Below are 121,896 nucleotides of genomic sequence, written 5' to 3'. Positions count from 1 at the left end.
TACAGCAATATTTTTTTTGATTTGTCTCTTAGAGTAATGGAAGCAAAAACAAAAATAAACAAATGGGACCTAATGAAACTTAAAAGCTTTTGCACAGTAAAGAAAACCATAAACAAAACAAAAAGACAACCTACAGAATGGGAGAAAATATTTGCAAACTGACAAAGGATTAATTTCCAATATACAAACAGCTCTTACAACTCAACAACAAAAAACAAACAACCCAGCTGAAAAATGGGCAGAAGATCTAAATAGGCATTTCTCCAAAGAAGACATACATATATTTTTTTGGCCAAAAATCACATGAAAATATGCTCAACATCACTAATTATTAGAGAAATGCAAATCAGAAGTACAATGAGGTATCACCTCACACCAGTCAGAATGACCATCAGTAAAAAGTCCTCAAATAATAAATGATGGAGAGGGTGTGGAGAAAAGGGAACCCTCCTACACTGTTGGTGGGAATGTAAATTGGTACAACCATTGTGGAGAACAATATGGAGGTTCCTTAAAAAACTAAAAATAGAACTACCATATGATCCATCAATCCCACTCCTGTGCATATATCCAGAGAAAACTCGAACTTGAAAAGATACATGCACCCCATTGCTCATGGCAGCACTATTTACAATAGCCAAGACATGGAAGCAACCTAAATGTCCACTGACAGATAAATGGATAAAGAAGATGTGGTATATACATACAATGGAATATTACTCAGCCATAAAAAGAATGGAATATTGCCATTTGCAGCAACATGAATGGACCTAGAGATTATCATACTAAGTGAAGTAAATCAGACAAAGACAAATATCATATGATATCACTTATATGGGGAATCTAAAAAAATGGTACAAACGAACTTATTTACAAAACAGATATAGACTCACAGACATAAAAAAACAAATTTATGATTACCAAAGGGGAAAGGGAGGGACGTGATAAATTTGGAATTTGGAATTAACAGATACAGACTACTATGTATAAAATAGATAAACAACAAGGACCTACTGTATAGCACAGGAAACCATATTCAATATCTTGTAATAACCTATATGGGAAAATAATCTGAAAAAGAATAGATCTCTATCTATCTATCTATCTGAATCACTTTGCTGTATACCTGAAACATTGTAAATCAGCTATACCTCAATAAAAAAATAAAAATTAAAAAATAAAAATAAAATCAAACAAAACAACAACAGTAGCAATGACAACAGTAAAACACTGTTTCTAATGTTCACCCTCTAATTACAAAATGGATATTATCCTTCCAATGGGCAGGAAAGAAAATCTCCTGCTTTATGGAAAGAATTCTCATACTTTTATTGCTGAATTCCATCTCATAAATGACCTCTAAATGGCATTCTAATTGACAAAAACAGTATGAATTACTATTTTAAAAGTGAAAAAACTATTTTAAAACTGGAAAATATACTCCTTTGTTATTCATAAGATTCATATAAGCATCAATCTCATATCTTCATTAAATATGCTATTAGTCTAATTTGGAGCCTGGATTCTGATAATTTACAGAATTAGTGAAAAGTCAGAAGGCCTTCTTAGATATAGAGCTCAAAAAGAAATTCTGTTAGCTTAACTTTCTTTATCATCTTTCTGGCAGCCAGCTTACCCTCCATATTACACATGGTGGATCGGTTCTCTGCTCAGTAAATGGCATTTATGATACTATTTGGAGATGGTATGCATTACGTACCTGCTACCTTCTATTTCATAGCTATAGACTTCAGTCATAAGCCATCATTGGGTCACTAACTCTTACCAACAATCTCAAAAGTCCTGTTGGTCACCATGGGGATAGACTGAGAGCATACATTTGGTTCAGCAAATTCTACTGTCACTGTTGGATAATAATTAAAAGTACATGCTCTTAGTGGAGACATAATACTATGTTGTACTACCTTTGTATAGACAGGACAATGTGGATTTTTAATAAGGTCTTTAACTAAGAGATAAAAAATGCATTAACGAAAACATATTTTGCTCACAGGACTAAACCAACAACCTTCAGACCAAACATATGAGAGTAGTTATAAGATTAGAATATAGATATATAGTGTTATTGTAAATTAAATGCGTCAGGTATCCTCCCTTTTCATGCTATCCTAATTGCCACCACCTAAAGCTAAAAGCTTATCTCACTCATTCCACACCTGAAACACTGCAACTGTTTCCAGTGGACTTTCGTGACTCCAGAATGCCTCTCACCTTTCTTTCCACACTTCAACTGTCACCCACATATTGCATACCACTTCCAGACTAATCCATTTTAAATGCTACTGTCATCATATTATAACTTTGCTTAAAAATCAATTATAGAGTTCTATTCAAACCACACCAAACACAAACTTTTCTATCTAGATGTCAAGACCATACATAAGCTGTTTCCATCAGTCTCATCTAAATTAATTTACTGAGGTTCACCAACAAATACTTCTGGGTCATCCTCTCACTGTCTCATTAAAGGTCACATTCATTGGAAACTGCATTTTTTCATTCATCAGATCCACCCCATATAAAATGCCTTCCACTTTTACCCTTGTTTCATTAACAAAATTCTACACAGTCAATATTATAATCCTGATGCTTTATGAAGCCCTCTCTCTCTTATTATTGCCACCGTCATTAGGCCCCATCTCCTCTCAACTCCTCTATCCCTAATAACACTTTCTGGTAATAAAGCTTTTATCATTCCAAGTTATTTCATGTGTTTCAGATACATTTCGATAACTATATCATAACCTATTTGAAGAGAGGTACAATGTTAATTACTTTGGTATCTTTTACTTTATGATGAAAACTGTACTAAAATACAGCAAGAACTTATAAATTATTGATCAACTGTAGTGGACATTTATAAAACAGTAAAAAATTAAAGCATTATATATCTGCTCACTTCAGAATTCATAAAACATTTTCTTCTTGCTTTTCTTGTAATGGAAATGGTTTTTAAGACATAACAGAATTTTTTTTCTTTGCTATTTATGAAAGTTAAAATTTGCCACATGGTACTGACTTCTAAAAGGTAAAACTCTTATATATAAAACTTCTGAATTTCCAGATATATGTAGCACAGTATTTCAGAACCATGAGAAGACATGTAAATAACAATTTCTGCCAACCCCGAAGTGTATTCCTGCTCAAAAATGTAGACACAAATCCCCAAATACTACACACTATTTAAGGTTTTTTCCCACTTCCTCAAAAGTCAGCACATCTGTATTAATAGTATAAGGGAACTTAGTAACAAATGCATCTTTAATAATTCTTTATTAAAGTAATTTGTGGATTTCTGAAGGGATTTTATTTTCTTTCTGGTTGTTTTCATTCTTTTAAACTAAGTAATCTAGCAATTAAAGTTTTTCAAGCTCTATGATCAGTAGTAACAATGACACCCACCTCAGGGGTGATCAATTCTTGTTAAACTGCACTAGTGAATATTATATAAATTTAACCATTTTGAAAGCCTTTGTCCTTTTGTAAAAAATTGTTTGGTATTTTGTCTGTTTCTTTCAATGCTGTTTATAATTCTAGAAATAAGCTCCCATCGGGATTCTTGTCGAATTTTTATGTACTTACAAAGAAGTGACATTCTAAAGTTAAAAGGTACAACAATTCTATTTTGCCATTAATCCTTTTAAAAACACAGGGATCACTGGTAATTTATCCCTACCAAACAAAGCAACAACAAGGGGTCCAGCAGAAGCTCTCGTAGATGAGATTTCTAATTTCCCTGGATCTCATTACTTCTTTGTTCACACATCTCTACCCTGTCCCTTCTTGTTTGAGGGTCGGATCTGCCTACCTTAGCACCTTTGCATATATATTATCATCTTTGAAGAGGGGGTCATAATGAATACTGATACCACATAGATAATATTAATAATATTTTATAAGATTGATAATGCATATTTTATTAATATTTCTAATAGTAATAGTGAGATATCTAGTGCTCTGAAAAGAAATGCAGCTTAGGAGATTGTTCTAAACACATAGGGATAGAGATTGAGAAATCTGAGAGCTTGTAGGATATAGATGGGAAAGGTCAAAGTCATGGGGTGGTTTGGGGAAACTAGTGGGATGTGTTTTTCTGCTCTGTGTAATATAAATGTGCAAAGTAAAGAGGAGAGTTGTGATAACCAATTTATTTCTATACATGTGTTCATTTTAGGACTGTAGGATTATTCCCAGAAATATGATATTGTTCTCACTTCAAATTCAAATAAGGCATTTTCAAAGAACAACAACAACCAAAAATAAGGTGTGTTGTCTGTTTTCTTTGTAGAATACAGGGTTACTGTTTATCTTTTATACAATTCTACTGCATAGGGAATACTCAGCAAACACAGAAATAAACCAGGAAAACTCCACAATCTAAAATATGTTTTCATTTTACTTCTTCAAATTACTTTGGTGTTGAATTTAAAATTCTAATTAAAAAGTATATATATGTAAAACTGAATCACTTTGCTGTACAGCAGAAATTAACACAACATAGTAAATCAACTATACTTCAATTTTAAAAATTAAAATTCTATTTCTATTTTACCTGCTCTAAATTTTCTAAAATAACTATTTCCAAATCAACATAAAAGAGAGTAGAATTTATACCAGTATTTCTTTGTTTCATATGCCTTGAGAAAAATCTCAACAATTAATGACACGATGCTTAAGAGTCTCCTTTCTTAACCTACGTCTCGCTCAGCAGACTTTTAATGAAAGCCCAAGTTCAGTAATCAAAGGCATCCATTTCTCTGGAATTGACTACACCCAAATCATCCCTTTAATAAATTAAACGTACTGGTGCCTGACACTCAAATCATTGACTTAGTATAGTCATGAGTCTGTTTTTTTCCAGCAATATTGCAACATAATTAAATTCATGAATTCCAGTTTGTGAGCTCTATTTCATACTCTAGTCACATTAAGAAGCATAATGTTTAGTTTTGTCTTAGGAACTCAGTTACCATTTCCAAGTGTCAAAGCAAAGAGGAGGGTAGCCTTGGCCAAAAGACACTGTCCTTTAGATGAGTATAAGTGCCAGCCTCCTTGCCACAGTGTCTGCGTGAATGCCCTGTTCGTCTTGAGAATTTTATTTAATTTGCTTTGCTCTAGTTGTTGGCATACTCTACCCTTCTATAAGAAAGGCATTTCTATGATTAAAGCTTATGCACTTGATGCCAAAACTACCAACCAAAAAGTTAAAAATTATAATATTTTTGGTGGGGTATGTTTTCTTTTGTTTTTGGCTATAGGATGAAAAACAAAACAAAAAGGCCAGTTTAGCTAAAGTGTTAATGAAGTACATTGTGTGGTCTGAAGTACTGTGGTTTGGTGCCACCTAGCCAGAGAACTAGCCAGAGAGCTAGTCAGAGAAGCATATAGATGAACAATACTCCAAATTGGCACTGAGAATTACAAGAGATGGAATTTATATGTTGAGAATATTTTCTCAAATTTCATCTACTATAGCTTCATAGATTATAAAAATAGTGGAAGTGGGACAGAAGTACTGAGAATATGTCACAGTTTTGTCTATGCATGCTTATTCCAAGCAGATAAAAGTATTCTATTGCTAAAAGGTCTAATCATTAGATTCAAGTATGAAGATTTACAGGAGGATGAAGAAAAGGGGTGATGGAAAAAAAAGGACTATGTAGAAAAAGAGGAAAATTAAAAGAGAACAGATCAAAGAAAATAATAAAAGCAGGAGACAGGCTGATTAAAAAGAGAAAATGCTGTTAACAAAGAAACCAAAAAAGCTAGCAACACATAGCAGTTAGTTTTGTTTCAAATGGGAGCAAAAGCAAAAAACTGAGGTTTGGACTGTTGAAACGCCAACCTATAAGGTTTAGGATTTAATTTCAAGCTCAGCTTTTCCGCATTTTTCTACCATGGAGGTTTCCTTTTTTTCTTTTTAAAAAGGGTCTTTGATCTTTTGCCTTAAAGATTCCAGTCAATATGTAAAGAATCAAAATTGTGAGTGCTAATACCTCTATTTTGTTAAACCAAGTATTAAACATTGTACTATTTGTGTGGTCTCAAGACTACTGGAATTGTACTTTGTGTGACTGAGGTGTTTGAAGATTCTGGAAATAAAATGCCTAACCAGGAAACCAAAGTAATTTTTTTTTGCCACAAAGACATTTTATTTATTTTAGATGAAATAAACTGAATACTATAAAAAACATCAATTCTCTCCAACAGAGTTAATTGACAATTACATTTAAATCAAAGTCATTAATAAATGTGGATCTTGATAACTCAGTATTTGACCTGAGAATATTATCTATGCTACTTTTCACTCTAATTTCACCTAAAGCAATAACTATACTTTCTTTGAGTCCATGATCATAAGTTAGTAACACCGCAAAAAATTCAAATTCCATCTAGACTAGAGCAATAGCAAGCGTATTCCAGAGAATTACTTAAAAAGAAAACCCTAAAGAATTTAAAAATTACTGATTGATTTCCTACATATAGTTTTATAATTGGACCTACCACTGGTTATTAAAAGGACCACCGTAATTTCCTGATTACTGTGTGCAACTACGATGCTAAGTAAGATATAAATATACCTATAAATGCAAATATAAATTTAAATATATATCTAAATGAGACAGGTGATATTAACAGATGGAAGAAAAAATCCTTGATTTATTTTCTAGAGTTTGAAGTTACAGCCCTAAATACAAGCCAATAGAACTGATTATCAAGTCAATTGGTCTATTTTTCCATGAATAATTAATTTGTAAACCAAGTGCATATCTTGATTATTATGCTCTTATTTTTTTCTTTGGGAAAAAAACATGTGTTTGGCTGAATGGAAGGCAGATTATCAAAAATGAAACACATGTATCCCAAGAACACTACAAAATAAATAGGATTTAATGACTACCATTTGGTGACAATTAAGCAAAGTTAGTTTGCATAATTTTTGAATTAAACTTAAATGTATACTTATATAGAACATAACCACCATATGTAAATTGTTTTAAATTATCTTAATTGGTTCAAATACTTATTATTTATATATCTTTATGCTATTTTTCAAAGACTCAGAAACCAAAATTTGACAAACATTTCTGGGAAATTCTAGATATGTAGACCTGAGGTTATTTTAAAACACAAGATTTTAACAAGGTCTACTGTTTTATAATTAAATCTTACAACAGTAGGACATGTTCTCAAAGGTCTTTTGAAATGTCAGCATTGGGGCTTTTCAGTAAAATTGGACATCTAGGACAAGAAAATGGAAAACTAAATGCAATATTATATAGACAGGGATCTCAAAAAAATGTTGGGGCATATTTACCAAATATTAAACCATAGGTAGGATTTCAACTGGTAGAACTGGGAGGATAAAATTTATAGGAGGAAGGGGATTGGAAAGTATACCAGCTGGACACAATTACAGGGTGTGTATGGGAGAGGTAAGAAATTTTATGAAGAGAAAGGAGGTTGGGAGTAGACTGTAAAGAGGATAGTAATCTGAATCTGGATGACCAATTTGGAAGTTATTTTGTGAATAACTTGGAATCACTGATATTCTCTGCACAACATGGGCAGGACTGTGCTATAAGGCAGTAGTGGATTAGAGGTAGTAAGTGGGAAGACTGGAAGTCAGAAGACTCTTATGAAAACGGTGTTAAACATTTAAAAACTTTATCCATTAACTAGCATAAATGAAAAAAATATTTTAAAATGACAAATTAAAATTTTTTATGCTTGCTTATCTAATTAGCAAACATTAAATACCACCAGACTTTCCAGTACTGGTAAGAGAGAAGTGAATTTGGAAGTCTCATAAATTTCTCATGGAAATATAAATTGGTACTATCTTTCTGGAAAGTAGTTTCCCAAAATGTATCAACAACCCTAAACTTGCAGGATTATAATAATTTAATTTATAGAAATGTATCCAGAGGAAAAATTAAAATATAAATGTCTATAAAATGATATGTATATGAAATAAAATATTGAGCTATGTTAAAAATTTTACATACAAAGAAATTTGATTTTCATGAGAAAATACTTATTGAATTAATAACAGTGCTAAAACCAGGCAGAGTGTGTTTAGGTGTCAGTTAAAAAAATACTGCATGGAAACTAAATAATATCCGAAGGAACTAGTTTAAAAATACAAATATCTGTTTTTTTCTGGATAATGGAATTATTCATTCGTATCATAAACAACTGTTGAGCATCTAGAACTATCTGTCATCATGTAGCATGCTTCTGGGAATACAAATACAATTCAGTTTATAAAATATTAGGGAGAGTTAGATAATCAATAAATGCAATGCATTGCTCTGCTTGATGTGTATTCATAGAGTGAGGGTTCCATAGAGAGTGTGGATATGCCTAAGGGGGGCCTTGACCAGGCAATACTGAGGCAAGGGTAGGGGCATGCCGGGTGGGGAGAGCTTAGGGAAGGTAGGAAGAAGACCGAAGAAAGAGGGCTATGTTGGAGAAGATGGTGAGGCCAATTTTTGTAAAGTATAGAGAAAAGAAAAATACAAGGGGAAAAAATGAAGGATATCTTTTCATTAAAATAATGGCAATCTCAAAGGAGTAAGGAGAAGCTAGCCACAGATCTGAAAAAGAAGGAGTTACATCAAGTTGAATGGAATGAAAGTGCCCAAGAAGAAAGATGTCTATGCAAGTTGATATATGAGAAAATAAACATCTCAAAAATGCTTCCTCTAAAAAAGTCAAGATCTGATTTGTTGGCTATAAGAGAAAAGGTCTAATTGTTACAAGGAGAACATTTCTTTTTCTTAATGCAACTTTTTGTCAAAAGTGTTCTTAAATTTTTTTTTACCTCCATGAATACATGAATTTCTTATTTTAAACCCAAGATAACAAAAACTTTATATTCTAATGGGTTATTGACATTAAAAATACAAACTTTTTTTTGCTCATGAAATCCTAAGCTGGAAAAATATGTTAGTAGTTAAACTTAAGGAGGGATTTATTTTTAGACACTAAATTAAAAATATATTCCATAAAATTGGATACAAGCCTCTTGCTAAAAGTAGATTGGAGCAATATTAAAATAAGCAAACCCTTATTTTAATTATATATTACATCAAGAAACTCATGAAAATACCAGTCTTAGATGGCATAATTTTTCAACAGTCCTTCAAACAAGCACATTGTCCCACCTTCCCCTCACCCCTGCCCTGTCCTCTTGCAACCCTCAAAGTCATACACTTACAAACAACATATGATAGTTGAGAAATGAGGAAGGGAATTTTGTTTTTGTTTTTGTGTTTCCCCTTTAGAAAGATTTTTCTTTTTAAAGTTCTTTTTTGGAAGCATTCCAAATTCTCTTGATATTTATTGACAACACACAGGTCAGAGCTAAATGTGGCTCTGTCTGGTCAAGAAAATATTCCACCAAAGAGAGAGGAGGCATGGAGTCGGAAGGGGAACAAGAGGTGAGAATTTGGGTTAACAAAAAATCAACCCATCCAATGTGTTCATGAGTAATGACTGATCTTCAAATTACCTTAAATGATAAAATATTATTTTTGTTTGTGAAGCCAATTTCTAAAAAATTGTTTTTAGTATGAATACAAATGAGTGTTATAAAAGACAGAGGCTTTATCTGTTTATTTATGACTTGGACATACATGGCCTAATATATATATTTTAAAATGGCAATTATGATAATATGATGAAAATGATATAAATATTCTGACAACATAAATTAGAAAAAAGTTATTATCAAACTAAGTAATTAGGTTTTATATCTGGTTTTGATAAAAGTTAACTGATTTGCTTGAAAAATATCTTAATGATGATAATGAAGTATAGTAAAATCTGAGTAATAATGAATCCTAAAAAACCTTAAGACTATGGAATTGATTCATCTTTACAGCATTCAACCTCATATTTTTTTACTAATATTGATCCCACAAAGATCTCACTAATGTGTATAGAAATAATTAAAAGGCAAATATTAACTTGACAAAATATTGTCTTAAATATATTTTATATAAGATTTAATAGCTGTCTAAAGCCTATTTAATTCTCAAAGGAAAAAAAAGCCTTCCTAGACTATGTTTCTTTCTGTGGTCATTTAAACTTTCTGTAACTTTGTTTTACAGTGTAGAAAATGAAATCATTCTTTTAGATTACGCTAATTCATGTGAAGGCAACATTAAACAAAACAGGAGTTAAGCATATGTTATTAAGTCAAATATTTAATTTATTTTTACTCCCATTTATTTTTATATCATTGGCATTCTTTCTGATGAGCTAATGTATGGAAATACTGCCATGGCTGAGTGAGTTAGATCACTGAAAACATCACACTTTGAGAAGGTTGTTCTTCTTTAAGTGAGTTGGGTGCTATAAAATTTAAGAAAAACAAAAAATCTGATAGGAAAAAGTGGAATCCTCAGTGCTGAGTAATCCTTGATCATGTTTTTGTCCTCATACGTGAACAGGATTAGTTTAATTACTTCTGAGTTGAAACAAAGTGGATTGTTTAAAAATAAGATTTATAGAAATGGAACATATTTCAAGATTTGTGTGCTTTTCCATTTATTTGGGAAAGATTTTTCCTAGAATTTGGATCCTTGTTTTTTAAAATACATGGCATCTTTCGAAAGAAGTCATCCCACATTAATATTCAAAGACATTAAGATTTCGGATGAGACTTTTGTCATATCAGTCCTGTATTTATAATTTCACGTACTCTACTGGCTCACCATGGTTTGAAGCTATGTTCACTTCCTGCCATAGGTATACCACTGGACTATTTCATTTACATCAGTGAATTACCTTCCACCTCTACATGGATTATACCCAAATCACTATCTCCAGTTTAGCTCTAGTCTAAGTTTCTCTCTATCTATTCAACAGTCAACCTGCATAACTAACTGAATGTACCTTACACACATCAACCTCTCAACATGTTCATAATTGAACTCATTGTCTGTTCTCCAAACCTCTTCTTTGTAGCCAGCTAATGGCACTTTTATCTACCCAATCTTTCCTGCAAACTTTGAGAGTCATCCAAGATTTCCAGCTCATGTTAACCTCCCTCACATGAGTGGTCAATCTGATATCTAAAATAGCTCTTGGATAACTTATACAGTTACCTTCTTCTTATTCTTCTATTCATTGATCACTCTCCTCTTTACTGACTTCTCTTACTTGATCAATTTACTTAGCTTTCATAGTTGCAAAAACTTCCAGAGATCATTCTAAAAAGTAAATCTGGTCAATACATGCCCATTCTTAATATTTATTCATTTGTTCTTCACCATCTTTAGAATTTAATTCAAAGTCATTAGCACTGCATTCAAAGCTCTTGTGATCTGGCTCATGCCTACTTGTCTTACTCCTCCCCCCACTTATCCTCTGTGTTTCTCAACATCACATGGTTTATTCCTCAAGTGTGTTTTTCCTGCCATTAATATTTGTTTAATGTAACTGGAACTCCCTTATCCATCTTGTCAGTCTGCCGGACTCCTCAAATCTCTACCTTCATATCCCGTTTTCTGGGAAGCCATACCTGAGGTTTTTGAGACTGATTAAGGTTAATAAACTATCCTCTGTGCTCTTACATCTGTGTGCATCCCTCTGAAGACAGACAATCTGACTTATGCCTATGAGTCTGCAAAGCCTAATACAGTGCCTAGTACAGAGCATGTGCTCAGTACTCACTGATGAAATCAGCAAATGAATAAACACTTGAATGGATGAAAATAAATGATGAGAGGCTACCCACATGCTTTGTGAACTTGGACTGTTAAATATTTGAGTTTTAAAACACTCAACTTAGATTTGTACATTTTGGAGTCTATATATTTAAGATAGATAGGTGAAACTGATTACTAAAAACACTCGTTCTCACAGACTGTGTCCAGGGGAGAAGGAGTGGCATTACATAAATTTTGTCTACCTCTTTCATAAAAGATAATCCAAAATGGTAATCTGAGAGAATCATAATTTATTCGTGTACGACCTTACCATTCTGGGTTTTCCATTAACTGAGTTGAAAAAAATTACTGAGTAGGTATTATGAGTGAAATATTAGGGATGTAATGACGTCTGTGCTGTTAATGTCTCCATTTAGTTGAAGTTCTTAGGTTTTGGACTGCTACGTGGAAAAGCTGAATTTGTGGTTGAGAGACTGAAGGGTAAGCATTCTCTTCCTGTTGACTAATCCATTTTGAGTTTCCCTGCAGGTGCGTGTATTGACTGGAGACCTAACCTTTATAATACTGACTCAAACATATGGAGAGTTCAAGAATCTATTTGGTCTTTGGACATCTCAAATTGGGAGATGCTCAAAGGTCACTACTGATATGACTGAGTCACTGGGGTTGGTTGTAAAAAAAGAGTAAGAGGTAACTGAACTGTCACATGATGACAATGAGGTGACTACTGGTCAACGCTTTTCCCTTTGCTCAGTATATTACTCTCTAGATACAGAGGCTGATAAAATGTTGATTCTCTGAACTGTAAAGTATGTTTTAAATGTTTTTTTCTGGAGCCACCAAAAAAGGAAGTGTATTTTCCTTTCTAATAAGAGTGGACCATGGAAATACACCCACAAGAAAGGCAAAGCGGAGAACTAAGGCAATTATAAGGGTGAATTAGGCACAAAGGTTGTTTCTGCCTCAATAATCCAGGTAATTAAACTGAAAGAGGTTCAGGCATGAATTGGCACAGTTCTCCTCTTGGCTTTAGTTGCAGAGACACATGATGTTTTCATAAGTCTGGAACCAGTTTTAAGTTACAGCGTTTTCTCTGTGGTACGTTTTGAAATTTGGAATGAATTACTAGAGTTTCAAATGATATATTCAAGCAGTAAGTTAATTTGACAGCAATAAATTAATGAGAAAGTAAAGTTTTACATGATCCTGTGCAGACAGAACTGACACAATAAACTCTTGCTATCTATGTATACCTGTAATATTACATAATACATATATATATACATATATATTTATATATACATATATAAAAATACGTACATACATTTCTCCAGTTTTGACCCTCTCTCTTCCTCAACAGGCACCTCAATTTAATGGATTCATTTTGATGTCTCTCCCTATTTTCCAAATACTTATTTGTCCTTCCATATACCTTAGCTCAATTTAGGATAACATCATTCATCCAGAAACTCAAGTCATAAATATAGGAATTGTCCAAGCTTTCACCCTTTTCCTTCACACTGTGATTTATCCCTCCCCCTCCACACTATCCATTAAAGAAGTGAAACATGCCACTGATTTTATTTCTCAAGTGACTCCTGAATCTGTGTACCTGCCCCTTCCTCATTCTCCATCCCTTCCTTCATTGCTGTATCTTAGATCTTTGTCTTTTCTTATCAAGACCAGTGAGCTGGCCTCCTAACTAGTATCACTGTGTCTGTCTTGTCTTCCCCACACTTAGTCATCTACAATCAAACTACAATACAAATATCCCAATGTCACGTCCCTATTACTCATAGATAAAGCCTGGGGCCTTAGCATTGCAGAGAAATGTCTCCATTACCTGCCTTCTACTTATGTCTCCATTCTCAACTCACATGTCTCTGTCACACAATTTTTACTCCACCATGGAGGGCTGCAGATCTTCCGCTCTCCCTGACTCACCACTGCTATGTTATGCTTCCACGCTTCTTCCTAGTTCCTCTTTCTAGAGTTGCATTTACCTCTAGTTTGTCAGTTCATTCTAATTAATTAAATTGTTCATTCATTCAACAACTATTTATTCAGACCAACATTGTACCAGCTCCTAGACTGAGTGCTGATTATCAAGTTGTGCTTCTTTCCCATCCTGTTTTTATCAATTTGATATAGTTTTCATCAAGACCCTTCATGAGCATAATCTCTTCAGAGAAGCCTGGGAGGCTAGATGATCATCCTTTCCTCTGTACCTGTGAATATCCCAATGAATGTCTCAATCACTACACTGAAATCAGGTTTGCTTATCTGTCTTACCCAAAACACTGAAGTCGTTCTAGGGCAAGTTCTTGTGTCTTATTCTTCTTTTCATTCCCCGAGTCTAGTGTCTGGTCCATGACAGTTTCTTAATAAACATGTTTTGAACTGAATTCAATGTTACTGCCCTTGAAAGCCGCCAGTGTAAGTTAATCTTGATGCAATCATACATCCTTCCTTTTCGGTTCTTTTTCCCTCATCAGTATTTCTTTTTTTTCCCAATGTAGTTATTTTATTTATTTTTGGCTGCGTTGGGTCTTTGTTGCTGTGTGCAGGCTTTCTCTGGTTACAGCGAGTGGGGGCTACTCTTCGTTGAGGTGCGTGGGCTTCTCCTTGCAGTAGCTTCTCTAATTGCAGAGCACGAGCTCTAGGCGCACGGGCTTCAGTAGGTGTGTCATGCGGGCTCTAGAGCGTGGGCTCAGCAGCTGTGGTGCACAGGCCCAGTTGCTCCACGGCATGTGGGATCTTCCCGGACCAGGGCTCGAACCTGTGTCCCCTGCACTGGCAGGCAGATTCTTAACCACTGTGCCACCAGGGAAACCCCCTATCAGTATTTCTTATGTTCATTCTATTCTTTCTCTCATCATTTTTCCTCTTTTCTAATTACATCTCTCCTTTTTCCATTTGAATATTTGGAAAGCTGTGCATAAGCTCTGTCATCTACAAGTGGTAATAACAGCACTGGCCACTTTCTTGGTCAGAGCAGCTTATTGGTATTTTGCCAGCAATGGGAATTTTAAATCTCTGGTGCTCAAGGGAAAGAAAATTTTCAGAAAGGAAAGGGAGAACATGAGAATGTTCTATAGAGGGCAATGCTACTGTTTTGGGATGCAGTGCAATCAGACGTGGGAAGAGTTGTTATCACTCAGTATTAGAATCATGAGGTCTTTCTGTCTTTTGAGGTTCCTGTCTTCCATTCAGTAATACCCATCCAATACACACAAGCATGAAAATAAGAGCACACTTGCACACACATAATGCAAATACACACAGGCTTACTCTTACGCTTTGTTATGCCTGAATTATCCATTTCTGTAATTTTTAAACTAGTAAGATTTTACCCATTCTTCAGGTGCAAGGTCAAATCCCACCAAGTTCTAGCCCACTTTAATTGCACTTTACTCTGATGGGAATGACCACGAACTGTGATAAATGACCCATTTTAAACTTCTAATTCATTGTGGATCAATAATATGGCAAATATAATGTAAATTAATTACTAGATAAATGGAATAAAAAAGAAAATCAGATAAAATATATCTACTAATATCACTTTAGAATTATGAGATTCAGCAGAAATAGAGCCACTTTGTCAAAATGCTAAAAAGGTCTTCCAAATGCTTATCCCCAATTTCTCTACTTAGGTCATCATGAACCAGAAACAGTGTGTTAACTGGAAGCAGTCCACAGACCATGCTTTGAGAAGCACTGCTCTAAAGAAACTGGTATTAACTTACACAATAGCCAGTGTATGTATGCTCACTAAATGAATTAAAGAACAGATCTCAATAGCAGTACCAGAAGACATGAGAATTTGTGTTTTTTCTTATTTTGGACATGCTTTACATTTTTCTCTTTAAAGTTTTGAAATTGTTGCTATTAGCATTATGCAAGTGATTCAGAGTCAGAGTTTTTCAATCACTAATTCTTTCCTCAACTAGTGTTTATTGAACATCATCTATATGCAGATGCTGTCCTAGATGCTAGGATCCAAATTTGCATAAAATATGGTCCCTGCATCAGACATATCCAAAGTAAAGGCTGTACTACAAAACAACTGTAATGTAATCTTCAAAAGCATCAGGGTCGTGAAAGTCAAGGGAAGTCTGTGGAACTTTTCTACACTCATGGAGACTAATAAAATGAAACTATCGAGGCACGTCATTTGGAAACAAATTCTTACACTCCAAAGAACAACAGTTGGAATTTATTTGGACAACTGGTGAAACTTGAATGGGAATTAGACAGTAGTGATGTATCGATGTTAATTTCGTGATGTATTAGTGAGCTCCAGCTGCCTTAATAAACTGTGATCAACTGGGTGTCTCAAGCAACAAGAATTTATTTTTCACAGATTTGGAGGCTGGCAAGTCCAAGATCAAGGGGCTAACCAGTTCCTCCTCAGTGAGAACTTTCTTTCTTGCTTTTGCTCTCACAGGGCAGAGAAAGTAAACAAACTCTATGGCATCTCTTCTTATAAGGGCACTAATCCCACTATGAGAGCACCATGCTTATTACCTCATCTAAACCTACTTAGCTCCCCAAAGTCTCTTCTCCAAATACTGTTACACTGAGGGTTAGGGCTTCAACATATGAATGGGGGGTGGGGGCACAATTCAGTCCTTAGTACCTGATATTGACTATTTTATTGTGGTTGTGTGGAAAATGTCCTTGTTTGTAAGGAGACACATCCTAAAGTACTTGAGGGTAATGGGGCATTAGGTTGGCAATTTACTTTCAAATAGTTCAGTGGAAAAAGTTCTCTGTACTGTACTTGCTAATTTTCTATAAGTTTATGATCATTAAAAGATATTGTTTCTGGCCTTGAGATTCTCAAGTCTCCTTGGGAAGAGAGACATGAGAGCAACCGTAATTAGGTACCATTAAATGCAGTGAAATGTGTGGTGATATAAGGGACTGAAATAAAAGAGGGAAGGGTGAGTTTGTCCAGAAGGAAAGTAGAAGAGATCTAAAAAAAAAAAGTAAATCTTGAAGGTAAAAACATAAAACAAACTAGAGTCCATTGGATCCATGTTTATTCTTTAATGATTATGTGACAAGATTTGCATGTTTGATTTTTATTTTTCCCTTAGGTTTGACTTCCCTTTGATTCATTATTTTAATTCACCATTTTCTTTAAAATTAATAAATGACAAAAGATTTGCAGAAGGCTTGAATTAAAGAAAAGATGGTAATAAATTAATAGCATAAGATGAATTTGGGGGTAAGATAAAAATGTGTTCAAAAAATGATGTCTCTTAACCATCATTCTTTTGCATACCATACTATATTTTAACAAAGGTTCACTCTTGCTTTCCCCTTTCTGGAATCCAGAGATAGACTGAAAAGGCTTATCTGGTAGGTCTCCATATTTGTTGCTAATGGCTATGACCCTCCTTAAAGTATTATATGAAATTTCCAATGGACATGGGAGAACTAGGGTTAGAGTGCTCTTTAATTTCCCTATATCTTATAGAGATTTATAATTCAATCATTGATTGAGCAAGTATTTACAGGGTATCTATGCAAAGGTAGCGAATTGCTTATCTAAGGCATGTCATGATTGCTTTACATGGTTTTCTTTTTTTCCCCAACATTTAAAATCTGAGCCCATATTCAAAAACTGTGAGATTTCACATAGAAATTCCAATATTTAATTCCCTTTACCTTTAGAAGTTATGGCTACTGGAACATACAGTTAGCTACAATATTTGACTGCAATGAGCAGAAGCAGCCCCTGGATATTGAGCATGTGATCATCTGTTCCTCAGTCCACACCACTCCCTATTGTACAATACTGGCCTGTTATACCCACTTTTGTTATATTCATGGGTCCTAAAAATACTTGAATTTACAACCCTGGCCAAATAGATAACAATGACTGGGAGAGCTTTGAGAACAAAGACAATGCAAAAATATACATCTGAAATACTAAGGTTCAAGCTCTGGTCAAGCAAAGGTCAGCAAAACAAGCTCAAAAATGTATTTAGAAGACTGACCAAGATCCTTTCCTCCTTCCTGATTTGTCCAGTAAAATGTATGTAAAACCAGAGTTTGGGGCTAGTGACTTCTGCAAGTCAGATGAGGAGAAAAGCTATTATGCAGTAGGTATTACATTCAGTTTCAAAAGAGACTTTTACACCCACTAATTTTTCATTTTCCTGTTAAAAGAAAAAGAAATTGGTACATATGTTCAGATATTTTAAATTAACACTACTATTGAATTCAGACTAATGTGAAATCAGAGATTCTTTCAGGCATAATTCAAACTATTAATAACTCTACTTTTGCTGGTTGAGATAATGTCAAAGCTTCATTTAAATGGCATGAGTAGCAATTTGCATTATATACAAGTATTAAAAGCAATATTCCCTTTCTTCTAACAGAATTCACACAAAGAACTGCTTCTTTTATATATTACTTCTATTTTGTAAATAACCATCCATACTTTAAATCCACAGAGCCAACTTTCTTACTGTCTTACCAATAAAAATAATGTCTTACATGTGTATAATACTTTAAAGCTGACAAAGTGTTTTTAGATCCATATGAGGTAATGTATAAATAAGCTCAGTACCATACAAATATTTTTTCATAAATTTATAAATATTTTTCTGAAACACTTAACTTGTAGGTCTGATTTTAAGCATGAATGCCTCTAAGAATCATTAAAATTCAGTTTAAAAGAACTTTCATTATATGTCAAAAATCATGTGTTTATATCCTTTGTATCCCATTCACCAGAAGAATTAATTATTACTGTATTTGCTCCAGAGATAATAGGCAGATACTGGAACCTTCTTCTTCTGGTAAGATTAAACATTTCTACCTGATTTCTCCCCCTTTTCACACTTCAATCCAATTTAGCACCTACTAAGTTCAAATATGAGTAACCCACAGTCATTACCCTCTAAGAGTTAACAGCAAGTAGGGAAAAAAAAGATAAATGCGAGATGAATTTTTATATGTGACATAACATGTGTGATGAGATCTATTTTTCCGCAAAGCGTTAAAAAGATGTAAGACTGGTGAGAATGAGGATGAAGGGAAATGTCTCTTTGAAAGCTATGGAAGGAGGTGTGTCATGTGGTGTGAACCTTGAGAAAAAATCAGAATTTTACTTTTACATACCTAAAACACGGTTCCATGAACACCTATATTATTAGCTTTTCTTTCCGCTGTCCATTTACGTGCACTTACCTAATATTTTTTTATGCCTCTTTACTGTAACACTTTTCCTTCACTCCTTAATTTCCTAATTCAATATACAAATGAGAATTACTCTTTTGTATGCCTGCCAAAAATGTAATTAAGGAAGGCCTGCTTTCATTCTATTATAAAATTCTATTAAAAAAAAGTTTAGAGGGCCTATTAAATAAATCATGGTACATCAAAAAAGTTGTCTAAAATGCAGCCATTAAAAAGGATGAAATAGATAACATATATTGACTTAGAAAAATTTTTGTAATTAAAATGTTAAAAAAACACAGAATCATGCATATGGTATGAAAGCATTATGTGCACAGATTGATATTGATGTTTATGTATATAAAGAAGGAATCTGGAAGAATAAACACCTAAACTTTATTAGTAGCTAACTTTGAGGGAAAGATCACTTTCTATTTAGTATAATTCTCTAAGTTTTAAGTTTAAATAATTCAAACAACAAAAGTATTTATATTGAAAGAAATACAAAGTACACACCATCTATTTTCCCCATTCTAAGAATTAGAAAAATCATTGGCACTTTTTAAGTCAGTAGTTTCATTCAATAATTTTTCAAGAATGAAAAATTTAACTCAAAACAAATGTTAGAAAATGTTAAAATCATAAGTTATATGAAAATATAAATTCAAATTCTTAAATCAAATTCCAATGAAGAATAATTTTAAAAATTATGTTTATAGTAAGGCAGATTTCTAATTTTATTAGCATTAAGGCCAAAATAATTTTTTGTCAATAACCAGCAATGCTCACTATTTTCTGTCAATATACCAAAAAGTATCAGCGATAATCACCTAGAGGTAAAAGACAGCAAATGTAACAAACTCATGAATCTGCTTTATCAATTTTTGATGCTTTAGAAACTGGAAATAAAAATTTTTCTTTCAAAGTATAGTAGACAACATATAATGATTAAATAGAATTCATAAAATCTCAGCTGTTCATCAGAAAGTGATACAATGACCCATCACAAAGGCAACTATAGATTAGAACTAGAATGTAGCAGCTAGGAAAATAAAGGATTTCCAGACCTTATACAACTGCAGTATATCTCAGTTGGCCTCCCCAGAGCCACACAAGGCATTCTTTCTCATCACTGAGGCCCACTTGTGTCACTCAACCAGATCACCAAAAATAAATACAGATGAGGAAACTTAGCATCCTAGAGGCACCATGATCTGTCACCCACAAATCTCATGAACAGTGAGCAAATGATAGTGTACAAACACAGCATAAGAGATCATCAGCTAAGGTAAAATAAATGCAACCTGCCTTGCCATCTTTGTGGCTCCTAGCCCACTATTGATTTTTATGTTATTATTGTTTTGTTTTTGTCTTATGTTTTTAATCTGTACCATTCTGCCTCTTTTAGGCATTGAGCGGTTTGTCTTGAATTAGAAAAGAGGTGCTAGAATGAAGGAGTGAGAGGTTGACCTACATCTGAACAATTTGCATATGATTTATCACAATTAAACAATTTGGTTTGAAATAGCTACAATTAAGCTATTATCAGAGAAGTATTTACTAGACTAGAAATTCTAAATTTATCTTCACATACATCCTAGCCAAGAAAAGGGCCACATTTTCTGGCACTCTTATTAAGAAAAGCTAATACTGAAGTAAATTCTTCCAGATTAATATTTATTTTACTGAATCACGATAGCTAATTATACTTATGGCTGCTTTGGTTGTTTCTTCAAAAATTACAGTTTGAAAATAAGAAGAAAGCTATGAAATTATGGTAGGCTAAAGAATCTCAGTTTCTAACAATATATTGCATATATTAGTATACCTAAGTATATATATTATATAATTATCTTCCTGATATATGGAAATAGTATATGGTAATATCAAACTACCCTAAAATTATGAAAAAGGTAATATAAAAATGTAAAATAATGAATAAATTCTATCTGCAGTAAAACATAAACTCTAAAAGATATAATAAACTGTAGTAATATGTAATAGTATGGAAGAAAAATTCAGACTGATGATTAAACACTATGTGTTGGATGATTTCAAGTTTAACAGGTAAGTAGACATAACATTTTTCAGGTTTTCAGTATAAGCAACATCAATTCTATCTATATCTAACAAGGGGAGTGAAGTATTAAAACATAGCTAAAACAAATACAATATATTTTATAACCAAAAAAAGGGTTCTTTTCCCTACCTTGAGGCACGTGAATGGTTCTCTGATTAACCTTCAAGGATACCCTAAAAAACAAATGGAAAATAGATGACATAGAGGATAATAAAATAGCAGGATTGTTTTAGCATTATTATTAACATTAAGTGTTAGTGGTCTGTTTGCTGGGGGTTAGTCTATTTACCATGGCAAGGCATCAATTGTTCCATCCACAAATGATTCTGGCAACACTGAAGGGCACACAAGTATTAGAATAAAATATATATGTGGATTGAGCGCTTTCTGCTGTCTGTAGTACGTGGACATTGTGATTAAGACTCTTGTTGTTCACAACTATTAGCCAATTTAGAAATTTTACTATTGACAGTTGGTAAAGGTGAAAAGAAAAATGTAAAGTCATGCCATATTACTAAAATGAAGCAAAACAACAAAAAAATTTACAAACACTTCTAGATTTAATAACACCTTTTTATATCATTAAAAATACAGGTACTAAAATTGTAGTCCATTTTGTGGATATGATCACAAGATTTCAGCTTGGAGTGAAATCAAGTCCTAGGTTCCAGAGTTTTAAGAGAGTTATTACCTGGCATAGGGAATTACTGTAAGGATATTCTAGTGCTCTTCATTAGAAAAGAATTAATCTTAGAACTAGGAGGTAATTTAAAAATCAACTGGTCCAACATCCTCACTTTGCAAAACAAAGCAAGATCCCATAGCTAGCTCATGGCAGAACTAAGCGTAGAATTTCCATCTCCCAGCCCCATTGTTATCCCACAGCATTAAGTTACTTAATTCTTTGTAACTTCCAAGATTGGAAAGGAGTAGAGGGAGTGGAATTGTGTATTCTGCTGTGGATAAGTTCCATCTTCTTGATGAAGCTTCATACTTCTACCTGCATAAATGACCTATAGCATCAACATTTATTGTATCTACCTCATTCAAAACTCCATTCCTTCGTGAAGGCAGATACAGTCCTCCCTTGGTATCTACAGGGGATTGGTTCTACCCCTTCGCCATGGATTCCCAAATCCCTGCATGCTCAAGTCCCTTATATAAAATGGTGCAGTATTTGCATATAACACATACACATCCTCCTATATACTTTAAATTTTTCCTTCCTGTTTACTGAGATATAATTGACATATAGCACTACATAGGTTTAAGGTATACAGCATAATGATTTGATTTATGTACATTATGAAATGATTTCCACAATATGTTTAGTGAACAGCCATCATTTCATATAGACACAAAATAAAAAAATAGAAAAAATTTTTTTTTCCTTGTGATGAGAACTCTTAGGATTTACTCTCTTAATAACTTGCATATATAACACACAGCAGTGTTAATTATATTTATCAGGTTGTACATTACATCCCTAGTACTTATTTATCTTATAACTGGAAGTTTGACCTTTTGACTGCCTTCCTCTAATTTCCCCTCCCTAAACCCCCCACCTCTGGTAACCATAAATCTGATCTCTTTTTCTATGAGTTTGTTTGCTTGTCTGTTTTGAAGTATAATTGACCTACAGCACTACACTAGTTCCTGGTACACAGCAAAGTGATTTATATGTCTATACATTTCAAAATGATCACCATGATAAGTCTAGTTATCATCTGTCACCACACAAAGATATTACATAATTATTGACTATATTCCCCCCACAGTCCATTTTATACCTGTGACTCATTTATTTTGTATCCGGAAGTCTGTACCTCTTAATCTCCCTCACCTATTTCTCTCCTTCGGTATACTTTAAATCATCTCTAGATCATTAGAATACCTAACACAATGTAAATGCTATGTAAATAGTTGTAAATACAACATAAATGCTACATAAATAGTTGTCTACATAGGAAATTCAAGTTTTGCTTTTTGGAACTTTCTAGGATTTTTCTTTTTTTTTTGACTACTTTCCCAACCATGGTTGGTTGAATCCATGGATGCAGACCCGTGGATACGGAGAATCACTGTACCAAAGAGTTAAATGGCAGGGTTCTAGTCTTAAACTACTTACAAATCAGAGAAAGTAGGAAAAAAAAAAAAAAATCAAGGAAAAAAGCAAGAGCTACAAAGCTGACAAAAGCAGTCATTAACACTACAAGCAGGGTATGAGAGAAACCGCACAGTAGTTACTTCACATAAAATCTGTTTTCTGGGCAGCTTTCAAAGAAAGTCTAACACTGCTCTTTAACAAATGCTTCCCCTTTCTAGGCTGATCTGTATTATTGTAGGCAGTAATGAAATCATCTGCTTTCCAGCTAGACTTCTTTAAAAAAAATACTTATATATTTACAATCATTTGTGATTCTTAATTAATAAAATATAATTTTTGTAACAATAACAATGGTTTATTAAACCATTTCTTGTAAATGCTTTCAAAAGATGGACTGCAACCCCTGGCCCAGTTCGCATTGCTATTAACAGTGACCTCTATGTTTTCAGAAAGCGCAATAACAAAGTCAACATTACATAAGCATAGAGTCCGCCCCTGCACTATCAAGGCCTAGAATTTCAAGAGACTGGGAATTGAGCAAGCAGCAATGCAATAGCTGTTGGGATGTTTTCTTGTGCTATAATCTCAGGCACAGCTTGTGTGTGCCCTGCTGGAAGCTCACAGTATCAGTGTAAGATGCCGCTCCCCTTGCTGGACAAACTCAATGATTAATCCATGTTTCCTTTGCAGAATGTCAAAGGATGAGTGTCATAAGTTTAAAAGTTATATCGGATATAAAAAAAACATTAAATAAAAAGTGTTTCCAAAATGTGAAATTTAAACATTTGGAGAGTTTGAAGTGTATCTAGCCAAAGCAGCTAGTGTCCCTAAGAAGATAAAGCATTATTAAGTAATAAGATGTATTTGTTGGATTTTATTGCTCCAGTTTTTCAATTCTGCTTAAATCATGTAGAAAGAATTCTGAGAAAAAAATTTTTTTTGTGAGCCAAAGTTTAAGCAACTTAACCCAAACATATTTAAGAGAAATAAAGTCACAGAAGGAATTACAAGGAAATATGGTCTTTGAAATTTCAGTAATCATTAAAGTATAAAATGTTTCTACATTTTTCTATAAGAAGCTATATGATTATAGTTCAGCACTCTTACAGATATATAAATATAAATACACACACAGTATTGTGGATGGACACAATTATATTGTACACAAGCAAATATGGTTAAACACTGAAATACATACTTCTAATCCATTATGTATTTTATGTTCTCAAATATCCTTGACTAGAGATTAGAGTTTTGGCTTTTTAAATATCTCTAATATCAGGGTTATGGTAAATAAACATGAATACAAGTTTCAAAGTGGCATACATGTTACAAATCACTGCCAATTTAAGGCAAGATTACCATAGTGTGCAAGGCAAGATTTTGTAGACAGTTGGAGAAGGACTAAGAAGTAAATGTCAAATTACTATTTTTAATACAAAGTTAATTAGAAACTCTCTTGTTCTCTGCTCTCCTCTTCCACTGAGGAGACTACTGCTTATTAAAGATGCTACCAAAAACACTTAAAAGATATCCTGTTTTAGAAAAATGCAGTCTGAACAACCAAGAGAATTTAAAATATTGTATAAAATATTATCTAAGCTTTCATTCCCAAAGGGTTTAGTTCTTTCATTAGAATAAGATGCCACAAATGTATATTTCACAAAGAAAGTTGCTCAATGCATTTGAAGAAGAGCAAATTTAGACCTTAGCATTTCTAAAAAAGTACATAGGAACAACCAACTTTATAATGTGTACACTTTACACCTCTTACACAAAATACGCATGCTTCTTATAATGAACATATAGAGAATTATACTTCACATATTTATTAAAATAGAATTTGATAGTATAGTATTACCTGTAAGTCAACTGGGTTAAAAGCTTTTTGATTGTCTAGATAAGTCTTCTTATTTTACAGATATATAAATGAATTAAGATGTACACTACAATATTTACAATAATTAATAATAATTATTTAATAATAATTATTGTTTAGGAATAGTGGACATGAAAGCATTCACATTTTGAGCTTTGAGGTTCACTTCCAGGTCCTCTTCATATTATATGATGTCTACTAGTAGTATATTTTTACTTGAAAACCCCTGTTCTTCTATATGGTCAACATAGAAGAATAACACAAGATTAAAAAATAAATCTCCATTTTAAAATACTAAATTTCTGACATTATTTGTAAAGCATAAATTTTTGTTCATAAGAAATAAATGTATTGTTTCTGCCTAGCCTTTTACACGACTTATTTTCTCTTCTATACACTATAATTGGAATAACCCAATTCTACACGTTGAATCCAAGTCCACAGTAGGGTGAGGGTTATTGTTAGTCTCTTGGGTTTGGTCTCTTTAATAATATCAATAAGTTGTGGTTTAATTAATGGCTCACAGATCCTTCTCACAAAAGGGTGTAAGACCCAGCGCTTTTATAGTATTATAACCACCTTCACTCCCTAACAGTAAGAAGGTCTAAATCATTATAAGCCCACTCCTGACTTTTCAAAACCTGCAGCTTCCTTGCATGGTGATAGCATGGTTTAAGAATAGTTCCAACAGTAACTTCATGGTCAAGGATGGCTCTAGAAGTATTCTTAAGTAAGCTGTAAGAACCAGGCTGAGGTCTTGTCAGTTGATCTGGGAAAAGCAGTGGTGCCATCCCAATGACAGATTGTCAGATTGTCATGTTGGATACCTTTCTGCAGTAAAAATCTCCATGCACGGAAAATGTGCTGCATTTAAAAAATCACACAGTTCTAGGATGCATAATTTTTAGCTATACTTATTATATACATGACGAAGTAAGTTTAATATCATTTATTAAAATGGACATACACACTCTCTTTAAATGTATTTTCTTGTGCAATAAATTAAATGTACAGTATTTTATTCCTAAAATATCCCAACTTTTATTTTGGGAAATACAAAATAATTAGTAATTTTAATTAAGGGAAGGTTACATCCAAAATAATAAATTCCTGTTTGCACAGAGTTTATATACTACCCAAAATAATAAACTAATTTATACATAAATATGGAACATAACAGATGGCTATAAATGCTATGAAGATAAAGAAAGCAGGGAAATGGGAAAGTGAGGAGCTGGTGTTAAGATTTTAGATAAGGTGGGAAGATTAGGAAGATCAGGAAGGAAAAGAACAAAAAGAAGAAATCACACTGACTCCTGGAGGCTATCAGCTTATCACCTAGCTATTACGGTATTAGAAACGTTTGGGCCTGAGATTTTCCTTCATGTCACCATGTGATCTTGCTGTAAAATGGGATAACAAATGCACTTTTCAAATTTTGGCAACACATAATTGATTGCAAAAATATTATAGATAAATATCTGAAAAGAACACAGTGATTAAAGAAAATGCACCAGAAAGCAAATTAATGAGCTTCATTTAGCTTTGGACACCATCCTAGGTCATTTACACATATTAGTTAAAACTCATAACTATTATTTCCATTTATGGATAAAGAAATGGATACTTAAGAGGATTAAATGACTTCCTAACCTCGGAAAGACTGTAAGGGGCAAAGGCAGGGTTTTGATCTGGGTCCCTGTCGCTCCAAAGCCCAATTCCTGCAGCCCCACCTTACTGACCCTCTGAAGATGAAACACAAGGCTCCATCAACCATCAGGTCAACTCTCTCAATCTTTAATATCTAGTATAATAACTTTAATGCTTTATGTTTCTGCCATATGTTAAAATTCTTTAAAGCATGTTCCCTAATTACTTACTGCCACTCTTACAAAAGTTATGAAGTAGGTGTTATCCAGGAAAGTGAAGACAAAACAGTTATATGATCCTTATGTAACTTCAGCTAATTGCTACTGAGAAAGATGGCATTAAATCTTAAGTTAGCAGACTCTGAATCCGTTTGTTTTTCTACTGTATCATACCGCTTTAAACTTTGAGTTAGAAAAGTGAGGCAAAGGCTTTCCAAACTGGAGATGCAATTCTGTTTTTTTTTTGTTTTGTTTTTTTTCCTTGAGGTTGAACCTATGCAGTAACAAATATAAAAGAATTGAAAATCAAGTTCCCTCATTTTCTGATTTTAGCATTCTCACTCTCTTTCATAAATAAGCTTATTTTACCTTTTGTTTTGTTCCCTGGCCACATTCAAACAAATCAACTTAATCAATTCTAATTTGGCAACATAAAAAGTTATATGTCAGACTTGATGCAATTCCACCAATGCTTTGGCATCTGCATAAAAATATGTATGATTCAGTTAATTGTTTATATTACCCATGATTATCTTAAAAGCAAATGTCATTATTAGCTATACATTTTTTTTTCCTCAGAATTCATCTATAGATATTATAGTCTAGGCACAATTATTTTTTTCATAGTATGACAACTGAATTTTAGATGTTCCAAAGATTAAGATTTAATAGTCTCCCAAGTTCCAGAAAGAAACTGCTCTTGTTTTATGATGAATATAAGGTAGCTTATTCTATATGGTGTCAATTTGAGTTACTTAGATAAAATCTTAGTTGCCAATAAATTTATGCCTCAGTCAGTAAATCACTTGAGATGATGGAGTAACTTGGTAGCCCTGTTTTGTACACAACTAAAGAGAATGGATCAAGGACCAAGTTTGACTAACACCAACATGAGCTCCGTGGCAAACAACGAACCTCATTTGTCTTGAGAGGTGTATTAGTTAACTTTTGTGGAAAATAATAAAACACCAGAGGAATGATGTAAATCATTGGGAAATACCAAAGTCAGAGGCAAGTGCTCAAGAGACCTTAAACCAATTTTTGGAATTGTTTGGCATCCTTCCATATACTCATATATTTTCATCAAGAGTTCACCTTTATCACTTCTTCCAGGTCTTCAGTAGTAGTGAATCACTTAGAGTATGTTCCTTAGACAGAAGACATACCCTACCTCCAAAATACTAAAAGTTTATTCTTCACTGATACTTGAATTTTAAATCCCCTTTTTGGAAAAATCTGTAAAGTTCCAATCCTCAAATGACACTCCAAAGGGGTGATTTTTTTAAACATCTTTATTGGAGTATAATTGCTTTACAATGGTGTGTTAGTTTCTGCTGTATAACAAAGTGAATCAGCTGTACATATACATATATATTTGTTTTAGCAAGGAACATGCCCCTCACATGGTTCTTCTGTCCTTTGCCCAGGACTTCTTAATCTTGAAATATTTGAAGCCTCCAATTTAGAAAAAGATCATAAACATTGCACGGATACAACAGAAAACTGGTAAAATGGCATATAGGAAGATACTTGATTACACAAAAAACAAATTTTTTCTCCACAATAAATGAATTAGTAAGTTACCACAATTCTCAAAGCCATTGAAATCAAGGTGATTGCCCAACCTTTGTCAAAGATGGTAACACGCAGGTTGCTGAAGGTGCAGAACATGCAGTTTACTGGGAGATCTCAAACTATCTAGCCAGTGAGTTCATCTACAGATGACAGCAAAAATTTCACCTATGTCTATACTTCAAGTTCTTTAAGTATAAAGACCTATCACCTATTCTCCCCATACATAGCAAATGGTAGATGCCAGTTTAAAATTTCTTGACTAAATGGAAATTCTTAACTTCTTCAAAACATAGATCCAATCTTGTTACTCCTACTCAGGCTTAAATGTCTTCCCATTGGTCTTAGAATAAAAACCAACATTCTCAACAGAGTCTACAAGGGCCTGCTGGTTTAGCACCCACCCACTTCTCCAGGCTTGTCGCACATGAAACTCCTACCATACTGTTGGTGCTAACCTAGATTCTTCCAGGACCTTGCAGACACCAGCCTCCCTCTCACAGACTAAAAACATATACATTATATAATGACTTTTTTAATACTTCAAAATACAAATGTACAGAATTATCAAGAATTATAAAATAGGCTCTAAATCTCCAACCCAGATTAAATAGGCATTACCATTTTGCCAAAGTCATCTTTTTATCTAGCTCTTGAAATTAATAAAACAGGGCATAGCTCACTATCTCTCTTCATTCAGGGATCTGCTAAGAAAAGTCTTCCCTTACCACCCAATCTGAAATGGCATCCCTCCCTAACTGTTCCATCTTCCTGTTTTGCTTCATTTTTCATAGCATTTATTACTACCTAACATATATTTATTTGCTAAAATGTTTATTATCTGTTCCCCTGTTTAGAATGTAAGCTAAATAAATATCTTATTGTAGCCAAAGGTCTACCCAACATATTTCATTTCCCCTCCATACCACCTCAGATACCAGTAACAGTCTGAGGTCAGTGGGTGTGCTTTCTATGTGTGGCTTTTAACTTTTATAAGAATGTGTGTCTTCATAACAAAGATATTGCATAGCTCCCTTCCCTTTCTGTTTGACCAGTTAACATTTATCCGTCCTCCAAATGTCCACTGATGTGTTACTTCCTCAGACAGGCTTCCCCAACTACCCTGTTTATTCCTCTGCACTCCTTCTTCTCAGCAATTGTGACAGTTAACATTTTACTTTTGTTTGTGTGAATATTGAATAATCTGCCTCTCTCTGCCACTAAACTGTAAGCTCTGTGAGGTGGGGTCAATTCTTTGTTTTGCTTATCATCCGTGGCATGTAGTAAGTGCTCAGGAAACACTAGGGAATGAATGAATTGGGCTACAACATCATTCAGAGGAAATGATTCCTATCTGTACTCCCACACATAGAAACACATACTTATGAAAGCCCAGAATCAGTCATTTCCTTGGCCAGATTTTCCTTCTCCATTTTCCTGCAAATGAAGTTGGTTTGCCTAGCTAACTTGAAACAAGGATAAGAAGGGAACTATTTCTATTTGTCATACAGATATTTTTCCCTGCAATTTTTTATGATATGTCTGGAGAGCCTCCCATTCATCTCTGTGAACTGGCCAGTGCACATACTGTCTCATATTTTAAGACAAACAATTTTATTTCAACACATTCCAAATCTAGGAGTCACCAGATAATATTCAGACACCAAAGAGAAAACTACTTTGTACTATTTACTGATGTTTTGGTGAATCAAGTGGAAATATTTCATATAGCTGTCTCATGATTCTCAAAACATTCCATGTAAAATATGAGATCCAGTTCACCTAAGTTCCAGCTTGAAAGCTCATGTACTATTGGATCAAATTACACAGCATTTGTATTTTGAAACTGACCCTTTTTTTCCCTCTGTCTCTTTCTTCTCACATTCTTTAGCATGTGCACACACACACACCTTGATCAAGAATTTAGACTCAGACAATATGGAAATACTACATTAGCATATAATCATTTCTGTTTAGTTTTACAAAAGAAACATACAAGTAAAATTCAAGAAAACAAAATTTTTTGACTGAGGACTCTAAAAATCTATTGCCACATTAAACTGGATTTTAAGAGAAATTTTCTCCAGGCTATATAGAGCTCTTATAGCTAATTTCACTGAAGGGAAAGTTATATCTTCAGCTTATGACTAAAAAGACCACAAAAGTAGTATGAATTATGTTACAAAAACTACCTTGAACCACTTCTATTAGATGTTCTGCAACCATATAAAGGCAAAGCATGTTTATGAGATGAATAAATAGTACTTACATTGTACCGATAATCAAGTCAATATGTATTCTTTTAAATATGGGCAAAGACAAATAAATACGAAATATATATAACTTTGATGTATGATATATAATAATAATTCATGACAAAACCCCAGAATTTAGATATTTAGAAGCAATTTGCAAAAAAACAAAAGTTTGTTTTCTCTGAAGTCATTAATGCAGTGATCATTTAAATATACATTTTTATGGAAAATGTACTTAGTGTTTCTGGCATTTAGACAGATGTCTAAAACTCTAATTCCTATAGCAACCTGACAACATGAATTAATTATGTGGACTGGGGTGGACGGTATGAGGCTGGAGAGTACATGTCAGAAGTTGATGACTTTTGCTGTAAAAAAGATGAAAACCTCTCCTATATATGCCTACTTTTCCCCATTTGCAGCAATACTTTTAAAATTAATTAATTCATCTTATATAGTGTTTGATTATGTGCTAGTTACTGTTTAAGTTGTCCCCAGATTGCAAAGAGTAATAATAAAACTGCGTTTCTGTTTCAAGACTCCTATCATCTGGACAAACACATAATTGGAAAAAATGATAATCAAGAAAATAAGAGCAATGACAGACAGTGATAGAAATATGCACAGGATACTATAGGAACACAGATTAGAGTCATCGTCTCTCACTGGAGTCAGGACGAGGGTACGGACTAGGCTGGCTCTACAAGGACAGGTAAGAATTAACCGGAATTGAAATTGGCAAAAGGTTGGAGGTGTGAAGAGAAAGCCTCCAGACACAGAGGTCAGCATAAGCAAAAGCCCAGAAAGAAGAAACAGTATGGTTAAGAAAAAAAAGACTATCATCACTGAAGCGTTACATAGAATATGAGGCAGGGAGTGAGTGGAGATGAAATTGGAGAATTTGACAAACGCCAGATCATGGATGAACTTGTGTTGTACAAAGGCGTTTATCCTAATCAATATGGCAAGTGAATTTACTCTTATTGCCAAAGCTTTTATGATGTAACTGGGTGGCTTGGTTTCTGTTTTGAGAAGGATTCTGGATGAATATTAGGATTTATTAAATTTGAATATTTTAGTTACTAAAATTTCCATAGTTGCAACGGAGTCATGGTATTGATGGCATATTTGCTATTCCTGTTATACATAGTTGATGCCCTTCAGTGTATGTGAGGGGTAATATGTTAAGATTTTTATTTAACTGTAGATTGCTCAGGCAAGAATTGGAATGGTGAAACAAATTAAGAGGGTTTTGTAACAGTTCAAAAGAGGGATGATGAGAGCCCTAAACCAGAGCAGTGGGAATACACAGGGAGAGGAAGGAAAGTTTCAAGAAATATTTAAGAATTCCCTGGCAGTCCAGTGGTTAGGACTCCACGCTCTCACTGCTTAGGGCCTGGGTTTAATCCCTGGTCAGGGAACTAAAATCCCACAAGCTGTTTGACACAGCCAAAAAAAAAAAAGAAAGAAATATTTAGAAGGCCATATTAGGAGGGGTCAGGTATGGGAGATGATGTTGAAGGAGTCACAGGTGACTTAAATTTCAGCTTGGAAACTGGTTCATTCCGATGCCATCACCTTGGACAGCAGGTGTTAGAGTTACAGCAGATTTGAAGAGGAAATGCTGAGATGTGGCTTCGAAATTTAAGATACTGGTAGAGCCACCTAGAGGGCAGTGAATATGTGACTCAGGTGAAAAGTCATTTCGTTGGAGATAAAAATTGGGGAAACTCCTACTAGTAAGAGTTGAAATTATGAGAATCAGTTTGCTCACCTAGAAACACTATGTAGAGTGTAGGGAGAAGAAATTCAAGAATGATAGATAATAGTGTTCCTGGACATAGAGAGGAGGAAAAGTGAAAACTTAGAAGGGGAAGAATGGGGAGAGTCACAGAAGTCAATAAAGTTTCAAACAGCATGGTGGTCCAAGTCAAATGCATCAAGAAGTCCAATAAAGTAAGAACTACATGTGCCCCTTGGATCTGCAACTAAACCTCATCAGGTGTTCATAATAGCAGAGTAGTTTTAGTAGCATTATAAAGGCAGAAATTATATTTTAAAATTACCCGATAAAGTTTTTCTTATGTTTATCGAATAAATAAAAGCAAGGTTATGATTTCTTCCTTGTACATATAACATAAAAATGAAATACTAATTCAAAAATAGGTCATTTCTATATTATTTTAAATATATAGAAGGATGAATCACATTTTAATTAAAATACATGTGAGCTTCAGGATGCCTATAATCTAATGGGTTAGACACTAGATATAAAGGTGCTCTATAAGGGAAAACTATTATGCATTTATTTGTTATTTATACCTATTGTTATTTCCTTCATTATCAGTGCCTTTTGCAAATATTTCTCTAAATTATTATTTCTCAAAGAAGCATACAGGATTTATTAATCTATATTACTTAAAAAGGAATCTTTTAAAATAAATTAGTAGTTGGAGATATTTTACACTATAAGATATTCTCTTTGAAATATTATTTAAACATGGGCAAAACATGTAGGGCTTTGCTTTTGTGATAAAGCGTTAATCATAAGTAAAAATGTGGGAAGAAACCTAGGACAAGTTAGGTTAGTCTACATCCGAAAATCATAGGGTGGTACGTCACTGTCCTAAAGAATGGAGTCTCTTAACATTCTGTCCAGTAGAGAACTCTCCAAATATTAGGGACCCTCATAGCATGACTGTGAGAAGAAAACCCTAGATCGGTGATTTCTAATCCACAAAGTACACAGGACTTACCCGGGAGTCTTTTCAAAATATACATGCCAAGGCTCCACTCTAGACCTACTGAAGCAGAATATCCAGGAATGGGTCCAAGGCACGTGCATTCTGAAAGGTCCCCAGGGTGATTCTGATGCTCAGATGGGGATAAGAATTACTGTCCTACATGGGAGTGAGGATTGCTCAGCCCACAGATCATGGCCCCCATTCTTGATTTAGTCTACTTCAATAAATGTCATGATGTAGACACAATCACTCCTGAAGTTCCTTCATCCACCAGAAAAATGAAATTTTCATCTGTACTAGAAAAGCTTCAAGGTGGGCAATAGATTGATATGGGTTTTCCACTGCTCCACTGGGGCATGGAAAGAGACCGCAGGAATGCCTCTGCTAGGTTTTAGGTACTTTTTCTAAAATTTCAGTTTATGACTCCCTAAGTCCTTCAGTTACATCAATGTTAAAAGGGTAGTACACTCAGATAAAAAAAAAAAAAAAAAAAATTACACAATTTTACAAGTTGAACTTGGAGTAATTGAATTTTGTTAATATTTGTTAATCAGCTATTTAGATGTATAACACAATTGTACAAACTATACAAAAGTATATTGTAACACAATTTCAAAAATAAGAATATTGGATATCACATGCATGATTTGATGTAAAATGGCTAAGGGGACTTTCCTGGAGGTCCAGGGGTTGAGACCCTGTGCTTCTGCTGCAGGGGACTCTGGTTCCATCCCCGGTCGGGGAAATAAGATCCTGCACACCACGGCCAAAAATAAATAAATAGAATTTTTTTTTTAATGGCTAAAATATTTAAATGGTTTGTTAATTATGCCTGCTTTTTAGCTACACTCTCCCTTTTTCAAATAGAATGGAACCTGAAATGAGTAGAGATAAACACACCCAGCTGCATGCCCCCTAGCTTCTCCTTCCCTTCCTCACTTACACTCCCCATGTATTCCCAGACGTCCCTTTGCCTTCAGATGCAGAGGGCTACTACTGTACCCTTAGGAGCAGTGACTGGCAAAAATGTGTGTGTGTACATGTATGCACACAGTAGGGCACATTTTCCTTCTTGATGAAGGAAAGCTGCAGCAGTTCAGGTAATCATAGACGGGATGAACTGCTTAGAATATATTATTACAGAGAGAGAGAGAGAGTGCAAGCTTGTAATATGTTGGTGCTTTTGCTGATCCACAATATGTTCTAAGATTTTCACAAATGTAATCACTATCAATATTATTTTTACCATGCTTAATTCACAAACTGTTTAATCCTTTCCCCACCGGTAAAGGAGAAATAAAAATATTTATAATGTAGGCATCATTAAGAAATGATAGACAAGGAGCTGGGAGAGCTGGTAAAGGGTAGACACTGCCTCATCCAGGGAGTCAGAGCACATCACCCGATACAGTAATGTTCCACTTTTTTGGTTGGATGCAAATGGTAGGAATAGACAGTTGTGCAGCTTTTTTGAAATATCCATCCTATTTCTGCTCTAGCATCCTACCCACACCCTCAAGAACTACCACTCTAAGGAACCCAATCCCTCCCAGAGTTATCTGTTCTCACACATAAAATTGTCTAAGTCATTAAATGATTCTTGTCTGGTGTTCTTGATCTAGACCACAATTCTGAGGACTTTGAAAACAGAAATCAGCAAAGATGAAAATGATAGGCCGAGAATATTTTAGACTTCTTTGACGAAAAAAAGGGTTGGATTTACTTAAACGTGTATAATGTGTTCTCCAATGAGAGCAGAATGAAAAGAAACTGTATGAAATTTCAGGAGGAACAATTCAGGTTTTACATAAAAAGTGATCGAGACTTGCAACTAGATTTTAAATATCTATAAGCCCATTCTCATTGGTTTTATCAATGGAACCATCCTCTTGCTTGCTTTGATTCCACACTCATTAGCCTCCTTTCAGCTTCTTAACATAAACTACTTCCTCTAAGCCCAGACTTTTGAATATGCTATTCACTTTTTCAGGTAGTCAGTCACAACCAATTCATTTACCCAACAGATATTTACTAAGTGCCGTGACCCTCTGTATCCCCGGGTTCTGCATCTGTGGGTTCAACCAACTGCAGACTGCAAAGTATGCTTACGATTCTGAGTTGGCTGAATCCATGGATGCAGAATCAGCCCACGCAGAACCCGTGGATACGGGGGTGACTAAGGGACCTAAACATCCGTGGATTTTGGTATCCGTGGTAGATCTTGAAACCAATCTCCGGTGGATACTGAGGGACGTCTGTACCTATTATATGACAGGCATGTTTCTAGGCACTGGGCTTATGTCAGTGTGAAAAACAGGAGCACCCCTGCCATCATGGGCTTATATTCTATAAAGAGTGGTGGAATTACTTCAGGATTTCCCAACCTCAGCACAATGGGCATTTTGACCTAGATATTTCTTTATTGTGGGGTCCTATACTATGTGTTGTAGGATGTTAAGCAGTATCCGTGGCCTCTACCCATTACATGACAGTAGCACTCCCTCAGCTGGGACAACTCAAAAAATCTCCAGACACTGCCAATTGTCTCCTGGGAGGAGCAAAATCACCCTCAGTTGAGAAGCACTGGGTTACTTAGTTGCAACTGTTATAGTTGTGATTTTATATTTATTGTAGTAATTATTAGAATACTGTCTTCTCCCACAAGATGATACCTTCCCCACAGAACACACAGTATCTGTTTTTCTTCTCAACATATCTCTAGCTTTTGGGGCAATGACTAGTATAGAGTAGGTACTAAATAAATACTTGTCTGAATGATTCAACCAATACTCAAGTAGCTCTCTTTTCTTAAATCTGAGTTAGACATTCTTATGTTTCATTAGCTCTTTCTGCTTACCCGTCAGCATACTTATACCGCGTTATAATTGCCTCCCTCTTTGGTCTGTCCCATCTCTCTCTCATCCACCATACTGAACAGTCCTTAAGGGCTGAGAATGTGTCACATCCATCTTCACATCCTCACTTCCTAGCACAGTACTTGACAGATAAATACCTAATGACTGGATGAATAAGTAGCAACACTAATAATTACTAAGTATTCAGCAAGGGGTAGGCATCAAGCTAGTTCATTTCTGCTATACATATCCCCTTTCACCAATACATGAAATTTGGGAAAAAATGATATCTCCATTCTCACAGAGCAGGAACCTTAGAGATTAAATAACTGGCCCTAGGCATAATGCGGTACACTTAGAATCTGAACTTCCTAGATCTTATTCTAAAACCCAAAGCATTACCCTGACTACACAGGGAGAAATTTCTTGGCTTTGTCTATGAGAACCAGTGAGTGAGTTAGGAAATGGCAAATTAAGAACAACCCAATATTTTTCAAATCAGAGATGAATAACATTTCAAATCACTATCTGGACCCAAATAGCTTAAGAAGAAATAAACAAATCACTTTGTAGATGAGATGATGTCCTGTTACCTAGGTGTTTTGGGGTGGCCAGAATTTTATTTGAAACTGAATATATAGTGCATGAACACTGACAATGAAATATTAATTTGGTCAAAATTAAATTTTTTAGCCAAATTTATGTTTGTTTAGCTAATAATATTCCTGCCATGTAGCACTTTATTGTGGACTCAATAGTAAGTTTTCAATATAAAAATAGTTTTTTAATCTTAAGACATTTGTTTTTATTCCTCTTTAGCAGACTTAGATTTTAAGAAATAACATGGTTTTGGAATCCAGTGCTCAATAAACCATTAAAAAGCTCACACATTACACTCTAATCATTAATTTAGAAGTAGTTTTCTCATTATTTTGTCCACAATTGCAGTTTTTCTAGTGACAGATTTTATAATTATTTTTAATATGCCTTCACCTCTCCACCAGCTACTGATTAAAATAATAAATGTGTATATCAGACAAAATTTTTATCAATTTTATAAGAGAAGAAAAGACAAGAAATAACACAATTTCTGTCTACAGGAAATTTATTAAAAGGTAGAATTTAAAACATACTTGACTTTTTGAACATTAGAAGAAAATTATCACAGAACAAAGCAGGTAATATAACAGCAATGACAATGTCTCAAATGTGGGCTTCATCACTTTTAGAGCATACTCATTTACTTCCTACCAAACCCTCACAATTCTGGAAGGTAGGTTTGGTAACAATTATTATTTTACATGTTGGTGCTGAGAAATCTGAGATTTATATGATTTGAAACAGATTTCCAAGTTCACTGAGAGTGTAAATGGACTAACTTGAAGCAATTCACATCTGAATGTTGGTTCCAACCTAACATATTACTAGACCTGCTGCTTACTTAAATAGATGATTACATAGATGGTAACGAAGAAAAATGGGAAGACTTAAGGGTTATTAGGTTAACATTCTATTCAAGTTCCAGCCTTAAGATGTTGTTGTACATTTTTGGTATTTATTCATATTCTTTTTTCTTGAAATATAAGCATTCAATTCCATGACTGGTTTTGAAATTACTAAATAATGCTTGTTCTTAATTATTACATGGTATAAGTTTGACAATTTTATTTGACAAAAATCAATGATTCTTTTGAAAAGTAACTCATGCTTCCCACCAGAAGTGCGTTTATAAAACTAAAGTTCTTCTAACTTAAGGTCATACCCTTCCTCTTCTGAAGGGAGGGTTTTTTCATGTTATGATAGTAAATTTTACTGCAATCTACCCATTGCTCCGGTTTCATCCACTTTTTATTAAGTGATTATCTGCACAAATTGTTTCAACTATTTTCACTGCCTGGAGCAGAGGTTTTCAACTTGAATCTGCTCAGCATGCAACAGAGGGCAAATTTATCTTGAGAGTTTTCTCCCATTAGAAAGTGGTGCCAGTACTGCCTAGTTATAAAGCCAGGACTTAACGTAAGTTCCTCGTCTCTGAACTTCCAAAGGCCTTTGTATACCTTATCACTCATTTAGCATTCATGTATGTAAGAGTTTAATAAATTGGTTAAGTTTTCAAGGATTTAATACTATTTCTCAACATAAAATATAAGCCGTCAAGGTTAGAAATCTTGTTATGTGTCCTTTCTTTGTAACAAGACTGAGTGCTAATGAATGTAGTTGGTGCTCAGTAAATATTTGTTAAGAAGATTAGCCAATTTGACCATAAACTGATTTAGCCAAAATAAGCTTAAACTATCCCACTTAAGATCAGAACCAGAATGAAAATGATCAAAGCACTGCATTGTTTGCTACAAGTGGGGTTCAGTTTAATTCAAATCACTAAAACAAACCTAATAAATTCAACTCAAATAGAATGGAATCCAAATAAGTATTTACCAAAACATACTACCTTAGGACATAAGAGAAACAGTGAGATGGAAAATGAGAGTCTGAGATTCTCACAACATCCAGTTCCCCCTGAATGTGCTTGGCAGCAACAATGGCAGGATGGAATTCCATCCAGGGCAATTCTATTCAAGGAAGAGCTCCCCACTAATATCCCTTTAACAGCCTTTGCAAAAATTATGAGAAAAATGATGTTTGATTTTATTCTCACCCTAAATTCAAACAAAACACTTCTCTCTTTTCTTGTTTGGGAAGGAGAATTAGAGGAAAATGTTGACAGAAAGAAAAAAAGATTTGAAGTCAGGAAAAAATAAGTATTGTATCATTCTTTTAAGTTCTCATGTTCCCTTAACTTGTTTACATGCATGCATGCGTGTGCACACACACAATATAGTCATTTGATATATATGTATATATATCATTGATACATATTTGATAAACATTGCCAAAATATTGCTTTGAGCATTGTCTGAGTTATAGGCTAGGTAAGTGGAAAATATATGAATCTACTCAAAACATTTAAGACTGCAAAAAGGTCTTTTTATTGATGATTTAATATCTAATATTCCAACCTCTGTATCTTCTCCAATAGTGGAAATACAGAAACAGATATTATGAAAGAGTGCATAATACCCAAATTTTGTATTTATCATGTGCTTAATATACGTTTACTTTCTCTTTAAGTATTGATTAAATTGTTTCAAGAATTAGTTTGCATTCCAACACTAATGGTAAGCAAAATGGGGAAACATTATGGCCAAAAAAAAAAAAAAAAAAAGCTCTCTTGAAATTAAATTTAGAGCTTAGATTAGCCAGTTAAATGCAAATAACTTATTTATATATAGACATATAGATATAGATATCTGAATATCTAGATAGGTTTTGTATTCTAAGAATAATTACATATACACAGGTTATATAACTAGTATACACTGAATCAGCTACTTCCAGAATTTTTGTTTTGTATTCTGAAAAAAATGGAAATAAAAGCATTACAAAACAGAACCCCCAAGAGGAGTCTTCATTGGTTATTTTGTTCAAATCCTTACTTTAGAAATGAAGAAACTGGGATCCAGACAGTTTGACTTCTTTTTGAAATCTGAAATATAAATCACTTTGTGGATTCCATTTCTAATAAGTGAAGAGTCCTGTTGGCAATTCTCTAAAAGTGGTATTATTTACAGCACCCATTTCACTGAAAGGGATGTCCTTTGTCTATCTGGCAACTTGTTTTCCAGAGTCATAAGGTTTCACCGGTGTTCACCCCTGTCTGTAGTTTCTGCTTTGTTGCTGTGCCTGTTCTTCAAAGGCTTGCTCAAATGCTACTCCTTCTTAATGATGTCTTCTTTGGTCATCCCAGCTGGAAGTGATGTTTACCTCCTCTGATCCACTAGAGCAATTATCACATCCTGTCTTGTAATTCAACATGGCACAGTGGAAGTGAGTGGATGGACTCTGGAGTTAAGCAGATAGGAGTTTGAATTTTGGTTTTGCTGCTTACAAGCAAACAAAACATGGGCTCAGTCAGCTTCTCTGAGCCATAGTTACGGACAAGTGTAACTACCTTGACTGTATTTGTTTTTACCCTTCCTGCAATATGGTAACCAAACATATTAATCAGCTAGATAAGTTTTAAATCAATATGTCATATATACTTACCAAATATTTACTAAATATCTTGAACATGCCAAACCCCAACTAGACTTCTTCGAAATTTGAAAGTCACATGGTCGTTTGTATAACTGTATTTCTTATCTCCCTAACAAGAATATTCACATCTTCAAAACAGGGACTATAGGTATTATCATATATTATTTTATGTTGCATAGTGCTACAGTATGTCAAGTATTTGACAAATAGTTGAAAAAATGAGTGAGATCTAATTGATTATTGCTCTTATTGGTAAGTTGATTGGCAAGTTGTCAGAAAGTGTTATAAACTGATGAATAGCTAAGTACTCACTCTACACAAGAATAAACTATTTTTGTTGCTAATGTTATCTATCTAAAAATGAAAAATAGATTTGTTCTCTAGATGTAATGAATATATACCTTTTCACCAAGAAATATACATTTGGTTCGTTAATATATTTCACAGGAAGTTTTATTAAATGAAATTAAGCTTTTATTAAAATTTCTACATGGATTGAATGGTTGACAATATAAATATATCTGAGCCCTCTGCAAAATTTGTTCAATCAATGGGAGAAAACATGATTTCTACTTATTAAATATATCTATGAGTTATTTTTCTCATAGCAGCATATTATAACTCCTTCAACACCCAAAGCCATCAAATAACTATGGATAAATTACAAATGTCTGCCAGAGCATGGCACAATGCTTCACAAACACTCACACCCTACAGCTATAAAGCAGTATAGTCAACATAAGCAAATCCAGCTTTATTTTATTCTCTAAAAGGTTAATGCTCAAAGAATCCTTTGTTTTATGACAAGTGTAACGTGAGGACCCTCCAACCCTGATTTATCATTGCTCCTTTTTTTTTTCTCTTTCTTTTCTCACGTTATTTTTTAAGTGCTTGCGATCCACATTGGATAAAAAAGACATTTGAGGTCGAGAACTGTGGAGATTCAGGGTGGGAGGGATGGGGCTATTTTGAACCTTGTGACAGTGAGGTTTCGCTCACTAAGGAGCTCTCTGTGGGTTTCTGGCATTGTAAGCGTTTTGTCTGCTTGCAGGCGAGCAGCTGATGGACGGGGAAAACGTTCATTGATTTGTAGTGCCGGCACTGCAGCCAACCAGCGCTAGAATGAGGTGGCACCATCATGAATCTCTCAACTATGCATATTTATATGCAGCTGCTGTACTTTTAAACCTCCAGTGAATACAAAGTACTTGTGTGGCCACCAGCTCACACAATGCGGTCCTGCCGCATGCTCTGATTTCACTACTGTATGGAAGAATAGACTTGGGGGGGCTCGGTGGGATACAGAAAGGAGAGGTAAGCATGGAGAGAGAAAAGACTCCTGCACAATTCCTTTTTCTTAGATAGTCAAGAGAATGAAATGAATGTGGGAACAAGTAGGGGACATTCTAATAAATGCATTATGTGCTTGAATCTCAAGTTTTAAAATTGATTAATGGAAATGAAATCCTTTTAAAGATGGTGTTTTCAGCGAGCAAGGCTTTGAGACTACATGATAATGATGTGGTTAAAATATGCTGGCACCATTGAAATCATCATAGCACTGAGCTGCACGCATGAGAAAGTCCCTCCCTTGGGTAAACCATAGCTTCATATAGAGAAATAGATGAGATGCTATACTTGGGTGGGGGTAGGGAGGGGTGAGGAGGAAAGGAGAAATAAAGAATCTTTAATAGCACTGGAAAGAAAATTTAAGTGAAGTGAAAATATGACATTATGAAAAAACACAGTTGAAAGAGAATTCATTTTAGAATAGATAATGGAGCAGGAGGGGTGGTTCCGAAGCATGAAAGCTATAGGGTGACGTTTGAGAGCTGAAAGCTTAGAAGGAATGAGGAAGTATAATGTGAGCAGGAAAATGAAATTAAAGGAATAAAAGAAACAAAGAGAAAGGAATTGTCCAAGTGAGAATCCTCTCTTACAAGGAACATAAAATACTTACTTGAGATATGCACCCATATATTTAGAATTATAGATTCTAAATAGTTTTATAGAAATGTTGTAATTGTATTAGACTGCAAAGTTTGAGGCACAGTACGTTTGTAAGGTTGGAGATTTTTAGACTTGATCGGTAAATTTCATTTTCCCAGCATTAGAAAGAAAGAATTAAAGAGATAAGAGAGGAATGGGGGAAACTGAAAATCATACAGAACCAACACCTACTAGGAAATCATTCTCATTCTTAAAGTTCTGAAGGCCAAATTCAGGTAAATGCTATCGACAACGATAGTCCCACAGAGCATCTGACAGTTCATTTTATTATAAGATTAGGGCTCAGCTCCAATATAAGCTGTATCAAAGCAACATCAAATGAAAAGTCAAATTCAATATCTGGGTACAGTTTGATTCCATTATCAAAAATAAGCTTTATGCTTTTCCATGTAGAGTTAAAGCACTAATTCATCCCAAATTGCAGCTGCTCTTTTGACGAGAACATAAAATGGCCTTCTTCCAAATAATTCTTTCTGAGTTTTCTAGGCAGGGTATCAAACCTTATCTCCCATGGGTCTAGAGAAGATGGATTGAATCTTGAAAGTTACAATGCCAGGGCATATTCAATGTTGGTATTATATTCTAGTATTTAGCCTTTATTAAACATGCCCAGATTTTTAAAACAATACACGAAACCTCAACGTTGATTAGGAGTTTCTCTCATCTGGCACAGAAACACCCTACAATACAGTAACATTAGATTCTGGGCTAGCAATGTACTCCACCCAGTGGTGTGTCAGAGTAAAAATGCCTTTATAAAGGCTAAATCTGACCTAATTTCCTTCTATGTTTCAGTCCCTAGGGTGGTAAAATGTTAGATAAGTACACGAAATGTAACATGAACTTTACTCTTCATAATGACGAAATAGGAAGGCACATTATCTTTTTTGAAAAGATCATGTTTTCCAACTTTTCAACTAAAAACAAGTAAAATCTTTAATGCAGCTTTCACAGAGGATTATAAATAACCAATGTGTGTTTATATATTACATTGATAAAAGTGACACTCTCTGAGGTCTTATAAGAAAGCGCTAAGTTGTTATGATTTACACTGATAAATGATAAACACCATTTTCCTGATGGAGAAACCAAATCTTAATGCTAAGCAAACAAGCAAACAAAAAAGGCAAGGCAAACCACTGATGACTACTAGAATGCATGGAGAATGGGCTCCACAGACTAACTCTGCTATCTGGTTTACTTATCTAACCAGAACATCTGGCCCAATCCTGTTGAAATATCTAAAACTCTGTTCATTTATGCCCTTGTCCTAGTTGGCAGAGAATAGATGAAGTAAATGGAATCTTTCCTTTGTGATTTATCTTTATGATGAACAAAGATTATTAGACATCAGATATTGTGACTTGGATGGACAACGTTCTCAGATTAGGTCTCCTCCAGGAAATTACATGGAAAAAATTCTGGTGATCATTCGCTTCTTACAAAAATTGAGCAGAAATAAAAACTAAATTAGAGTTTGGATGTCTAATACTGGGTTGGAATTTTCCCCTATTAAACATGGAGGCATATGAAAGCCCATGTTTCCATTTAACAGATGAAGAGAATGTAGGGAAAAATGCTTCAGGCTATATGGCTAGCCAACATTTTAGAGTTTAAACAAAAATTCAGATAATATTAATGAAATAAATACATGGTGGGAAGCAACTCTGGCTTATGTCAAAAGACAATTTATTATTCTTATTCTAAATTTGCCATCAAACAGATACTTGATATTAAGCAAGTCACAATACTCTTGAACCAAAATTTCTTTACATATTAAAAACTATACCACTAAAACTAGCTAACATTGCCAAGGAAGAAGAGGATTAATAATTCCTAACTTTGTTTACATTATGAAACTTTGGAGAACCTGATGAAATCCATGAACGCCTCCCTAGTAAAATGTACATATCCATAGACCCACAATGCTTTGCCTATAATTTTAAGATTTCAAGAATCCCCTGAAAGGTATTCATAGACTTATACAGAGGCTATGAACTTCATGTAAAAAAGCTGTGAATAATGATTTATTAATTTGTATATCTCAACTAATAGACTAAATCATTTATTTCTGTCCTCAAGTCTCAAGCAAGATATCTGGCCCAGAGCTGGTACTCAATAAATTTGGGGCATATAAATGTTTTCTGAAAGGTTTTTTTTGTTGTTGTTGTTTTATTAAAGCTCTGAGCTAAGGACTTTAAAATCACAATTTGTCTGAACAACTTGAGTTAAAATGAAAAGTAGAAACCAGGAGCCACATTTAATTTACCTAATTCAGTGAACGTTCAGACTTTCCTGCAGTGCAATTAGACAAAAAGAGAACATTGGAAAAAAATAGTCATGTGTATGGAAATGTGGAGTAGGTGGCATCTTTACTGAATTTTATATTGTCATCTCTTTAGTTTTTATATAATGAAAGTTTCATAATCTTCCCATTGCAAAAAATACTATATAATTACTCTATCATCAGCTCATGGAATACAAAAGAGTTTTTCTTATGCAACTCTCAAAGGCAATGTAGAATCCTTATAGCCATTGTTCATTAAATAATTGTCTCATGTGTTGCATATGAAATCATCTGTAGTATCACATTTACAGCTATACCAATGTGACTCTCATCAAACACACAGTCCTGTTCACTGCAGCAAAGTAGAAAACCAGATACAATCAAAGCCCCTTATAAAGAAGTTCACAATTACATTGGACCCAGTTATACCCAGGGTCAAATGATGTCCCCAAGTACAGTATAATATTATTACTATTATCCAGAAAGCCCAAAGAGTTGGCACTACTCTTGTAGCATTGTATCATGATTACATTGCATGATCAAGGCAGATTTTCAAAGATTTAGCTTAACCAAGGAGAGAAAACATTTGTAGAAATGAGTATAAATTATGGATAAGTCTAACCTTGGAGAAGTTACCTAGTTTTTCTGAGAGTGGCTTCTGCTTACACAAAATGCCCAAGATAACAGTAGTTGTGTAACTGTAAAGTGTATAGCAATGTGTCTGCTACAAAGCAAATATTGAAAACATGGTAACTGCAACATTACTATTCTTAGCATCGTTATTACAATCACACAACTAATTAAGCATTATCACAGCAGAACTTAATCACTAAAATTTTCCTTTCTTCTTTTGGTAAAATTAAAAACTCTAAAACAATCTTTCTAACAGACATTGCTTATTGTAAATCTGGAACATCTATTAACCAAACTAATGTCTCAAGAATAATTCTTACATGACCAAATTTTGTTGCAAAGTTGCTTAAAATCTTATATAATACCTTCTTGCCTACAATGTTTGTTTCTAAAAGAAGTGATGGGGATAAAAGTCACTATCAGGGGGCCTTTGCACCAAGAACATTGTTTAAAACAATTGGTCCCTTAAATACTGTATAAAATGTGTATATTATTAGTATAACTATAGTGTCTACTTTCTTTGAACCAGGATCTGATGACAATGATCTTATCTCAAATCAACAATTGTGCAAATAATTGTTTACTACTTGTAACTACTAAACAATATACCAGGGCATTTCTGACACATTCAAAACTCTGAAATAAATGCAATTTTGTTTGCGTATATCACTGAAAGTATTGCATGTATCAGTGGAAGGCATCTGTTGAATAGCCAAACATCTGTATGTCAATGGATATTTAAATATTCTTGGAGATGCATGAGTACCTCTTAAGTAAAATAATTGTATTGATTCTGCTTTAGTCTTATTTATAGTCAAGAACTGTAATAAAATAGTGGTTGGACACCTCGTTATCTTTCAAAAGATGGAAAGATCTTGTAGTTTTTCTTTTGTTTAATACTAACATCTGTTATGTATGACTCTCTTATGGTATTTTTCATCTTTTGAGTTAGAGTAAAAACTGACAAAATTTGCTTTAACTTCAATGAATTGAGGCGCTTCCATTGCAAAGTAACAATTTTGCTGATGATTCCTCCATGGAGTTACTTTGGAAGATATAGGAATATTAGCAGAGGATGGATTCAGGAGATAGAAACATTATCAGAGGCTATAAAATGACTCACTGATAAACTCACACTCTGCCCTGCTCCAGGGCAATCATAATTTGGTCATTTTTCAAATTAGTTGAATTCTCCTGACTTTTGCTTTGCCTCCAATAGCAGAAAGTGAGGAACCCTGAAATAAGGACAAAGGTAGCTTTATGTGTTTACACATATTATGAAGGGAAATCAAAGACTACATTTATATCTATATTGAAAATCGGTTTGGTAGAGAAATCTTGGCCTGGAAAATGAAGACAGGCTTGAACTTTTTTCCCAGCCTCCAGTCATCTCAGAGATTCACACTGACGGCCGGAGGCAGAGCATTCCCTCTCTGTCTCTATTTCATCACGTAAAAATATAAGACCAATGCTTTCACAATAATTTTGTGAAAATGACTGTCAGTGTGCAATATGTAAACACACAGTATCAGTCTTAAAGGATATATGAATAAGCTCTGAATTACTACACTGCATCTATTTTGCAATCGAAGGAGATGATAAGTAATTCACCTACCAGCTTAACAGAGAAACTACCAGCCAAATGCAATGTAGTCAGTTATATAACCTATTCTTTTCCTTTGTACTTTGTAGAGAATTGCAGAGATTCACTGCTTATTTTGTCAGTTTGGACGAGACTTCAGTCTAACAATTCAGTTGAAATTGAGCCTGAGGCTTTAGCAAAACAACTAAAAACTCAGAACAAAGACTTTACAGAATATTGCCCTACCTGACTTTATGAAGTGATGTTAGTTGTTTCGAAGTCCAGGAAAACCCCAAACGATTAGAGCTTGGCTTCTAATATTTCTGTTGCTTGAATGAGCTCAATGGTCATAGTTTTGTGGTATAATTTTCCAAATAATCTCTTTTCATGTTCCTTCTTTGTATTATTTCTTATCACTCACAGTCTTTACTAAGTGCCCAGATACCTATGGTGTACAAAGTTTTTCCTATCTTTTTTATGGTGAACAAATTTGTTAAATAATCACATCCTTCAGCTTTATTTAAGGTTGTTAGTTCAGACGCTAGTACAGTTCCTCTGACTTTTTTTTGTCTGGGAAGATAAGAGTAACAGATTTAAGGAAATTTTTTATATTTTATCCAGGAGTGTCTTAATACTGCCTATTGCCAACCTAAGTATGTTTTAAATGGTTGAATATGTGTCATGATGCCAAAGGTCCAGAAGGGGGACATTTACCAACAAAGCAACATAATAGATTTGAATGCATCTGAATATCAAAGTGAGTTAGTGAGGAATTAAATATTGCTTAAGAGGAACCCTTGAAAAATGAGAGGACTACATCAGTGGTTCCCCTATGTAGTTCCAGATTTTCTGTTTCTGGGTCTTAGGCCACATCCAGATATGCTGAACCAAAATTCCATTGGTAGGGCATATGCATCTACGTGACAAGCTCTTAACATGATGCACAGTCAAGTTTGGGAACCACAGGGCTAACTTTCATGAAATGTCAATAGTTTAATGGTCTAAAGTATTCAATGCTAAATATTACAATTTAAAAACTCTATTTTTGAGACAAAGTGTTTCATGATATACACAGACAATTCTCATTGTATCACCTGATATAGAATTGGTATAAAATTCACTTTGAGGTAAGAGGCATGTGTTCTGAATTCTGTCAAGGGGATTTATATATTAAAGAATCGATGGAATCTTATTTTTATGCAGAGCAATAAGGTAATTCCAATGCATCTTACCATTTCGTTCAATGAGAAAGGTTTATGAACCATCCATGAATTCAGGCAGCTGAAAAAGGTCTAAAGAAATCATAACATTGCATTTATGAGGCAAAATCTACGAGAGATGCAAGAAGAGAAAAACACTAATAATAAAAGACTTTATTACGGCACTCTCAGTACAAGACAGAACAAGTGGACAAAAAATTAAGAGAGGAGATAGAAGATTTAACCAACATAACCAACATCTTATGAATGTATATTTAACTCTACCCCCTAAGAATAAAGAATACACTTTCTTCTCAGGTGCCCACAGAATGTTAACAAAAATTGATCACATATTAAATTGCACAGAAAATACCAGTAACTTCCATAAAGTAAAAGTATTATAAATAATACTCCATAGTTATAAGGCAATAAAATAAGAAATTATATAAAAAACAAACAAGGGAGTCCTTCCACTTGGATGTAAAAAAACAGAAAAACACCTTTTCATTAAATAACTCTTGGTTAAAAGGGGAAACACAAACTGAAGTTACAGAACTAAAAGAATGACAATGAAAACACTACATATCTGATAAAAGGAAGATCATTGCACTAAATACTTTAATAACAAAGAAAAAATGAAAGTAAATGAATTAATTTCTCTTCTCAAAAAACTAAAAAGAGTAAATATAAAACAAAAAGTATCACAGTGATGAGAATAATAAAAATAAAAGTAAATGACCAGAGAATAATAAAAAAGTAGATCTAATTAATAAATTAAAATCTTGTTTTTTAAAATAATAAGAGAGAAAAAGTACTAGCTAATCTGATCAAGAAAAAGCAGTAAGAAAGCATAGGAAGGAAATGATGTAAGGTAAGAAATGACAGAAGGGAAATAACTACTGAAACCAAAGAAATTAAAACACATACACGCATGCATGTACACATGCGTGCACAGACACACGCACAGGACTGCTTTGCAGAGCTCTATTCAAATAAATTTGAAAAATTAGATAGATATATATTACCAAATTAATTACATGTGAATTACAAATCTTAGTCCAATTTCCATAGGAAAAAACACTGAAACTATTCTAGAAATTACTCCACAAAAAGCCCCAGGCCCTGATGTTTTGACAGGGGATTTTTTACCTACTTTCTATGACCATATAATCTAAAGACCCTAGAATTTATTCCAGTGCATTGAGAAGAAATTAAAAATTCGTAATTCCTTTTATGAAACAAGCATAACAATGATACCTAAAAAAATAAATACATTATGAAGAAAGAAAGAAAAGAATAACATCACTCATAATTAATGCAAGAAAACTAAATAAACTATTAACAAACAGAATCCAATACCATATTAAGAAAATAATGCACCAGGACCATATGGGCTTTATATTAGAAATGGAAAATCACTTCAATATTTATAAATCTACCGCTATCACATATTATATCATAGATCTAAGGAAAAATTATCTCTATAGAAGCTGAAAACAGCTTTGACAAACTTGAACACTCATTCATGATTAAGTAAAATGCAAAAAAAATAGGAATTAAGGGTTGCTTTATCCAAAATCCATTATCTTATTTAATGAGGAAAGAGTAGAAGCATCTTCACTAAAATTGGGAACAAAGTAAGCATGCCCACTATTTATCCTACTATTCAGTAATGCACTCAAGATATTAGCTAATGCAAAATTAGTGGCACAAAAACAGTTAAGGAAGAAACAAAACTATCTATTTGCAGGTAACATGATAGAATACAAGGAAAACCTCAGAGAATGGATGATAAAGCTAATTCAAACAAATAAAGACTCCAGTAAATATCATGATATAATATGAACATACAAAAATAAATAGCCTTAATATACCAATAAATAAATAAAGGATATAATGATAGAGGAAAACCATTTACAATAACAATAAAGGAGATTAAATACTTAGGAATTAATTTAACAAGTAATGTGGGACATTTAAAAATTTTAAAAATACTCTTTAAAGACATAAAAGTAGACTTGAACAAATGAAAAAACACACCCTGATCTTGTTGAGACAACTCAACATTAAAAAGACGTGAGCTTTTCCTAAGTTAATTTAAAAACTCAGTAAAATCTCAATAAAAACACCAGCAAGCTATTTTATGGAGTTAGACAACTTGATATTAAAGTCCATTTTCAAAGCAAATATAAAAGAATAGCCAGAGAAACACTACATAAGAAAAACTGCAAGGGGGACCAGCCCTACTAGATTAAAATATACTATAAAGCCTCTATAATTAAAACAAGTAGTACTGGCACAAAGGTAGACAAATAATCCAGAAAAGTGGAATACAACAACGAGAAACAGTCTGAAATTTGGCACGTTAAAAGTGGCATCTCAAATCACTGAAGTAAAGATAAACTTTTAATAATAGGTGCTGGGACAACTGGGTGGCCATTTGGATATAGATAAAATTAGGTCCATATCTCATGGCACACACCAAAATAAACTCTAAATGAATTAAGGGCCTAGATTTTTTAAATGAAACCATATAAGTACCAGAAGAAAACGTGAATAAATTCCTCTTTTTCCATGTATTAGGAAATGTGTTTCTAAATCAAATCCAATTCTGGAGATAAATCGGGCAATACCTAACAAAAACTACATATGTAATCAATCACCTATTGATTCAGCAATCCCACTTCTAGGACTCTACCCTCATGACATCTCCAACGATTAGAAAATATGTGTGCACAAAGTTATTCACTGCAGCATTGTTTTATTTGCAAAATATTGGAAACCATCTACTGTTCATGCACAGGAAAGTCATTGACTTTATTATGTTAGAGCTACACAACAAGTTACTATGCAGCTGTATAAGAGAAGGAGGAAGATCTCTATGAACTGAGTCAAAGTGGTTTTCAGAAAGATTTGTTAAATAAGGAAGCAAGTTACAAAAGACTATCAACAGTAGCTACCTTTCTTATAAGAAAGAAAAAGACACAAGAAAATAAACATGTACCTGTTCATTTACATATCTGCAAAAGAAATAACAGAAAGGGTAAACCAGAAACTAAAAAAGGCGGTTACCTACATGGAACGGGAGAGAAAGAGTGGGAAGAAGGGGGGAATGGGAAACCTGCTAGTAAGGATGTAGTGGGAGCAACACTTCTCCAAGTATAACATTTTTGATAGTTTTGCCTTTTAGAACCATGGCAAATTTAATAAAAAATAAAATTTAAAAAAATTAATTAAAAAATTAAATAACCCCAGGATATGAGGTAAACATATGAGTAACAAATGAACCTAGTTATGTTATAAATGAATAACACAACCACATTGAATGGAATGGAAAATAAAATGATGAACCAAAGTAGCTTTGGAAAAAAAATATTTTGAGATACTGTGAGGCAAAAATAATTGTACAGGATTACTTTACTCTGATTAGTAAGTCAATTTCCCACAGGGGTAAGGGTTATCAACTTTGTAACTGCTTGATGTGCCTACCAGGACTGAACAAATAAGTAAATATACTATGGATAATGAGAGCCACGTTTTTCTCTGTTAGAGGAAAATTTACAAATAAGGAAAGGCTGGAGGCTCGAGAGAACCCTGTTGTATTAGAATCAGAGATATCAATATTAATTCATAATTGTTCATATATTTAGAGACAGATTGATGTAGAAAGAAATATGGATTAAAGTCCATGCATGGATTAGTATATATACACATATTCCCTAACACTGTCCATTAAAAAGGACTAGAAATAATAACACCCTGTTAGCAATAAGCATACCTGGCACTGAGATCTTAGTTTCTAAATCCATTCTCCAATAAAAGGAACAAGAACTCCTTGGACAAGTGGCTTATTTCAGGGCTGAGCAGGAAAAACACAAGGTGAGTCTGGAATATCTTGTGTTGTCAAAAAATAAGTAAGTCCTCAAAAAAGGATGGGACATATCAAATAGACAATAAGCTACCCTGAAAAAAATCGCCAATAACCAATGCTGGAATAATTTGAATAAACTACACAATGATAGTATTGAATTATAAGTACTACAATAAATAAATACCCATGCCCACACTAATATAAATGTATAATTGAATAAGCAAACAAATGGGGAAGAAGGAACATCTCTTCTTTTGAAGAATTCCAATTAATAAATGTAGAAGGAATGAGGGACATACAAAATCACATTAGGCAAACGCAATAGTAACAATTGTCACAGATAAAAATCTACCAAAAAATGTTACAATCAGTGGGCAAAAGATTGAAGGAAAACAGGATATTTACCCAGTTTAAAAGTATCTATTCCAAGATATATACATAAAAATAAATATATATATAAGTAAATATATAGGTATATAATGAAGGGAAAAATAGTAACCTTCCATTGGAAAAACCTAGCCAACACCACGTTCCTCAAGAGATTATGGTTAACCTCGTCAATAATAAGATCTATTGACATCATGTATCCCCTGATATGATGCACTGAGTAGGGCATAACACTTCCTCTTGTCCAAAATGCATAATCCCAATATACTCATGAGAAAACATCAGACAAGCCCAAATTGAAGGTCATTCTACAAAATAAGTGATGAGTCCCCTTCACGGTCATAAAAAAGTTAAGACAGACAAACTATAAATTATTGAGGAGACAAAGGGACCCAACAAAAAAAGGTAATGTGGGATCCTGAATTTGATGTTAATTTCCCAGTTTCTATAATTATACTGTAATTATCAATACATAAGTTGTTAACAATAGAGGAAACTAAGGGAGGGCCTGTACATGTCCTCTCTGTGTTATTTCTGCAACTTTTCTATAGGTCTAAAATTATTTGAAAATAAAAAGTTTAAAAAATCACAGCATTTTAAAAGGGTTTTACTTTTCACTTGACATTGTGATCTGTGCTCCAATCCTAGCATCGACACTAAAAGATGTGACTTGAGTGTGTCACTTAACATTTCTCGGCTTCATTCATTCCTTTATTTATTCAATATACATTTATAATGCAATTGAATAAGATATCCTCTAATGATTTTTCTACTTTAATATTCTATTGTCTAGGAAAAACTGAGAAGCAGTGTGGAAAAAATTATTTATAATCTCAATTTATCTTAATATGATAGTCATACTACTTTAGCTATTGTATTCAAGTTACTCAAATTAGCACTTTTCAAACAAATCTTGTTCTTAAATTTGGTGCATTTTTTCTTTATTATGTAGTTTTTTTGGAGAAAAAAAAGGCAGCAGAGAGCATAAACTACTTATTCAGGATCATATATCACTGCATGGCAAATACATTATTGTTCTAAAAGACTAGCTTAATGCTTAGAAAGATTAATCAGCCTTTCATCGAATGCCAACTATGAAAGGCATAATAGAAGGTGGTGGGAATACAGAAATGAATAAGAAATATGCCTTGCTGTAAGGAGCTGACAGTTTAGCCTGAGAGCAGACATGTATGTAAATGAATATTTGTAAGGCACTGTGAAAAGCATTGTGATAGAGATATGTACCATCCCAGAAAAGAACAATCAAACTCTGCCTGGGGGAGTAAGCAAGGATTTTTCAAAGGAGATGTCAGAATATTGGAGGACCAGCAGACAATTTTCAGATAGAAAAGAAGGGAAGAATTTTTCATGATGTAGAAGAGTACATACAAACGTATGGTGCTAGGAAAACCTGGGGAGAGTTCCACACTAACTGAATCATACGCTAAAGAGGAGTGGCAGAGGCCTTAAACGTGAAGTTGACATGGAAAGGATGGACAAACAACTTTTCCCTAGTTCCTGTCCTCTTTACCATCGCTCTCTTGCTTGCTTGCTGGCTCTTTTTCTATTATACCACAGATCATCAAAAAGACAAAAAAGAAAAACAAAACAACCCCCTGCCCCAAACAAACAAAAGACGTAAAACCAGACTTGTCCCATGAGTTTTGCCTTAACCCTGCAAGCAACAAGAAGCAAAAAGTTCATTCTTGTTTCTAACATCAAATTTTATTTTATAAACATTTATGAGGAAAGGAACCTTTATATACAAGACTCTGGATAGACATAAATAAGAAATAATAATCTTTACCTTGGAAGTATTTAAGCAGGGGAGAAGCACAGTTAAAATATTTTTTTTATAAAAAATACCATCTTCAGAAATAACTTTTCCCTGTATACATCCCCAACCAATCCACATCCTTTCCAGCAGCACATTCATGGAGACCTATGAGCTGATTTGTTGTTTGGGCCAAGACATTGGGCAGCGTGGTGGCATCATAGCTCCCTGAAGTCATTCATCAAACTAAAATCATCAGAGCTCATTTGGAAGCAGGAGAGCTCGGGTAAACAGACCTTTTCCCACTGCCACCTCTGGGGCAAAAAATACACTGTGCTTGCTCAATTCCCAATCCTTCCAAGTAAGTATTTTTATCATGCTTTGCTCAACTGTTCATATTTTATGTTAAAGCATATTTTGCATTTTTTAAAAAAGAAAATATACTTTGTGTGTATGTTTAACTATCAGTGAAAAATATACATAATCACTAAACTATGTTTAATACTAAATCCAGCTCAAGATTTGAAACTCAATTAAGTAAACTATTTTCTTTGGTATATGAAGCTATGGTAACATTTAAAACTGGGAATTTTGAGATTTTGCTTTTAAATAGAGCATATAAACTATCATGTAAGTAAACAGGAAAAATGTCACCTCTTAGTTCAATTGACAATACTTAAAATACTAAAAACCCAATTTTCAGGTGATGCTTTCCCAAACATGAACTTGATCATACCATTAAATACATATAGCTTTAGATCTAAAATATAACTCACAAGTTATTCTACATTTGTATATTACCACAACTGCTTTTAGATAGAAAAAGCCTTCGATAGCCAAAATCAGATAAAACAACTTGTATAGCTTTCAAAAATCACTGCAGCAATCATGCAGGAGGTAATGGCATTATTTTGACCATGATTCAGAAATTTCTCATTATTCCAGTTAGTTCTTACTGAAGTTACTTTTTAATTTTTTTGCTTGTAGCAAGCACAATTTCTGAAGAACACCATTTCCCCCCCCCCCCAATAACATAAAAACTATATTGAGCATTTCAATATATAAATGTGATAGTCCAGGATGGTAAAGTAACAAGAAAGTTCAAATAGTGATTTTTATAGATGTTTAATACTACGGACCTGTGTTTCTCTCTTTTTTCATTTTACTCTTTTACTGCCATAAAAAATTTCAAAAACTTTATCTTCCAATAATTTTTTTGGAAGTCTGACTTCTACTATTAATTAGAATATTCATTTATTTTAAATCCATTATTGTCAATATTTTACCATGGCCACCAACAAAATACTTTAGAAACAAACTCAACTGATTTTTAAAAATTTATTTAAAAACATTCTGGATTTTATTTGTACAGTGAGTTCAAATATCTTATTATATTACAGTGGTAGCTATTGGTGCTAAAACAATTTAGGAATATAATATCTTCAGGGAGTAGTTATCAACTAGAAAATAGTTACTGAAATAATGAGAATTTTACCTCCTTACTTAAACTCTTGTTCAAAAAAAATAAAACCACAGCATATAATTTTTATGTTTTGGTAATGAAACAAAATCACCTTCTCATTCTTTTCAATCTTCAAATACAGATTGCCAAGCTTATAGAAGTTGACTCTGAAGAGATTTTCTGAAATTTTCAAAGTTATGTTTTTAGTCAAGCAATGACCTCAGAGGCCTAATACATGGCTTATATGTAGAGCTATTGTCTTAAATATTAATTGTGGTGGTCATATTTTAAAAGATGGAATTTCTGAAAAAGTTCAGTTTATTCAATAAGGCAGGTTAAGAAAAATTAAACTCTACATAATGTGTCTTGCCCTGCAGAAGGCCATCACTTTTCTCTATCAGCTCTATTCTTCACCTATTTCCATGTACCTCTTAAGATCTTTCAGAATCTTTATATTGTACACCTGTAACTTATATGATATTGTACATGAACTATACTTCAATTAAAAAAAAGTGGGGAGAAAAAAACATCTTTCAGAATCTTTCTGCAAAATTTCTATTGAGCCATCTAAGGTGCCTATGTATTTTAACTTACAAAACAATACCAAGAAATGTTTTCTCACAGAAAGTTTCTCCAAGATCAATTTAGTATTAATAACCAGTTAATGATACTCAATATGCAAGTTTTGGGGGAGGAAACAAACTTCAGGCAACAGAGTCATAAGACTCTTAGAAGTAGAGATGTGATCTTAATTTTTTGAAGGAAACTACAGGAAAAAGAAAAAGAGTACATAATCGAAGGAATAAAATCTTGGAGATCAGTTGGAAAATGGCTGCAATAATCTGGCTGTAATAATCTAGCTGCAATATGCAGGATGAACTAGCACAGTGGAAGTCTGTTTTGTAAATAACCTTCAACCTGTGTGATAGAAATTTAATTTCCTGATGAGACATAGTTAGAGGGTTGTTATGAAAATGAAGTAAGTGGCAGTAGGTAGTGATAGATGATTTCAGCTCCTAATTACTTTGGATGGGTAACATACAGATGTTCTCAGAAATTGCTAGATCCACTGAAGGATATTTTTCACTTTTTTTTAAAAATCAAGCAACATCCAGATTCTACAGAAGGCCCTCTGCTATACATGTGTTTTACTGCACTCAAGAATTTTGGGCATCTTTTATTGAACTTCAACACTGTAGTTTCTGAAAGCTGGTTGCTTTAATCTAATCTACACTCTACCACCAAATCATTTCCTTTCCCAAAGCATCAATTCATTTTCTTTTTTTTTCAAACTTTTTCTTTCAGTTAGTTTTTTTCTGATTTATGTTTCTAGTTAGATCTTGAGGTAAAAAGGAAAAAAAATCACACTATCAGGTCTGATATTTTTGTGAAAATTTTAGAGAATAGAAGCATCGATGCTTTCAATATCTGCAATGCAAGAGATCCAAGATAGGAAACATTTCTGAGATTTAGATCAGCATAGGTTAGGTACTGTGCTCCCCACTAATAGCTAGTCATCTAAAGAAGGTCAATTTTGCTCTTAAAATGGACTTATTAGACTTTGTATAAAGAGGTTGGATTAGAGACAAATAAGATTTTCCACACTGAAAACTCACTAAAGTTTAAAAAAATTAAATAGTTCAAAACAGAAAGTATAAAAAGATACTTTTAAGCAGGGCAAGATACACTGACACTAATACATCTTAATGAAAGATTGGTTAGCTTGACTTGGAACTATATTTCATGTCTAAACAGATGAATTAAGCTCAAAGGCTATTCCAAATATAAATATTCAAACCTGTACATAAAAGACAACAATTAAGTTAAATACTGATTTCCTTTCCAAACCTTAAAAATCATACCAGGCTTCATTTCATCTGGTATTCCTTTCCCTTAATTTACTAAACAATAGAATTAGCGCCAGAAGGAGAAAGGAGATAATTGTGAACACCATTTAGCCTTTTGAAGGTAATCAAAATAACCAGTTACTTCAGAAAACAAGAGATACTTCTCAGATATAGAAGTAGGGTGTCCAATATATTATCAGGGTAGTTTTCACACAGAATATCAAAACAAAACAAAACAAAATATCAAAATATCAAAACAAAACAAAAGAAAGTGACAATTGATTCCAGAGAGAAATAAGAGAGTTGAGAACGTATATTTCATCATCTCCCAACTGGAAACCTGGGAATATATAAAACTTGGATTTTAAATTAATTGCTCTTTCTTATGTGAACCTATACTATGAGGAGTGAAGTGGATCCTTTGAAGTTTTACTCTGGTTTAATTAACATGCTTATGGTTCCTTGATGACATGTTTCAAAATAAAATATAAATGGAAGGTAAGGCTGGCATACCCTCCACTTAATGCTGATCTAAAAAAAAAAAAAAAAAACGAAGCAGGCAACATTTCTTACTTTCCAATATTCTTAGAAACTTGCCACTCTGTTCTCTGTTTTGACTTCCATGATGGCAATACACTGGCTACTATGATGCTTTTCTCAATGACATTATATTAAGGAAGACTAACATCTCCAAAGGCATGCCTCCTTTCCCATTTCATTCATATTCACTCCCACATCTGGATTAAGTTCTATACATCGTCACTTAATTGGAAGGGATGTTATTATTTTTTAATTTAACAAATACTTCAAAATCAGTTGTGTTATTACTACCAAGTTACAAACAAGAAAAGTAAGTTAAGGAAGGTACTTTTTCCCAGATTTGATAACTAGCAAGTGGCAGACGTGGGTTTGAATCAGGCAGTCTGACTCCAGCACCCATTCTTCTAACAATACTGTTCCAGGAGAAGCCCAGTACAGACTCCAAGAGGTACTAGTAGTAGGTGCTAGTAATGTTTTTTTGAAAAGATTTTTGCTGTAAAAAATTATTTGCTCCCAATTCTCTTCCATTTATTTTTTGGGGGAAGAGAGAGGAGGGGAAAGATCGGGGGTTTTATATCTGTGTTCGTAATACATAATAAAATAATTCAATCATTATAAACTTGGCTTCTCCCATACTCCTAAGGGTACATTTGTTGGTAACCAAACAAACTGATTTTGATTAAACCTTCTTGATGATTAGTAAAGAAATTTTCTAGTGATAATTTGGCATACAGAGAGCCAAAGTCAACAGCCATGAATAGGAGAATCAGGATACCCATGAACTGTAGGATTTAGAAGTTATCATTACATCAAGAGGAAAAATACTGCTCCATTTACTACACTAATTAAAAGGTATTATAACATAGGCGCCAAACAAATTTATTATATTTCTGTATGTATCCTCACTAAACATCAAAATTTATTAATAATTGAATATTAGTTTAATTATTAAACCCTTGGTAACACCCTTCGTTCTTTCACGGACCAGATAAAGCCACAAGGATTACAAGTTCCCACACTTAAAGATCCTCTGAAATTATCAATTTCATTGGCTGATAATATTACAAAATGGGAATTAGAGTGATTTCTCTGAATACGTAAGTTTTAACTAGATGCCAGTCCTCTGCCAAGTAACTGAATCATTGAAAGATAAGCACTCCAGAAACAGCTTTAAGAATCTTCTTAGTCTTTAAGGAAATAAGCCATGTGGAGAAGGGGAAATCCAGTTGGAGAAACAAATACTCATATTATTAGGACTGTTTACTCATTCATTCAACATGTATTTGTTAATTATATGTCAATTCCTGTTCTACAAGAGATATAGAAGTAGGGTGCCCAATATATTATCAGGGTAGTTTTCACACAGAATATCAACTAATGGTCTTGTAAAATTCAGTTACCTTTCAAATAGGCTCATATGGAATTTCAAAGTCTATTTTTCATAGAAAGTTGTTCAAAGAGATTGTTACTGGCATTGATTTGATTATTTTTTCTTTTAAGTAAAGCACATGATATTTTAAAAAATCCACTAGCCCAGTCAATTTAGCCTATTTTCTATTTTTCTCATGTGGCTCATTTCTGTTTAATATTTTCAACCAAGTTATAATCTTCATGGGGACAGAAGTACCTACAAATGTCTTTTTAATAAGGGTATAGAAATGTGTGTTCATTACATGGACGATAGGTAACTGATGAACCACTCTGATTGCAGATTGATTTTTATTATTCTAGGGAGAAGGCAGATATTACTATGGTCAATGCATATACCATGCCCTTTGTTCATCTTTTCCTTCCTTGAATCATTTACTTAATAGCTAGCACCCACCAGAAACCGGAAGAACAACACAGGGTGAAAGGTTAGCAGTTAATTTTGCAACATTTCCTTTAAAAAGCCTTTTAAAAAAATTTTGTAATCAAAACGGTGCAAAAGGATGAGATAATCTGTAACTCTTTAATCCTTTATGGCTTGAATTTTATTGAATTTTTTAACACAACTCAAATGACAAATTAGTCATGCATCAGAAATGGAATGTTATTTCCTATCAATGAACATTAGGTCCTACAATGAATAAGGAATAACTAGTTTGGACAGGGCAGGAAGACAATCTTCTACATATGGCAATTTTCTTTTTGAGTTTGGGTATCATTATGGTCTGTATCAGCCAGAATTGCCATTTAGTTTTCTATAAACTAGAACTTCTTACAAACAAGACAAGAAAAAAATCAAAGAAATATCAGATATATCCCCTCCCTTCAAAAGAAAACTTATTGATAAATTATACACATAACTATGATTACAGCGAAACAGCTATTATAGACAGTTAAGTTCTGTGCATTTAAAACATGTTATTGACTAGAAATTTTGTACTTTAATTAGAAATTATTTAGACTAATTTCACAATAAGTCTGGACAAAATAAAAACATTGAGCTCTTTTCTTTGTTCATTGTACTTAAATGTAAATTCAGTTTCTTTTAACAAAAAATATAATATTGGGAAAAATGATAACCTATTAATGTACTGCTTCTTGCTCTATATCAAACTAACAAATAAAAAAATAGTGTTTTCAGAATATAAATATTATAGTTTCAAAATTAATTACTATTAATAAAAAGTCATATTTATTGCTGTTTTCTCTTGGAGACCTTTTATACCCACCCAAGATAACCTAAGATTTAGACTATTCCAGATAAAATTTTCAAAGCATAAAATAATTTTCAGGAATTAAGTTCACCTCAGTAAATAAATGTGTATATGTAAATAGATACACATACATATACATTCTACTATAAATATATATTTATCTATAATATTATATATAATATAAATGTATTTATGGTATATATTTATAGTAAAATGTATATGTATGCATATACATATATATTTACTGAGATGAACTTATAATAATAAATATATGCATATATTCTACTATATTTTAACTTGTATCTCTGTAAGACATGCTAGTTTTGTGAATTATAATATTTATTTCTGATTACCATGGTTGCTTTTTACAGCAGCTCTATTAAAGCAAACAGAATTGCAAAACAACAGAAATAAGGACAGATGAAGTATTATAAAATCTTTAAGATAAAATTGCTTAAATATTACAGCAAGAAAATAGGCATGTGTTAACTGAAAAATTAAAAAAAAAAAATGGGTCTAGAGAAAAGTTGATGCATTCTTCAAGAGGAAATGGCTATAAAGTTAACATATTTAGACAAGGATACCTAAGTAGAGGCGCTTTAAAAATATCCTGAAGTAATTCTGCAGTTGTTTCCTTCCTGATATCTACCTATTTCTGATGGACTCAATGTAAATAAACATTTGCTTTTTTAAAATCAGCTTCTTTCTCTAAGGTGATTCCTTCTGCTGTTCTCAAATCCAAGCTGTGAACTTGACCTTCTCCATAGTGAGATCAGAATAACTCCATCCATTTTCACGGGTCAGTAAAGGCCGATCACTACAAGGTGACATCCTGAGTTAAAGAGGACAGTATTTTGAAGTCAACCATATTTTTGCAAAGCCAAAGATACATAACATAGTAGTAAGGTAGTATTTTTTAAATGTTTGCATTAGTTTGTTTTTTCAGAGGCTTTCAGATACTTCACACTTTTGAAAATGTATTTAATATCTAAAATAAAATTATGGGAAAAAAAGCATTGCGGGAAGTTGGCTTTCTCTTCCTATTAGATGAAACTACACCTAATTAAGCAGAAGCACAGCAGTGGAATTTTGTAGTGTCCATTACATGTTTGCATGGTGAACAGGCCATCTATGAACTCATCTGAGAGGGAAGGTTACTGCCAGCTGGTGTCAAGAATAGAATCATTATTGGGCATTGTATAGTTGTCAAAAATAATAAAAAGCATCACTGACCTCAGCCAAATTTGGACTGGTTGTATAAAAACAAAAATATTAGGAAGTGGTACTACTGTTTTTAGAGGTTAAAGTGTCTTTAAAATATAACCCCTGAAAGACCTGTAAAAACAAATTATTATTTATTGATGATAAATTTCCATATTATAAGGGAATTTTGTAGTGTAATAAATATAAATAAAACCAGTTTAAAAAAAATACTTTGGAAAAATGTAGTAAACTATTCTCCCTGGGCCTCTTAAATGGGGTTCCATTATTTACAGAGATGTAGTTTCTTATAATAAGAGATAACAGAATTAGAGTGGGAAAAAAATCCTAGTACAGTTCATAGATCATTCTTTACTAACTATAGGATACCAATTATTTCACTGTTTGGGTTGGGGAAGTGCGATATCTTCTCCCTGCCAGAGTTAATGTGTGTATTATGTGAAAGGGCTTTGTAAACTACATTTTAATACATTACTTTAATGTTATTTATTTTATTTAAAGCAGTTGCTTATTAGTGTGTAAATAATACCAAATGACAATCCCAGATTATTTACCAATAAAGACAATGTAACAAAATATATTCATTAGCACTTCTACTGATGTACTCAGTAGAAGCTAGTAAATAACTCAATAGGTGAGTTGGTTAATAACATCTAAACAACAATTTAATCTTATTTTATTCTACAACAAAGAACTTTTCAATTTTTATTGGTAATGTTTGTGTTTTCCTAGTAGAGTAAATCATCTTAAATTTGAATATAGAATGATAGGAACCCTGGAACCAAAAAAAAAAAAAAATGACAGAAAATGGTAACAAAAATCTCTCTAAAACTATTTGCGTTACTTTCAAACAAATATTTATCCTTAGTGTCAAAATATTGGATCTTATTTTGTTCATATATGAAATTATGAGGTTAAATATGTTCAGAATCATTCCAAATTATTCTTTGTCAGAGACAATGGTTTAATTTTTTTCTATACCATAAAATTTCAGCAATCCATAAGGACTTTAAAAAAATTGATAATTGAGTTTAAAAAGATGCATATGTGGGCCAACCTATAATTATAGTTACATATATGTAATAAATAACAAAAGAAAAAGAATAATGGTTAAAGGTTTAAATATTTTCAAATACTTATGTAGCATCTACTTAAAATAATACATACTAATTCTCAGTTTCAGAAAATATTTCCATTAATAATAGTGATGCTGAGTCCTTGTGTCACGTGGTTCAAATATGCATGAGTCAGTTATATAAAGCAATCACTGCCTTTAATGGTTTAATTAAAGTGATTCTATTTCATATTTTATCTACTAGAGAGAAAAACTGACTTCTACCTTTTTGACACCACATCTACATTTTAAAAATTATGTAAAGGCAGCTGGAAACAACCAATAAGTGTAGAATTAATAAATGAATTTTGCTATATTCACATAAAAAATACTACACCACAATAAAAAAGAACAACCTATTGATATATGCAGATGGGGAAAATCACATGGACAAAATGATGAGTAACATAAGCCAGACAAAAATGTATATGTGCTGTGTGATTCTATTTATATGAAATCAAAAACTGGTAAACCTAATCAATGGCGATAGATATCAATAGGGCATGAAATAGTCTTCTGGGATGCTCAAAATTTCTAAATCCTGATCTGAGAGATTACATGTATGCATATGATTACATATATTTACACATATGTAAAACATTCACCCAGCTGTATGGTTAAGAATCATGTATGTTAAATATCTCCTTTTAGAAAAAAAAAAAACTTTTAATCTCATAAAGAAATAAAAAATTCAGAGGACTATCTTCAATTTTTCAGAAAGGATGCTAAGTGAACATTTCAACAAAACTCATTAAAGGATCAGAGTGACCTAGGATATAAATCAAGGATGAAATTATAAACTAGAAACTTTTAATAATGTGACTTTACAGAAACAATAATTCATGGCAAGGTTATATTCAATTATATATACATTTTATTAGTCTCTTTCATATTTAATAATGAAGCTAAATCCCCCTTCTATTCTGTTTCCATACCACTTATGTTTTAAAAAGAGGAAAACAGAACATTTGCTAACTGGATATAAATGAGGCCCTTATGTAAAGAAAGGAATACAAAACTTGAAGGGAGATTTATTTTCAAAGCCAACTTTCCAGGCTCTAGTATTATTACCATGAGCAGAAAAACCATTTTTTTTCCCCTCTAAGTCACCATTTTCTCCTGGATAAAATAAGGAAGTTAAAGAAAGAGTATTCAATTATCACAGCTCTAAAAGACAATAAATCAAATATCTGAGTGTTGGAAAAGTGATTTTGGACCAAATTTTTCAATGTTCATCAAGATATTTTGAAAAATAATATCCAGCATTACATAAAACGTAATTGAAGTAAAATAAACAGTTTTATAAAATGCATTTTATGCCCATATCCTCATTTCTTTTAAGTCTTACTCTTACCAACAGAAATTAGAAATCTAATTTTAAAACATTTACTAACAAGTGGTCTATAATATAGTTCAAGTTTCTTTCTACACAGCCTGTGATATGGACAAACTGAATTTTAAAGAGATGCCATCATCTAGTGGGAACACCTACTTCAGAGCAGTGAAGCACTATGGGAAGGGTTCTGAGTCTCCGCTTCCGTGGAATGCCACGATAGTGCTCTGCTCGGGGGCACTGGGTGTTATTGATGACCACAATGAAAAATCACTGTGCCTCTCCAATTCCTGTACCTTTTTGGTTATAATAACATATATGTTAACAAAACAAGCTAGTGAAATTTCCTGACTGAGAGGATGTCTTCCCCCTATTGTACTATTCCACAGCTCTTAATATTTTAAGCCACTGATGTGCAAAGCAGCCTCATACTAGAAATGCAATCGTTACCCATATACATCATCATTTCTTTCTGGAGAAAAACTCTTATGATCAAAAGTGTTTTATTGGTCACTGGCTATTGCTTAACTTAAACAACATTAAACATACTTCATATATTAAAAAATACCTATTATATAAAATATCTCTCACTATTCTCCATCTATGACTGATTTTTAATACTTTCAGAACTTTGTTTCTTCAACTGTTAAAAAAAAAAGAGCTTTTAAATCAGAGGATTATATTTAATGTTCCTCATACTCTCAAAGTCAAAATCATTAAACTTATAGTGCAAGGAAAATAGCATGGACGAGAAGCACCATTAACACAGGTTCAAATCCTGACATGGACACTTACTAGGCCAGGAGCTCTAAGAAAATTACTTACACACTCTAAGAACTCTCATCCGTACAACAGGGATAATTATTGCCACCTTTCATGGTTAGTTAAAGGATTAAGGGAGATGAGATATATGAAGACCTCTGCACAGGATCTGAATCACTGCATCAATAACTGATCATGTATAACACTTTCAATGGCAGGAGTCAATCACTTGAAAAAAATGTTGTAGGCAGGATAGATAAAGGGTTCCATCAGCATACTCATAACCAATGAGTCAGTTTTCTAATTACCTCCAAGGTCAATTTTTTGCAGTTATTTTAGTAAAACTCTTGGAAAAGCAAATTATTGTTGAAATACTGATGGATTGATTATAATAAATCTCTGCGCTTACACACAGTAAAAGCCCTTTAATTCCCTGGCCAAATGCAATCATGCAATCATTCACCTTCCATTTCCCCTTCTTCCTTCAACCATCAACACACCTTCCCAGAAGAGCTTTAGAAAAGTTTGGCTATTCCTAGCTGCAAAGAAAAGAAGTCTATTTCAAGCCCAAGGAAACTTGGGCAAGAACACATCTTTACCAACCCAGAATTGCCACAGCAATCCTGAGGAAAAAGAACAAAGCTGGAACTAAAAACAGAACTACCATATGACCCTGTAATCCCACTCCTGGGCATATATCCAGAGAAAAACATGGTCTGAAAGGATACATGCACCCCAATGTTCATTGCAGCACTGTTTACAATAGCCAAGACATGGAAACAACCTAAATGTCCATCGATGTAGGAATGGATAAAGAAGATGTGGTACATATATACAATGGAATATTACTCAGCCAGTAAAAAGAATGAAGTAATGTCATTTGCAGCAACATGGACGGACCTAGAGATTCTCATATTGAGTGAAGTAGGTCAGACAGAGAAAGAGAAATATCGTATGATATTGCTTATATGCAGAATCTAAAAAGAAATGATACAAATGAACTTATTTATAAAACAGAAACAGACTCACAGACCTAAAGACTGAAATTATGGTTATCAGGGGGGAAGGATGGGGGGACAGGATAGTTAGGGAGTTTGGGATTGACATGTACACACTGCTATATTTAAAATGGATAGCCAACAAGGACCTACTGTATAGCATAGGGAACTCTTCTCAATGTTACGTGGCAGCCTGGAAGGGAGGGGAGTTTGGGGGAGAATGGATACATGTATATGTATGGCTGAGTCACTTTGCTGTGCACCTGAAACTATCACAACATTGTTAATCGGATATACTCCAATATAAAATAAAAAGTTTTTTAAAAAAAGAACAAAGCTGGAGATATAACCCTCCCAGACTGCAGACAATACTACAAAGCTACACAACCAAAACATCATGGTATTGGCAGAAAAACGACACACAGATCAATGGAACAGAATAGAGAGCCCAGAAATAAACCCATACACCTACAGTCAATTAATCCTTGACAAAGGAGGCAAGAAAATACAATGGATAAAAGTCTCTTCAGCAAGTGGTGTTGGGAAAGCTGGACAGCTACATGTAAATTGATGAAGTTAGAACACTCCCTCACACCATACACAAAAATAAACTCAAAATGGCTTAAAGACTTAAAAATAAGACATGACACCATAAAACTCCTAGAAGAGAACACAGGCAAATCATTCTCTGACATAAATCATACCAATATTTTCTTAGATCAGTCTTCCAAGGCAAAAGAAATAAAAGCAAAAAAAAAACAAACACAAAAACAAATGAGACCTAATCAAACTTAAAACTTTTTGCACAACAAAGGAAACAATCAACAAAACAAAAAGACAACCTACAGAATGGGAGAAAATACTTGCAAATGAAGCAACCAACAAGGGGTTAATTTGCAATATACAAGCAGCCCATACAACTCAATACCAGAAAAACAAACAACCCAATCAAAAAATGGGCAGAAGACCTAAGCAGACATTTCTTCAAAGAAGATATACAGATGGCCAACAGGCACATGAAAAGATGCTCAACATTGCTAATTATTAGAGAAATGCAAATCAAAACCACAGTGAGGTAGCACCTCACACCAGTCAGAATGGCCATTATCAGAAAGTTTACAAATAATAAATGCTGGAGAGGGTGTGGAGAAAACGCAACCCTCCTACACTGTTGGTGAAAAATGTAAATTGATGTGACCACTATGGAAAACAGTATGGAGGTTCTTAAAAACCTAAAAATAGATCCAGCAATTCCAGTCCTGAGCATATATTCGGAAAACACAAAAACTCTAATTCCAATATGAACCCCAATGTTCACAGCAGCACTATATACAACAGCCAAGACATGGAAGCAACCTAAGGGTCCATCACAGATGAATGGATAAAGGAGAAGTGGTGTGTGTGTGTGTGTGTATATATATATATATATATATATATATATATATATACACACACACACACTCACAATGGAATACTACTCAGCCATAAAAAGAATGAAATAATGCCATTTGTAGCAACATGGATATACCTAGAGATTATCATACTAAGTGAAATAAGTCAGACAGAGGAAGACAAATATCATATGCTATGATACGCATATCACTTACACGTGGAATCTTAAAAGAGGATAAAAATGAATCTATTTACAAAATAGAAACAGACGCACAGACATAGAAAACAAACTTATGGTTATCAAGGGAGAAGTGGGGGGATGGATATATTAAGAGTATGGGATTAACAGATACACACTACTATATATAAAATAGATAAGCAACAAGGATTTACTGTACAACACAGGGACCAATATTCAATATCTTGTAATAACCCATAGTGGAAAATAATCTGAAAAAAAATGTATATGTATATATAAACTGTAAAACTGGATCACTTTGCTGTACACCTGAAAGTAGTACAATATTGTAAATCAACTATACTTCAATAAAATAAAGGTCTTTACCTGCTCAGATAATATTAATGACAATAGTTTATCGCTATTGAGTATATAAGTAGCTCCAAGTGAAATGCATGGATTTTTTTAAAAAAGCTGATTTTCCAGAGATGTATGTTCATGGTCATTGCTTATAATCCAATAGACAAAGACAGTTTACTAGTATTGCCTATTTTTACCAATGTACTTACATCCTACTCTTGATATTTTCCTTACCACTAGGGAAAGAAAACATAAAGATCTCTTACACACACACAGACACACACACACACATCATCTTGTGAACATGCACACACAAACACATATTTCAGCTGTACTTGGATCATTCTGCATGTTGTCAGGGAGTATATAATGTAAATGGCATAAAGGCATAGAGTACATAGAGGGGATCTACACACTTAATTGATTTTCACAAAACCTGCTGCATGTTTTGGTCTGGTTGTAATTTCCAATACATTAATGGTTCTGCTGCCACTTAGACATACATCGTCCCAAGTACTCATAGGTATTACTTCCCTTTAACTAGTAAACCTAGTAATGATGCTTCCAATCCAATTTAAATCCATTACAATTTAGCTCATTTCTGTGAAATTTAGAAGAGCACAGCTGTACATTTTGCACATCTGTAAATTACTTTTAATTGCACTTTTCTCAAGTGAGAAAGGAGAAGCTCTACCTGCAATGCAATTTGTATATCTGACCACAGAAATGCTAGTAAATGCCTGTGCTTTATATATATAATTTCATTTTGGGCTACATAATCTCATCTCACTATTAATCCAGACTTTTATGTGATTTAGCTACTACAAGTTTCATCTTGAGTAGGCATTAAAATGGAAAATGGAAACTGTAAGATATTTGATTACTCTTAAGTTGTTAACTTATCTAAGAGGAGGGAACAAATTTCATAGGTAGACTGGCTAATTCTGAAAGTAGAAAATATGCAAATACTCCTACATACATATTTAATGATTTGGGTATTGAAAATTAAAACAAATTCCAGATATGAGGTAGCCTAATAGCCTTACATTTTATCTAAGACCAATTCATTCAATAAGCCCTTTGTCTTATATCAGACATTTTGAACTGTTGATTACCAAAGTCAATTACTGGCTTCTAGTAACAAATAGCAGTTTCTAAATTAAATTTGTTGGCACAAAATATGTCAATAGAAAAATGTTATCATTCTATAAGTATTCTGAACTGATTATTGCTCTGTTTCATCTGCCAAAATTACAAATCGTTCTTTATTTCTACATCCTTGTTGATTCATTTCCTGACAATCGAACATGTTTTAGAAATAGCTAAATCACACTTGAACAGAGATTTTCTGTGCATCAACTTTTTAACTGTCAAGCTACCTAAATGTATCTAAAATTGGCTGTTGACAAAAACAAAAAATCCCTCCAGAGAATATTTATGAATGAACCCTAGGAATGGAGAGGAAAGAACATGTGATCAGGTTAGAATCCTACAGAATAAGCACTGGCAACATACATATAATTTTCAAAAACTGCTCCACTAGCAAAAAATTCATATCTAAATCATTATGCCTTACGAAGAATGTAATAGAAAAAAATGCTTTTAAAAAGTAATTTTCAGATGACATCTCAAATAAAATTATAATAAAGCTAATCCCACATATTTAATTTCAGGAAGGTTGCTTCTTTCACTGTTTAAATATTTTGGACACACAACATATATTGATATAAACTATTTTGATCACAAAACACAGTTTATTAATTCACAACTAGAAAATGCATGTTGTACAGTTTTCAGCAACTCAACCTTTCATGCACAACTGTCCGCATTCTTCAGGAAAGTGCCCAGGTTTAGGCAAGAATGAAAAACTAATTATCCTTGTTAAGGCTGAGTTGGCTTGGTTATTATGCTGATTTGGCCAACTGATTGAGCTGACCTACCCAAACTGTGATTTTGTTTTTTTAAATCACTATACAGAGAAGAACACTGCCTTTGCCAAAGAAACCCCAATCACGGACCTGCCAGTGAACAACAAGAAAGAGTGTGTTCTGCAACCCCTCTCTGTAAACATTTCTGAGATTAGTGTTATGGGGGCTCTGAAGCAAGGCTAGAGGATTTCAACAGGGAAATGATTGCACGGGCCTGAAACACCATAGATCATATAGACTGGACCAAAATCATCCCTTTGCCACCACTTTCCCAGCAGTTCTTAAGTGAAGGCTGCTCTCAGAGCCCACTGGGTATCTTTCCAGTTTGTTGTTTATGTATGAATAGCAAGTTGTAATTAGTTTCTATAAAAATACACCATGTCATTAATCTTCATCTTATTTTCTATTTTAGTTTTTTAAACTGAAGTCCACAGAAAGCCCATGTATTCCTCACATTTACATAAACATTAAAAAAATACACAATCATTCCTTTCAAAATCTCTGCAAATAGTAAAGTAGTTGATAATCACAGGAAAGAAAAAAAAATTTGAAATATTTTCAGGCACCCCCCAACACACACATTATGACCTCTTAAGTTAATGGGAGAAATGGAAAGCAAGGCACGACTTAGTCTCATATTTTTAAGGAGAACTATTATGTAACATTTCAATCATAGCAAAGTGGAGGCAACTATAAAATTAGTAAATATTAATAATTTTTAAGCAAATGATGGCATTCTACATTTCCTATAAATTAGTAAATCTTTAAAACTAATAATGATCATGTATTTAGAATCACTACACAAACATGTAAATGACCACTAACTTCCACAGGATATTCAGTGCTTCAAAATATCAAAAGCATCAGATTTGATGTGATCTTTATACTGACTCATATATATAGACTAGCTTTCAATAAGAAACTCAAAATCTTCGTTTATTCAGCGGAATATGGAATAAGAATAAACCTAGAGCCTACTACTACACTTTCTGGCCTAATGCTCACAAGACAGATATCTCAGGATGTAGGCAGATACTCAGGTTGGCAGACGTACCTGGACACATAAGCAAGAGAAAACTAAAAACTAAAGAGTTTTTTAGAAAAAATTTTGAGCACCAAAAAAGAGGCCTTTTGCTGATCTTGACTCTGAAAGAGGACTATACAGCTAAATATAAATAACCATTGTTTAAATATATACTAGGTCAGGTCGCTTATAAAATAAACCCTACCATGTTTAAAAACGATATCAAATAGCAATATTTACTTTATGATAATTTAAAAATTAAACCATTATTAAGTAAAAAATGCAACAAGTGCAAATCAACCGTTCTTTTATATGAAAAAGTCAAAACCAGAGAACATTATTTTTATTCACTATTAACTGTGTTTAAATCAAAGCATAACATTTAAAAAATTACTTGGTTATCTAATTTGTAGTTAAATATTAGCTGCGTGGAAATATGACAGTTGTTCATCTCATAAAAGAATGATACACTGCAGTTATTTCTGTGAAAAAAGTCTTATGAATGCATTTTTAAAATTGTAATTAATTCTTTAATGTTCAAGATTTATTTTATTAATTAAATGACAAAATATTTATCAGCAGTTTACACGAAAAGTATCTCTTGACTTTTAGCACATAATTCCTCCAAAACAACAAAGGTCGGTTTCTCACGTGCTTCACCACCTACGTTTGTTATTGCAAATCCAAGATCATCCCACATATATCAATCTTTTATGGCAGAGGTCACTGAAGTTGTGCCAAAATTCAACACTTATATTCTATCTAATGCAGTGATACATTTATCTCATTGCTGGAATTTACCATTTAGAACAAAGCATTTCATTTAACGGATAAAATGCTCATCCAAAATGCCCTGTTGTAACATTTCTCACATTTTAAAAATCGTGGATAAAACACTGCAGTTTTAAAGTTTCCTTTTCAACAAGAATTAAATTTTATACTTAATTATTTAAGAGCTCTTTTAAATGGGGGGGGGGGGAAGAAAGCACTTTATGTGCCTGTTGCATAATTGAAACAAACCAAAACACTGTCACACTTAAAACGGTAAAGGCCCATAATCTAAATTGACAACTACAAATGAAATTCACTTTCTCTGAAGAGTGAAGTAGTTTCCGTATGGTAAAGTGGAATAGGTTTTAGTACTTCCAACAGATTGGGAAAAATGCTGAATAAAGCAAATTATTCCAACTGTTCTTTGCAAATAAATTTAACAAAAATATCAAAATATTTTTCTTTTTAAAAGTAATTGTATCCTGAATATTGTTTTAAAATGTCAACTCAGTGAAAAAATGTAATCAGTGTTTTGCATTTATGGTCCCAAAAGGAAAATTAGCTAATAAGTCTGCTAAAAAGCCTACACTTTTGAAATATGCAATTACAATTCATAGCTATAGCAAAAGACAGTAAATTTCTTAATAAATTTAGCTAAAGTGTATAACTTAAATTTTTCTCAATAGTTACTTGTTTCTCCCTCAACTCAAAAGTATTTGTCAGTAATTTTATACAATTAAATTTCTTCGGAACTCACAAACTAACGTATCTGTGTACTTTAAAAGTTCGATATTTTATGGCATTTATTTTGCTATGGCCTCTAATTAACCAAAAAACCCCACAACAACAGCTAAAATCATCAGTTGAAACATTTTTCAGTATATTTTAGAGAAACATTCTGTCAATTTCAAATAAGCAAAATAATTAATTAAAAAATAAAAAATGGAAACAGAAGACAATATCGTATGCATGAGAGCTAAGATTAAAATAAAAATAGAATTCAAAAATAATGTTTTAAGCAAGAACCCTGCTGAATAAGCAAGCTATCTTATTTTTCCTGCACCTGTTTGATGATAGTAAATGATAAAAATGTTCCTGCTTTATGCAAATTTTGAAATATCTAACTTATATATTAACTTCTTTTTTTAAGAATATCGAAGATTACATTAAATGAGAATTCAACTGCGAACTCACATGGAAGTACAGAACTTACCCAGGTAAATATCTATAAATAGCAGACATGTACTGCCCTTTCCCAATTTATAGCATCTCTGTATTTTAATGCTGACTGATACGGTAACTTCAAACACTCCATGCCTCAGTGCAACTAATAGCAATGTAAATACAGCAATACCAAAAAATATTTTATATATACATAAATTATATATATATTTAAATTGATCTGAAAGAAATCAGATGCATTTTCTAATGCTAAAATTTACTTAAAGTTAATTTTCATTTTTTTCTATGACCCCAATTAGCAATCTTTTACACTGTGTAATAAAAAAGAGAAGATAAGCATAGTGATAAATATATGAAAAACATACCTAGTAAGACAGCTCTAACTCATGTTTGTTTAAAGAATAAATCAGGCTCTCATCAATATTTTAAAAAGAAATATGATTATTGTAAAGTGAAAAATAAAGTTTCACTCTAGATTACCACAGACTAACATATAAGGCAAAATACCATTTAGTATAATAGGATTTCTTCAAAAAAAAAACAGAGCAACCGAGATCCTACTTTTCTGCTTTTAAATACACTGCAGTGTGTCTATTTTTAATGTCTAAATATATTGCTGAAAATGGTTACATAAAATCTGAGGTTGTTAATATCTGATTACTAAGGTATTTCATTGCAACCTGTGAATTTAACTCTTAAAATACTGGAGTATAAAGTAACGTATCGGCTTACATGACAAAAGCCAGTTAAATAAAATAAAAACTGACAGTTCCAAAAATTAGATGAAAGTGCCTTTGACCTTTCTTTCATAAAAAAATAATCATCATTTTTATTGCAAAACAGCAATTAAATACAATTATTTAAAGTTATTCAGTCATGTTTATATATCAAGCACTTTTAAAACATTTGTTATAAATACCATCAGGGTGCTAATACACTTTTAAAATTATACAAAAAGTGGCAACACTTTTTAGAATCCCAAACAACATGATATTTAAAATATACAAAAATCCCATTTAAAAAAGGTTAAGCTGAATTGTGCGCACAGCGAAACTTCTAGAAAACTTCATTACTTACTGTTCACTGAGTATTACTTACAGAGATTAACAGTTTTAAGAATTCATCTGTTATTTATCCTGAAGTGTTTTGAATAACCCTTTGGTACTGTATACTTCTCAGTGTGATGACCGTCCCTACTCTGGTCTGCTGAGAAAAACAAAAAAATCGGTAAACCTTCTTGAAGATTGTTCTTGTTATAACGTATTTTAGGTGGCCACAAGCAGGAATTCATAATTCTCAAAGCAACAATATAAGGAAATTTTTTTAAATGTTTGTTTCATATTTACTGTATAAAGTCATTTTGACATGCCTACACAACTGGTTATGGCAGCTCTCAGACATGATTTCTAATAAAAAAAAAATTTTTTTTTGCTCCAGGTTCTTTAGAGAAAGCTTGCCGCTGGGAAGTTGATTTTGGCCAAGTGCCAAAATCATGTGCAAAGGGGCCTCATTAGGGATTCATGGCAGCCTTCAGCACTAACAAAAAATGTGACCCAACAGGCTAAATCAGCGACTAAAATTAAAAAGTAAGAGACAAAGACAACTTACTTAATATTCCTTCCAAAGCAACATTAAACTTTTTTTGGTAATTAAACCCTTGTTAGTCTAATGCAGCGTTCCTCTGTCCTCAAATGATTGTACAATTACTCTTTAAAACTTGTCAATTTCCCTTCTAAATACACTTTCTTTCTACGGCAGTTTACAAAGATTTTGCTATATAATAAAACCCTATATCCAGTATAATCAGTTCAACAGCAGAAAACAAAATCTTAAAAATGCAGACTACAGTATTCCCTTAAGATTTAAATAAACAAACAAAAAATAAGCAAACAAATAGTACCTTTTAAACTTCTACAAAAGTGAACAGGCACACTCCAAACTCACGTAGCTTGTGATGAATCATTCTCACTGCCCAACTTTTCCCCAAAAAAGTAGATTTGATATGCAGCCTTACCTAGATGTCTTCTGGCTTTTCTGCAGATCAAAAAGTTTCCTGCCTAAGCACACAGATATTCTTTCACAAACCATAAAGGGCCTTTTACGAATCCAGCACTGTAACAGGCTGCCTTCCACACCACGTTGAGAGCCCAGTGCGCCAGCTCTCAAGATAAAATACATTGCTAATACACAATTAGTGGGAGAGGTTGTCTACTGGAGAATTTATCTTAACGAAAGAAGGAAAAAGAAGCGTTTTTTCTTTTTTTTTTTTTTTGTTTTTTGGTTTTTTTTTTTTGGAAAAAGCAAAGAGGGTGCGGTCAGATGTTAGGTTTTGCCTGAGAAAGGGCCCTACACTGCACTAGTACCTAAATACTAGCAGAAGCTGCCTGGGAAGAGAGCCAATGGAAGGACTTTGTTTGACCCAGCTGCCAATCTCCCCTGAAGCCGTGCGCCAGACTAAACACTCACACTATTTTAACTCAAATCAGGCTACAGCAGCTGTTTGCTTTCCGGCTCTGAGCTCTGCACCCAACATGGCTTGTGCAGTTCACCCAGCGAGCTCTGCTAGCCGCCTGGCTAAAATCTGTTCTGGGTTGGGATTTGTCATTGGAGAGCAAAATTTAACCCTATTCCTCGTGGTAAATATGAACTGTTTGTTGTTCAGCGTTTGGATCTTGTAGTTTGGAATAATTCTGCGATCTATTTAAAGAAGAGTGATATTTTATATCACAGAGGAAAATTGAGATTTGAAGGTTATAGAGATTCATATATTTCTTTGAAATTCTGACATAAATTCTTCTGATGTATTCAAATTAACACTAAAATAACCCTTGTGTGTAACAATAACAAGACTTATACCAAGCACTTCTAAGAACAAAGATGGTACCCATTCAACCCAATCCAAACTTCTTTGGCCCTACCAAGATGGAAAGTTGGTATCACAGGATCAGAGACTCACATCATTCTGAGAGTTAGTACTTACTGCTTAATGCTCTGGAAAGTTCCTCCAGAAGCAACATCTAAGCACACAAGTAGTTTGTTTTCCTTATATGGAAAAGTACAAAGTGGTCCGATTTATCTTTCCTAAATTTCTAAGCTTTTTTAGCTATTAGGCTGAATGTGAAAATAAATCCTGAGTTGTAAAAGATTAAAATATGCCCACTGGTAGTCTAAAGTGAAAAGGAAACTAAAGAGAAGTTAGTCAGGAGAAGCACAATTTAAATAATAGTCAAAATTATCTGATGTATCAGGGAGAAGAGATCTGATAACTAAGAGCTGTTGCACCCAAGGTAGGAGACAAACATTACATATATGCAGAAAATGAGTCAGGAAGTCATTCAACATGTGGAAGAGGTAGAGAAGTTGAGAGGAGTGTGGTAACACGGATTATAACCAAGTTATTCTTACTCCTGACCAAATTCCTAATTACGGACAACAATGGTGAGAGAAGACAGAGGGATTTTAGTTTCTGTTGTTGCTTGGGGGTAGAAGGATGTCTCTTCATTTAGGGCAAGTAGCCAGTAAGACTTTTTTTTTTTTTAACATAACTAATTTGGTTCACACTGCAGTCAGAAGATGACCAAAAAAGAAATATTTCTGATATACTGTAAAAGTACGTCCAGGGATAGTTTCAAAAAGTTGTTTCTTTTGCTTTAACAGAGAGTTTACTTTGTTTCTATTTCTGCCCCCAAAATAATATGTCTGTTTTCTTATCTTAGAAATGAGAGATCAAAGTTACAAAAATTGTCATTTTATGATAAAATGTTATTTTCTCAGATAGAAAGTGGTGAAGATGCTTACAGAGAGGTTGAACTATTAGGTTTGATGCGTGCACATAAACGGAAAGACCTAATTCATTAAAAATGCATGTCAAGATAATATTGTATAACAGGTGAGTTATTATCTCATCCTGAAAGTAATACACATATTAACCCAAAAGATTCCCATTGGATCTGGCTTCCTACATAGCAGAGTATAATTAGCTGCTAAAAAGTCTCATGGAATCAAATAAAATGCTGGGAAATCGTTTCTTCTGTGCCTCTTTCTTTCAATCCAAGAAAATATTCAACAGGTTTCTCTGAATAGTCTATTACAAATCTACCAAGAAAATTATCACCCATAATTACACAGCTCCATGTACTTCTGCAGTAGCTATAAAATGGTGGCCCTGTAGTAACATTTGTTCATCTCAGTAATTACTTCTCTTACACTGCATTCTGCACTGCTATCTTCTCCTTAGACACTTGTGCACAAAGCAGTTAGTTCACATCACGAGTGTTTGGGGCTGAATTGTGTTCCCCTCCCTCGAAATTCATACATTGAAGACCTAATTCTCAGAACCTCAGAATGTGACAGTATTTGGAGATGTGAACTTTTAAGAGATGATTTAGTTAAACAAGGTCATTAGGGTGGGCCCTAATGCAATACAATTAGTGTCCTTACAAGAAGAGATTAGGACACAGATACACACAGAGGGAAGATCATGTAAAGACACAGGGAGAAGAAGTCCACCTGCAGTCAAGGAAAGAGATTCAGGAGGAACCAACCCTGCAGGAACCTTGATCTTGAACTTCTAGCTGCCAGAATTGTGAGAAATAAATTTCTGTTTTTGAAGCCATCCAGACTGTGGTATTTTTTATGGCAACCTGAGAAAACTAATACAATGTCTAAGTAAAAAGGAGTGAAAAATTATCTTATCGTTGATTACAATTTGTTTCAATACTCAGGTGTTTGATTTTATTCAATAGAGCATGTAATTTATGAAGGAAGTGTACATTATTTGCATTTTTCAGGAAGAGGAAAAACTACATGTGTGCCAGAGTTTTATATAAAAGCTGTACATGGTGTTAAGAATGAAGAAAAATATGACACAGTTGCCATTCTTTCATGATACTTCTCATTTTCATGTTTTGAACAGGAATACCATGCTTAAGTCATTGTCTGGTACATAATAAAATGCTGTGTGTGTGCACAATTAACAGGCACAGACTTTGAAAAGAATTATGGAATAAATAGGTGCTTAGCTTTTCCTTTAGGACAATAAAAAATGGAATGTAGACTTCTGATTTTGCAAGATAGTTTTGATCCATGGACAACTTACAGTTGAGGCCTGGTACTAGATAAAAATTTCATATCAAGAGGTGGAAATATAAAAGGCTAGTCTTTCTAAGGGGAGAGTTCAAATAACTTTTACAAAGGGAATAGACTCTAAAGGAAGAAGGAAAAGAAATGTGGGTGCCTGGCAAGAAAGTCTGGATAAAAGCAAAGGAGGTGAGACTGAAAATAATCAAAGATAGAATAAGTCAAGGGGTTAATCAGAATATCCCCAAAGGAAGCCATATTTGTCCAGATAGTTAAGAATGGACATTCCACTTACATAAAGTTGGAAGCAGCAAGATAATGATGGGAAATGGATTAGAGTAGGAATACTTCTGCTGTTGTGTCAGGCAGAATTCTAAGACAGCCCTAAGATTCCCACTCCCTGGTAAACACTTGTATACCACCCCAGAAGTTGGGCAGAACCCATGAATATGATGATTTAGTTGCTTTGTTGATTAGGTTATCAACCTCTATGTAAGAATCAATGAGATCTCCATGCAGAGTTGGTAGAAGGAGAAAGAAGAAGCCACTATCCAAGTAATATACCTGACCAGAAGAAGTAAGGAAAAGATGACTGATGTTACCAAAGCAATGAGATGTTGTTTTACCCACCAGCTGATGTGGATGTGAGCGTTCATTCATCTTTTGATTCACCTATCCTCTCAAAAATTCTATTTAATGCTGACTTTGTGTGTGTGTTCGGTGGGGGCACCACTGCGCTAAGTGTTGTGTGGGACAAAAAAACAACCCCTGATCTCATGTTTCTGTCTAGTAAGCAAACTGATAGCTGAACAGTCAATTCTAAAGAAAATGCCACTGTTTTTGTTGAGCACTTCAGAATGCTGAGGCATTAGGTAATGTCAAGTGGTTTAGTAAATGTCATAGAATGTTATGACAATATTGATAATTATCACATGTTCAAGTACTTATAATAAACAAGTTACTGTATTGTAAAAAATAATATATTTTTGGTCACCCAAAAGCTTCATGACGTCATTGTCTTAAAGTGCCTAAAGACATCATTATTTCTGTGAAATTATGATTGCTAGTTCCTCCTATTTTTTTGGTAAGCAGTTCCATTATTTTCCATGCTAGTTGAGACCAAACAGACCATGTATCTCTTGAAATCCTAACATTTAAAAAATAAAATCCAAGACATCATCATTGTGCACAAAAGCCCATTATTACTCCAAAGTAAATAACACAGTACTTTGAACACCTGTTTCCTAATGAGAATATCCATAAAACATTGAGAAACAACTTCAAATAAATGTTAAATGTAAATTAAATGTGATCAGGGAATGGAATGAATCAAGTTAGTATAAGGAAAATGATCTTAAATGACTAAGTAAATATTTCCGTGTAAAGATTTAAAATAAAACATAACACAATATACAATTATCAAAATAGAAAATAAAATTAAGTTCTTACCTGGGGTAACAAATGATGATGCACACAGACTCATAGCACACATACAAACAAACAGACAAAAATATTTAAGTAATAGAAAGATGATGACCTATTCTAACTGATCTGATTAAAATTTTGAAACGGACTTCACATTCCCACTGTAAGTTTTTTTTTATTTAAGCCATTTGCTGCTTCATTGTATTTTCTAGATCTATAAATCTGCTTTTTGAGGCAATCTCTGTAGGCATTTTCAAATGTTATCAAGTTTATTTTATAGTTTCAGAAGGATTAAGAACAATCTAAATACACACAAGGATAAATAGATAACATGAATAGCTCTATATGTATAAATAAATTGAATTAATAACTAATAACCTTTCCTTAAAGAAATCACCAGATACAAATGGTTTCACAAGTGATTTCTACCAAACATTAAAGGAAGAAATAATATCAATTCTCCACAGTCTCTTTCAAAAAAAATAAATAATTAAAAGCAGAGGAACATTATCTAACTCATTCAGTGAGCCCAGCATTACTCTAATGCTAAAACTAGATATAAGAAAAAAAAATCACAAACTTATATCTCTCATGAACATAGACACAAAACAAAACCTCACTGAAATATTAACAAGTCGAATTCAACAATGTATGAAAAGAATTATATACTACAACCAAGTGGTATTTATTCCATGTATGCAAGGTTGGTTCAACATCTGAAAAATCCGTCAATATAATCCACTGTATCAACAGACTAAAGGAGGTAAATCATGTGATCATATTAATTGACACAGAAGAAATACCATTTGACAAAATCCAATACTCAATCATAATAAAAATACTCAGAAAACTAGGAGTAGAGAAGAACTTCTCCAAATCAATGGAGAACCATCTGCAAAAACCTACAGCTAACATAATCAATAATGAGTAACTAGACACTTTCCCCCTAAGACCAGAAACAAGGCAACGATGTTCCCATTCACCACTCCTATTCAACATCACATAGGAAGTCCTAGCTGGTGCCATAAGAAAAGAAATGGAAATAAAAGGATAAATATTGGAAAAGAATAAAACAGTTGCTATTCATTGGTGATAGGATTGTCTATATAGAAAAATTCCAAACAATTTTTTTTATAAAAAAGCAACTATAGCAAGGCTTCAGGGTACAAGGTTAATATACAAAAGCCAATTGCTCGTTAGCAGATGAATAAGTTCTGGGGTTCTAATGTACAGCATTGTGATTATGGTTAACAGTACTCTATTGTACACATGAAAATTGTTAAGAGAATAGATCTTAAATGTTCTCAGCACAGAAAAGAAACAATAATTATGTGATGTAATGGAGTGTTAACTAACACTGCAGTAGTAATCAGACTGCAATATAAAAGTGTGCCAAATCAACATATTGTACACTTTGAATTTGTATAATATTATATGTCAATTATGTCTCAATAAAGCTAGTAAAAATATATTTAAAAATTTTAAAGCCAATTTCTTTCCTCTTTACCAGCAATAAAATGTTAGAATTTGAAATTTTAAAAATACCATCGATAATAGTATCAAACAATTAAACACTCAGGCATAAATATAACAAAATATGTACAATACATATATGTGGAAAACTACAAACTGCTGCTTTGTTAGCGGAGAGGGCCCAGGATGCAATGTCTCCAGTACAAATGAGTACATCCATCACAAAGATCTTGGTTTCTAATACCATTCTCCAATAAAAGGAACTAGGGCTCCTTGGAGAATTACCTGATTCTAGGACTCAGCAGTAAATAGGCAAAATGGGCCTGAGGCATCTTATAGTGCCAAAAAGTAAGTAAGTGCCAAAAATAAAAATAAAAAGTAAATAATGATGAAGATATATTAAAGGGATATAGGAGCCAATTGAAAGGGGTTTCGATGGCCAAAGTTGAAACAATCTGAACAACAAAGTAAAAGAAGTAGTACTGGATTATAACCCAAAGTACAAAATAAGAGTCCATGAATACATACTGATATAAATTAATGAATATATATTCCATCCTTAAAGAGGTGGAGCAAATCTGCCCACTCCTTAAGTGTGGGCTGAGCATAGTGACTTCCTTCCAAAGAGCACAATATTGAAAAAGAGAGAGAAAAAATTATAAGTTTATAGTGGAGAAAGCTGACAAGCACTTCTGCAAACCAGGTGATCAAGATTAACATCAACAGTGATAAATTATTTTAGTAACATTCAATTTTGATATTATGTGATGAAAATGGCAATGTACCTTTGTGGTCTTCCTTCCCAAAATATATTGTTTCAGTCTAAGCATAAGAAAAACATCAGACAAATTCCAGTTGAGAGATACTCTATGGAACAATTGATCAGTAAACCTCAAAATTGTCAAGGTCATTAGAAATAAGGAAAGTCTGAGAAAGTGTCAAAACCAAGAATACCCTAAGGAGACATGACTATTAACGCAATATGGTATCCTGGATGAGATCCTGGAACAACAACCAAAAAAGGGGGCATTAGGGAAAAACCTAAGGAAATCTGAATAAAGCATGGACTTTAGTTGGTAATAATGTATCAATTGTGTTTGACCAATTGTGACAAATATACCACACTACTATGTTGAGAAACTAGGTGTGGGGTATACAGGAAATCTTTTTTGTACCATCTTTCCAATAATTTTGTAGATATAAAATTGTTCTAAAATTAAAATTTTACTAAAATGTGCACTAGAAAAATATTTTAAATAGAAAAAAATGATTAAACACTTCATGGTATGTTACCCAATATTTTCTTAGGTGTGGAAGCAATGTCCAGGAAGCAATTCTTGAGAAATATGTATTAAAGTAATAAAACTACTCCTTTGGTTTCCATGACATTGTTTCCCCGATATTTTTTTTTTCTTCCCATATATCTGATTTTGTTTTCAACTGTTTAAACGTGTTACTCAAAACTACCTCCTCAGCTACCTTTTTCTTTTCTCGCTCTACTCAGAAATCTACTTGATTTTTACAAATAGGTTGATAACCTCCAAATCTTCAGCACAGACACCTCTATATAGTGCTCCAGATCCCATTTCCTAAATGTCCATTGGCATCCCAATCTCCATTCCTAAAACTATATTTATTCTTTTCCCTTTAACTTGCTCCTACTCTGTTTAATAGCCAGCCATTCTCACATGCCAGAAGTCAGAAGAGATCTCACGATATCTCAACAGTTCCTGAGTAAAACACTGGGACAACTGGAAAAACATGGAATATAAAATATAACTGAAGAAAAAAGTTCTTAACAACAACAACAAAAAGAAACTTTAGTGGGCAGATCAAAAACATTTATTTTGTTCTAGGAAAGCAAAAAAAAAAAATATCATGAAAGAGAAACTGATCTATAGAAATAATTAAAAATAAAATGATAATTCATGAATAATTAATGTTCCTGAAGTGTTAGAACAAATTTTTAAAAAATCAAAGATATCAAAGATAGAAACTTTCTCAAGCCTAATGCTAAATTAAATAATTCACCATGTGCTTAGCAAAATTATTGGAGGAAGATACAGACCTAGATCACTCTAGCAAAGAAAAATTGTAATTACAATTTTAAAGGACAGATCTTACCACTATCAAAACTGAAAAGGAAAGTGTGTGTGTGTGTGTGTGTGTGTGTGTGTGTGTGTGTTTCTACACAGGAATAAAAATAGTCTGTCCACATTATTTCTTTACAAAATGAAAAATTAATAATATCCATGTAACATTGGGGTATATTAGTTTTTGAATAAAAGGATTTAGGTCCAACCATAGGGATCAAAGGTGAACTATGACTGTCTTAATCCAATAGAATTAGGTGAAAACCAGACATAAGCCAATCGATGTACTGCATTCCTCCAACCACAGATACTGGTTCAGAGTGAGCTGGACCACATGACCATAATTGACCTAGTCTCTTATGTGAAAAGGAGGCAACTATATCTAAGAGTCACCTTTTTATAACTATGACAGAACCAAGCTTTGGGATAAAAGTGACATCACAAAAGACAGAGAGAAATAATACCTAGCACCTTGATGATATTATTAAAACCCAGATTTCATCTTACCCTACATATGACTGTTTTCAGTTATGTGAACCAGTAAGTTTCCTTATTGTTTAAGCTATTTAGAGTTTACTTTTATTTAATACAAATGGAAAGTATCATAACTTGTAAGCTAGCCAAATTTCATTTCATGTGTAAAGGCAACAGAAAGACATCTTAAATGGCCAAAAACTAAGAGATTATACTATTCTTAAGAAAATTGCATAAGACATGCTGGCTGACTAACAGTTGAATCAAAATTAAGTGTCCATCAGTGGATGAATGGATAAAGAAATATATACATAATACATAATGGGATATTAATCAGCCTTAAAAAGAAGGAAATCCTGCCTTTTCTGAAAATGTGTACAAATTTAGAGGACATTATTCTAAGCGAAATAAGCCAGACACAGAAAGACAAATACTTTGTGTTCTCACTTATATGGGGAATCTAAAAAAAGTCAAACTTAGAAAAACAGAGCGTAGAATAGTGATTGCCAGGGACTGAGGAGGTGGGAGAAATGTGGAGATGTTGGTCAAAGGGTACAAACTTTTAGTTATAACATGAATAAGCTCTAGATATCTAATGTACAGCATGGTAACTATCCTTAGTATTAGTGCATTGTGTATCTGAAATTTTCCAGGAGAGTAAATCTTAAGTGTTCTTGACACACACAAACACACACACACACAGGTAACTATGTAAAGTGATGGATGTGCTAATTAGCTTGACTGAGTGTGGTAACCATTACACAAGGTATGCTTATATCAAAACACCATGTTTTATACCTTAATATGTGTAGTTTTCTTGTTAATCATACCTCAATAAAGCTGGAAAAAACAAAAATAATTTTTAAAAAAAGAATTTAGTATAGAGGCTTTTCCTACTCAAGCCAGACCCAAAACTCTGTATTTGGACTCAGAAATCTTCCCTAAGATATTCTACTTCTTTTTCTCCTCCTTTCCCTATACTAAGAAATAAGTTTGTCATGCTGCATTCTTCATAGCACAATGTGGGATGACCACTTAAAACAATAGTGATGTGTTGTACTCCAATACTTGCTAACAATAATTAATTATTTACCAATTTGTGTTACTGTGCCAGAATTACAAAAAATTCTTTCACTTACTGTTTCTTTTTCCACAGAAAATAATATGTAGAACACCATGATGATCAGTGAGAAGATATAATAAAAAGTTTGCAGATGCAGATATTTCCTGAGAAAACCCCAATTTATAACATTTAACATCAAGTTCCTATGAATGTACGCAAGAGGGAAGAGATATGGGAACATATGTATATGTATAACTGATTCACTTTGTTATAAAGCAGAAACTAACACACCATTGTAAAGCAATTATACTCCAATAAAGATGTTGAAAAAAAAAAATTCCTATGAACGAGCCTCTTATGTGCTTCAAAGTCAACCAATAGAGAATGATCTTAAATAAAGAGAAACAGTTAATAACTAAAATGTATTGAGCACTAATTCTACTAAGTTAGGTTCAAATAAATGGAAGAGCAGGATTAAACCCAAACAATCTGATGCCAGAACTTTAGTTCCTGATCACTGTCTGTACTGTCTCTAAGGAAACATTTATTGAGTGCTCATTATACAATAGGCACTGACTCTGTCTTCTTTGTGATGTAATCATTGTTTAGCTCTCTAATAACATCTTTTGTAAATTATCCACATTATACCATCCATGCACAAACCTAGGTTCATTGTTATGCTTTCTCTCCTTTGTCTGGGCACTTGTGGTAATGTGCTTCCTTCTAGCACTTTGCTTGCCTATCTTCTATTTGGAGACAGCATGGGTATCAGTTGTAATAGGAAGACTTTCCAGACTGTTTCCTGACCAAAATCTAGTTCAGCATTCTTTCTATGCCTTGCCATAGTACAATACATACTTCTAAATCTATTATAATTTGCTTTTATCCATTTCCCAAGACTTTAAGAACAGGGGACTATGCTTCCCTCATTTCAATCTCAGTAACCCATACAGTCCTTGGCACTGAATAAACACTCCTAAATGTTATGAATTACTTAATGAGAAAATTACTGAGTGGAACATTTAATGTTAAGTAAAGCAGAAATCTTGAATTACATAGAAAATATAGATGTTTACAGGTTAATTTAAAATAGCCAATTTAAGCTTATGGAATTGTTCCCATTGAATTTGAGGTTCTTTCTTTGTTGCAAAAGAATTTGGAGATGAAGTGATAGGTAAAAAGTGGATTTATTTAGAGAGAACACAGACTACACAGACAGAGCATGGGCCATCTAGGAAGGCGAGAGGCCTTGAGAGAAATACACGCCACAGATAGAGCGTGGGCCATTTGAGAAGGTGAGAGAGAGCCTCGAACTATGGCATAGTTAGTTTTTATGGGCTGATAATTTCATAGGCTAATAAGTGGGAGGATTATTCCAATTATTTTGGGGAAGGGGCGAGGATGTCCAGGAATTAGGCCACTGCACACTTTTTGACCTTTTATGGTTGTCCTCAGAACTGTCATGGTGATGGTGGGTGTGTCATTTAGCATGCTAATGTATTACAATGAGCATATAATGAGGCTCAAGGTCCACTGGAATTTTTCGCCATTTTGGACCCAGTTGGCTCTAACCAGTCTTTGTCAAGTACTATGGCTATATCATTCTTTTAAAGGTTGTGCCCTGCCCCCTTCCCTCCTGTTTCATTCCCCCCTCAGAGATTTTACTCCTGTATTTTTATGGGAAGCAGAGAGGCGAAGGTCCGTCTTCTGTAACTGCTTCAAGGCTGAATAGGGGGATCGACACTGCCTGTCGGGGAGTAAAAACTCTGGATGCCTGATCTAGAGGCCCCAGAGGCAGGACAGCTCCTTGTTTTAATTTGGTATGGGCTAGAATCCTCGCATAGCCATCATCTTGATGTGGGACTGTTATAACTGCTACCATAGCCTTCCTATGAATCTTCTTGATGATGAAGCACTTTTTGTAACAGCATCAGAGTACAAAAATATCTATAAATGACAAAAGACTTAAAAGGCATGGTTAAACATCTGATTACAGTGTAATTGATAAAGAAACTCGGTTACTGTTGTGACATACAACATTTTAAGATAATAACTAGAATTATGACTGATAATACTTTATCATGACATGTCAGAATCTTAGGAACTCCATATAATTTCTAGAATATCTGTATTAGTAACATTTGCCATACAATATAACCTAAGAAGATTTATTACTCATTTGACAGTACTTCACATGTAATTTAATTTGACTTAGGAAGTTTTGTCAAAAGAATATCGAAAGGGTTTAAAACAGTCAGATAGGATCATAGGTCACTGTGAAAAAATAGTTATTTACTTCGCCAAAGTGACAATAAAAGATTTCAAAGACAAATGGAGAACAGATCACTTAAAAGGTAGAGAGTTTAAAACCTGTTACCAAAGGCAGTTTAACATTTTAAGAAGCTTGTCCTTTTAACAGAGAGAAAGGCCAAATTCAGGTTTTGCACCAGCTTACTTTTAAAATTCATTTACTCAATTAAATTCATTTTAAACTTAGTCAGTACTGACCATGCACAAAACTTTTTTTTCTCACAGTTCCTTTCCACGACCTTTCATCACTTTCTGTATCCATCACTTTATTTTTCCATCCAGAAACAGCCAACTTCCTTTTCCCTTAATATTATAAAATGCAATTCCATTCCTCATACTTTCTTTACTGAAAACACAACATCCTACTTTCCTTAAGCAACCATGCACTGTCATTGATATCAGCACTCTGTAGATTGGTAAACATAAATCCAAATAATAATTTTTTTAAAAATGTGCTTTCTTATAGAAAATATCTCAGTGTGACACCAAACATATTTATTAATAGTCCTAAACCTTTTGTTTCTCTGTAAAAGGAAGCCAATGTTCAGCAATTAATGTTTCAGTATCTTATTTTATTTGGAAATGACGTAGTTATTTAATAAACTTTCATCATTTAACTTAATTTAGCACAACTCTAGAATTTCAAGTTACCAGAATCTGGAGAGACTAATTTAGATAGACATTTTTAAAACATAATTATTTTTTAAAAGTTTACGCAAAGCTTTTCTCATTTGCATTTTTTTCCTTAAAAGTTTTTTTCACATCAAGTTACTTTTCTCGTTGACAAATTTGTAATGGATAGAATGAGGTCTTATTTGACCTCTAGTAAACCTAGCTGCAATAGACGTATTATACTTAACATTGATGACTCTAAAGACATGTCTATATTAATCAGACCAACAAGCTTAAGCCACCTTCAATACCAGATATTAGTTTAGTATTGAATATTTCCCAGATGACATGAACCTGAAATTCATTCTGGCCAGATTTATATTCCTGAGTATTTATATAAGCACTTAATTTCCTTTAAGCCAATTCAATACAGCTCTTTTACGAATTAATTTTGGCAATATCATACATCTACAGCACACATAGATATATACAAACACACAGACACAGAAACCTCAAAGTTCCCATTTCAAAATTTTAGCCCTGAGTCAGTGTAAAACCCATCAGTTATAAGGGGTTGGATTCAAACTGGGCTCCTGGCAAATGGAACAAATCAAGGTCACCTATCTAGATGGCTACTTTTTACTAATGTTTATAGAAAAGACACTTAGGATTTTTACTTTTATTCTTGACAAGTCAAGTTCTAAATTACTTTCCCCTCTTTGAAATTTGCATTTTAAAAGGATGGTGGCGATAAGGGTTCCTGTTCCCGGAGAAGACTAGGTAGGATTGGAATATTACAGGGAGATTGGCATGGCATCAAAAGCCCATATTAAATGAATTTTCAGATTAGGGGTTGGAGGCCTCATTGACCCTCTGGTTTATGGAATATTAGCACCTGGAAGGGAAGTTATTAGTTTCCTTTAAGGTGATTTTTATAAGAGTGACAAACTTTGCCTTCCCTGGGATTCCCTGATCCCAGACCTGCGGATCTATAAGTTTTTCAATTTCTGGGGGAATATTTTGGGTTGGACTGTCCATGTCTTGTATAATACACAGTCCAGCCAAAAATGTGCCTTGGCTTTGGTTTTCAGGGAGGGTAAGAGCTGCCCCCAAGGCTGAGAGAAAATCCCTTCCCAATAATGGGCTGGGGCATTCAGGCATGACAAAAAACTTGTGAGTTATAAGAGTCTTTCTCCAGGTGCAAGTTAGAGGGGTGGTGAAATGTTTTAGTTTTGCCTTTCCTTCGACCCCAACAATAGAGCAGGTTTTAGGGGCAAGGGGCCCAGCGTGAGAAGTCAGGACAGGGTAAGTGGCTCCCGTGTCCACTAGAAATTGGACAAGGTTACCTGCCATGTCAGTGGTCACCCGCAGTTCCTCCCGTGTGATGACTGTCCTCTCGGGAGCCTTGGGTGGTCCCGGGTCCCGTCAATCAGCCACTGCCATGACTGACGTGGGGGAATTTCCTTGCTCCCTTCAGAGCTGGTGGCTTTCCCTCTTCCAGTGGCCCATCTTCTTGCCCAATGGGCATAGCGTTTTGGGTGCAGGCTGGGACCTGTTTCCTGAGCATTCTTTGCTCCAGTGTCCAGGACTCCCACAGCTGAAACTGGCTCCCTTTCCTGGTGGAGGTCTTCTGGGAGTACTTTTGGGGTGACCAGGAAGTGGGTTGGGTCTTCTCATGATAGCTGCCAAAAGCCTGGCTTGCTGTCGTTCCCTCATGAAGTCATGCTGTTCCTTCTTTTCCTCCTCAGCCTGGTCTTTATTGTTAAAAACACTGAAAGCTGTGTCAATAAGAAGGTTAGGAGGGGTTTGGGGCCCCATGGCAAGCTTTTGAAGCTTCCAACAGATGTCAGGGGGTGACTGGCTGATGAAGTGGGTTGTAAATACAATGTGTCCCTCGAAAGTATTTGGGTCTTCTGTCAGGGGTTCCTGTTCTTCCAGGGGTGCCACTAGAGAGGGCTTTTGTGTAGCCCAAATGGGTCTCAGCCGGCAAGATTCCCTAACATAGGACTTGCATAGCTCCGGGTTTTCTCTTAGGGCCATAAAAGCCTGTACATAAGGAACTTCTGTCCATTTCCCCCGCCTTTTGCAAAAGATGTCTAAGTGTAGGATGGCATTAGAGTTGAGGCTCCCATTTTCTGGCCAGGCCTCATCGGCCTTAAGTTTATATGTTACGAAAGAAAATGAGCTACTTCATTTTAAAGAATCTAGAGAAACTTGTCCCAGTGGCTCAAAATGCACCAGACGGATGAGTCCTTGGGGATGGAGGAGGTGTTTCCCATTGTTCCTTCAGGGAGAGAATCCTCCTGTATCAGAGAGCAGCACTGGCGTTAGGAGGCCCCGTGGGGTCTCCCTAGGACAAGACTGCTTCCAGGCGCCCCTGTCCACCTAGTCGCGTCGACTTTATCCACGATGGGAGTCAGCTACTCCCCTGTGTGGCAGTCCTGTTGGCCCCAGCATCCTGGGGCCCATGTCCTATCCTGGCATCCATGGTACCCAGGATGAGTGACTTCCCTGAAGGTTGCTCTATAGATTCTATAGATTAATCCCTGTGTTCTGGGATATGTTCCCCTGGACATCCTCATGGTTCTAACACAAAATCCCAGCCTTTTTTTCTACAAAGGTGATAAGTTTCAGAAAACAGGCACTGGCAGTTAAGGGAGATGGTCTGTGAAAAAGAAGAAAACCTCTCATTTCCCTTCCCTTTTGTGGGTGGCACCCCTGAGTCCTCAGTGCCATGCTCCCCCTCCCCCCTTCCCAAACATGCTCTGGCCAGCTGGCAGTGGGGCTGGGTGCAGGGGCAGATATGGCTGCTGAAGTGGAGGCACCGTGACTGTAGTTAGGGGGATGGAGAGCCCTGTGACCCTGGAAGGACGTTCCCAATTGCGTGACCCTGGAGAGGCAAGCACAGCAAATGTGGGTCATGGCCCAGGCAAGTATCCCTGGGGCGCAGCCATGTGTATGACCCATCCACCTTGAGTGGCCCGCTCCACTCTAACAGAGCAGGGTGGGGTGAGGGCAGACCCTGGAGGGGCCCAGCCCAACACCAGGAGGCAGGCGGTGAACAATGGTCCCACCACGAGTCCCAACCACATGGTGCAGGACCACCCCCTCCTAATATGAAGGGGGGTATATGCACAAACTGCCTCCCCAAGGGACTGCAGCAGCTGTAACCATGGCACAAAATCTAAGTAAGGCTGTATTTCATATTTTTACACAATTGCACCTGTTAACAGTTAATTAAATGGTGATAAGGCAAACCCAGAGGGCAAAGATCCTATGGTTCGGGTCCCTAGCTGCCTGTGAGGATGGCTGGAAACTTTCCCTGACATGCCCTGCGCATATGTAACAAACAGTAAGAAGTGGAAGAGCTAGTGGCATGGCTGGAAAATGCCTGGCAGATTTCTTTTTTCCCCATTTCCAGCAGAGTAAGGCACGAAAAAAGGGGAAAGTAAGAGTGAGGTAGGGATGCCAAGTTGAGATAAGGACAGGCGTAGGTGGACCAATAATAAGCCTATGAGGGTAGCCGCGGAGAGGGGGCAGTGTTACGCTCGTCCTGCGCCCACATTTTTGTGGCAATAGGTCCGAAAACGAGACAGACTATAAGAAAGGGAGAGAGGGCGAGAGAGAGATGGAGACGGCTGGAAGTAAGGCCATGCCTCTCTAGAGAGAGAGTAACAGCGGGAAGGTGGCGCCTCTCAAGCCCAAGGGAGGAGAGAGGCTGAGGCTTACCGACTTCTCCTGGCTGCCTTCGCCAATATGTTCCTGGTGAATGTGAGGTTCTTTCTTCGTCACGACAAAAGAATTCGGAGGAAAAGTGATAGGTAGAAAGTGGATTTATTTAGAGAGGAACACACGCCACAGACAGAGTGTAGGCCATTTCAGAAGGTGAGAGAGAGCCTCGAAATATGGCATGGTTAGTTTTTATGGGCTGGTAATTTCATAGGCTAAGTGGGAGGATTATTCCAATTATTTTGGGGAAGGGGCAAGGATTTCCAGGAATTGGGCCACTGCCCACTTTTTGACCTTTTACGGTTGTCCTCAGAACTGTCATGGCGCTGGTGGGTGTGTCAATTAGCATGCTAATGTATTACAATAAGCGTATAATGAGGCTCAAGGTCCACTGGAAGTTGAATCTTCCGCCATTTTGGACCCAGTTGGTTCTAACCAGTCCTTGTCATATACTGTGGCTATATTATTCTTTCAAAGGTCGTGCCCTGCCCCCATCCCTCCTGTTTCAGAATAAATACAAATTCACATACAGGAAGAAACTATATTCTGGAGAGTAGACAACATTTTTGAGTCATTTCATACTCTCATTAAGAGACTTGAGACTAATATGATAAATGAATAATTTAACACTCAATTTTAAGTGATTTTCTTATTTGGGACATTTGTTCCTTTATCATGGTTTAAGTATATGTTTGTCATCTGGTTTATTCCTATGTCTGAAGTTTTTGTGGGTTGAATTGTGTTCACCACAAAGCTAAGTCCAGGTCATAACTCCAGGTACCTGTGAATGTTAACTTATTTTGAAATAGGGTCATTGCAGAAGTAATTAGTTAAGATCATCACACTGGAGTAAGGTGGGTCTTTAATCCAGTGTGACGAGTGGCCTTATAAGGAGAGGAGAAGAGACTTATGATAGACACATAGAGGGATGACAGCCATATAAAGAATCAAATTCACAAGGACAACACCACTGTGCAGTGCAGGTAGATTGGAGTGATGCCTCTACAAACTAAGAACCACCAAAGATTTCTGGCAACTACCAGAAGCTAACAGAAAAGCTTGCAACAGAGCATTCAGAGGGAGATGGCCTGTTAACACCTTGATTTAGAACTTCTAGCCTCCAGAACTGTGAGAGAATAAATTTCTGTTGTTTAAAGCCACCCAGATTGTGGTACTTTGTTATGACAGCGCTAGGAAATTAATACAAGTTTCTTTAACTTGAATGCAATCTTTCCCACTTTATTTTCTAAAGAACCTGCTTTGGGTTCATGGAACTTTAACTTCTTAAATGTTTACAGTTAGTACAATTTTTCTGGTATCTAAAACAACGTAGTCATGGTAATAAAAACTGAATTTGATATCCTAACACTTTATATACATATATATGTGATACATATATATGTATTCTAATAATAACTTTTTGTTAAAACTTGAAGAGAGAGAAATTTATTGAAATGGAATGTAGGTCTCTCAGGAAAAAGGCATTGATGGCAAACAGACTTGCACTTTCATCTGGCCAGATCTCTCACCACAGTATTTCCCACAGCATGACACAGATTGCATTTCAAATTTATAACCTTCAGAAGAAGCCTGAAATGCTCAAAAGTGGGAACGAAAAGCCTGTTTCAGTTCTGATATATCTAGTCTACACTTCACAAGGCCCATGTGAAACATGACATATGAAATGCTAACGAGGATTTAGGGTTAAAATCTCAAGTCTGCTAAAAACATGATTAATGTTACATTAGCCTCTTGGAGCAAAGGTCTAAAATATAATACATTTTAGTTTATAAGCAAAACCAGTGGGACATAAAACTCAACAGACATGCAGGTATAAACTCATAACCTTCAGCTGTCCTCTCAGAGAAGGTGGTACCTCTAAATCTCACAAATAATATCACTGTGATTAAATGTAATGAGAGCAGATATCAAGAATGTGCACTGCCACTAGGGACCTTAGCCAAAGTGCAAAGTATGCTGTTTGTCTTGGGAAACTTCTCACCTCTTGGTAAACTCTCTTAATCAGCCCTCAGGCATCCAGGGCCCTCAAGCTGCCCTCTGGCTGCCCCAGGCTCTCCTCACCCACTGAATACCCGCATCCCCTCCTCCTGGAGTAGCAGCCTGTGCTTCAAAATCAAGCTTCCTGTCAGTTTCACTTTTCAATCAAAACCCCATTTTCCTCAGGCTGGCTGATTTTGGCAGGCTCTAAGCAAAATCCTAATCTGATAATCTGATTAAATTAATTCGAAGTAAGTTGTAAATGGCTAATAGCCTAAAGTTCCGAGAGAAGCTGAGTTCTTGACAGTCTAATTTGTGGAATATACAAAGGAGATGTATTAAACTGGAAACCTTCTGAGTGCCTTTTGTTTATACTCAAATTTCTTCCATTGCTCGCTCTCCTTCCTTCCGCCCTCCCTCCCTTCTTTCCTTTCTTCCTTCCTTCCTTCCCTCTCTCTCTCCCTCCTTCCTACATTTCCTTCCTTTCATTCTTTCTCCTTCCTCTCTCCTCTCTTCCCTCCCCATGCCCCAACTCCTTTCTCCCTCTCTCTCATTACTGGCTCAGTAATGTGACTCCCTTTTTGTATGGTTACTTATCCATAAATTGGCATCCAAATAGGAATTAAACCAAGGCAATCACTGTCTTTCCCAAGGCAAATTCAACTTCCTCATTCACCAATGCTGGCAATATCTATACTCTTAATATTCTCTTCTGCTGATGACTTTTTAAAAAATCTATAATTAGAAAAATACTTATTGAACTAAGATTTAAGTCTATATTTTCCATTTTAGTAATCTGTCACCTATTTAAGATGTGTATAGTGCATTTGGACAAATCACTATGAGCTACTTTTATTATCATTATCATTATTATTATTATTACTAAAATACTTAACCTGTCATAAACAGCTACTATTTATCAGAATGTCTTTACTTACTTATATTTGCAATAGGCCATCAATGCAAAGCACATCCATATATATCATAAATACTATTACTAATTATTCCTTTAAAATATTCATTAATAAGGAATACCATGGTTTATGTTTTTCTCTAAACTAATTTATATTTATTTCATGCTTTTCTGTTTCAGATGCTAGTCTAAGTACTTTGCATATAATAATTCATTTAATGTTCAAAACAATATTATGGATTGGATATTTTTATATACTTGCTTTTAACAGAAGCAGAAAACTAAGGCATGGGGTATTTAGGAACTTTCCCAGGATAACATAGTAGGTAAACTGTATTTAAAACCACTGTATGACTACCATCTACTCCTCCAGGAATATATATATATATGCATGTTCCTTATACCAAAAAGGAAGTTATATATGAATATTGTTACTATTTTAAGCTCAGTCCCCAGTGGAAGGTAGGTATAGGACCAATAAGTGGGATTTAGACCATGTTGAAGGCTTGCCTTGCATGGAAAACAAATCAATTTCTGAGAGTATTTTAGCTTAACCTGAAAGAAGGCTGGTGAATGAGACACTGTAGCCAGGAGGAGCAATAAGAAGTAGTGTTACTTCGAGATCACTTCCTCTAAGGGGTGGTCCAGAGCCATGGTAGGGACATTCAAGTCAGGTTTTGGCAAATTTATGAATGACAGATTTGGTGGTGAAATGGTGAACTGACTAGATACAGATTGATGGGAAGTAATGTCTCAGGAATCCTAAACAGCAGGTCAAAGAATAAATGAGTCACCCTAATCATGGTGAAATAGGAAGAGAAAAATACAACATAGATTCATACCAGAATAAAGCTTTATATAATCTAAGAATATAGCACAAACCCAATCTTACTTCATTCATTTCTGTTGAAAAAACTGTTTGGGACTTTCCAATTAACACTACTAAATGGAATGTCACCAAATAGCAAGCCATGCAAAAGAAACATTTGAACAATTGTTCAATAAATATCATACCTGACTTTTAAATTATAAAAGTAATACTTTCTTTTAAAAGTTAAGTTTTAACCTTTTAAAAAGGTTAAAAATATCTAGTAATACAGAAGTACAAAAAGCATAAAATAAGATGGCTTTCTTTCTTTTATCATTCTGTTCCCCTGATATAACTACTAACCTGTGTGTGTTTTCAAGACATTTTCAGTGCATGAACAAATGTACGCTGACTTGTCTTGTTTTTGTAAAACAAATGGACTAAAATTATGGTTTGTATATATGTATATGTGCTATAACATGATTGATATAGGTTTTTTTTCTGTGAGAAAAGAGGTTTTACCATACATATTATGCTATAACTTGATTGATTTCACTTTTCCCCCCAAAATACATTATGGAAAACTTTCCAAGTCAGAACATGCATAGTCCTACCATGTTTTTTTAAAGTTACCTGTTTTTCCATAGTATGGTGTCTCATAAGTCATTTAAATATTCCATAATCTGTTGTCTCTTTCTCAAGTTAGGTTTTCACACATTAATATATATTACCTTAGGTACTTAGGGGCCTAAGTTCCAACTCATTACCACTTTTGTTTAATTTTCCTAGAAATTCAAGCTTATAGCTATGTCTAGTATGTTTAATCATGGGAATACTGTATATTTTTTTCTCTATTATCTGGAAGAAATAAGATATTGAGGACTTGGAAAAGATGCTATATCCAATTACTTCTCATACATTTCACGCTGTATATTTTGGGGGGTAAGAAAGTAGATCTGAAGCCAAATGGCTGAGTTTAAAATACCCTGTAGACCATAGTTAAGTATGTATAAGTTTAATAAACTCAAGTTTCCTGTTACTCTAGCCAATAGTTTATATTCAAGAAATATTAACTGACCATCTTGAAAGTAAATCCTGAATGCTGGGATAGGTGGTTAGGCAAAGCTTCCTCCAAGGATCCTAAGGAAAACTTGCTGAAGGAGTCAGTGTGATTGGGGTCATCCATGCAACAGCAGATATATTTTCATCCTCTTTTGCTTATCCCCTTTGGCACTAAAGAGACCCCTGTGTACAGAGAAATTTTGCAGCTGGGCAGAAGAGACAAGCCTCTGGCTGAGAAATAACACCATAACTCAGAGCAACTTTTGGCTTTCTACATTGATCTTATCAAATTTCAACTTTTTCTTCTGGAAACTTGATTCACTAGGAGAAGAAAAAACACTTCTGGTGCAATGACTAAAGCGAATAGGCTTCAGATATCTTCTAGGTGGGAAACACACTCACTATCAAATGGAGACATGGGCTGGCATGGGAAGCCTTCTCAGGCTCATCAGAAACCAGGATAATCTCTCCTCTCCCCCACCAAAAAAATTATCAAAATATCTGGACTATTCCTCTACAACTTGTATATTTTTTGAAAAAGATAAAATTAGTTATCAGTTGGTATAGACACAGGCTGAGAATCTGTTAATAGAGTTCAGTGAAAATAAAATAGGCTGCTGGAATACCAGAGAATTAATATCTTCATGAGTGTAAATGGAAGTGGGAGGCAATGTCCACGTTAGCAGGGATAGATATACGATGCAGGAAACAGAGAAAATACTTTTTAGAGTTTCCAGCTAAGATAAAGAAAAATTATGACCAGGTCAGAAATAGTTTTCCTACTTATAACTGTGAGCAAAATCAAACAAATGAAACAAACAAAAACAGAACAAAACCTTGGAGGCAATAATGATCAATATTCATATAACAGGGTCCAATACCGGAAGAATATCTAAAAATAATAGATGACTTTTAAAAATATACATTTAGTCATAGAATAACTAAAAGTCTATGTAAGGGTTTGTAAAGTGACTATAAAAGAAATATGAATGGAGTCGTATATTTTCTTATTTGCAAGAACATTCAAATTTGGTTCAGATTTTAGAGAATGACGAAAGGGAAAGTACCAACAAAACTCTTGAATAGTTTTTATTCCTTTAAAAACATTTATAATTAAAAAGTAGTCACGAGGGTGCAAATTTTACAGCCAACACCACCTGGAATATTAATAAAAATATATAGAGAAAAACTCCACACTTTCTTCGAATTTTTTATTTTAATCACATCTGTTCTAAATTAATAGAACTATGCTAGATAAAAACGTTTTGTGTCATCAATATCCTTTAAAAATCGATAAAACCCATTGGTCATCTCCATAGAAAAAAGAATATACTATACACAATACACTGCATATAATTTCAGAGGGATTACTGATAATCTTATATAAAGCTTACTCTTTGATCCCAATTTAAGAAGTTCTAGTCTAAAAGAATGGCCCTAACTAAATAAAGTAGGATCTACTAATGGTTTCTGAAATTTGACTAGCAGGAAAAATCTAGTTCATGCCACCATGTCACCATAAACTTGCAACATTTTCTTGGGCACTGGATGGTGTGTGGATGGACAGAGTACAATGCCAGCAGCATGTCTCTACTCGTGCTCTAAAAATGACTCTGGAACCCTCTTCCTTTATCTTTCCTTTGTTCTTTCAACCGCCTATAACAGGGGACCCCAACCCCCGGGCCACGGACTGCTACCGGTCCATGGCCTGTTAGGAACCAGGCCGCACAGCAGGAGGTGAGCAGCGGCGAGCAAGAGAGGCTTCATCTGTATTTACAGCCGCTCCCCATCGCTCGCATTACCGCCTGAGCTCCACCTCCTGTCAGATCAACGGCGGCATTAGATTCTCATAGGAACTCAAACGCTACTGTGAACTGCGCACGTGAGGGATCTAGGTTGCGTGCTCCTTATGAGAGTCTAATGCCTGATGATCTGAGGTGGAGCTGGGGCAGTGATGCTAGCGCTGGGGAGAGGCTGCAAATACAGATTATCATTTGCAGAGAGGTTTGACTGCACAGAAACCATAATAAATCAATTGCTTGCAGACTCATATCAAAACCCTGTCAGTGAGTGACAAGTGACAATTAAGCTGCACCTTATGGAGTAGACTGGACATAAGCAACACACTTCGGGTGTTACTGTCTCCCATCACCCCCAGATGGGACCATCTAGCTGCAGGAAAACAAGCCCAGGGCTCCCACTGATTCTGCATTATGATGAGTTATATAATTATTTCATTATATATTACAATGTAATAATAATATAAATAAAGTGCACAATAAATGTAATGTGCTTGAATCATCCCCAAACCATCTCCCCCCAACCCCGGTCCCTGGAAAAATTGTCTTCCACGAAACTGGTCCCTGGTGCCAAAAAGGTTGGAGACTGCTGCTCTATAATTCATCCCCTGAGAAGCCCTAGAGAGGGTCTTCTGAATAGGATGAGAAGAGAAAAGAACTCTTATCCATTACAGAAAACACAACAAGAAAAGAGAACAAGCCAAAACACTAGAGATTCTTATAAACTCAGTAAAACTAACTTGCCTTTGTAAACTAATAAAAAAGCCCTTTAAGCATCAAGAAATATTTATTTAGCTGTTGCATATCACTGTTGAATAATTTGAATAACTTAAGTATAACCAAATTTTAAGAAATTGAAAAGTTAAGAGTCTCCCACCATGGTTGATAGCCAAGTGTCTGTTACACCAAGTTTATCAAAATAAGCTTATAAAAGTGGGTGGACAAAGTTTGATTCAACTGTGCTCATATTTCACAACTGTTTGCAATAGTGACTACCATGAGTATGTATTTATATGTATGCAACTTACAAATGATAGCTACACAATGGAGCATTAGATTAGATGAGGCTGAAATAGTCTATCTTCAAGTCACTTACCATATTCTGTATTTCATTTTCTTCTCTGTTCAAATCTTGACATCAAGAATTCTTTGTCTCAGAAGCAGCAACAAACTCCTGAAAAGTAGTTTATGTTATAAAGATTATACTTACGTATATCCATACAAATATTTACCCAAATAATGATCCGTTTTAAGAACTATTTTCAATATTTATTGAGGTCCAGAAACAATCAACAAATTCGTATACTGTCTCTAAGAACACTTGATTTTTTATTGAATGCTGTCAAGACATCAAAATGTGCAGATTTACCTTTGAAAAGCATTAAATTTACATTTATTCTTTTGTCCCTAGCCTAACAGCTGGGTGGTGGTGGTGTTTTTTAAAGTACCTATTTGAGGTGCTAAGAGGTCCTAATTAGATAAATTAAACACAGCATTAAGTTTCAGAAGTGGTGTCAGAACCGATACTTTTTGATCTGTAGATCACTAAGGGAGCAACAGTAAATTGCAAGTAATGTGATTGTGTTTCCCACCTCAGCACACTGGGTTTGCTAAAAACAGTTTTACTTTAGTAACTGCCCAAGATATTTCTCTGAGTGACTGAGATGGAGTGTATTATTTTCTAGGGAGTCCCAGCTGCTTTCATTCTAATTGTTCCTGTCCCTATCATGGATGAATGAATGAATGAATGAATGAATGAAAAAGAAATACCAATGGCCTCTGTGTTACAGTGTGACATTATCATACCTGGGAGGAGCATGCTGTTTGCATGGCTGGCTAAACAAAATAAAACAAATAACCATAATGACAACAACAAACCAGGAGTGATTCATTTCAAGTCAGTTCAACAAATCAGTATGTAAGTAAGGCACTGGGCTAGCTTACGAGGACCACTAACATCACTTGAAGTATTTATACTCCAGTGAAGAAAGTAATGCCGACATGTCTACAACTAATGATAAAACATGAAACAATAAAGTTAATTATAAACATGAGAATCAAATTATTTTTGACTTGATTATGGTAGGCATCACTGAAGTAGAATTTGAACCGTACCTAAAAGAAAAATAAGCATGTACAAACATGGAAAGAGAGGAGGAGAACCATCCAGATTAAGAATACTATGGGTTAGGAGGCAGAGGACAAAGTGTAACGGAAGAGCCTAATGAGTGGATTTAACCTCAGCCCAAGTCTAGGAATGGGTGTAGGAGACATAAGAAGTTCATGTTAAAGGAGGAATCAATAATTTTTGTTTGAGAGCTAATTGAGTTTGAAGTATCTATGGGAAATTCTGATCTAAAGCTCAGGATGGATATCCAGATTAGAGGTAAAGATTGAGTCACCTGCACAAAGGTGATAACTAAAGCTTTGGGAGCATTTGAGATAATCCAGAGTATATGCATAGTATGGTTAAACAATAAACCTATGGAACACCTATATGTAAACACAAGTAAGAAGATGAGAATAAGAAGAAACATTCTGGGAAGCAGCAGGAGAACCAAGAGAGAATGTATCTAAGATATCACGAGAAGGTAAGCATTTCATGAAAGAAGAGAGTAGCCAACATTGTTAAAGGATGCGCACAAGTAGCAGGTTTAACGTTTAGAAAGTCATCTGCACTCTTTAAAGGAACAGTTTCAGTGAAGTGGTGTGCAGGGAAACCAGACTTCCAATCGGTTAAATTGATCAATGCAGGAAATGGTCAAAATGAGTGCACAAGTTATTGTAAAAGCAGGGTGGGAAAGTTTTCCAGAGAGTAAGCAACATTAGAAAAGGAGGAGGTACATACATAAAAAAATCTTTAGCAATATCAATTTAAAATAGTACATTTCAAATGTGGCTTCTCTGTGATATTCATTGAAGAGGTGCATCAATCAAGCCTAAGATTTTCCAGCCTGGGCAATGAGTAGATCACTTCAACCAATTAAATCTCAGTATATTGAGTTGTCCAGTACTACCTACCTACTGATTACTAAGGAAGAAAACATATACTGTGTATGATTTTTAAAAAAAAAGCTTTCATATTTAAAAATATTTTTAATTAAAGATGCATATTCATGTCAACAGAGACTTACAGAGCTCAGGAACACAAACTCATTATAAATGTTTCAAAGGAATTATACAGGACAAAACACCTGCAAAGAAGAAAAATAAGACATTTGCTGTCTTTTTAAAAAAACTCTAAAATAGCCATTTTTACCACATGGAAAATAAGGCTATGATTCAACAAAACATTTGGAGAAACAAATGCTTTCCACCCAAACAATCCTCACAAATATTCCTAAGACTGTGAATACATTTCTCAAAGATATAATCACTGCTTACACATCAGACAACCTGAAATTGCCATCCTACTAAATAACTGGCACGCATGCTCTTTGTAAGTATCAAGATCATGATGTCATGATGCGCAAAGAAAGACTAAGGAGGTGCAAGATTGGAGGAGACCAAGGCGATTTGAAGGTTGGATCCTAAACCAAAAAAATGGACCTTAGTGAAACAACTAAAGAAACATGACTAGTTCTATCGAGCAGGTAATGGAATTGTTTCAGTGTTAACTTTCTGGTTTTAATAATTGTATCCTTGCTATGTAAGATGTTAACATTTGGGGAAGCTGGTTGAAAATTACAAGGGAATTTTTGTAGTATTTTTCAAACTCTTTTGTAAGTCTGAAATTATATAAAAGTAAAAAGTTAAAAAAGAACAATTTCTAACTATGAAAAGAAATGGGTGAAGAACAACATCCGGCGGGAATAAGAGACCAAAATTTGACTATGTAGTTGTATGTATCATATTGTTTTTCAATTTTTTAAAAAAATTTCAACCAGCTGTAAAGTGTCCAGAATTAAGTGACTATAATAAAATATACCAAAAACGCCTGGGTCCTAAAGAAAGAAATTCCTCGTTCACACATGGAGTAACCTGTACATTTCAGTAAAAGACTAATAAATAGAAACTCAGAATGCGATTTTCAATCGGAGTTTTCATGTGACTTTCCTAATGTAAAAAAGATGATCAAGGCCAATTTTGAAGTTGCCATTCACCCAATTTTGAGTATCTACTCTGTGCAAGACACTATCATAGGTAAAACATGGTCTCTGACTACTAAAAGTGCCTCATCAATTGGTGGACTATTACACATTTCTCAGTATTTCATAGAATGTGTTATAACAAAGAGGCAAGCAAAGTCCTGTTGAGACATAGGAAAAAAGGAATAATTTGGATAACCTCACAGAGGCTTGGACAAATAGTTGTCCATCAAGGAGAAGATGAGGGAAGGTAACAGGGAGGCAAGTTAGTTTGAAGGTAGCAGAGAATTCTGATGGGTAGTGATTGAGGCATAAAGGACAGAGGCATTTTGTAGAAGAGAAAAAGCCTAAGCAAAGTCATGGGATAGAAAATGACAGGATTGTTTTGATTCTCTAATTCAAGTGAGAGGGCAAGGAGCTCCAGAGTTGGAAGTTCACTGAGTGATAGGATGTGAACAAGTCAGTTAGGGCTTAAAGAGCCTTGGAGCTCCCAGAAAATTATGTGTTGTGTAAATACTAACCCATCTCACATTTAAGACCAGTTCCATTAAATGTTGCTCAATACACTTCTTTCCCTAAATTCAGCGTATTTTTATATAACCCGAAATATGAAATATGCATTTTAGCTGCCCACTCCAAAGCGGTACTGGCAAGTTCCAAAGATGCTGGATCTTAAAATATGTTGAGTGCATTGTTTTCTAAGTAGTCAATTACTATCCACTGCCCACTTCTAAAAGATCAATAATTCAGATTGCCCAACAGGTTCCTAGGCCAGTATTAAACTGTTCACTGAGTTTTACAAAACTGAAAACCTCTTTGTTAATTGGATATGGATTTCATTCTAGCAGCAACTGCTAAGGTATTTTAACGGTATTTGCTCTGTGAAACACTAGTCCCAGAATATGTTAATTAGTCTGATATGAAAACGTGTTCCCTCAGCCAATAAGTTTGATAAACATTGGATTAAGGAAGGTTAATCAGATTTTTTTTTGCTACAGGAGTTATCAGAACCTTGAAAATGCTAGTGAGAAATATGGCATTTAAGAGGAGGGAGTTAAGATGCATTGTTACACAAATCCCAATAGAAATCCAGTGATACAAGTGTTCTACATTTGAAAACTGCACCAGATGCATCTCTGCTTCACCTAATTTTAAGCCTATCACACATTTGATGGAATGGCTTAATGAAATGTCTATGAGGAAAGAGGAGCTTGTCCAAAACAGTTTGATTTCTGATCCCTGTAGTTACTGTAATGTCAACTTTTAAAATTAATATCATCTATTGGAAAATTTTCTTTCTTTGGGAAAATGTCTCTTCTTTTAAAATATAAATTAGTGGGGAGAAAAAAAATCATGAACAGATATGTCCTTTCTTGTCACCTTCTTTGGGGGAAAGCTATTTTGTTAATGGGAAATCTGAATTTTATTGCTCTTATAATATGGTTAAATCATTTGAAACGGTCACTTAAATGATGGTGTTGTGGTCACTTGAGTGATGATGTTGACACTAAAACGAAAGAAACACTGCAAGAGAAAGTCAGGAACACAAACCGCTAGATAAATTTCAAAGAAAATAAAATACAAGACGTCTAGTAGCAGTTTGGAAATATTTATGTACTGTGAAAATAAATAAATTTCACTTAAAGTGGAGCTTGGAAGTCCTGGGAGGAGCTCTCATGCATATCACTCACCCCAGCTTGCAGATCCCAGCAGGAAGAAAGATTTCCTGACCCAGCAATAGCAAGCTTCCCCCACCTGCAGCCAATGAAGAACTGCCACAGCCCTCCCCAATTTCCTTTTTTCCTCTATAAAAGCAAGCCCCTCTCCTCTGTTCTCCAGACATGCCTATGGTTCACCATATGTTGCTTGTCCTGAATTGTAGTTCTCTTCTTTTCCCAAATAAACTTATTTTGCCGGTAAAATAATGGTCCACTTTATTTCAAGATCAACATTACTTCACAGATCTCTAGGTCCTACTACAAGGCAGCCATAACACGTTACATCCACACAATATAATTATATAACATCAATACTTTGGAACTGTTTAGTAATTTCCGGTAGTTGGATCTTAAAAAGAGTGGAGATTTCTATGCACATCGTATTACAGTTCTGTAGCTTGACAAGTGGAAGCATGTTAATGTCCAGCATTAGGGTCTGGATCAGCAGAAATGATACTCGACCAAAAACAATATGTCATTTCACAATGTCAATGTATAGTCATCAGATTGTTTATTTGAGAACTAAGTATTCTGTGGTTGTAGCAAGGATTGAGGTTAAAGCCACTTATCGTATCTGCCATTATATTTCTTAATCAGACATGTTAATTAAGGGGTTTTTTGCCCTTTAATTAGGCTGCTTACATAATCATAATTAGTTTTGGTTTATAGTCACCTTAATTAACAAAAAGTAAGATTATCTTTTCTCAAGTGTTTGATCAGAATTGCTAAACATATGACAGACACTATACACCCTTCAAAAAAAAAAAAGCATAATGTATATTTTAATATAATTTTTTGTTTGGGGGAGTTACTAGTGTCAAAAAAAAAGAAAAAACAAGCAACCTTTTTCTATAATCAAGTCCTCCCATACAGATTATAATTTACTTAATTGGGACAGCCTCCCCTATTTAGAAAGCAAAATGTTTTAGAATTATCTGAGTCTTGAGGTAAATACTGGATTTGACTGTTCTTGCTTCTAATAAGAATACATCTAAGGTCACTCCAACTCTCTCCAGGTTGCTATTACACCTTTTTTTTCCTCACCATTTTAGTTAATCTTCACTCTCTAGGATACCAAGCAAACTCATGTGGAAGAAATATTATTTGTCATAGTATCTAGAAAAAGCTTTCAGTAAAAGTTTGACCGTCAGAATGGAATAATACTTTATTTCAAAATCCTGGAATTCTTAGATAAATATAAGGTAATGTTATTTAGAATACAGAAATAACCGTTTTGTTAAAGCAAAGTGAGGCCTTCTTTCTTCTCAGAGCAACGAGTGTTTGTTTCTTGCTTCCTACTCCTTAACTTGAAAGATAAGTACAAACCTTCGGGGGGCAGCCATCACTAATGAAGGAACAGCCTTCTGTTCCTCTTGCCTGGATCTCCTCCCTGATACACACTACTAGCACCTCACATTTTTCCAAGATTTTACTCAAGAGTTAGTGTCTCAGTAAGGCCCCTCACTGGCTACCCTGCCTACAATTTTTATCCCCTGTCTGACATTTCTGTACTGCCCCCTACTTTCTTGCTTTACTTTTTCCTCTTTATTATTTTTCATTATTTAACACACTGTGTGATTCACCTGCTTATATTGTTCACTACCCACTTCCTTCGCTAAAATGTAGACTTCACGATGCCAGGAAGTTTCATCTTTTTCTTTCAATTCTGCATTGCCAGCTCCCAGTAAAGTACCTGACACATAATAGGGGCTCAATAAATTAAATGAATGAAACACCACCATCATAAAAAAAATCTCTTCTATGAACACAGATAATTGTGCCATTGGGTGCGCTTTGTCAGATAATTATCTTCTCAGAAGCCTTTAATAGTTCAATAACAATGATTAAATGCTGATATAGCAGATGATAGAATATTGGGCAATTAATAAAACATAATAAAATACGTAATGTGATGAGCAAATGCTCATGTAACATGTAAAAAACAAAAACAAAAAAACCTTGAACAAAACAATAATAAAACAAGATGAACACTGGACGGAAATATTAAGTCAGTACCTTATCTATACTTGTTTAGTCTAAGTTTTATAACACAGATATATTTGGCCCCCAACTTTTTTTTCCCCAACATCTCTATAAGCTCCAATGAGCATGCTCATATTGGTCAGCTCTAGTTATTTCATTGTTTATCCAGGTTTTATATTAATTTGCTTATTTTATAGCTCTTATCTTTCCATCTTGGTTGTAAGCTCCCAGAAGGCAAGATCATGTTTTGTACAACAGTGATCCTACAGCACCTAACTCACTAGTAATAAATGCATGGCCAACCCTTATTACATATATGTGGACTATTGGTTGATTGATTCACATGTGGTATGCATATATGCATAATAGATCTCTGCTACTTTAAGTTCAATCAGCTCTTTAGGATGACACTAAGGTAACAAGCAAAAGAGAGTAGCCTAGTAAGCACTTATTCTACATTCATATGTCATTCAGAGTATCATGAACAGTTCCAATTTAAAAGTTGAAAAAAAGTCACATTTATACAAGAGGTACACATCTATGATTATAAATGCACTGTCCTTTGAAGAAATTTTTAAAGACATTTAATTTTTTTTCATATATCAACGGTCAAAAGTTAGGGAAAATGACGTGCAACATTCTCAATATTTTCATGACACTGAAATTTATTTAGCCAAGATTTCAATGTCCAACATTTTGGCTATTTCTAATTTTTTTAATAATTAAGTGTGTAATAAATGTACTATAAGCTAAATTTATGTATGATGATCATATTATGAAAAAAAATTCAGATATTTTTACATAAAATAAGGCTTTAAAGAAAGATGATCAGTGTTACCCTCACTGTCTCAACCCATACTCTCAGGTTTGCTCAAAATTTGGAACTCAAATATATAAAATAAGATTAGACTCGTTCAAGGAATTTTCATGGCAGTACTAAGTTTGTACATTGGTTCATTTGGTTTTTTTTCTCATTATTTATTGAGCGCCTTCCATTGCTAGGCTGGGACTTTCAGAAGACCAGTGAGTCAGCACTTGGGCTGTCTGTAGTACAGTGAGTGACATGTGATTATATTAGAACCCTAAGGGCATTTTGATTTTTTTTACTAGGAGTAAAAGTCCCTACAGTAATTAAAGTACATGAAATGTGATGCATTTTCCAACAAATGGTGAGTAATCATTACCGGAGGCATACTATTTTTTTCTGTAGGAGAATTTATGAAGTTTAATCCTCAAATCGTGAGAATATATAGTTACTTGAAATAATGATATTTAATGTACTTGTGTTTGGAATGGCAACACAATGGTCATAAAATGGCTGCCTTTTTTTCCTGTTTCATTCCAATACATGTTTCTACCAATTAAATCTAAAATCTGAGGAATTACATTTACTTTCATACATCACCTCCTTAGAAAAAAGTTTTTTGAGACTAATCTGAATATTGTTCAGGGCTGCAATATTCTGACAACCTGAGAAATCAAATTAAAATGGTAAAACATTTATCAGTAGTGAAAATTTCATACCAAAGTATAAAAGAGAAAGTAGTACAAAGGCTACTTTTAAATCATGATTAATTTGAGAAGAGTTACGGCAATTTAAAATATGTAAACTGTCTTGAATATTATTTAGACATCTTAAGATTTTAGGATGCTCAGCATTTTAATGGGCATATTTAAAATGTTCTCTTTTTTAATTAAAGAATGCATTTTTAAAGGCTACTGTAGAATGAATGAAGCTCTATTAAGTTTTATGGCATTTTAAAAAATGTAATATCCATACATATAATTTCACTGAATGCAAGTTTAATTTTATATCTTTAATATATCACATTTGGGTCAACTTTCAACATGAAAAATTCAAGTCAACAACAAAAATGTTAGTGTATCTAAAAAACACTGAGAAACAAAGCAAATGAAAAAAATACAGAATAAATTCACAGAAATAGAATTCCTTGGGATGCTAACTGAAAAGTCAACAATTAAAAAATAAAAAAAAAAAAGGAAAGAAAAGAGAAGAAGAAACACAGAAGGAAGGAAAGGAAGAACAAAAATAAGAAAACAAAAAAGATTAAAATACATGTCTCTATGTACTAATACATATTATTAAAAGTGCTTCCCAACCACAAGGTTTAGCATAGAGATGTGTAAATACTTAATGGTAAAGCAGTATGGTACATTGTGAAATCTTTATGGATAAACAGTCATTTGGAAGCTACCTGCGTCATACATAGGAGAGAGGGTATTTTAGGAGAGGAAGGCAAAGTTAAAAGAGATAATGTCAAATTTTAGATCATATGTTTGTATTCCAGAGAGAATAATAAATCTGTCCTAGATATATCTGTTCTAATTCTAGGTAGAACACAATTTAGAAAAACTTGTTTTGATACTGAAAGTCCCTGTTCATGTCCTAATCAGAAAGGTAGCATTTGTAATCTCACATTAAAAACAATTTCAATAAAACAACTTTTAGCTACATACTAAATATTCGTTGGAACACAGAGGAGATCGTTTTCTTTGGTGTATGTTAATCCATCTATTTGGGGGAAGGAAAGCAGTTCCTTAAAATGCAAATTATCTATCACTTGACATCTCTTTTTTTATGATGGAAAAGGAGTCCTTTACTTAAAAATTTGTATTTCTTTAAAGTTTTAGCAGCTATATACTTATTCACCTAGGCTAACCAAAAAAAAAAAAAGAAAAATCATTTACAATTTGTTCTTACTTCAAACTCTCACCATTTATCCATTTACAACGTGTGCTTTTAATTAGTTTTTTTTTTAATTGAAGTATAGTTGATTTACAATGCTGTGTTAGTTGCAGGTATACAGCTAAGTGATTCAGTTTTATATATATATATATATATATATCCTTTTTCAGATTCTTTCCCGTTATAGGTTATTACAAGATATTGAATAGAGTGCCCTGTTCTATACAGTAGGTTCTTGTTGTTGATCTATTTTATATACAGTAGTATATATCTGTTAATCCCAAACTCCTCATTTATTCCCCCCTCTTCCCCCATTAGTAACCATAAATTAGTTTTCTATGTCTGTTAGTCTGTTTCTGTTTTGTAAATAAGTTCATTTGTATCATTTTTTAGTTTCCACATATAAGTAGTATCATATAACATTTGTCTTTCTCTGTCTGATTTACTTCACTTAGTAAGATAATCTCTAGGTCCATCCATGTTGCTACAAATGACAATATTTTATGGCTTAGTACTATTCCATTATATACATATACCACTTCTTCTTTATCCATTCTTCTGTTGATGGACATTTGGCTTGCTTCCAAGTCTTGCCTATTGTAAACAGCGCTGCTTTGAACATTGGAGTGCATGTAACTTTTCAAATTCGAGCTTTCATATTTTATGGATATATGCCCAGGAGTGGGACTCCTGGATCATATGGTAACTCTATTTTTAGTTTTTTAAGGAGCCTCCATACTGTTCTCCAGAGTGTCTGCACCAATTTACATTCCCACCAACAGTGTAGGAGGGTTCCTTTTTCTTCACATCCTCTCCAGCATTTATTTGTAGACTTTTTGATGATGGGCATTCTGACTGGAGTGAGGTGATACCTCATTGTAGACTTGATTTGCATTTCTCTAAGAATCAGTGATGTTGAGCATCTTTTCATGTGCCCGTTGGCTATCTGTATGTCTTCTTTAGAGAAATATCTATTTAGGTCTTCTGCTCATTTTTTTATTGGGTTGTTTGTTTTTTGATATTGAGCTGTATGAGCTGTTTGTATGTTTTGGAAATTAATCCCTTGTCAGTCGCATCATTTGCAAATATTTTCTCCCAGTCTGTAGGTTGTCTTACAATGTGTACTTTTAAAAGAAATTTTTTAAGAAACCATTTTATAAAGGCTATTTTAATATAAATTAACAAAAATACCATCTATACTTTGTATATATATATTTCAGATAACTGGAATCAAAACCCTTGGTGAAAATCTATCCCTGAAAATAAATACATTTAGTCAATGTAAACTCCAAATTTATCTTAAAAGGCACTTTATGAACAAAGTATGAGTACACATTACTATTATTAACTTTCTCCTAACCAAATGTTTTAAATTCTATGTAGCCAAAGTCTTGATTTAGGGGAAAAATAATAGGGGAAAAGAGCCTTTCGAATTTTCTCCACTGCTCTACTGTTCAGAGGTATTACCCTAAAAACATACTAAATTTTAATTTGCAGTTTATAAAAAGACTATTTCACTGTGGAAGAATTCTTCATAATTAGAGAAAATGGGTATTTGGGGAAGAGGCTAACATTTGCAAACAATAAAATTGTGGATTTTCTCATGTTGAAACAACATCAAAGCCACCAGCCGTTTTGTTATGTGGGTACCAAAGGTTCAAAAGCGTAAGTCAAAATGTCCTCGTGAGACCACCTGGCATTTATTTCTTTTAATATCTCTTGTTTAAGACATGGCAGCAATCAGGCACGAAGCACTACAGTTCACTCCACTTTAAGCACTCCATCTTGTAGTAATTGTTCTTTTTAAAGAGAAGGGTCCTTAAGTTACACAAATGGGCATGGTTTTAGAATAGAAAAGCCTAGCCACAAAGGATGGCCATGTCCTCTGAACTGACACAGATTTCAGCTTAGAAACTAGAGTTTAGTATTTAAACTAAACTGATTAATCAGTAGTAACCCCCCAAAAGTAGAATTGTTTAACAATAATAAAAAATATTAGTTTTAAAGATGAAAACTTTGTTTAAAATATTATTTTTAATTCATCAAATTACTCGTCACATTACTTAGCACAATACATTTAGTATACTTCACTAGGTATCATCTGGGTTCTATATTATGCTCTTAGATATAAAATATTTACAACAGTGCCTGATTTGTATTAAGCCTTTATTTTTATTGTCATTATTTTTTGACAGATAATATCTAATTGAGAGCATTTCAATAAAAATTGAGAGGGTAAAATCTATAGTCATGTTTTAGATTTTCAAAATGTTAAACTAGTTGAATACACATTTATATGGACATGAATTATCCAGATGTAGAAGTCATTTACCCTCTGATTATTTCCTAAGTAATGTGGGAAGATTTTTCACTTAGAACATGGAGGTGTTTTTCCTTTAATTTTCAAGGCAGTTATGATATGTACCCTCTCATGTCTGTTATCACTTCTGCCTCATGGCTCCGACAGCTGCTCTAAAAAGTTAGTTAGAAGCTCTGAAAAAGAGACAGTCCTCTTTAAATTGCACATAAATGGATTTTTTTCTAGTAGCTAATAGGAATAAAAGACACCAAACAAACCAAAATACAATTAATGTGTTTTGAGCAATTGCAGTCAGAGAGAATTTTCTGCAATGAATATATCAAATATATCAACTTATATGCAAACAAATGGTCAGTTCAATGGAAATTACCATAGCACAAGAACTGGCATTAGGCATAGAAAGAGGACCATCTGGGAACACTGAAACAAGTTTCACGTAGCTATCTATAGGAAACGATGATCTGTGTGCCTGTGTGTGTGTGTGGGAGGGTGTGTGTGTGTCTTAGCAGCTCCTGGCTAAATATTTCATCAATACTCTAAATGGAGGAATTAGTAGTAAAATTAGGACTACATAGAGGGTATGTAACTTTAAATCAGTTGCAATTAAAGAAGGTTCATGTATGCTTAACTATTTAGAAAACTTTAAATAATGTAGCCTATTGGGTTTTTTTTTTCCCCTCAACTATCTTTTTCTATATTTTTGTATACAAATCCACCTCAATGACGTTTTCTATACTGGGGTTCAGAGTGTTTGGACAAAGTAAAAAAATTCCTCTTACAGATGCTGGCAGAATAAATGTTATTCCTGGATAAGTATGCCACATGTTCCACAAGAACTTCTAATTCAACGATGTTTTGACAAAAGTATGTCTTGATTGTCTTCATCAAACAATATTACCAAGAACAGTTTTCATTAATAAGGTTGGGAGAATTAAATTACACATTCTCTAGGGTACATGTAAGTCAATAACTTGATAAATGTAATCACCCTGAAAATGAATAGAAATCATAAATATGAAGATAGAAAACTTATATAGAACTGTTAAAATCTCTGCAAGTGTTTTCAAAAATAAATTATTTGATAAGCTATCACCTTTTGCTTTTAATGGGTAGAAGATAACAGAAATTGGATTGAAGCCAAGAGAAATAATATGTAAATAATAGCTGAGAGAACAATGATGTTCTAGGAAAAGTATTGAAAATTAGTAGCAATCAGGATTTGGAGGCAGAAGCAGAAATAGCTGTTCTGAATTGCATCTGTAAGAAAAAAGTCTGGTTAAGAAAACCATCGAATTCTGGCATCTAGAGGAAGGGAAGTCTTCTTCAGGGTGCTGCCCCAGCTCCTCCTGTCACACACAGGAAGGGTCAATATAACTCTTTTCTGGAAAGAATTCTGCCACTTTCCCAAGCAAGTTAATGGTCCTTGTGCAATATTTTCAAGAATTTGGGTCATATGTCTGGATTGTGATGATTTATTTCTCTTTCTCCCAAACCAGAAATGTGAGCTTTCTCAGGGTTAGAACAATATTTTAGTCATCCTGGTACTTCCCAAGCCTAATAGTATTACCTATAATATAGTGTTCACTCAAATATTTCCTATTGTTAGCTCCACTAAGACCTATACATTTATTCAGTCTCTCCCTCAGTATTTATTTTAGGATAACATTCTTTGTTCTCAGATTTACTGCAACTTTCTTAGGCTACATCTGAACTATATAGAAGAAACGCGTTCAAGGGCCTTTTAATTCCTGACCTCTTCCTAACAGGTGGAAGAATCCAGACTTTGCCTCTAAAGTTTACTCCATTCTTTCTAAGCACACTTCCTGGCTCCATCTTACCCAGTCTCTCCATACTAGGGATTCACATATTCATGTATCCAGAAATGGTTATCACATCCCTCTCTATTATCTCTTAGCCTTTTTAACTTTCCAATTTCTACTTCTGAGGTAATACAAAATAAACAGAATAAAACAGTTGGTGTAGCTGAGTTATTGTTAAAGCTTCAAATCACCAGCATGAAGTCAGAATAGTGCCATTCTCAGACTCCCCTGGTGACTCAGTGGTTGAGAATCTGCCTGCCAATGCAGGGGACACAGGTTCGAGCCCTGGTCCGGGAAGATCCCACATGCTGCGGAGCGACTAAGCCCGTGTGCCACAACTACTGAGCCTGCACTCTAGAGCCCACGTACCGCAACTACTGAGCCTGTGTGCCTGAAGCCGGTGCTCCACAACAAGAGAAGCCACCGCAATGAGAAGCCCGCGGACCACAACGAAGGGCAGGCCCCGCTCGCCGCAACTAGAGAAAGCGCACGCGCAGCAACGAAGACCCAACACAGCCAAAAATAAATAAATAAATATATTTTTTAAAAAAAAAGAATAGTGCCATTCACTCAACAGCTGGAATGACATTGAACTAAATAGGCAGGCTGTTATAATTCTGTCATTGAATGAAAAATGTTACCACAAGTTAGACTCTGGAAGGGGAGGCTAAAATAGCTGTTCACCTAACACAATCAAAGATGAATATGAACTTATATATTTGCATGTATAGTGTGTGTATACACACATATGTATTTGTATACACATTTTTGTGGAGATATATATATATATGCACACACACGCACACCCATATACCTATCATGCACGTGCATATAAAAATTCACAAAGAATGCTAACTGGTACACACATATTTTATGTGAGCAAGTGGTTTTCTTTCTCTGAAGCACGGCCAGATAATGCTGTGATAGACGAAGTCATGGGTTAACACATACTACATAGCTTTGGTTCACCACTTGGAAGGACACAAGTTTGGGAGCAGGGTGAAAAGAGGGGGAAATGGGATAAGAAAGGAATATTTTCTCCAAAAAGGTAACAGCATGTAGAAAAGCCAAAAGCATAGGCAGGACTTGGTCTAGTGGAAGATTTTTTTTTTTTAATTCTGTATCCTTGACTCACCGATTGAGGGTAGGGTGGAGGGAAAGTGGTGAGAGGCTGCAGAGGCCCCTGACTGTTGATGCTGGACCGCTTCCTTCTTTTGGACACTGTGGCTTTCTCAGAGGTGGTGAAGGAGGAAACCCACTAAGGAGGAGGAATGGAAAGCAGTCGAGTCCCGCAAACCCTGGGCACCTCAGAAGTGGTGCTGGCAGTGCGCCCTCTGCGGGCCCGGTGGTTACGACCTTGGGTTGCCAATCTTCATTCACCGACAAGCTCAGAAAGCTCATCTGGTGAAGGCTATGACAGAATGGCGGTGAAATTCAAATGGCAGCATCCTGAGGTTTCGTCCATGGGCATTAAATAAAGAGGGAAAAGTTCCCTCTTGTCTGTTTACCAAATTTTTTTGTACTTAAAATAACCAGTCTCTTTATCCTCAGAACTGATGACTTACAGCAGTTATAAACAAAGCGTCTGTTTGAAATTCAGAGTTTAGTCTGAAGGGCTAGGGGGCAACCCTATTTAGCAGCACAAATTATATCTAAATATGGAAAAAGACAGGTAGTCAGTGTAGAAAATTATACTGAAAGATCTTTTTTCTTCTGGCGGACAGAACTGGCTCTTTGAAAGTGAGAGTGAGCTGGTCAGTTATCAGGGAAAGCTTGCTTGAGCAGCAGCAGAAGACGGGGCACCCGAATGCTCTTTAGAGCTGATGAACAGTTTTCATCTTCACTCTGCTAAGTTCTATTTTGAGCCTTTTGTTACCTTATATTCCACAGATGTTCCAATAAAATAAAGATTAAAAATGTGAATAGAAAACCCTGATGCTGGTTTTGTGACAGTTGGTTACATAGCATAGGTGGCCCCTAGTAACTTTCCATAGCTAATATTTGTTATCAGAAGAATATGGGATAAGCCATCCAAACTCCCTAGGTCTCCTTTGCCTCATCTATAAAATGTGGATGGTGATGATACCAGCCACCAATGGCTGTTAGAAGACTTTGATGAGAACCTGCAAAGGTAAAGATAAAAATGTGATACAATGGATATATGTTGTTATTTGGGGGAGAGAATTTTACTTGGAATGCCTAGTGAATAATGAGTTTAACTCCAAAACAGCTATATGGACTTGGAAAAGAAGAAAAGTGGAAGATAACTTAGACTGTAGCATTAAGCAGAAGTAACATGCAACCAAAAATAGGAATGATTTAGTAATGTCTGGTATCGTGTCTACTGTCACGGATAAAATTATCAAGAAGGTGAATGTGACATATTCTATACAATACGAGGTTCAAAGCTCATGCCACTTTAGGAATTAAAAACCACAAGTTCTCAGACCTTAGTTTTATCTGATGTGATGTTGTCATGGAAAGGGCTTAAAATATGAATGATTTGGTTGCCCTCAATATAGAATCAATACAACTGACAAAGAAGTAGGAGGAATAGTTAGGACACATGTTGAAATCAGAGGCTGGGGCTTAAGGAAGATGCTCACTCTTTCAGTTGCAAGTGAGACAGATGGCCAAACAGAGGACAGAAGAACAAAGGCCAGAGTTTGGAGGAGATTCTACTCCCAGGGAAGGGCCGGAAAGCCAAATACCATCTCAGAAGAAGTACTCCTAGGGTTATGACACACTCGCCTGGCCCACAAAAGACAGATATGTCTCCTTTGAGAATGGATATCCCTTACACTATATGTGGCAGTAAAAATTATCAGCTAGATGGAAAACTCACTTGATGCACACTGAATAGTCTAAGACATTTTTCAGGTATATCCAAACTTCATACCATTGTCCTGGTTTATCAAAGTCGTTGCTCTTTCCCCACTCATATTTAACCAGTAGATAAACAGATCCTCTACAGCAGTTCCAAAAGGGCTCTGCTCAAGGGCCATTTTCCCCAACACATCCTCTCTCTACTGTCAAAACCCAAGGGAGGGCTTCCCTGGTGGCGCAGTGGTTGAGAATCTGCCTGCTAATGCAGGGAACACGGGTTCGAGCCCTGGTCTGGGAAGATCCCACATGCTGCGGAGCAACTGGGCCCGTGAGCCACAACTACTGAGCCTGCGCGTCTGGAGCCTGTGCTCCGCAACAAGAGAGGCCGCGATAGTGAGAGGCCCACGCATCGCGATGAAGAGTGGCCCCCGCTTGCCGCAACTAGAGAAAGCCCTTGCACAGAAACGAAGACCCAATACAGCCAAAAATAAATAATAAAAAATAAATAATAATAAATAAATGAATAGGCTTGTTTCCAAAGATTTAAAAAAAAAAAAAAAAAAACCCAAGGGAGCGTAGGCCTGTTAACCTCTTGGCAGCTGTGATGCCCCTGGAATAGAAGCCTGTGAAACAGCAAGAAAGCACCTCTTAGCCATTTGGGGATATCCAGCTATCAGTGACATTTTAAGTCCAGAAGTCTATATTTATTCCCCACTCTCCATTTCTACTGCCACCACATTTGTTCATTTTTAAAATCCATTTACAAAATGTTTATTTAGCATCTATTCTGTGTCAGGCCACATAGTAAACAATGATGGACTCAGTCCCCATTTTCATTTTCATCACAGTCATTTGCCTTACAAAAATAAAGGACTGATGAAATGGCTAAAATGCTAGGTTTTACAAATACCCACCTTGCAGATTTCTTTAGGTCAATTTGAAGTGCATAGACATTTACACCTCCAGCAGCTCTATGAGAGAGTCTGATTAAACGGCAAGATATAGGCTTCTAGAGCTTCTAAGATGAGCCCAAGATCACACAGCCTTGGATGGAAAAGCTGGACAGATCGGATCCCAGATGAGGCACTACTGCCTAGTTCTTGTAAGTCTGGCTACACCAGTGGTTTTCAAATGTTTGTTTCATTTAACTTGAATAATAGAACTCTTTGCTTAAATAATATATTACTAGAAATCCCAATATAAAAAAGGATAAAAGCAAAAGTTTTCCATTAGAATCAGACCCAGGGTAGGCTAGCTGAGCCTGTCCTCACCCCTTCTGTGTCACCATGTCACTTAGTGGCAAAGTCCTCAGGTTCTTGGGAACAAGGTTCGACACCTCACATAAAGTTCAAACTGGAAGAAAAATCCAAAACACTTAGAAAACTTAAAGTATGTGCTTAGTTCTTGCTATAGGTTGAATAGTTGTCCAACCTACCTCCTTCCTCATTTATATGTTGAAGCCCTAATCGCCTTGTTGACAGTATTTGGAGGCGGGGTCTTTGTGAGGTAATTAGGTTTAAATAAAGTCCTGAGCACGGAGCCCTTGAGGATGTGATTAGTGTCTTTATAAGAAGATGAAGAGCCCTCTCTCTCTCTCCACCAGGTGAGGATACAGAAGGAAGGCACCTGCCTGCAAACCAGTAAGAGGGCCTCCCCAGGCACTGAGTCTGCTAGCACCTTGATCTTGGACTTCTCAGCCTCCAGAACTTTGAAAAACAAATGACTGTTGTTCAAATCACCCAGTCTTTGGTATTTTGTTATAGCAGCCCAAACTGACTAAGGCAGTTGTACTGTTTTTGCACTTAGCAAAAATAGCACTGACGAAAGGGAGGATCACACTAAACAGAAGAAAAAAGAGGCATTCACTTCATGCTATTAAAACTGGCATAATCATTTTTTTCTCCAAAGCAAATTTTTATAAAGGGATTTTCAATCTTTTCAAAAGACTTCCAACCTTTGCATACTGATTATCACATGTCTACAACTACTGTGTTAATGTAGCAAAGAAACTCAGAAGCCCCAAATTAAATTTAAAACCATAACGATATGCCCTTGGGGAAAAAATAAATGAAGGACCAAATAACAAACTGATGAAACAGAGCAAACTTGGAAAACAAAAAAAATTTTTTAATCTTTAATTAAAATGATAGTTTAAAGGAAAGATTTCAAATAACTTGTGGTCTTCATTTGTTTTAAACTTAAGAGATTTTTTGATGTCTTTAATTAATCCATTTAGCTCTTTTGCATGAGAATTTAAATTGAGCATTAGAATAAATAATAGATTGTATAAATGTGTATTGGACACTGCTGGTTAGAGGACATGCAGACTTTCATTGTCAAGAAATTCCTTTACACTTAATAAATATATCCAAAAGCCCTTTGCTTTTGTAATAGTGCTTTTTATATGTCCTTTTTTTTCTCCCTTAAATGAAATGGAAGAATGTTGTATTTTGAGTCTTTTCTTACTCTATATTTCACAGGTATTCCAATAAAATTTTAAAAATTGCAAATATAAACATTAACGTTGGTTTTGTAATATTTGTTTACACAGTGTGGGTGGGTCCTAACAATTTTCCATAACCAATATTTGTTATCAGAAGAACTATTTATTATCCCCATAAAGATTTTAAAAAGGCAAAGATACTTTAGTTTGACAGATATGCCTAAATTAATATCCCTATATTTCCTCTATGAATAAGATGCTTATTAGATTTATCACAGAAAGAATGCCTAGTATACAATAAAATCCAAAATCACCCAGTAAAGCAGTTTTGAAACTGTTGCTATAACTTTTACTGAGAAATTTTAGATGGGAAATGGGACTGTTTAAAAAAAAATTATTTGAACGCTGGCTTAAATTTGGGGAGTTCAGTTTAAGAATATTATCCTCTGAATATATGCTACAGGTCTTAACTCTAAATTAATTATCTGTGATCTGGGGGATGTCACTATCTCCTTGGATCTGAGTTCTTGTAAAATGAAAGGAATAGACCAGACTGCATCTAGGAATATCCTTCTATTACTCTCATAAGAAAGGGCCATATGAAGGATTCGATCCTTAAGCTGGGCTCTAAAGAACCAGAAGGATTTTGACATGTCAAGGATGATTTTTCTTCTGATTTCTATCATGTTGATTTCCAGTTGATCTCCACTTTTCAAAGAACAGCACTTGTTAGAATACAATTCCAAATCATATTGCCAAGCAAAATAGCACTCTGTGATTCATCTCCACCATTTCAGTGTTTCTACCACTACTAGCTTAAAGGAAACTTCTGCAGTAAGTAAACTCATCTACTCACTCACTATATCCCAAACACACATCATCCCTGTGGTATCATTGACCATCTTATCATTCTAGGATGTCTCATTTGAATGTACCTCTCCCTTCTTTCAAATTTCACCTGCTCTTCAAGTGCTAACTCAGGTACGTCTTCCTCTAAAGTTTTCTTAAATGCCAATCTTCTACTTACCATCTCTTGATGGTTTCTGTAGCCTTTGGGATACAATTCTGTCTCTACAACATGATATACAAAGCTCTTTGTGATATGGTTACTGCCTCTGGCCTCATTTATGAATGCACTTTAACAGATAGCTAATAATCATTTATAATGTACCAAGCAGTGAGCCAAAATGATGAATCAGACAGGCAAGGTCTCTGTCATCATGGAACTTGGTTTGAGTGGAAGATAGATGATAATAAGCAAGTAAACAAATATATTGAGAAGATAATTTCAGATAGTGATATGAAGAAAATAAAGCAGGAATATAAGAGTCGAGGAGAGGAGGTGAATCAAAGAAGATGTCTTTGAGAAAAGGATGTTTCAACAGAGCCTAAATGATAAGAAGATGTCAGCCAAGTGAGAATCCAAGGGAAAAACATTGCAAGGGGGAATAGCAAGTGTCAGAGGCAGGAATGAGCTAGGTGAGACATGGTTGATGATGAGCTCAGAGAAATAGGCAGGGTCAGGTCAAGCAGGGTCTTATTGGCTGGGCTATGTGATAAACCATAATGGAAAAGAATATAAAAAAGAATATATATGTATAACTGAGTCACTTTGCTGTATAGCAGAAATTAACACATTGTAAATCAACTGCACTTTAATAAAATTTTTTTTTAAATGTCATAAAGTAGGAGCAAGAATTGGAAACAAAATTCTCCTTAAGAATGGAAAGCTCTGAATAAATTTAGAGACAGAGCAAAAGTGTCAGTTGGAAAGTAAAAACTGAGTTTAAAAAATAGGAAGAAGTCATATAAATATGAGTCCCTCCAGATAGGGATGATCTAACTACAGGTAAAGGAATTATTTTTAGGACAAGAAAGAAAATTTTGTCTAGGTTTCGAAGCAAAGAGAAAGGGGGGTGACCAGAAATAAAATGAGGTAAAAATTAAGGACAGAATAAGTAATTCACATTATTTAGCCCTATTAATAGAATTTTCTTATGGGACATGGAACCATATGTAACATTACAAAGATCAGTACATGGTATTAAATTTCCACATAGATACATCATTTATTCTTTGCTGAAACAATACTGGAAGATAATATCAAAACTATATAGTTATTTGACATATTACATAGAAATAGTCATGCTTATGTATTTTATATAGTAATTACAACACACCATCACATATGTTCAGCTACTCTCATTTTGTTTTAAGATTGTCTTTATAAAACAGTGCAACTTAATAACCCCTTCAGCCATTCTCAGAATCAATCTAGTTAAGATGCCTGATAATTTCAATCAACTGCAGACCCAAATAAGATAACTTAACAATGGTGATTTAATGTTGACTATTTCGATACAGAAGCATACTTCTAGTCACCCAGGACTTGGGGTAACCTAGTATTCTCCCATGTAGCTTATATTCACTTATATCTGAATATACATAGCTCAATGCCGACTGTGAAGTTATGCATGAATGAATGAACGAACAGAGAAGTAATCAGAACGAGACTGAGAGAGAGAGAGAGAGAGAGGATGCTACCAGAACTCCTCCATAAACCACTGTAATTGGTGAAATGTGCACCAATGTGTCTGCACGCTCATTACTCCACTGGGATTGGGTGTCACGCACCACAGTCAAGAACAGGTGTTGGTATCACTTACAGCTCATTCATCATCAGGCTGCAGCAGTGTTAACATATGCTGCTTTAGTGCTAATTGTGTTTGTTTTTACAATCAACGTTGATCTGCCCTTCATCATGCCAAAGAGAAAAATGTTAGGTGAGGAAAAACAAACCTGGAGCATCATATTTTTTTAGTTACCAAGGTTCATGCTCTCCTTCCCCCATTCCCCCAGGCAAATTCTCATGCCTAAGACCTGTAGAATCACAAAGATTTCAAATTCAAGATTTTGGAATAATTTAAAAATATGGAGAGGGCAGTTTTCAAGATGTGTACTTGACATGAACTTATTGGAGAACTCCTGGTTAAACCCTTAAACTCTGATATTGATTGAATGTCGCTGATTTAACTATAGATCACTGAATCAATGGCTTCTATTTAAGAGAGCCTATTTAGAGATTAGAATTTAAAGACAATTGAATTTGAATTATGGACAGCCATTCTTGCTCTTCAGTTGTTACAGTATAAGATCAGAATAAAATGTTCAGCATTTTAGCAAATCCAGGAAGCATATAATCAGATCTATACAGCAATGTCACACATATTCATTGATTAGGTTCTGTCTGATTTAATGAAAAGACGCAAACAGAGTTTCCCTGCTCCAGTATAGATGCGCTTTTCATTAAACTTGTCACTTGACTTCAGCTTAACAAATGAGAAACTGTTAATTAAGTAGCCCATTCAGTTTTAATTTGCATACCAACTGTTAATTCTTAAATAGGTTTCCTAGAATATTTAAAGTTTCTTCTTAAATGTTTACCTTACTTTTTTTTCTTATGATGACAAAAGTTTTGCTAAGTCAAAGTAAATTTCAGGGACTTCCCTGGTGGCACAGTGGTTAAGAATCCACCTGCCAATGCAGGGAACACGGGTTCGAGCCCTGGTCCGGGAAGACGCCACATCACGCGGAGCAACTAAGCCCGTGCACCACAACTACTGAGCCTGTGCTCTAGAGCCCGTGAGCCACAACTACTGAGCCCACATGCCACAACTACTGAGCCCACGTATATAGAGCCCGTGCTCCGCAACAGGAGAAGGCACCACAATGAGAAGCCTGCGCACTGCAAGGAAGAGTAGCCCCTGCTCACCACAACTAGAGAAAGCCCACGTGCAGCAACAAACACCCAACGCAGCCAAAAATAAAAAATAAATTAATTAATTTAAAAAAAAAAGTAAATTTCAATGCAATATCATTGCAGCTATGATAATTTCTAAATTAGGGTGTAAATAATTGAGGCTGTACACCAAGTAATTCTAGCAGCTAGATAATTTGTTATTGCTGTATTAAGGTTTCTTTGTTTTTGGTGTGGATATGTGTGCTATGACTACGCCTTAGTTATGGTTGCATCACCTTTCTCATTTAGCTTTTTGCCAAGTCTTTCTCACTGTGCTATTTTTTCCTTCAGGTTCTGGCTTGGCTTCCACTCTTTGTGGCTTTTCTATTTGACTTTCAGGTCTCTGATTGTAGCCAATTTAGTATCTTGTTACTCTTTTTGCCTTTTCTGTGTGCCGGTATAATTTGTTCTTGAGATAGAGAATTGTTTATTTGATGAACTTCTAGTATGAACTTTCCCTTTTCTGTTAAATATTTCCCAGTGATTTCCTTCTTTCATAG

General features: G+C 34.5%; 1 long non-coding RNA gene across 1 annotated transcript; it reads left to right on the top strand.

Annotated features, from left to right (window-relative positions):
• Positions 1-9,377: 9,377 nt before the first annotated feature.
• On the top strand, positions 9,378-84,775 carry LOC132364910 (uncharacterized). Its single transcript, XR_009502955.1, has 3 exons — positions 9,378-9,467; positions 72,823-72,889; positions 84,555-84,775. It is a non-coding gene; the product is annotated as an uncharacterized LOC132364910 (long non-coding RNA).
• The last annotated feature ends 37,121 nt before the right edge of the window (positions 84,776-121,896 follow it).

The sequence above is a fragment of the Balaenoptera ricei genome, chromosome 4 (assembly GCF_028023285.1).
Source record: "Balaenoptera ricei isolate mBalRic1 chromosome 4, mBalRic1.hap2, whole genome shotgun sequence".
In the NCBI taxonomy this organism is placed as follows: domain Eukaryota; kingdom Metazoa; phylum Chordata; class Mammalia; order Artiodactyla; family Balaenopteridae; genus Balaenoptera; species Balaenoptera ricei.
Note: the sequence above shows the minus strand (reverse complement) of the source record. Positions and strands in the feature narration are given on the sequence as shown.